Source organism: Nothobranchius furzeri, chromosome 3, assembly GCF_043380555.1.
Source record: "Nothobranchius furzeri strain GRZ-AD chromosome 3, NfurGRZ-RIMD1, whole genome shotgun sequence".
Taxonomy (NCBI): Eukaryota; Metazoa; Chordata; class Actinopteri; order Cyprinodontiformes; family Nothobranchiidae; genus Nothobranchius; species Nothobranchius furzeri.
Genome location: NC_091743.1, coordinates 56845269 through 56946404, shown reverse-complemented (window position 1 = coordinate 56946404; position 101136 = coordinate 56845269). Strand labels below are relative to the sequence as shown.

General features: G+C 42.2%; 1 protein-coding gene across 2 annotated transcripts; it reads right to left on the bottom strand.

The window, feature by feature from the left end:
• Positions 1–2058: 2058 nt before the first annotated feature.
• Positions 2059–78834, bottom strand: slc25a26 (solute carrier family 25 member 26). Of its 2 annotated transcripts, none has more exons than XM_015959299.3 (10): positions 78675–78834; positions 77194–77350; positions 72246–72364; positions 66907–67011; positions 64352–64399; positions 32926–32970; positions 29886–29955; positions 22481–22545; positions 18478–18551; positions 2059–2426 (listed from the first exon to the last, which is right to left on the bottom strand). In XM_015959299.3, exons 1-10 carry the CDS (start codon positions 78705–78707, stop codon positions 2330–2332), a joined length of 813 nt encoding a protein of 270 aa, XP_015814785.1. In that variant the 5' UTR covers positions 78708–78834; the 3' UTR covers positions 2059–2329. The 2 variants fall into 2 exon arrangements, with proteins under 2 accessions (XP_015814785.1, XP_054607584.1); XM_054751609.2 differs by lacking the exon at positions 78675–78834 and adding an exon at positions 78154–78199.
• Between the last annotated feature and the right edge of the window lie 22302 nt (positions 78835–101136).

The window sequence follows — 101136 nt, the reverse complement described above, 5'->3', positions numbered from 1 at the left end:
CTCCACCTGTGTTTTAGTGAGGGACACCGGTCCACCTTTTATAGTCAACAAACCGTTTGATTGCACTTGTTTTTCTTTTTTCGGGACGAACTCGGCCAGCGATGGCCTTACAGACGTAACTTCGTTGTGGTATGAAGGAAGAGCTTTGATGTGAAATATTTTTGCTACGTCAGATGGTGCGAGGATAGTGGGCAGTCGGTTCAAGCACTTTTGTAAAAAAAAAAAAAAAAAAAAAAGCTCACTCCATAAACGGATTGTGCACATCATCTGCAAACAGGAATGCAGGAACCTTCTCCATGTGAGAAGTTTCCGTTGAAGCTCTTCCGCCATTTTGCTTACTTTACTCTGAAGAAGCTGCTCTAATCTCTGGATAAACGCTTCTGTTCTAGAAGATCGGTTCTTAAGTTGTCAGGCTAATGTGGTGAAACTCAAGTTCTGTGAAAGAATGTTGACCTTTCAGTTAAAGCCACAATTAGGAGCTCCTGATTGGCCGATTGTGACATTGTTACTGCTGTAAAGCCACAGTTCAGAAACAAAAGGCCAGTATTCCACCTGAGTCTTGTGAAATGTGTTCAAACCAAACCCAGCACTACACCGGGTCGCCTTCAGTCAGCTAGTTGTTCCCTCCCAGTCAGAGCCCTGTTCTCCAGCCGGTGGCCTCGTAGAGGTAAGGTGGAGGACATGCTCCTCTGATTACACCTGCGAGCACCCGAGATCCTGCTGGAAAACCGACCCCAGTGTGGCACACTTAAAGGTGGAGTGTGTGTTCATGTTTAGGAGCATTTTTACCATTCTGTGACTCCAGGGGGGACAAGAGGGAGCTGTTGGAAAACTAATTTATTGAAGCAAAACTGTCTGTACCGATGTCAAAGCTACAACAGTGAAGTGTCTAATAAAAAAGCAACCTAAAAAAACTCACATTTTGCTATCATTATTGTTGTTTTCTCACCTGTACAAACGTGAGGAGTAGATGGGTTTTTGCATTTGCATCACCAACCAGCTGAGTTAGCATTTAGCATTTGTCTCTGGTCACGGCGGTTATGGAGAAGACATCAATTCTAATGGAGCATAAACACGAAACCCAAAAACCTTGATCTTCAAAGCAGTGAAGCAGCTTGTGCATCACACACACACACTCTCTCTCTCTCTCTCTCTCTCTCACACACACACACACACACACACACACACACACACACACACACACACACACACACACACACACACAGTGCTAATCATCCAAACAGGAATGTCTCTGGCCTCCTCAAAGCTCCAAAGACAGCAGCCATATTTTTTCCTTCTGCGGGTTGTTAAAAGTATTTGCGATCGACTCTGAGCTGACTCGGGGGTGAGAATCTGCATTCCAGATGGATGTTTGTCACCAGATGATTGACATGCCCCTGGCTGTGGCCTCCAATCACACACTGGCCATTGTTGCTCAGCAGCCCGGTGACACAGTGTATGACATATGGTCCCACCTGTGAGGCCCTCGGTCTTCACCCTCCCCACGTAGAGTTCTTCAGTTTTACTTTTAAAGCGATTCCAGAAGGCCGACTAGGCTACGGTACGGTCCTGCTGCTCTTCCATATGTCACTGCATCCATCACTAAGATGTCTTGCACTAGGCTTTCTTAAATAACTCTTGGAACTTGGCAATTTCAAACTTTCTTACAAAAAAGGAGGTCAAATTGCCACCAGAAGGGCATTAAACACTTTTTCATTTACTGAAAGATCCCAAACATTGTGACAGAAATACCTTGAGCTTTAATGAAGAAGCCTGAGTGGAGCAGCTGAGACTCCAGATAAACCTGCAGCCTTGTTAATTCAACAAAGTGCTCTATTGTTGGAGACATCTTAAAAAAAAAAAAGACATCTCACGGGTGGATGAGGTCAGTCTGGCTCAGCGGGAATGTTCCAGCGGTAACATATTGCAGCGTCTCCCTGGTGGGTCTTATTCACAGGTGGCTTGGCTTCATGGAGAGAAGAAAATATGGATGAAACAGTAAAAAGAACCCTAGAGCCCAGAGGGTTCCTCTGGGACCTGACGGACTCTCCAAACATCTCAAAGTTTAAAGAGACAGTCTTTAATTTCTAAAACTCATTCGGTCACAAATAAAATAAGATATTAGATCACAATGCAGCCACAGAAGTCTGTCATGTTTTACTCAGAGTGCTGATGAGCAGGAACAAAGCACTCTGGGTAATGCAGTCATGTATAACGACTCCTCAGAGACCAGGAGTTTCCTGCTTCTAGACAGGGTGACACATCCAGAGGCTTCTTCCTGCAGCTCTTCACCAGGTCAGGAACTCTGTCCATCAACAAAGACGTGCTGCTAAAGCAGAGTGCGTCTGATCTTCTCGTAGGCTCCTAGGAAGATGAACCCGCCCATGCTGATGAACGCCATCCGTGGCATGCTGCCTGCAAACAGACTACAAGAAGGAAATGAAAATTAGAAGTTGATCATAAAGTCTGTATAAAAAATGTTAAATCTCAGCTGTTAACTTATTAAACCAACAATTTCCAAAACATAGTTGATCAGTGGCACAATGCTACAGGGAGCCATCATGCAACATGGTTTACCCGAGAACATATTGATGCTATAAACAACTGATGGAAAGTTACGTTTACAATTCTTCTGCGTTTTTCCTGCTCCTGATCTGATTGGCTACTAATCTGAATCCCCTAAGAACTATTAGACTTAGAGGACCTGGATTCTGCTGACTATTGTCTACAGCCAGTAAGGAAATGACCCACAAAAATGACAGCTCTATTTAAACATGAAATAGAATGTTTTAAAAGGTAAAGGGAGCAGAGTGGGACACGTGCAGGAATCTGTTTTTTGAGCCTTTATGAGGCAGAAGAAACACAACGATCCAGGAGGTTAGACGGGGAAGTGTGTCCAGCCGGCCAGTGTTTGAGGGATGGAAGTGATGGACCTTCCCAGTACATCCTTCACCATTCTTCTGTGTTGTTTTTCTCTTCTCCAACTCCAGCCAGTGTTAGCAGTAGCTTGGGCTAGCGTTGTTCTGCCATTAGCATGTCTGCAACCAACGTTTATTGCAGATGTTGAAGGGGGTAGGGACATGCAGATTTAAAGGGGCGTGTCTTGCTTAAAGACATGTTAAACCAGGTTTTCTCAGAACAAATCGTTGCTCATCACCCATCACAACATCACTATTTTACATAGGGAAGCAGGTCGGAGACAACACAAGCTGTTTGGTATGCTACATCAGACACCCCAAGCTGCCTAACAACAACGTTAACGTGGTTTAAAGCTAAACATTTTCCCATCATTTACAGAAGTGTGGTTTTGTGTGGAGGTATGGAGGGGCCCGAAGGAGGAAGTCAAACCTGCGGCTCCATGATGGAGCCTCTACACAACCAGCTCCTGAGTTGGGCCCCAACAAGATGCTGTTGACATCACAAAGGTCAGAGGACGTTATGGGCCATGAAAGAGCCCCATCTCTCCAGAACCAGTCCAGCTTCCCCCCTCATGCTACCCACAGCTGTTTTTGGGATTAGACTTCATCCCTCCCCTTTCTCTCTCTCTGTGCTTGACTGATGGTCAGATGACATCTACACATGTCTGTCTGCTGCCCATCCATCCAACAGCCTCCTTCAGCTGGCTCCGTTGTTTGGGGATTTCTCCTCCGTCTTCTTTTTCTTAATGCTGTGTCAACTACTATTCAAACTCATGCTGACTTGGTCCATTCTGCTAAAATGCCTTTTCATCTCCCTTTCTCACTCTCCTTTTATTTTTTCCTCACTTCTCTCCGTCTTTCCCTTGCCGTCCATTTACGTACCAACACCTCATGTCTGCCAGAACGCCCCCAAACTCACATGGTCCCAGCCAGATGTACGGGACGTGGAGTGCTTCAGGACGTGTGTCTGTGTGTACGCACGCCGTAAACACACCAGCAAAAAAGAAAAAAGAAAAGTATGTGCATGTGAAAATGGCTGTCTGCACTCATTTGCGTAGGAGTCGGAGTACTTTCCATCTGGTTCAATAAAAAAAGAAGAAATATTGCAATATTGCAATTTGGTTTTCATCATCTCTAAGGAGGTTAACAAATACATGACGCAAAAAAAAAAAATCTAATTTGGGAGCCACTTGAGGAGAGTTGTGTGCTTTGCAGTCACTTTTTCCAAGTTTCAAATTTTCACAATAAGATTAGATGAACAGATCATCATCTGCAAATGGTTACAATCAAAACTGAGATAAAAACCACCTGCGGAGTTCCTCCAGGGTTTGGTATCTCACACACATTAGGGACTGTAGCCATGTGGCCGCTGATTACTGTCATATTAAAACTCTAAGGACTTTTTTTTATTATTTTATTTTATTTTCATGAATCACACACTCCCCAAACACACTTACTGCTCTATCTCACAATGAAATAAATATGGATTCTTACACAGGTGCTGCTGCTGAACTAGATTTTGATTGAATAGAGTTTAAAGGTCATGAAAATTTCACTTTTGGGAGCTTTTTACAATGTTACATTGTCGTTTCCTCGTGAGAAATACCCCAAACCCCTTTCCTGCCTCAGTGAGAGCTGTTCTGAGACCCCCATGTTGCTACTCTTCAGAGAATATTCAAAGAAGGAAACTTACAATCGGTCCCCTTAGCCCTTTGATGCATAATGGTCACTACAGTGGACAGGAACTCAAAATTGTTATTTATTTATTTTTGCTATTAAGCACAGCTGTTGAAGACTTTATTGCATTTGAGCCCCTCCATTTTGACTTCAGTAAGTCAAGCCAACATATTTCATGTTCAGATTGCACGCTGTCCACTGAGGTTGACATGTAATAAACTATGTGTAAATTAAATGTTACAAAAAATATGTAAATATGAAATTTGTTTCATTCACACCTAAAGATGAATGAAAAGAATTGTTTAAAAAATCAAGGTTAAAGATTTCATAATTCATGCATCAAAGGGTTAAATACTTTTCTCATAATTGGATTCACCTGTCTATGGAGGTCAAGGGTCACTGAGCTTACCAAACCAATTTTGAGTTCCAATAATTACTTCTAAAGGTTTTGGGATCAATAAAATGACAAAAGTGTCTAAATTAATGCAACCGACTAATTCTGTTTAAACAATTATTGCAAACTTTCTGTAAATCCTATAAACTTCGTATCACTGTGTGTGTCTCCTGTAAGCTATATTTAACTGAAATGTTTTCATCATAATAACCAACGATTTACACAGGGAAATTATGAATACTAACTTTTGCATCTCGCTGTAGGAGGAGGGGCACACAGACCTGCACAGGAAAAAAGTGGCACCTGACAGCAATTTGGGTATCAGGATGAAATCCTTAGACCCGTGGTTAGACCCCTCACCAGTGCAGTGTGTCTTGAGTTCTTCATGGTGGATGGTAACACCTGGCTTCATGTTGCAAGGGTATGAAGGCAGTTCCTGGAGGATGAAAGACTTCCTACTGACTGACATCCAAACTCGCCTGATCTAAATCCAAGACAACATCTTTGGGGCATGTTTAGGTCCATGCAACACCGTAAGGTTGCACCTTAGACTGTTCAGGAAGTCAGGGATGCCCTGGTCCGGATCTGAAAGAAGATACCCTAGGACACCATCCCTCAGCTCATTAGAGGAACGCTCTGATGTTGACAGGCATGAATGGAAGCGCATAGGGGCCATGAAAACCACTAAGGACCATTTCAAGTTGCCCCAATGACATTTCAGCAAATTGGACGAACCTGCTGCTTCCGCTCTAATGTCTTGGTAACTTGGTTTGGATCAAATAACAGCCTCCTTTGTTCCCAACACATTGCCCACTCCATATCAATACTGACATCCATCAATTTGGCTTTTTCAATTGAGATCTTATGTGTTTTCAGAGTCTCCCTTTAATTCTTTTTAGCAGTGAATCGTGCATCAGCGTCATTACTATAGCGAGCCACCATCCTGTCTAATTGAGGAAATATTCCTCACAATAACTACTTTATATTACTTGTTGCAGTTTGCTTCTGCAACACTAACATTATGGTGTAAATGTTTGACATGCATTGTGGGTAGTATAGGTAGGACATCAGGCACATGCTGAGCTATTTCTCCAAACTCAGATTGTTCACAGAGCTACCTACAACAGCTATGACATTAATGTCAACAGACGTTCCACAGAAACCTGATTTTAGAAGAGCTCCACTTTCCTTTTCAGCATTAAAACCAACTTTTGTACAGCCAGTTATTATTCCAACACAGTGTATGAGCTGGTCGGTAGGTTTTATTCTTCCGTAGCAAGTCTTTTAGGAATCAAAAAGGCTGATTAAATAATGACATATTGTACCATTGTGTCTTGATAAAATAACTTCAGTTTGTACAAGTCATTAAGACATCATTAACTGAATCCATACCTTCAAAAAGGAGGAGGTTTGTCATCCCAAAATACTTTAATATTTTCCAAACATCTAACACAGTTTCAAGTATCTGACTCTCCAGCTAACCTCTTGTCCCAAAATAACCACTTCTGGCTCCAAAAGACAAAGATGACAGTTGAATACAGAGCTGGAGGCTCAGAAGTGTCCAATCTGACTCAGACTCAGATGACTAATGTGCATCTTTGGTGATTACTTTTAGACTGGTTGTTTCCTCTGAGCTGTGATGAAACATCTAACCAACCAAACCTTTAGCAGTGTTTCAGGTTATGTCTGTGCAGATCAGCTGTTCTCAACTGTGCAAAAATATGAAATCGAGTCTGTGGACTAATTAACAAAATGTTCCAAAATACAAACATCATTCACAAGTGTTCTGCTTTGTCTGTTAAACTCTGCTGGGGGAGATGATTTGGTAAAGTACCAAACATTACTAATGTCATTATATCACATTTTATTCTAAGTGAATCAGAAGAAAAATGTCCCAACACATTCCACTCTTCTTCTAGTGGAATGAGCTAGTCTTCGAGCTCATTAGATGTCCCGATAGCCAGAAGTGTGAGGAGTGAACTAATTTTAAACTCCAGACTCTTGTTTTGTCTCAGCTCTCCACCAGAGTTACATTTCCTGTCTGGGATCGGGCCCACCTGTGGACTCAGACGTCAGAGCTGAGCCAGAGCTTGAATATTCCCCTACGCTCCCCCGGGTACCTTGACTCACTGACAACACCGCACAGCCAGCCGCTGAGACATCCTCGAGATGTCAGCCAATCACATCTCCAGAGACATCTGGCTAAAGATAGTTTAGATCATAGTAGGAAAATTTTGTCTGGTCTGAAGTTTAGACAAATGTAACAGTCAACGAGGGGGCTGCAATACTAAAATGCATCTGAAAGTTATCGTCAAGTTTTATTAGTATTTCACACTAAATTGCATTTATTCCCTTGAAGACACATCTATAATTCAAATCTACAAGGCCCTACAGACTAAATTCTTCCCCTAATAATGATGCAGCCACCACTGTGCTTCCCAGTGAGGATGATTTTCTCAAATCAAAGTCACAAATTCAACTTTAGTCCCTGCCTGTAGGGGGATTCCGACTGTATTAGCACACCAAGACCAATCCAGTTGAACACCTTCCTTCTGTCACTAAAATCTGTGCACCACTGCCAGGAAAGTGTTCCACTTTATTTACTGATGTAGAAAAAGGCCTATCTGACTATTAAATTAGCGATTTGTCAAAGGTTTACTCAAAAGCAATGAGGGATGTGTAAAGTTTTAGAAGAAAACCCCAAATTAAGGTACTGCCTGGTAAAATATCTTCTTGTAACAACTATTGTAAACTGTTTGGCGCCAATCCCAATTAGCTAGCACAACTAAATTCAGCTAAAACAACATCAAATGTATCTTTTCAAAACATTTCTTTATTACAGCAACAATTGTCATGTGTAGTTTAGTGTTTTCTAATAAAGACATTTGTTTTAATGCTGATATTCTAAAACAAGCATGACACATTTTGTGGGTAATGGTGGCACAGGAGTTAAAGCAATGCTAAAGTTTTGAACACATTAAAGCAGCTTTCCAGAGTTTTCCCCTTTCAGAAATTATGTATGACTTGTCAAAAATCCATAAAAGTGATTATCTTATGTACTGTGATATAATGTAAGCGATACGTCTTTTTATTTTTATTTTTTGCTAAGCACGCCCCCTGCCCCGCAGAGCTCTGTGCAATATGAAACTGAGCGCCGACCAGAACTAACCAATAGCGTTAGACTACTGCTTACTTGCTTCAAATTTAAGGAATACCTCAGCTGATGCAGAGAATATAAATATATGAGAACACAACATCACATGAGAATAATACTCGTAAAACAACGTGTTTTAGCTCCGTTTGTTAGCTACAGAAGTACATTTAGAAACAGAAACGTGAAGTCGCCATCTTAAAAAAACAGAGCAACAGACTTTTTGTGTGATATGCTCATCAGCCACTAGATGGTGCCATCGGATAAGAGAAATACTCTGGAAAGAAGCTTTAAGATATTGTTTTTTAAAGTGGTTTCAGTGATTCTTGAGGTAGGAACTTTACAAACTGCTGATTGTACGGCACTCTGCTGACCAGAAACCAAACTTAACAATTTTGTTGCATGGGCAGGTACACCAGGTGGAGTTCTCTACCTTTGTTACTCTGCCGGTAGCTTATATAAAGGCTAGCAGTTAGCCTTTTCAGTTCTCCAACCTTCAATAAGGAGCACAAAGTGAAAAAGAAGAAGTTTAATTTTTTGTTGGCATTCTAGCAGAGCCTGGAAGTGAAAGAAAGAGAGTAATGGCTTTGAAGGTGAAGCAAAGAGCTAAAACCAGAGTGAACATTGGCCTGCACTCGTTTGAGGGCGCTAAAGGAGGCTATGAAATCACGGGACTGATGGTGACCTGGCTTTGTTTCTGGATTTGTAAGTAATTATATTTTTTGTTCAACAGTGTGGATATTTTTACTTCACAGCTTAGCATTAGTTCATTGTTAGTGCTAGCTACAGCAGGTTGCTGATGGTTGTAAGTCCACTTTCAACCAGTAGGAGGGAGAAGCAGGAAACTTATTTAGTGTTGCTTTAAGTGGCCGCCCCGTAACTGGAGGGCTGGTGGCTTACATTTTATTTAAAACATGTTCACAATCTCTGCAACACTACAGCAAGGCACCGAGACTTTCACAAGGACACAGAGAACCCTCCCCAACACTTGGGAAACTCCCAGACAAAGGCTGTTTGCTCATTCTCACCAAGTCACAGCCCAGTGAGATACTGGCTTCAGTTTTACCAGCAGCAGAGACAATGGATTGGGAATAACAAGACTTTAGCAGAAGTAGAAGTCTGGTTGAAAGTATGACTAGAAAAATAAAAAAAACCTAAGACCTCACAGCCAAGAAAGCAAAGGTTGCACACACATGAACTACTCAGCAGGAGGTTCTCTGAGTGAGATGCATCCTCACAGCTGGAAATGCTTTGGGACTGGTCCCTGGGTAAATAAAAGTCAACATTTGTCCTGTTTCCAACACAATAGTGATGGCAGAGCTTGCTCCATACCTGACCCTGATGACCGCCTTTAATCTTATCTAATTTAGTGTCTATTTTTTATATGAATAAATAAGTAAAAGCAAAGGACAAACAGGTATTCTGAAGATATTTGAGCATCCAGTCACCACAAATAGGAAACGCTACCTTCACTGTTCACACATAAACCTCCTTTGAGAATATCCACGCTTAATAAGGGGGAAGTTGACTTTGTGAAGTAAGCAAAAAGTTGGCTTCATTTGAGGCAGATGCTTGTATTCTAGGATAGATTCCTTGTGGATAATATCTGGGGAATTTCAGAACCTCACAGCATTTTTGAAAGCTTACATACAAATTTTAAATCATTTTATGTATAAAAACGTATTAAGCCGGAAATCCTTAAAGAACTGAGAAGCGTTGCTTTGTTTTGTTGTGTAAAGCGTGTCTAACCCCGTTTACATTTCTCTTCTTTATCTGGTTTCATATAAGTGTGAAAATGCTGGAGGATGTGCTGCACATTAATCGTTGTGTTGCGACTCCTAGTTCGGTTTGGTTATTATGCAGGTTAGTGTGGGGGGGATGGGGGTGGCTGCAGCACTTTATAAGTCAGGGTCTCTGGGGCAAGGCACACACATGGAAGCACTTTAGAGCTTCACTACACTGCAATTGGGCCTATTACCATAATTACAGCTTTAAAGCCCCAGCAATTTGTATCAGGCATGCACCAGCACAACAACCAGGCCTTTGGTCCCGCAGAACAACAGCAACTACCTATTTTCTTTTACACACACCTTCCTTTGTCCCTACATTTCACCTGGTGTGTGCTCTTAGCTGTAAGTCTTTACCTTCTCTGGTTACACAGAGTATCAAAGAGAAGAAAAGGAGCTTGCGGTGTTGTGGATCTTATGGTGGTGCCTGCTCTCCAGGCTCTCTGTTGCAGCAGAGATACGACTAAGCCAGGGATGATGGTTGGATGAGATAAAAGACCAGACAAAATGAAGGGAAAAGCTTCACGTTTCCAGGTCACACAGAGATGTTAGGGAGTGCATTTAGCACTTGGTATAAACTGCAGCAGGAAGAGTTGGATTTAAAGGCAAGGCTTTTTGAACTCACTAAAACACTCCTGAAGTCTCAATCAGAAGCAGAATTAAATGCTGTTAGGTCAGTAGCTCGCTGGGCTGTGACTGCTGGTGAGACGTCGTAAAAGAAATTCATGAGGGAGTTTGCGAGGGCTCTCGATTTCCTCGATCTTTAAAATCTTTAGATGTAAAGTTATTGAGGGGCAGGGTCACCTGTAATACCTGACCTAAATTAGGGATCAGCTATAACATCGGTACTGGTCTGATGACTAAAACTGGGCCGATATTAACAACCAATATTTATTTACTTCTAGTTGGCGTTTGTGTATAGATACGTATTTTTCTATACACAACATAGTTATTGGATATCAATATCAGCCCAGATTTACATATGGGTGCATCTCTAATGTAAATTCAAATAAATTGGGGCAGATTTGAAACATTTCATGTCACAGTTTGGGCCTTTTCCAGAAATGTCTTCACCCACACACAAAATCAAACACTTTGGTATCCATACCAGGTCTAAACGTGGTGCTGTAACGCTGCCATGAATACGCACCATTAACAGGCATATGGAATAAAGCATGGGAATGATGTTGGGTATGAGGGACTTCTTTAATAGGTCAGATTAGAGGTGGAGCGATGACAACCATTTCCTTAAGTTAGTGCTTGTCCACACGAAAATCTAAGGAGGAGCATCAAGATTTTTCAACTTTATTTAAATACCCTTTTGAGGCACCAAAACGATTTTCATATAGACACAAGACAAGTCCACATGGGACAGGTCATTAATTAACAAGGGTCTCTCAATTTGTTCAGTTTTCTCTCATTTTTCAAACTTATTGGCTCATGGAAACAAACATAATTCTAGATTTAACCCTGCCAGTCAACTTCAGGATCCACTTCAAGATCCTGGTTCTGGTTCTCAGCACAGACGGCCCTTTTGAAGATTTTAAATGATTTTAGACTGAATTATGACAAACGGAAGGTGACAGTATTGGTTCTACTGGATCCAAGTGTTGCCTTCGATACAGTAGACCACACTATTCTTTTAACTAGTTTAAAACAGATCGGTCTCTCTGGTACTGTCCACAGATGGTTCACATCCTAACTCACAGACAGGACTTTTATGGTGAGGTTAGATAGCTGTTCCTCGGGGGTTCATGGGATTAAATGTGGTGTGCCCCAGGGTTCAATTTTAGGCTCAGTGCTTTTTAACCTTTATATGCTCCCTCTTGGGAGTGTCATTAGGAGACATGGAGTCAATTTTCACAGTTATGCTGATGTCACATAGTTGTACATCTCTGTGTCTCCTGATGACTCTCGGCCAATGGATGCACTTTTTAACTGCATTTTAGACATACAATCCTGGATGGCAGAGAACTTTCTCCAGCTCAGCCAGGATAAAACTGAAGTTTTAGTCATTGGTCCTGAGGCCCAGAGAGAGAAACTTTTACCGAAATTACAATCTTTGTCTTTTAATCCTTCTGAGCAAGTGAAGAACCTGGGTGTGATTTTTGACACTGAGCTGACTTTAAAACATCACAAAAATAGTTTTTTTTATCATCTAAAGAACATCGCCAGAGTCTGCCCTATTCTCTCTCAGGCCGATACGGAGATGCTGATGCATGCTTTTATCACCAGTAGAATAGACTACTGTAATGCCCTGCTTTCTGGTTTTCCCAAAAAGAGCATCTCAGGTTTACAACTTCTACAAAATTCGCCAGCACGTGTCCTGACAAAGACCAGGAGGCGGGAGCGCATTACACTGGTTTTAGAATCATTGCATTGGTTCCCTGTATGTTTCAGGATTAATTTTAAGGTTCCCCTAATAGTTTTTAAATGTCTTAATGGTCTTGGGCTTTCTTATCTCTCAGAACTGCTTTTACCGTAGGAACCTTCACGGCCTCTGCGCTCCTCTGGCAGGCGTCTCCTGATCATCCCTAAAGTCAGGACAACACACTCACGGCGAAGTGTCCTTCCAGTGTTACGGCCCTCGACTCTGGAACGAGCTGCCGGAGGACCTCAGGGCCGCAGAGAACGTTCATGTTTTTAAGTCCAGGCTCAAGACCCATCTATTTAGGTTAGCTTTTATCTAATTTTTTACTATAGTTTTATTTCCCATTTTACATGATTATATTTTATTACGGGCCTTGCATGTTTTATATGATTGCATTTTAGCACAGTTTTATTATTTCATAATATTATAATTTTACTGTCCATATGATTTTATTTATTATTTATTTTCTTACTTTTGTCCTTTATATTAGCTCTTTTATTTTCATATTTTTACTCATTTTAATCCAGTGTTTTCTCTGTAGGGGCCCTCTGCCCCGGGGACGGTGGTCCACTTTTGCTTCCTGGGCGCTCTACAGGTAGTGTTAAAATGGAGGTGGGGGTCTATGCTCCCCCTCCTCTGAGCGCCCTGACTTAGCCTGATGCTGCCGGGGCAGACGGCTTCTCTGATGGTGTTTCCTTGCCTTACTTTATTTGGCTCATGTGGACTCAGCCAAATATAAATTTTTACTGATGTGTGTGCGTGTGTGTGCGTGCGTGCGCGCGCGCGTGTGTGTATGTGCATATGTCTGTTAATGTTTTTAAACTGTCATGGGAATTTGGAGCCATTTTAATTCTGTAAAGCACTTTGAGTAGCACTTTGCTAGAAAACCGCTTTATAAACAAAATATTATTGATTGATTGATTGATTGATTGACTGATTGATGGTCTTTAGGGCCTTACATGGATAAGCACCATCTTACATTGGTGATCTTCTCAGTCCCTACATGCTTTAAGAACGCTGTAATCCACCCACTTCTTAAAAAAACGAGTCTTGACCCCTCTCTTCATAGCAGCTTCAGACCCATCTCCAAACTTCCGTTCATCTCCAAGATCTTGGAAAAGGTTATGGCTAAACAACTCACAGCTGCTCATGATGAACATAACATCTATGATTGCTTCCAGTCAGGTTTTTGTAGAACTCATTCTACAGAAACAGCTCTTCTTAGGGTCTCTAATGACCTTCTGACTCGCAGTGATGCAGGGGACTGTTCTGTTCTGGTCCTGCTGGACCTGACTGCAGCCTTTGACACTGTAGACCACCACCTGCTACTGGAGAGGCTGAGAGACTGGGTAGGCCTATCAGGAACTGCTCTGGAATGGTTCTCCTCTTATCTATCTGAGCGCTCCTTTTCTGTGGTCGTCTCCAAGTTTAGGTCCTCCACCACCTCCCTTACCCATGGTGTCCCACAAGGTTCTGTGCTGGGGCCTCTGCTCTTCCTCCTCTATCTGCTTCCTCTTCAGCAAATCCTGAGCTCCTTCAAAGGAATCTCCTACCATCTTTATGCAGATGACATCCAACTGTACATCTCATTTAAGGCCCATGAGATGTCTAAGCTGCAGATGTTACACACCTGCTTAGACTATCAAAACCTGGATGGTGGGAACTCTCTACAGCTGAATGAAGATAAGACAGAGATCCTCATCTGTGCCCCAGAAAAGCTGGTTCCCAAAGTCAGAGACTCTATTGGTCAGCTTGCTTCTCACATCAAACCTTCTGTCAGGAATCTTGGCGTGACCTTTGAGCCAGCTCTCACCCTGGATTCTCATGACAGTTTTCTTGTTCGCTCTTCCTTCTTCCATCTCAGGAACATTGCTAAGCTGAGTCCCATTCTGTCCCGCTCTGAACTTGAGACAGTTATCCACACCTTCATCTCCTCACGCTTAGACTACTGTAACTCTCTTTTCACGTGTCTGAGCAGAACCTCCCTGAACCGTCTACAGGTGGTTCAGAATGCCTGTGCTTGACTTTTGACCAAGTCCTCCAAACACACCCACATCACCCCGCTTCTCCTCCAGCTTCACTGGCTGCCAGTCAACTTCAGGGTTCATTTCAAGATCCTGGTTCTGGTCTATAGGGCCTTACATGGACAAGCACCATCTTACATTGGTGATCTTCTTAGTCCCTACACCCCCAGCAGGTCCCTGAGGTCCAGTGGTCAAAGCCTACTGGTTGTGCAGCGCACCAGGCTAAAGAGCAAAGGTGACAGATCATTTGCTGCTGTGGCCCCCAGACTCTGGAACTCTCTCCCCCTGAGCCCGAGATCAGTGGACTCAGTGGTCTCCTTCAAAAAGCAGCTGAAGACTCACTTGTTCAAGCTGGCTTTTGTATGACCTTCTTCACCACTCTCTCTTTATTCTGCTCTCCCCACCTATTCCACCTTCCTCAGGATCCACTGATTTCCCTCTTTCCTGTTCACTCTCTCTCTTTCTTAACATTTTTTCTTTTAAATCGCAATTGCATATTCTTGCTCATTTTAAATATATTTTTAAACATTTTCAAAATGCTTTTTTTCTATTTTTACAATTTTTATATTTTTTGTTTTTGTGAAGCGCCTCGTGATTTTTATCTTGAGAGGCGCTATACAAATGATATTTTCTTCTTTCTTCTTCTTCAGTGACCTTGTCGCTGTTCCTAATGCCTAGTGATGCAGAGGACCCTTAGCTACTTTCTTCTAGATATGTCCTGCAAATTAGCAACAAAATAGCCATTTTCGCTCCGAACCGTTCTTTGAACGTTGTTTCAGCTGTCATCAAGGATATAAATGTTACAGATACAAAAGACATCAGTGGTGCTATAGCTCACCTAGTAAGACAGCAGACTTTTGTGCAGAAGACCCGGGTACGTCCATGCTTTCGTTCTTTTTTAAACACAGAAACAGTTTTGTTTACCTGTTTGTAGCTACGGTTTCGCCGACAGCTGCCGGCTTCTTCAGGCTGACGCTGATGGTGGCGCGTCACTTCCTTCTCCGTTTATCTGCGGGCAGCAGAGGACGTTGTCGCCCTCTACTGCCCGCTCTCCCCTCTCCGACGATGCAGTCCCATGCGTGGTCCAGCGTGTAAACTCCGTCGTCCCTGTTCATGGTCCCACATCCACGTCTCCTTATCTCTATTGCTTCCTGAGATAAGGAGACGTGGATGTGGGACCATGAACAGGGACGACGGAGTTTACATGCTGGACCACGCATGGGACTGCATCGTCGGAGAGCGGGCAGTAGAGGGCGACAACGTCCTCTGCTGCCCGCAGATAAACGGAGAAGGAAGTGACGCGCCACCATCAGCGTCAGCCTGAAGAAGCCGGCAGCTGTCGGCGAAACCGTAGCTACAAACAGGTAAACAAAACTGTTTCTGTGTTTAAAAAAGAACGAAAGCATGGATTTACAAAGACACAGCAAGAACACACCTAAGAGACCCGGGTACGATTCTGGATGTGAACATAGTTTATTTAGAGTTTATTTTTTACATTAATGCAGGGATTCCCAAAGTGTGGTGCACGCACCCCCTAGCGGCAGCTCGCGGGTGTGCGAGGTGAAAAGTGTAATGGCTGCGGAGCTCAGAGAAGTCTGTCAGATGTCACCATTAGCGTAGCCAGAAACTCATTTGTGGGTGGGCCTAAGAAAAAGTAAGTGGGCCCAATAAATGTAATTGAAAACAAATATATTTTTGTGCATGTGTCCTCCACATGTGCCCTAGCTTCATAATAACAATGCGCCGAGCTTTAGCGCTCTGGCCTGCGCACGCCGATATGTTCCGTATTTGATCATTTTTAATGATGTTGGAGGAATCTGAAGGTGAGTCATTCTGGCAGATTGTAATTAACGTCCTGTCTCATGCAGGTGTTCTGACATTGTAAACCTCACACACAGAACATTGTGGATGTAACAAAATAAATCAAGAAATGATTCCCATTTAGGCTATTGACAGCACGCTGAAGATCTGAAGTTCAGAGTTCTTCTGTCAGAGGTCAGACGCGTTCCAGCAGAACCACGGCTCACGGGTGCACAAGTGAGCACATCTGGGCTGGGCAGAAGTAATTTTACAACATTGGTTTAAATAACGCCAATAACGAGACGCAGTGACTGGAGTGGCTCATGGAGCTTTGCTGCGCGCGCGCACACACGCACACACACACACAGATTCAATAAGCGTGCACGCTGCACAAACTCCAGCGCGCCGTCAGACTGAAGGCAGAAATGAGCACTGCCTCCTCCGTGATAAAAAAAAGAGGTTTTATAACATTTTTAATTCAAGGTCAAATTAAGATATTAGCTTCTACTTTGGGATGACATATTAAAGTCGGGTCCGCTCCACCCAGTGACTCCGAACCTGACAACTCATGTTACTGCAGCATTTGTTATTCCAGTCCGCGTGGCAGCGGATCGCAGATTCAGCCACACCATAAAACAGCAATAAGTCGGTCTGAGGCAAAAGTGAACCTCATGGCTACAGCTTTTCCATCTTTTCCCCTATAGACATTTGATTACGCAGAAGTAAGTGATCAGCTCAGGTTTAAGCAGAGCAGAAGGAAGGAGAGCGCTCTGGCCGCACAGGTTAAACGTTTCTGCTTTAAGAAAACTGTTAAATTGCATTGTTTATATGCTACCTGGGCACTCTAAATATTTATTTAAAATTATATCAAAGGAAATTGTAATGATATCGAATGTTAATTAATTACTATTTAAAAAATGAAAGTGATGGGGAAAAAAGCTGATCATATTTTTTTAACCCTGTCTGTTTAGCTTGACGTCTGATGTATATATATATATATAGCCATGCCCTGATGTGGGGGCTGGGGGGTGCGTCGTCATGGTCGGGACATAGAAGGGGGTGCACGGCTAAATAAGTTTGGGATCCACTGCATTAATGGTATATTTTCTACAGTAAGATGCCCAAATTTTTATTTGAGACTCGCCGAACAGCATTGAATTCACAGATAAAAAAGATGTGGGTTCAACTTTCATTTTTGAACAATTTTTCAAGCAAGGAAAGGGAATGATCTGGGCCTGCAGGAAGACTGACCCATCATAAACCTTTGTCGGCTGTGCTGAAGAGAAAGGTACAGAACCAAATTATTTAATTAATTAGCTGCACGTTCTCCTGTCCTCTGGGCCACCCACCCACCCACCCACACACACACACACACACACACACACACACACACACACACACACACACACACACACACACACACACACACACACACACACACACACACACACACACACACACACACACACACACACACACACACACACACACACACACACACACACACACACACACACAGAGGACTGTCTCAGCTGTTATTTTCGTTAAGGAGTGTGCACGTACAGCATGCGCGCCTCGTGCACGAGCCGTTACGCTTTTGGCCTGAGGGGGCAATCGCGAGCATTAAAATTCAAAACTCCGTAAAGTCCCTTTACATTTTTTAATCAGTTTTCTATTTTTCAAAATTTTATAATATTTTTTAATTATTTATTAAATATTTTAATTAAAAAATAAATTGTTCTTGTGAAGCACCTCGTGATCTTGGAAGTGCTATATAAAATATTGTTTTATTTATTTTCCTTCTATAAAAACACCTTTTAGTGTAAAAAAAAAGTTCATAATTTATCCTTGATCAGCTTCAAACAAAGTAAACTAGTTTGTGAGACAAAGAGGCCATGTCCTGCTGGTGTTTGGCTCAGTCCCAAATGCTACGCGCATTAAGCTGAGATGCATCCCCACTAAATGACGGCGGCTTCGACACAACCGGACTATTATTCATCACAACTGAGGGTGTGTTTGAAGCGCCTGCAGCCCCCCTGCGGCCCCATTAGACCTGGCCTTTTGTCCGGCGCGCATCATAAACACATCAAAACACTCAAATAAACCCCTCCACTTGGCCCTTGTAGCACCTTAATCAATAGGACAGCGGAGCGAGTTGGCAGGAAAAAGCTTTTATGCATCTCATTTTTCAGCTGCGTCTGTAAAATCCCCCGGGCGCTCTGTCATCAAACCTGATTACGCGAGGGATCGGGGCAGTTAAATTAAATCATGCAAAATAAAAGCTGTCTTTAATGACATGGGATGAAATGGTTTGTGTTTGGCTCCAAACAGCAGCTAGCCAAGGGGAACACTCACCCCGGAAGGCCCCGACTCCTCCACACATCCAGGAGCACCAGCGGGATGTTGCCGCTCGCCGTGGCCGAGCCTGCCTAAAGAAACAAAAAGAGCAAATAGAGGCACAATGATGGATAGACTGTTCCACTTGCTTCCTGCTCCTCGGACAGACGCCCTTGTTTAGACTTCCTCAACAGCGATCTCTTTAGCTTCCCCGTTTAAGTCTTATTTTTATTTATTTTTTGCTCAAGGCCAGCTGTGTGAGCGCAGGTGTCACCATTTGCCCCTTCACAAGTTCCCCTCAACTCCCCTTTCTGCATCCATCAATCCAACGTTGTATTTACACAATACAGACGAGCCGGCCCGAGAGTTTTACATCTATCACCATGGGGAGGCAGAGGGGTGTGAGAGAGGCGGGATCGGGCCAGTCCGGGTTAAGTGGGTGGCAGAGATCCAAGATTAATAAATGGCAGAAAGAGATGATGGAGGGATGAGAAGATAAAGCTGTATTTGTCTAAGTGCTTGCACACTAATCAACTATATCTCAGTGAAGCTGGAGGAAACTGTTGTATCTGCTGTAAATTCTGAGTGAGGTTGACTGCGATGATAGGAGGATTTACACATTTTTTCTCTCCGTGTTAACAGGAAAAACACCCCTATTCCTTCTGTTTCTGTTGGAGACAGGTGGCTGTGAAATTACTCTCCTCGGCTGACAAGTTTTCTTTTCCTTTAGTGCTGTGGAAGGGTGGAACAGAGGATGGAGGAAGAGTGTGTCCAAAACACACACACATGATACACAGTCCCTGTGTAACTGCTGACATCTGTATTTGAGTCCTTTTCCTTTTCCTGACTCATTTGTGATTATTTTGTAATTTCACATTAAAATGTGTTTTTCACATTTAACTGGCACAAGCTGAGTAAAAATGCTGCAGCAGGCTGGTGATGAAGTTGTGGTTTATCCGAATGCTGCTGCATCATGAGTCCTCCAGCTGTGTCCTGGACGTCCGCCCACTTCCTGCTGCACAACACCATCCTTTCATTCCGCTGTCTGTGGCAGGGAGACCAGCATGATGAGTTCCAGCACCCACATTTCCTCCAGTCCATACTCATCCACACAACCTACTCTGTCTGGGTCTGCTGCTCCAGAAGGTTTTCCAACACATTATAAAGCACATTTTCTATTTTTGACCATTTTAGGAACATGAACTTCGTGATTATTCAGCTAACAGGAATGTTTTGCCTTGATAGCTTTTTAAAATCATGTGAGCTGGTAATTCAATGAAAAAAAAAAACTTATTTACATTATTTAATTATAAAATAATTTACTAATGTCAATCTTTCAGTTTATGCACAACTTTATCTCTTGTGACCATTAAACATCTCACTTCAGAACTAAATGTCTTGCAACCACTTTGCATTTCCATGTCTGGAGACTAGCTGGTGGGACTGATGTTTGCAGCTACCACCCAAGACTGGTGGCTCAGGAAAGCAGACCCAGCAGCTGGAAGCTAGGAGGTGTGGTCAATGGAAGGAGGCAGATAAGTCAGATACTCAATAACAGAGACTTTCTATCAACCACTAAGAGAAAACTGTTGTCTGCCTTTGTCCCCGAGGAACACTGAGCTTCTATTTGTACGGTGGGGTTGACTTTTAGGGTTCAATATCTTACTTGTTGAACATGTGACCTGCCTAGGCTTAGAATCGAACTGCTCACCGTCCGATCTCTGGACAACTTCTCTTCACTCTGATGGTTGCTGCAACAAAGGAACGCAGATGGCCGATGCAAGCAGGCGTGGTTGTTGCCTAGAAGCTAACAATCGGCGCTAATGTCGTGGCCCATTTGTACTTTGAACTCAGAAATTACAAACTCTAGTTGGGAAAAATTAACAAAACACCCCCCTGAAGTTAGACCTATCACTTGAAAAGTCAGAGAACTTTTTTTTTAACTCCAACTTCAACATCCAATATGGCGGCTCCTTGGATCAACAACAGTAAGTTTTGGTAGAAACACGTTTATTTTTCGTAGACACCAATGTTACATCTGCAACTCTAAACTGAACAAATTAAAAGGGAAGGAGAAGAAGGAAACAACAGCTGTCGAGGGCGTCGCCATATTGGAATCCCGGCTCCCAACTGGAACGTTGAATCTCCGGTATGATGTCATTCCCAGTTCCGAGATCTGACTTTCCAGGACAAATGGAACCCACAATAATAAGCCCCATTCCCACCTGTACCGGGTCGGCCCGGGCCGGGTAGCGTAGGTTGTTTACATATCTGGGTGGCCTGGAATTTTCCCGGGCCAACCAAGGCTCATTCTCGGCCCTCTTCCCGAGGGGTACTGCTTCAGGCCGACCAGGGCCAACACGCCCACTGCTGACAGCAAATTCACACCTTCCATTAGAGCAAGCCTCTGATTGGTGGGTAGAATCAGCCCATTCACACCTTCCATTAGAGCAAGCCTCTGATTGGTGGGTAGAATCAGCCCATTCACACCTTCCATTAGAGCAAGCCTCTGATTGGTGGGTAGAATCAGCCCACATGGGCTTAAGGCAAGGATGTGTGGAACCAACCGGGCCAGGCTGGGGCCGACTGGGGCTACCCGGCCCGGGCCGACCCGGTACAGGTGGGAATGGGGCTATAGATGTAGACTAACAGGCTGAGTTGGTAGGTAGGAGCTAACGTAACTAGCTAAACATTACGTCTACTCCAACAGATGTGTTGCAGCTGGGTCAGTGTTTGTAGCAGCGTTTGCGGTCCCTCTGGAGAATAACTTTGTTGATCTTGAGTACAACATATCTGAAGTCAAATGTCATGAAAACCTCACAGACTCTCAGACTACATGCACTGAGTTGACCTGGATGCCATGTGGATAAATTGAAGAATTAGAAATGGGTAAAACTGGTACCAACAGGTCAGGGAAACACAAGAACTGGAACACACAGGGCCTCAAAACCAGAGTCTGTAAATCGCTATAAAAATCTGTTAATGTTACTTTTCTGGTTTTGTCTTGCTGACTTTATTTCCACGCATCCTGCCTTTTAGGTTTGCAACACATTTTCAGAATTCGGGGCAGCTTAAAAATGGGGCTAAACAAGTGATTATAGTCATTCTTTGGCACAAACGTGCTATCATTAAGCTGAATTTCTGAGGGTTTGTGTGTGAATGACAATTCTACTGATTCTACAGTCGAACAAGGTTAAAGTTATAATACACTCAATACACGTGGATCATTTCATTTGCTGATAACGTCAAAAATCCAGAACATTGTCGTGTCCTGTATGAAAGAGCCTTTTTGGAGAGTGAATCCAAACCGTGGCCATATAAAGTTATAACCTCAGCACAGACAGAGCCCTCAGCGGGTGGTTAGATTACAGCAGCTGCCTGTCAGATAATGTTTACGGGAAGCTTTTGTACCGTGCAGCTTCACCTACAGCCAACAGCTTCTCGCCAGAGATCAAGACTGTCGGAGTGTTTTGTTAATTCCAGTTTCTCGTTAGTTATGGGATGAGGGCGGAAATGGAACGCTGTGTCTTCTCCAAGGACTGTCTCTGTGTGTGCTGGGGAGGGGGGTAACTGTGAACTCACTACCCTTTCAGCACATGCATAGGACATGGTGAAGGAAGCCAGACGTACAGTTAGCTTGAACCAGAGTAGAAAAAGGTGGTAAGGAAGAGGAGGAGGCTTAACAAGAGGGACGGTGTCCTTTTGCTTCCCCTCTTTCAGACGCTCAGACTTGAGATTCAGCAACAAGTCCTCGCTTGAACAACAACCATGTGCACAAACACATCTTCTCCACACTGTCCATTTCCCACAGCAAGTGAAAGATGTGTGTGCACGTCTTGGTTCTGTCCCAGTCTGGCCCGGTTCGCTCTGCCCTGCAGGCTGACACTGTAGAAATATGCTCAGACTGTGGTCTCGCTCAGCTCTCTGCCTGCAAGGCATCACCTGACAGCAATGTTTAAAAGATGCTGCCAAAAAGAGGGAGGTGTGTGTGTGTGTGTGTTTTGTGTTTCAGGGTGTATACCTTTGCTAGCATGATCCTGGTCTTTGCCACGTCAAGAGGAGTGGTGGCAAATGCCGCCACGGCACCTACGAAAGACACAGCTATCATTAGAGAAGCACAGAAAAGATGCATCTTCCCAAACATTAAATATTCAAAATAAACTCAGAAATCAGGTACTTATTTTCTCTTTTCAGCTTGCAAATGTTTTAAATATTCCCTGGCTTCATATCTTAACCCATTCTGGGTCAAATGTACAATTGAGTTCTAAAAAACGTATTCAGGATTTTTTTTTCTACTTGAGTTCACGTAAAATGAAGCCAATGCTGCCCTGTTTTCATGGATGTTCATCCATGACCCGACTGAAGCCTGTTTCTCTGTGAGAATCATTTAGTCTCACAGCTCCTCTTTTATTTAGGACATCAGTTATTCCTTGACATACAATACCTAATTCAGGGAATCCCACCAGACTAAAATCCATCATATCCCAGTCTGGACTTTGTCGAGGCTTTTCCTCTTTTTTGTTGTTGATGTCTGAAGCTGAATCAAGTGATTCTCAGGACACAAACTTTGAAAGTCAAAGAGAGGTCTACTGAAACGGGGCCCAATCGACCAGGTATTAAAGTAAAATCAGTTAGAACAAAATCTAGAACTGCATTTTCGAGACAGCAAAATGCAAAAACAGTATAAAAACATATCAAGCTAAAAATTCCAGAAACTATTTGAACATCTGGATACCGAGCAAGATGTATTTACATAGGGATGCACGACATAGTCACACCCTTCTACTTCTGCACCATGGGTCCCCTACTGCCCAAAAAACGAATAGGAGTCTACGAGCCTATAAAGTTTATTTTCTGACCCCACTTGATATGTGCCATGGATTTCACATATGATGGTTGTGAATTTTAAAGGCACATTTTGATGTCAAGAATGTGCTTATTTTCGACAGGCGCAAACGTTATTTTAGGTTTTGAGTGAAAAATACAAATACATGTCTCAGACAAGGAGAAGAAAAATTTGTGAGTTTTTGTGAGCTTTGAATCCATCTTTCAGGACAAAAGGAGAATCAAACGTAGAGAAAACCACTATAAATCTAGCCAGGTGGTAAGTAGCAGCTACGCTGGGGAAGTCGAGACTCTGCTGTGATGTCATAAAAGCGACGTCTGATCTGTTGCTGAATATTTAGTCATGACAGTGACAGCTATCATATCAGTGTGTGTGTGTGTGTGTGTGTGTGTGTGTGTGTGAAGACATATGTGTGTGTAATTACATGTATGTATAATTGTATTATTGAAAAATAATAGTTATTGGTAATATTAAGATCCCGTATCGATATTGGCCCAAATTGTCATAGCTGTGCGTGCCTATTTTTAGGTAAAATTCAAGCTTTAGGTAAAATGATTTCTAAACTAGATGATGTTTAAGAGATAAACTCAGTAAGCTTAACTCAGCAACTGTCCTCAGAAATCTCATAGGAAACAATTTAAAATTAATTCATTTAATAATCCAGTAAATTATTATGTTTCAATGACTGGATATGTATTTTTGTTCAGGTTAAATGATTCTACGAAAAGCAGACAAAGCATTCATCCTGTTTTGTAACATTCTCAAAAAGCTCTCATAATGAACAAATGGCCGAATAAAGAATCTAACATGACGATTTGACGGCTGGAAACTTGAAGTCATCTCGTCTGGGGCAGTTCTCACAAGGAGCCTGACAGGAAATCAAGACGGAGTCTGCTGTAAGTCAGAGCAGGATGCGAGTGTAGATATCTGGGATGATTAAGCATGCCTGCGTGAGGATTTCAAGTGTCAAACAGATTATGGATGAGTGAAGGAGAGAGTGTGTGAAGTGCAATGTAAGGGCGGGCGAGCGAGTGAAACCCGAGGATCCCTCCTGGACAGCAGCTTGGTCACGGAGGGATGTGAACTTGACTCTGCTCTACCGCTCCACCTCTTTTCTTTTCCACACTGCCTGTTCTGAATCTTCTGCTGCACTGACTGAACATGAATCACTAACTGTAGAAATTCTTCAGCTGAACTCCAACCCTGAAGAAAACGATCAGTTTGACCGACTTAAATGTTCTCCTTTCGGAGTCCAGGTGGCGTGGTGAAGGTACACCTCTCGGCTCCTTTCTCTCCTTCACTCCCATTCCAGTATCCAGAGCAGCCAACCTCAATCTTCCTGTACCGCCTGGCATGCTGCAACAGTGGAAGAGTTATGGACTGAAAGCTATAAACGTTCGACAGCTGCTCTGCAGACACTTCTGCTTTGAGCAGTTCCCTTTATGGACTTGGATTGTGGATCTGCTGCTTTTTTTCAACACAATAACAAGAGAAGACTAGAAGCCGTAATGGATGATGTGACACTTTTTTCAGTCAGATTTACACTGGAGGCCATGTGGTTATGGCTCATTCTGTGTGTGTGTGTGTGTGTGTGTGTGTGTGTGTGTGTGTGTGTGTGTGTGTGTGTGTGTGTGTGTGTAAAATAAAAACAAACCGATCTAATCTGCTTCCAAAGTATAACTAGCTCCATGAGACTGAGGCAGCAGCAGCATTTAGGGACATGGATGAAAACCTTCATGTCTTAATGGGAAACTAACTGAAGACCTGATGAGGTTTCACACTGGATTTCTGTCCTAAACAAAAATGACCCGCTGACTTTATTTAGGTGATTGTCTGCAGAGAGGTCATTAAGGAGGAGCCTGGAGGTCACTCTACCACGTTGATGGAGTTAAAAAGCAGACTGCATGCTGCCTGAAATCAGTGTTCTCCCTGTGTTAGCCTGCGAAAAAACACATTCTGTCCTTGCAAATGGGGCTAAGACAAGAACATAGCTTGCTAATAAGACTGCACCTAAATCAGTCATTTAGCAGATTGTCAAGAACTTCAAGATTATATCGTCTTCAGGTTGTTCAAGAAACCACGCTCCAGGACCGTCTTCTAAAGTTGACCCAGCTTTAGAGCCAAGGCACCACCAGTGTGCACAGTTAGAAGATTTCTGGAGAATGTTCTGAAGTGAAGAAGGACAGAAAAGAAGCCTCGCATCTCACAGGTAACGTCCAGGGACAAACTTATAATCTGCAAAGGAAGATTGGGTTAAAGTCATTTAGTCTGATGAATCCCCTTTTGGATTTTTGGGGGTATCTAGAAAAATAATTGTCTAGAGAAGAAAAGCTGAGCGCTACCATCATATTTGTACCATGTCACCAGTAATGCATCCAGTGTCCATGTGTGGACTTCTATCTCAGCCAAGTGAGTGGAGTCACTCATAGTTTAGCTTAAGAATACATCTATAAATAATGGGACCTAAACATCTTCCTAGGGGAGCTCCTCCAGTTATCCAGTAACAGTTTGGTGATTAAGACCATCTTTTCCATCAGAATGTAGCAGGCTAAGGTAAGACCTAAGTGGTCCAGGAGAAAAACATCTGCATTTTGGATCCATGTCAGGAGAATCCCCAGACTTTAGCTCCATTAGGAACTTGTGGTCAATCCTCAAGAAGAAACTGGACTGACAAACCTCCCAAAGTCTGACAAGCTCCAAGCTCCAATGATGTAAGCATGGGCTGCCATTGGTCAGGTTATGGGACAGCATTTAACGGACAGTAGAAAAACCAATGGTGTAAACATCGCTTCTTCAATATAAACTTTATGGGATTATCAAATAAATCCTTTAAACATGCGAGATGTTTGATATCCAGTAAACCATGGAAACATCTGACAGAGATAAACAGAAAGCAAACACTGAGGCAGGAAACTTAGTTAACACAAATACGTGTATTGTTTTCTAATTAAAAAAAAGAGTTGTAAACAAACTTTACCTGAACAACAGAAACCTGCTGACTCAACTATTTTCTCCAATCTAAAGCCTGGGCTACAATGTGTGATTATCTGCTGTTACGAAGGCCTGCTTCATGTCACACTGTGCAGACTCTACAAAACAGCGCAAGATTTCAGCGAGCCAAATGCACGACTTCTCTGTATTTGCATTGGCCGATTTCAGAATGGAGTAGTAGATTTTATGACACTGCTTGAAGAATATTGGAGGCGTAATTTGTGCTCAATGAGCTGTCACCGGGCTCACCACAGACCAACAAATAACCCTCACATTCAGTTTGTTGTCATGACTGTTTACAATGAGTCTAGAACAGCCGAAAGATGCACAAACTGAATCAAATCAAGAGTAGATCTCTATTACATTTGCACCTATGAGATGTAACCAGGTGTGTTATGCAAAAGCGTCTGTGTAGGCTCATCCATAAAACCAGTTCAGAATATACCCTGTTCTTGTTCAATGGCCACTGAAGTTAGACCAGCTTCCCTAAGATCCCACAGGATCAAGCAGCTGTGGAAATTAATGAATAAAACATCTGAAATGAACACGTCACATCTGGGACGCCAGGGGAATCTTGTACTGCCGCACAAAGGTCGGCGCAGCGTGTGACGGTGTAGGAATCCTGACCTCATGGATAGTGGTTAGTCCACAGTCCAAGGAGTCGAGTGAAAGAAAGTCTTTGTATTTTAACAGAAGTTGTCGTAGCTTGTCTCGCTCGACTTCATTGGCAAGAGCATCGGCTTGGACCACGACCTGCTCAGTTTGGGAGAAAACATCAGAGGGAATCTCTGATGGGGGCTTTGAGCTAGGCAGTGAGCATGCGGTTTCCCCATGCTCAGGATCACCAACCGCAAGGCAGTGAGAGTTGAGGTCAGGAGGCAACGTGAATGGCAGGGGTTCTTTGACACCCGCCCAAAGTTCCCCCATTTCCAGATCGATAAAAGCTTCAAAGCGCCTCAAAAGATCAACGCCAATGATCAAAGGCATGGCAGCGAGCTCACAGATGTATGGGGGGTGCGTCAAAGTCAGAGGACCGATTGTGAAGTGGAGCAGAGACCTGGAAGACACGGTTATGGTAGAAAGAGAATCCACGGACACTGCACAAGGGCTCACTTCTACAGGTTGTACTCCTTGTCCTGTGCCCAGGCAGACGCGGTTAAAAGCAGACCAGCACATGAATGTGTAGTCTGAGCCGGTATCCAGAAGAGCTTTGCAGCAGTACCCCTGCTCCACTGTCACAGGTACCATGGGCTTTCCCGCTCTCCCTTGAGGCAGCAGGTGTCCCAAGAACAGTTTGTCAGGCTCAAAACCCAGGGGCGCCGGGCCACTGTCCATGGCGGATGAGCTTATCATTGGTGTGGACGGGGTAGGATCAGATATTTGATTTGTTTCCTTTAGGCCAGAGTCAAACTGTTCCTCTGCTTGCAGCTTTTCCTCCATATCTAGAGGCAGATTTGCAGAAGAAAGGGTTCAAACCTTTTTAACACAGGTAGCCTGGTCTTTTATATCCAGACTTTGTAACTTCTGGTTTACATTAGAGAGTTGCTGTTGAATGTCCCTTTTCATTTGAGCTAGAACATCCCTTTTTATTTCAATCAGGACATGACTTTTTATTTCAGTTACGAAATCCATCAAAAGTTTATCCCTGTCTGTGGCCATCTAGGTGATGCCACAGTGGATCCAGTGGAAACTGGATTTAATAAGCTTTTGCTGAAGATTCAAGTCACAAGTGAGGTTTACACCAAAAGAAGTGTAAAGTACAAAAGATGCCACGAGATGGTGGCAGAGCGCCGGCAATAGTGTGGGCAGGGGTAACTTGAGTCACCCGTGACGTCTATCGCGTGCGTCAGGATTTCCTCAAAATGGTTGATCAACTAAACGTTTTCACAACACAATTGTCAAAAAACACCGCTAAAATGTGCTCGAACGCTCTCGGAGCTTGTCCCGTAGGAAATAGCGGATTTGGGACACAGACAACGCTGTGTCAGGCGGTTGACAAAGCTGTCGGGTTCGCGAGGCCCGGCTGTCGAACCAAAGCTAGAGTTAGCAGCTTGGCTGTGCTAAGCTAGCGGGACCTAGAGCTACCAGGATGTCGGTACAATTCTCTCGTAGAATTGACCTGCCCGATTAACGTCGGACCTATGTTGAGGCGCTCGTGTTAATTTGTCGGACAAATAGCGTTTAATGTGGTCCGAGACTCGCATGCTCTTCCGTTTAAAAGCTTATAAACGGACCACAGAAAACCACGCACCGCGCCAGAAACGAATGTTCTGATTGGATCAGAAAAAAGGAAATGTGTCGTGTGGCTTTAGCATTACATGTCATCAGTGTCTAGTGCAAATGTCCAAGATTGTAATAACTTGTAAAATACTACTGATTACAGGATTATAATATCAAGTAATAATATTGTCATTTCACAGATTGATTGAACATTGGGCTCACATTATTAACAAAGTTGTTGATCATGTGTTTATCAAAATAGTGTTCTTCGTCTTCGTATTGAGCTGTAACAGAGGTGAAGCAGTTCAGATGAGCAGAGTGCATGAAAGACCTTGGCCACTATCTCATGTAGATTAGGCCTGTGTCAGAGACTTTATGTCTCTGCTCGAGCAGACGCAGCAGATCATGACCTTTAGGTCAAAAACAGGACATTCATGACGCTACATATCTAAACAACGGTCAAGTGGCCCCACCTCCCAACATACAGGACTTCAAACATCACACTTTTGTGGCTTGGCTCCATATGTGTTGATGGTTTTACACAGTCAGCCTGCTACCCCAGTAGCCTGCTACCCCAGTAGTTACCTCCTACAGCCTGTTTGTCTTTCAGAATAAAGAAATGAGTCCAGATCCTTGAAAACACCAGAAACATCCTGGAACTTCCTTTTATAATGTTGTTAAGCTCAGTCTTTGTTAATGATAAGTCGTAATACAGAAAAACAACCAAACTACATATTGGGTTGTAAGCGCCATCTTTGGGTTTGGGACTTAGTATAACTTCCTCAGGAATTTGCTCAAACTCCTGATTCTGAAACTATCCTCCATCTATTCTCTCTCTGATTAGCACCATTTGTTTCATTTTTCTCCTCACATCATCTAATTTCTAGTCAGCTCCCTTCACCTCCCTCGCTCTTTTCCTGCTACTTCCTGCTGCCCTTTCTTTCTTAAACCACTTCAGGCTCCAGTGCTCAGAAGGTCGCACAGCTGCAGGGGCTCATATCCAGAACCTGGCCCCTCTCATCCCTCCACTTTGTTCCCCTGGTTGTCTGGGTTTCCCCCGACATCATCCAAGTCTGCTTCTGCTGCGATGTTCACTGGCTCAAGTGTTTTAGAAGTGTTGGTAAAACAATGCAAACTCCCTGTCAGGTTTTTAAGAAAAAGAGGGAAAGTTCCTGTTTTCATGATCTGAAGAGTTCATCTTCTGATCCAAAGTGCAGACGAGGTTGTGATTTGTCCTCAGAGCTTACAATGTGGCTTTTGGGAAACTCATCAAACCTCCTTGGTCATTTATTTACCTGTACAACATCCCCTCATCCCATCCCAACAGCCCCTCCACCTCATTCCCAGAGCAGCATATAATCCTCTGCACCTGCAAAAGCTCCGCACACTGCTGACTGCCAAGAGTGGAGCGTGTGACCTTGCCTCTGTGACCACAGCATCTGGGAGAAAGAGAAAAGTCCAGAGGGATGGAGAAAATGTTGTCGGGAGAGAGAGGGAGGGAGGGGGGAGAGAGAGAGAGAGAGAGAGAGAGAGAGAGAGATCACCAACGTGTCACAGTATTTACAATCCACAGATTAATTATTACATTCTCACCACCATGGGACTAAATAAAAGAAACAGGTTTTAAAAGCCATTTCTCTCAACAGAGGCCATTCAGTAAGCCATCTACAATGAATACGATTTTTTATTATTGTTGTTGAATAAAGTATACACAGAAGCACTTCATAAGAGCCATGATGTTTTAAAATAATTCATTTGCAGCAAGATTACTTTTCTACAGTATGTTTCTGGATGCAGTAAAGAAAACATACCCGTATTATCGCTGGTTCTAGAAAAAGTTTTAAGTCCAGCTTTAAACAAGTAAAAAATTACATTTTTAAAATTAAAAATAAAACAAATTACACCTCAGATAATTTTTCCAAGTGCTATATGCTCAAGTATTATTTTTATACATTGATTTGTAGCCTTAATTAGATAATAGATGCAATAAAAACACCCTGATTGGATGTGGGGGAAGAACACAGCAGCAACCTGCAAACCAGAGGACCAGACATAATTTTTCGACATCGTTAGACATCTAATCTTCCTGTCCTTCTGTGTGTGACTGTAGTTTAGTGCTTCCACATAATAATCAAAATTTGGTGCAAAAAGTATGTAGATTTTTTTAAACTACTAATCAAACGAACCTAAAATGTAAAACTGGGTTCAACCGTTCCAGCAGAATTAAAAAGAAAAAACAAAGACAAGAAGCTGATGAATGTAAAGTTTACATATTAAACCTGAGAATGACTAAAGTGTTTTTGCTGCCTCCCTCAGAGCAACCGGCTACTGAGTAAAACCACCTGATGTTTTTGTTTAAGACTGAACTCGGGAGAAAAAAGAAGGCCATGTCTCTTCACACACACACACACACACACACTCACACTCACACACACACACACACACACACACACACACACACACACACACACACACACACACACACACACACACACACCCACCCACCCTACATGTTTAGGCAAATGGATGAGGAAAGTCAGTGTCTGCATAAAGTGCATGTGAACAGCTGGGCTGCCTCGGGCGCTGCAAGGTATGATTCCTTCTCAGGGAGAGCAATTGAGCAACAGCATGGAGTGATTACTAATATTTTCTTTGCACCCCCACCCGCAACCCTTTCCTAATCTGTGGCACGTTATCTCATTCTCCCTCTATCCGCTGCACAAATTTGGACATCACCTAAACCGTGTGTGTGCATGTGTGTGTGTGTAGGTAAACACTGAGCAGAGGGGACAGATTAAATAACATGTTTACCGAATCAAAAGCATTTCCCCGTCTTACTCTCTGCATCATGAGTAGAAAATACGGGTTCAATCTGGAAAAGCAGGACTTTTTGACCTTTGCACCCCTCGAGTTGAGGTCTCACTTTGCATCTGGATTAACAGAAAAAAAAAAGAGGTGGAGACGAATGTCTTTGCACCGTGTGCATCTGCATGTAGCGAGAGTGCATCTGTGAAAATATTCCATCAGCTCAATCTGAGTTCCCATCATGCCTTTGTCTGGGATTCCCTGGATGTTTTGTGGCCCATCGTTTGTTCCACCCTCCTGTTTTTGCTAAGTGTTGTGTTTGAGGTCAGAGAAGATGGGGAAACTGTGAGCAACAGTTGCTATTGTGAAAACAATGTGCAAAATAAAAACCCAACCATATTGTGAAATTAACAAGCAAATGAAGCAAAAGAATTATTCACAGGGATGCAGGCATCTGGTCCAAAAAAATAAAAACAAAAATAGGACTTTAAATCTCTGCAGAAACCGAAACGTAAACCTGACTCGTAATTCATAAAAGCCTCCCAAATTTTCAGTCATATCTGAAAAAAATTCCCCGAACAGAACAAAAGACTCTCCTCTCACAACCCTATACGTTTTTCCTTTTTTTGCAGTTTTCTCCCTGACAGCTGTGCTGGCTAAGTGAAACTAAGAGAAGAAGAAGAAGAAGAAGAAAAAAAACTATGACACAGCACATTTCAAACCCAAAAAACAGATGGGAGCCCATGCCACACACACGCAAGGTTTCAGATTCCTTCACTCTGGCCCTTTCCTCTTTAAACGAAATCCATTTATTTTATTGTGAGAAAAGCCGTTGAGCGTCCTGGTGGTCACTCTGAAAGAACAGCAATAGAAAGCCGTTTGCTCCCTCCTCAGCCAGCCTGCTGTTTTGTCTAAGGAAAGGCCTAATTGGTTATGAGGAGACGAGGCCAGATTCCAGCAGATCAGCTGTCCGCCAACGGACGAGTCCAGATGGCCTGGACAGAAAGAAAGCCTTTGACCGAGGGACAAAGAAATACTTGTGAACGACAAAAACGAACATAAAAACACAAACACACGACCGTGCGGCGTATGGTTCATCTTAGCTCGACCGTTAGTGCCCAACGTTAATGGAACATTTGACTGTCTCCCTCTCTCTCTGTCCTTCAGACGTGATGTCACTTGGACAAAACGCTGTCTTCTCAAAGAGATGCGGTCTTTTATTAGCTCAAGGCCACACAGAAAAATGAGACAGAGGGCAGGAGGAGAGGAGGAATACGGGAAGAAACAAAGAGATTAATGCAGAAACACAGGAGGGAGAACAATGGATACGGGGAAAGTTAAGGCTGGTTTGATGTCAGCAGTGACGACCCATTAAACCGAGGTAAGGTCACTGTCTTTTTTTGTTGACTGCCACAATGATGGAGGGGAATGCTGAGGAGGAGCCTGCTATAAAAGTGTCAGAGGTTAAGCACAGCACTATAACTTTACTACGGATTTATCACCCAGAATAACTGCTGGAAATTACGCTACTGAGATAAAATAGCTGCACAATGAAGGCTCGGGGGAAATTAATGAGCCATGTTTAGTGTAAGATAGGGACATACCTTTAAATATTCCCAAAGAGGAAACTGCACCAGAGAGAATGGGATCTGGAAAAAAAGAAGAAAAAAAAATCAGAATCTTTTAGGTTTGTCCCATAGCCCCATCAGGGATCAATCATTAGTTTGACCGTCACAGCTGGAAACATCCAATCGGCTCGAAGGGGAAGACAGACCACACACACACTCATACTATGGGATGCAAATACTCGCACATGAATGGGTATAGTTACTATAAACAGGTACAAATACAGGAAAAAAGCACAAGCTGCAAGCAGAGTGGAGCTGGATGGGGTGGGGGTGGGCAAAGAAATAAATAGTGACAGAGCTGTGTCATCACTCTTTGATCAGGAGGGAAAACTTGATCTGATCCATCTACAAGCTCCCACAGAAGGAGGGATTTAGCCGTGAGTCAGCCAGAACAATACAGGAACCACGCTGATGTCACTTAATGAGCTCATTAAGCACTTAGTCTAAATGTGATGAGCTCATATAAACAAATTAGCCTAGCTTATCTACGCTCCAAGAGCGGAGTGATAACTCTAGCTTTTATAAAAGAGGATTTAACATGAAGGAAAAAGCTGTTAAAGTGACATATTTAACTATCAAACTCTTTTTTTTGCCTTTACAAACTCCTGAAGTGTTTTCGGTCATTGGATTTTGGATTTGTGAATCAGTTTGGCAGAATGTAACATGACACGAGTAGGAATTTATCTTTATACGCATCAGATTTTAATCAGGACCAGTTATCTAGTGATGAGAGCTTAGCAGCAACGTGTCTGATTCAGGATTTCTAAATTTATCACAATCCAGCCACTTTCTAATAGGGTCGTCATCAAAAAAATGATGTTAAAGCTGCCAATCCGCCATTTATCCATTTGTGTTTCTTCATGTTAGGATGATTAATCATCCAACCATCCATTTTCTCTTGCTTATCCTAGGTGGCATTGCACAACACATTCACACACCCGAAGCGGCTAAGTGACCAATGCTCTGGCACAGCGCGTTGCCTCCTGACGCATTGGGAGCCCCAACGCATCGGGAGGTGATGCGCTGTGGTAAAACGGACATTTCACCCACATTTAACCTCTAACCTCTAGCGATTTAACCTTCCCCTCACCCCATTCTAACCTTAACCCAGTTTGTCGTTCTAAATTTCCCGTTTACTGTGTCTGAGAGGAACGATACAACAAGAAACAAAGTGTTGCACGTGCAAGTGGGTTAAGGTTAGAATGGGGGTGAGGGAAAGGTTAACATAGAAAGAGGGTAAAGGTCACAATTCGGTAAAATCTCTGTGCGGGCGTCGGAAAGCGACACAGCACCTCCCAACACACATCAAACACTTGGTCACCCTTCCTCATTTTTAGCCGCTTCGGGTGTGAGAATGTGTTGCATTGCAAGGGTTCAGGAGGAAGCCCAGACATCTTTGTCCTCAGCAACACTCCCCAGCTTTCTCTAGCATTCCCAAGCCAAGAAGTAATATCTACAGAGAGCTCTGGGTCTTCCCAGGAAACTCCTCTCAGTGGGATATGACTGAGAAGTCTCCAAAGGGGCATCCTGACCAGATTCCCTACCCATCTCAGCTGACTCTTCAACTTGGTGCAAATGATGGAGCGCCTAGCCTCAGCTTGCTGCATATCTTTGTACTCCTTCAGTCATGGGTGGATAAACGTTCATATCTTCAGAATTTTTCCACGTTGCGTTCTGAAATCTCCTTGAACCGTCACCTTATCGTGGTGAAGGAGTTTGAGTGCCCTAATGATCCTAGGAGCTATGTTGTCTGGGGCACTTTGTGCCCCTGGTAGGGTCTTCCATGACAAATGGGTCTTAGGTGAAGGGTGAGACAAAGAACGGTTCAGAAGATCTTTCATGGATGTTAAAACAAAGAGTTGGAGTACCCGGCCCGGAGGGTTACCGGGGTCCCACCCTGGACCTCTGTGATTGTTGAGGCGGCTGTTGCTAGCTGTAGTCGCAAGGTGGCCGGTGCCAGTCGTGGTGGCAACCCCTGTACCTGCTGGTGGACACCAGAGGTTCGTGGAGCCGTCAGGTTGAAGAAGGAGGCCTACAGGGCGTGGCTGGTCTGTGGGTCTCCGGAGGCAGCAGACAGGTACCAGATAGCCAAGCGGGGTGCAGCAGTGGCAGTTGCCGGCAGGGAGGAGTTTGGTGAGGAAGACTATCGATCGGCGCCAAAGAGGTTCTGGCAAACTGTCCAGTGCCTCAGGAGAGGGAGGCAGCAACTCGCTCACACTGTTTACAGTGGGGATGGGGAGCTGCTGACGTCAACTGGGGCTATAGCCGGGCGGTGGAAGGAATACTTTGAGGAGCTCCTCAATCCCACCTATGCACATTCAGAGGAGGAGCCAGAGCTGCGAGACCTGGGGATGGACTGTCCAATCTCGGGGACAGAAGGTGCTGAGGTAGTCAAACAACTACACAGCGGCGGAGCCCCGGGGGTGGATGAGATTCGTCCTGGGTATCTCAAGGCTATGGATGTGGTAGGGCTGTCATGGTTGACACGTCTCTGCAACATTGCGTGGTCATCGGGGGCAGTTCCTGTGGAGTGGCAGACCGGAGTGGTGGTCCCCATCTTTAAGAAGGGTGACCTGAGAGTGTGTTCCAACTATAGGGGGATCACACTCCTCAGCCTACCTGGAAAGGTCTACTCCAAGGTACTGGAGAGGAGGGTCTGATCGATAGTTGAATCTCAGATTGAGGAGGAGCAATGTGGTTTTCGTCCTGGCCGTGGAACTGTGGACCAGCTCTATATCCTTGCAAGGGTGATGGAGGGGGCATGGGAGTTTGCCCAACCAATCCATATGTGTTTTGTGGATTTGGAGAAGGCTTATGACCGTGTCTCCAGGGACACCCTGTGGGGGACGCTCCAGGAGTATGGGGTGGGTGGCTTTCTGTTAAGGACCATTCAGTCCCTTTACCAGAGGAGCGTGAGTTTGGTCCGCATAGCCGGTAGTAAGTCTGACTTGTTCCCAGTGAGGGTTGGACTCCGCCAGGGCTGCCCTTTGTCACCGGTTCTGTTCATTACCTTTATGGACAGAATTTCTAAGCCCAGCCATGGTGTGGAGTGTGTCGAGTTTGGTGGCAGGAGAATCTCGTCTCTGCTTTTTGCGGATGATGTGGTCCTCCTAGCTTCATCCAGCTCCTACCTTCAGCTCTTGCTGGGTAGGCTCACGGCCGAGTGTGAAGCGGCTGGGATGAGGATCAGCACCTCCAAATCTGAGACCATGGTTCTCAACCGGGAAAGGGTGGCTTGCCAACTCTGGGTCGGGAGAGAGATCCTAACTCAAGTGGAGGAGTTTAAGTATCTCGGGGAAAAATGGCTAGAGTCTCTTCCCACTGAGACAAACGTGCTAGATTATGTGTGTAAGTTCCGTGAACGTTTTTTTTCTGCATGTCAGGCGGCCCAAGATAATCTAGCAAATTCACAGTCTAAAATGAAAGCACGTTATGATAAAAAAAGCGGTGCTTCGTAGTTTTGCCCCAGGTGACAAAGTGTTAGTATTGCTCCCCTTAATTGGATCTTGTCTGCAGGCGCGATTTTCTGGTCCATATGTGGTGGACAGAAAACTAAATGACACTGGTTATGTGATAAAGACCCCTGATAGTAGAAAGAAAGTGCGCGTTTGTCACGTTAATATGCTAAAACGCTATGTAACCCAAGACGATAGTACTGCTGTGAGTCCTACCACTCCGGTATCTGTGTGTGCTTCTGCTTCTTATCTTCGTTCAGAAGATGGTCTAACGGACAAGAATGGATGTATTCCGATGGCTCGGTTGGGTAACTCTGCGGTTTTGAAGGATTTAGACTCCTTCTTGGCTCACTTATCATAACCTCAACGTGCCGATATCGTTGCTCTAATCGAAGCAAACCTGTTGATCTTTTCTGATCATCCTAGCCAGACCTCCGTTTTGGCACATGACATCATCTTGCAAAATGAAAAGCCGATAAAACAACACGCTTATAGTTAACCCTGTAAAGCGTAGATTGATGCAACAAGAGGTGGACTATCTGATTGAACATGGACTTGCAGAGTCCAGCACCAGTGCATGGAGCTCTCCTTGTGTATTGGTTCCTAAACCGGATGGCACCTTCCGATTTTGCACAGACTATCGAAAGGTAAACACAGTCACAAAACCTGACTGTTTTCCACTTCCTCGAATGGAAGACTGTATCGACCGTGTAGGTCCTGCAAAGTTTGTTACAAAGCTAGACTTATTGAAAGGGTATTGGCAAGTCCCTATGACACCCCGTGCTTCTGAAATCGCCTCATTTGTAACTCCAGACCATTTCCTTCAGTACACAGTTATGCCTTTTGGATTACGGAATGCACCAGCTACATTTCAGCGCCTGATGCAAAAAGTGTTGACCGGAATAGAACATTGTCAAGCATATTTAGATGATGTAGTGATTTATTCTACTACGTGGTTGAAACAGATGCAAAACTCTAACCAGCGTCTGATGCGATGGTCCTTGTTGCTACAGGATTTCAACCTGCAGATCCTATACAAGAGGGGTAAGGACAACATAATAGCTGACGCATTGTCAAGAGCTGTGTAGGCATTTTATTTTATGAAACCATCTATGTTTGTGTCATTCTTAGTTGTGGGGGTGTTATGACCCCGGTCATAAGGAATGTTATTTCTTTTATTTTTATACTCTTTGTATTTCTAGTGTTGTTTTCAGTGTGCCGGTGCCCTTCTAGTATTGGTGGATGATGGCCAGGGGACGTTTTGACTGGAAGATCAGCTGGGACAAAGCTGTTAAAAGGAGCCTGATGAGATGCAGCTGTGTTCTTCATCCTCCACTCATTCCAATCAGCCACCATTTTGATGCTCTGTGTTTGTGTGATGCCCTTGTGCCTTTTGTGACTAGTACCTGCCGTTCGAGGATTCTGTAGGGGTGAACCGCCTTTTTTTCTTTGCATTCCTGTTTTCTCCTGTTTTGGATAGTCAGGGAGGTAAGTTTGGTTGTCAATTATTTCCTTTAAGTTTGTAGGTCAGTTGTCATCCTGAAGTTAGAGGTGTTTTGTTTATTGTTTTAGGCATTTGTTCACCCTGAGTTATTAATCCTCCCTCGTCCTTAGTTCATCACCTTGACTTTGTGGATAAATTATATTATTGTAATAAATTATTGTACTTGGAATTCTGGTGTGGTGGTTTGGAATTGGTGGAAGATAGAACCATTTTGATGTTACAGCCTGGCCCTCCTAGATGGGTTGTAACAGGGTCTTGTTCACAAGTGAGGGTAGGAGGGATCGGGAGATCGGCAGGCGGACTGGTTCGGCGTCTGCAGTGTTGTGGACGCTGAGCCGATCTGTCATGGTGAAGAGGGAGCTCTGCCAGAAAGCCGATTTACCGGTCGATCTACGTCCCAATCCTCACTTATGGTCATGAGCTTTGGGTAATGACCGAAAAAACGAGATCGCGAATACAAGCAGCCAAAATGAGTTTCCCCCGTAGGGTGGCCGGGCTCAGCCTTAGAGATAGGGTGAGGAGCTCGGACATTCGGGAGGGACTTGGAGTAGAACCGCTGCTCCTCTGGATCGAAAGGAGTCAGTTGAGGTGGTTTGGGTATCTGGTCAGGATGCCTCCTGAACGCCTCCCTGGAGAGGTGTTTCGGGCATGTCCTGCCGGCAGGAGACCCCCGGGTCGACCCAGGACACGTTGGAGAGGTTACATCTCCAATCTAGTCCGGGAACGCCTTAGGGTCCTGCCGGAGGAACTGGTGGAGGTGGCCGGGTAGAGGACGGTCTGGAGCTCCCTAGTTGGGATGCTGCCCCCGCGACCCGGACCCGGATAAGCGGAGGAAGACGACGACGACTGCGTTCTGAAATCTGTTCTGGATCTTTTTACTTTTTGATGGGGCAATGGCAGTGCTGTTGACAAACTTACAGGAAGCAGCATCCTGATCATTCATAAGCTTGCGGTCTCCGTCACTTTTGACAGATAGTTAAAAATTGGGGCATGTCTCCATCACCCTCTGCGAGGCTGTCGGAGAGCCCTTGCGCCGACACGTAATGGCGTTGTGTATCTCCACACTGACGCAGACGGTAAGTATAAATTAGGTTAGAGTCAAATTCTCAGCATGATGAAGACAGCGACACAAATTTCACAACAGAGGGAGGACTGATATTGTTAACTCTGTGAAGTCAACAAACTTTTATTTAGCTTCAATAATGCTACATCTAATTTGAAGAAACAATTGGAGTCGCAGCGTGGCACAACTTCTACTAGGGATGTAAGAAAATATCGATATGGCAATATATTGTGATATTTCCTGTGACAGCGATATTCAAAAGCTGTGCATTAAATTTTTGGAAAATTTACATGCAAATATTTTCATTTTTAAGTGCAATTCATGCGTTAGCCCCTAGTTGGCAGCAGTGTGCAATGGGTTTGTTTCCAACATTTAAATGTAAATCCCTCTATTATGGTTCAGATGCCTCATGTTAAACATGTTACGTATCAGCTTGGATTGTTTATTGAATTTTCCTAAACTATCCATCCATCCATCCATCTTCTGAACTCGCTTTGTCCACACAGGGTCGTCGGGGGTGGGGGGGTGGGGGGGGGGTGGGGGGGGGGGCTGGTGCCTGGAGAGAACCCATGCATGCACAGGGAGAACAACCACTGCGCACTGCGCAGCCCTATTTTCCTAAACTAAAATAAGTAAATAAACTAATTTTTCTGTGACCCCTCCTGTGATCCTCCCCCCACCTCTGTGACCCTGCAGGTACCTACACTCCCAAACAATGACCCGTGAGACTATTAGACTTTTAATAATGGGTTGGTTGTAATTTACAATGATCCTGTTTTTTCATGCTGCTATTGTCCTGTTCACACTTGAATCTTCTATGTGCAATAGCAAGTAGTGCAATCATATCAATCAACATGTCGATCGGTACGATCAGGATGTCAGCCAGCGCAACATTTATCTTTTACATATTTTAAATTATTCAGCTTTTTTACTCATTTTACTAGTGTGTGTATGGCTCCCTAAAGGGAAGGTTATGTATTGTTCTTCTTTTTTTTTGTTTTACTCTTCATGTTTTTATCATACTATTTGTGGTCTTAGTGCCCTTTAAGCTGAGAGCTACCAACCAAATTTTGTTTTGTGTATGCATAATGACAGTAAAAATTCAATTCAATTCAATTCAAATCAGTCTAAAAAAATTGCTGAATGTATCACAATATATTGTGATACGTATCGTATCGCCAGAATTTCACCAATACACATCCCTAGCTACTACTTTTTATTTTTGAGTATTTTTGTCACACTGTGGATGTTCCTGTTACAAATACTACACTTCTAATGAAGAGAGTTTTGGCTAAACCACTACAAATGTGGCTGTTAGTGAAGTGATTCAGTGTTACAATGCACCATTTTGTGTTTTACCCTGGCGTTCCATCGGACGCGTAACTTAACAGTTGCGCTTTCCCTGCAATCTCAGCTGCACGTACGTCCCTTTCCAACAGGAGCATGTTCCAAGCAGCAGGTCATGTGAGATCATGAAATCCCCAGAGAATTTCAAGATCACGCATAATTTTGGTTGTTCATACAATTCAACCACAAAGAAAGATGGCAGCATGTCTCCAAAATGCTCTGTAGCCTTTTCTGTTCTGTTCTCTGAACATCACCTGCAGAGGCGTCACATGTAATGACTTTTTTTTTTTTAACCAGTTAAGCAACTGCAATTCTGCTTGTATCTTTTATTCTGAAAGTTTCTAGATGTCTTAACGCTGCTACCGTTTTTGACTTCCTGTCTGGCCTGATCTGAATGGTTGAGCTGGACGTGTGCTGGAAGAGTAGTGTATACAAATAAAAATAGACCAGAAGCAAAAAATTTTCAAAGAACAAAGCAACACTTCTGGGATGTGTCCAAGATGCACCACTACAGCTGAAACACACAGACTATAATAGCAGCTAATAGTTGTGTATTATGCTTTGTCGATGTTAAACAACGCTTACGGATCCAGTAGAAAAGCTGCACTCTGAAAATAATCCAGTATCAGTGGATCCCTACTTGTATGCATGTTTTTAGGTCTTAAGTAAAACTCTCCCCTTAAAGGTTTGAATCAACCACCTGTGCTGATGAGTCAAAATTCAACCATTACTGATGCTACAATTCCACTGTCAATGATCCTGTTATACATACTCTACTTCTCTGAACAGAGGCCGTTCAGGAAGTCATCTACAAAATGAATTAATTAATATAAATTAAAAGAAAAAAATGCATAAAAATGCATTAAACGTCCTCTTAATTTTATAATTTAGACAAAGTGACTCTTTAATTAGCTGGGATGTATGTAAATGTGTCTATTATAGCTTAAATGTGTCTTTTAAAGATTCTGTATCTGCAAACAAAATCAGATTTAACCTCATGTGAACTTTGCAATTTGTCCCTGAGCCTTATAAAGTATTTCAAGTACAGATTCTACAAAGCAAACGTGCGGGTTTTCTCCTGACGGTGCAGGCCGGTGTGTGGTGAGACAGAAATGTTTGTCCCATCTGTTCCGTCCGGGCGGACAGAAGCAAATTCCCTCCATCCTCAGAGATTATCTGAAAACTTTATTTGACATACTTCACGTCTGGCATCCAGCCTCTGAAAGTGGAGCATTATAAAGTGCACCTGTGTTTTATTACCACACTGATGAGTTCTTGTTTTTCTACGCCAGTGAAAAGGACCGTCAGTGAAGGTGGGAGGGAAACATAGGGGAGTTGGAATGGGAAATAGGTACGATGGCTAAAAGTAAACACAGCAAATTCTACTGATATACTTTCAACAAACCAGCTCTGACTCATTTAGTAAATATGCTTTTACCTTTTGGACTTCTGTAAATGGGCATCAGCTGATCTGGTATTAACCGTTTCTCCTGCAATACTCGATACCGACATGTTAGATCAATATCTAGCCAGTCCAGCAGATAAAGAATCTCAATTAAAAAAAATCACATTAAAATGTGATATTGAGTGAAAAATAGGATGAGTGATTTAGTGCAATGAGAGAAAAAGAGAAAGACAGATGGATTCAGCAGAGGAGCTGGAAAGAATGATCCACGAGTGATTTATGACTGGCTTTGACAGTCTTGGCTCAGTGTGTGTGTGTGTGTGTGTGTGTGTGTGTGTGTGTAGGCACCTCCCTGTAAAAAAAGAAACTTTTAAAAACCACAAGTGGTCTGATCAAAATTGGTAAGATACACGCGCACACACACACACACGCACGCACACACACACACACACACACACACACACACACACACACACACACACACACACACACACACACACACACACACACACACACACACACACACACACACACACACACACACACACACACACACACACACACACACACAAATATGTGTTTATGCAATTTCTGAATGTCGGCTAAACAGAAGCGAAAGCCTGTGAACGATTCACTGCCGTGTTTTTTTTTTTCCTTTTCCAGCTGTGAAATGCTTCGTTGTCGTCTTGCATCAACATGATCTGACCTACCAGCTCTGAAACCTGATGAGGGTGCAGTCAGAGAAGGAGATGAGAGAAGTAATAAATCTCTCAGTTGAAAGAGAAACGAGGAACGGTGGAGACAGAGGGATGGAAGGGAAGCGTTCACGTGTCTCAATCATCTCCTTATTAAAACGTTATTAAAGTGTCTCTAAAATACCCAGACGTCACAATTCAAAACCTCCATCAAACAGCAAGTGACACCCTTTAAACTCAATATTACATAAAAATACTTAAAATTTCTTAAAGAAATGTCTGGTCTGCCAGCTTTCATGCCAGAGTTTTTAAACAAATCATTTTATACTGAGGGGCAACTTGGAAAAATCCACAAAATTATTATTATGCATTATTCATATTCTCACACAGTCGGTGCAAGGGATGACTCTCAGCTACTACAGCCTTAAACCATATCCCAATAATGTACATATCCCATCTATATATCCATCCAGAACTGCTACTGGTCCTTCTGGACTCCTGACCAGTTCCCCTGTTAGTGTGTTAGCTCTGGTAAAGAAAAAAACAGGTCATTTGGCAAAGCTACGACACACACAGACAGATTGGATCTAAAAGATGATCCATAAATTTCAACAATAGATCCTCCTGAGACTGCTAGAACCTCAGTGCATCCTGGATCACTAGAAACAGTGCTAGCAAGCAACTGAAAGGGTCAGTCAGGAAGAGTTAATCTGGTAAGCTATTTTTTTCAGTTATATCAATACATACAATTATTTATACATGAATAAAACTAGCAGCACATTGTTTTATTTATCTGATTATGGAAGTATAATGGGACAGTATGATGGAGCTAAGACATTTAGTCAGCTAAGAACTCGTCAGATGAGTGCTACGAGCACAGAAATTAAATATTTAACAAAAGTAAATAAACGGTACCGATTTTGATTCTGAAGACAAACAGAATCTTCCCCATTGTCCAGATTGGCTCGCAGGTTTTCTGAGTCAGTTTCAAACATGTCTGCACCTCCGACTATCCAGCTAGCCAGTGGTCGGAGTTTGGTAGAACTTCTCCGGCAATCCAATATTTGTTCTCATTGTCGTATCCCAAAGAAAAACAATCTTACCAACTAGCAGGGGTTTCAGAAGCTACATCTGACTGATGACACTTTGTCATCTGCCATAATGCTAAAGCAGAAACACCGGAGATTCACTACTGTTTGCACTAGCTGTTTGTGGAGAGTTACCGGTGTGATGTCATCAGCTGGTTTGGACTCAAATTGGAAGCTATCCTCTGTTTTGAGGGCACTATTTAAAAACACTACATTCTTTTACAAATGCAGCTGTGAAATCCAAAAACCTTTCTCTGCTGAGGTTTTAACACTGTTTTACACATACCGTTCAAAGGAATTTTGCCTCTGGCCATTAACAGGAGTGATGTGCTCGGTTAAATGGTAAATGGCCTGTATTTGATATAGCACCTTCTAGAGTCCTAGAACCCCTCAAGGTGCTTCACAACACAATCAGTCATTCACCCATTCACACACACATTCACACACTGGTGGGGATGAGCTACAATGTAGCCACAGCTGCCCTGGGGCGCACTGACAGAGGCGAGGCTGCCGAGCACAGGCGCCACCGGTCCCTCCGACCACCACCAGCAGGCAACGTGGGTTAAGTGTCTTGCCCAAGGACACAACGACAGCGACAGACTGAGCGGGGCTCGAACCTGCAACCTTCCGATAACGGGGCGAGCACTTAACTCCTGTGCCACCGTCGCCCCACCGTGGTTTTTGTTAAGACTCTAGCTGCAGCAATCTGTACAAGCTGCAGTATATTCACAGCTTTTTTGGGAAGACCAGTCAAAAGACCATTGCAATATTCCAGCATGCTAGAGACGAACACATGAATGAACTTCTCCAGATCTTTTCTGGACATGAGACCTCTGAGTCTGGCTATTTGATGAAGACACTAAAACACTGATCTAGTTATAGCCTAAGTGTGACCAGTGAAGCTCATGTCTGAATCAATCATGACACCAAGATTTCTAACCTGTCTGTTTTCATTCCTCTGGAGCCAAGTTGAGCAAAAACCTCCATCCTATCCTTATTTCCAGATACAATAACTTCAATCTAGTCTTTATTTAAGTGAAGGACGTTTGCCTGCATATCCAGTCATTAACTTGCTTTAAACACTGACAGAGTGAGTCTAGAAGACTACAGTCACTAGGTGATAGAACTAGGTAGATCTGGGTGTCATTGGCATAACTATGATAGGCAATGTTGTTATTGTGTATGACCTGACCCTGGGGGATCATGTAAATATTAAAGAGTAGTGGTCCAAGAATCGAACCTTGGAGGACCCCACATGTCATGGTGATCTGCTTTGATTTGAGATCGCCAATAGAAATAACATAGCCTCCTTCAAGATATGATCAGAACCAACTATGGACAATGTCTGCAGTGCATTTATAAAAGTTCATCTTTCATTAGAATTTATATTTCTGCCAAGTGTTGCATGGTGAAAAGTGTCTAACCTGGAGTTTAGCATGTGTTAGGCCACATATTAATATACAGCTGAGTATAGAGGGGACAATTTACCAACCCGGTGCATGATTATGTTAGTATCAAGTTGCAAAAGACTTCTACAACTGAGAACATTTTAGGTCCTTAGCTAAATCAAACCGAACAAGCAGTTATAGAGATGCAGGCTGTTCTATGGCAGCATGAACTTTATAAAGGGCTGGATTTCCAGGGCTGATGCCCAGTATGTCATGTAATGCCTCAGCTACAAAATGCAAACAGAATTTTGTTACTAATAAGGTGAACATGTTTTAGTCTAAAAGGCACAAGAGAAGTAGCATGTTTGTGTAACCTTTAAACTATCATTTCACTTAGTAAATGTAGAGAAAAAGTTTCAGGAAACAAAGCGACAAAAATGTTTATGTCCTCCTTGGAGAGGTTGTACGTAGAGTATGGTGGTTGAATTAAAGAAACACTTGCCTTTACAATCCAGAAAATATGTTGCAGGTAGCAAAAACAGGTGTAGACCAAAAGGCTTTCTAGGGATGTCCAGTCCATATTCAGGATCAGATCAGGTCATCAAAAATTCCACCCATAATACATCTTATACCACCGTCTGTAATAAGGACCCTTTCTCATGATTCATGAAGTCTTTACTTCCCTTTTTAGGTCTTGCAAAAGTGTTCCCTACAACTATCAGGTCTCAGCAGCATCTGCTACACACGCACGTGTGCGTGCGCACATACACACACACACAAACACAAACACACACACACACACACACACAATTCTGTGTCATCCAAGTGACCTCAAGGGACAGGATTCCACAGCTGGAAAACACACCATCATCACACAATACTGCTGTCCTGCATGTGTATACTTTGTTTTCTGTATGGATGATCTGGCACACTTCAAAAGAGTTTCAAACATGTGTGTATGCGCATGTGTATGTGTGCAATATTATATGTTTGCAAGCTGATGCATTTTATAAATTAACAAAGTTGACAGTGCCACTTGCCATGACTGTCAGGTAGGAAATTATACAAATATGGAGATGGTGTCCGCTGTGTCATTCTGCTGACAGAGCTCCCATTTGTGTGTGTGTGTGTGTGTGTGTGTGTGTGTGTGTGCGTGCGTGCGTGCGTGTGTGTGTGTGTGTGTGTGTTTGTCCTTGCCAACTATACGAGTGCTAACTTTATTAGTATTCAGAGAGGCTCTGGCCTGTCACAGGTCCTTAGGCACTCAACTAAGGGGAGGGAAAACACATGTCAAAATATATTCGCATTGAAGCTGATTGCAGGCAGGCCAGTTGGCTGCAATTTGACAAATGACTTTTAATAGGTCACACTGCTGCCTCGGCATACTGATGGGCAATCGGCAAGAGAGCAACTATAAAAAGATGGACATTAAGAGACAAGCGGGCAAATGCATTGCCGGCCTGCCTCACTGGTACGAGACATTATTCCTGTTGCAGCAGTGTCCTTTCCAAGAAACTCCCTCACCTTTAAATTACAGTTGTACACCCCCAGTCTGCTGAAGGCCCAACTACAAATGCTGTACAAGACTGGATATCTACTAATATGGTGATGACAACAATGCAAAGTGTCTCTCCTGCAAAACATGTTTGTCTATTTTTATTGTGATGGCTCAGTGGAGGACACAAACACTTGTATTATCTGTTCAAGGTAGACTTACTAAACAAGCAAATAATTTACAACAAAAGAGCAACTCACTCTTTTTTTGCTGATAAGCTGTAGAAACGAGTGTCTACGAGTGCCCCAAAGATGTGTAGTCATTATTTTGGCATTTTTTTAACATCTTATTTAAAAAAATATATTATGCCTAAAATCGTCAGGGTGGCGCCCTCTTGAGGTAAAGTCAAGTCAACTTTATTCATATAGACCTTTACAGCAGCATGAAAGCTGACCAAAGTATATAATGAATTTGAATAAGCCATCACTATTAGCTAAAATGGTACACCGTGACGTAGCTAGCACAACGTCAAGCTGTCGAGTCTCGGCCACACCTCCGGTTAGCTTGGCCACTCGTGAACCAATCTGAAATGATACGGCTCAGAGCTGCTTGCCTCCTTCAAAAAAAACCTTTCCCTCCGTCCTGTGGTGAAGGAGGTGGAGAGAAATCCTCCAGACTAGGAAGCTTGTTGCCGCTACTCCGTCTGAGTGGGGTGTTTTTGTATGTGCAAGTGTTTGTTAGTGGTTTGTTTCTCTGATGGAGTATCTCTCAGAGAGGGTGGGGTGTGTCAGTCACTGCCATAGAAGTGCCCTCTCCGCTCTCAGTCTGCCAAGCAACACCTATTTTTGGCACTTTTTGGTGCAACAGGGAGTGTAGGTGGCTTAAGGCTCTGGTAGGGGGGCGACTTACTCTTAAAATTTGACTATCCAACCCTATTCTATGATATAAAGTTGGGAATTTTTTATAATAATAATTTCCCCTAAGTCTCTCCCCTGGCCCCTACAGCAAAGCAGATAATTTACATAAGCCTACAGTGTTGACCAATAGAGGCGCACATCCACAAGAGGGAGCTGTCAATCGAAAACGAGGATACAACCCAGTCGCCAGCATGCACTACGGAGCAAATAAGAAAAAGCTGGAGAGTTAGGGTTAGACTATGATTTCCCTGTGCATTTGCAGTATGAGGCATGGTTTTTAACCCCTTTCATGATTTCACCCCAATATTGTTATTTTGTGTTGATCTATCAATCCATACAACCTTTAGGCCTACTGGAAAATTTAGGTCCAGGTCTGATAATTGAATCAGTAAAAGTAAACAATATTTTCACAAGAATGTATCATTTAAACACAAACCTTTTGAAACTGATCATGCAGCATAATTAACTGGAGCAACCCAAATAATCCATCTTTTGTTAAACGCGAGCTTGGAGCAGCTGTGGCGCTTCACACTGGGGGCATACTAAAGGTTGGTTTATGCTTGACACGCCCGCGAGGTCCGCACAGCTCCGCGCGGAAAAGTTGCCCCTCCACCGCGCCTCCGCACGGCCCAAAATTTCCGCAATGCGCACCTAGGAAATTTTCTAACCACACGGACAGTCGGACGCAGAAATACATGGTGGACTGGCAAGAACTAGTATGGCAGAGGTTCGTAAATACAGACATTTGTATGATTCAGCTCTCAGAGATCACCGTGATCAACATGTTGTTAATAATTCTTGGAAAGAAATAGCTCGCACTGTCGGAAAAGACGAGGACGCTGTTAAAAAATGCTGAAATGCCATGTTGTAAACAACAGTAATTTCTACTTCTACTATGGTGTAGTGTTGGACGCATGCTGTAGAGCTCCATGCTGCCCCATTCAGTTTGGGAGAATATTTGCTCACCGCAGAGACAAGCCGCATGAACCCTAAACGCTGCGAGTTGTGAAGCGCGTTCCATCCGCGAGCCGCATCACCAAGCGGAAAGTAAATGCGTGAAGCATAAACCAAGCTTAATACATTAGTTTTTCTAAGGTTGGTGGAAACTAGCTTAAACATTTGTTTTCCCACACTAAGCGGTTAAAGGAGTTGCTACAAAAATGACAGTCTAAGCCTGGTGACATTATTTATCGCCACTACAGAGACAGAGAGGGACGCCCTCATAGATTTTACTGTTATTTGTTATGAAATTCCAGATGCAAATGACAATAAGTCATAATCTAGCTCAGTCAAAACACAGTGTTGCAATCGACAATCCCACAGCATTCTCCTTCACCCCTGCTGCCAGATGTGGGGCAAAAGAACAAGTGAAGCACAGGCCAAAAATATGCTATTGGATCCTACTTGATACCGGATCGTTCCAAATCTGTTTGGCTAAACATCCTAAACTTGTGGAGCAGGAATTTACCAAACGTACCATTTCAAATATGACCAGATGTGCTGTTTCAAATTCAATTTCTACTCCTTATAGTCAAAAAGGACTCCTTTCAGGTGTTTAAATTGTTATTTTAAGAGAGAGGAGAGGTTAGAATTCAAAACAGATGGGATTCAGATGGTGAAGCAATCAGCTGCTGCATTATTCAAAGTGAAGAAAAACAAAAGACCACATGAAGACAAAGAAATCAACAGACAGATCCACAAATGGACAAAAAACATCCAAAGAATTTTTCAAAATATAGTCTGGGCTTTGCTTCTGCTGCCTAAGTCCACATTTATTACCTGCTAATGCAACAGGGCTGCATCTGGATTCACTTCCCTGTGAGAGACACGCACACAAACACAACACACCTACTTTCGATTGGCTGTGTGATGAGGAACTAACTGCGTTGATGCACCAATAAGAAGAAAAGATCAGATTCTAATATGTCGAAAATTGATGAAGTCGTTAATAATGTCAGAGACACAGGTGGAACTGGATTTGTGCCAAGGTCACAGAGCGGGAAGAAAACCGTCTTGTTTAACGATCTGAGAAAAAATCTCAGGAGAAAGATAAATGCAAAACCACAAGAAATAATAAATAAAACTAAACAGAAAATAAGGCCGTGTTTTGGCCAGAGGGGACATCCAACTCAAATTAATTAAAATCATGGGTACTTTCGTTTTAATCAAGCATGACTGATAAGAATGATCTGGGAACACACTGCAGTAAACAATTAGTGGGCAATTACCTGCAGAAAATATCTGTGGCAAGAATGTTTTTAATTCTGTCTGGAGCCAAACTACCAGATAAATGTGTTAACACTGATATTCATCAGTCTGTGGAAAACTAATGAAAAGGCTACATAAACTCAAGATAAGTTTCTCTTCTGCCTGAAAAACTGACAGAGCTTCTGTTTTCTAATTTAAATGTCAATTTAACTAAAAATAAAAACACAGACCAGTCCTTGTCCTTGACTTGTTGTTGAGTTGCCAAAAGCATCTCATATAGAAAAATTATTAGATTAAAATATGTGCTGTGAATATCTTGGTATTAGTTCATAATTCACCCAACAGTCAATGGGACATTCTAGTCACGAACACACCGAGTAACTATGGCAATGAAAAAGAAAATGGGTGGTATTTTCAGTAAAGAACAATAAACCGTGACAATAAAAAAGATTTGATGTGATCCTGCCAAGACCAACGCATTCATAATTAACAGCATATTAGCTCACAAGAGGTCTGACTATTTGAACTGCAATTATAGACAAATTAGCCTATATTCAAGCACAGTTTTCTGTCTAAACCTGAGACAAAAAGCTCAAAAGATCTAGAAAGAAGAGGTATAGTTTTTAACATCAGCTATGTTTGATTAATTAAATCGAACAGAAATAAAAATAAATGTTGCAAAAGGCAAAGACAAAAATTTGGATTGTGTGGCCTACTGACAGAGAATGGTTGACCATTAAGGTCAAAGTGTGGCTCGGGGGCCATTTGTGATCATCAGAGTGAATTTGTGCGGCCCTCAATCGCATCTTCAGCAGGCTGTTGATGTAGCTTAATAACACTATTAACTTGAGGATTTGAGTCCTTGTCTTGAAAACTGTCAGGATTCAGAGACTAATTAAACCTTTGTTTTCAGGTAATTAGCTGAATGAGGAGTAAGATCATCAGTTTCCCAAATTAAAAATTTAACATTATTCTAATTTGCTGTAAGCTCTAATAATCTGTCTTTGATTAAAATATAAAACTTATATATGATTTTTAAGAGTATCAGTGACTGAGAAGTTTGACTCACTTGTGCCTCAAGTGGCCTCACGAGGAACTGCATTTTATGGCCTTTGCACTTTGAATTTAGTATAGGCATGCTGGGATCAAATATGGAAATCAAACATTTGCTTCACAAGAACTTTCTGCAAATTGCGCTTTAATGTGAAATGTTACCAACAGCTGCTCTATGATGAAGGCAAATGTGACTTTGATGAAACCTGAGGCACTGACATTTTAACAACAGTGAAAAAACTTTGTAACAGAGTTCTTGATGGTAGTGATGCTGCAGAATCTTCATCAATCCCAGAAGGAATTTAAACGTATAGCTTAGTAAGAAAAACCCTGTGTGGGTGAGCTTGTGTGTGTGCACATGTGTGTGTGTGTTGAATATACCAGGGTGGGTGGAGGGAGGTGAGGTGCTAAACACACCTTAGGGACAGAGGGTTTCAGGTCCTTTTAAATAAATAAACAAACACATAAAAAAGTCAATCAATAGAAGGAGTCTGATCTGGTGCTCTGGGATGGTGTTAGGCCTCTCACTTCATCAGAGAGGCCTCTGGGAGCAGAAAGGAAACTAAACTAAGAGCGCTGCAAGAGAAAGACAGAGAGAGAAGCTTCAATTACATCCCTCTTGGTGGTGGCGCAGTTCGTTTGGGAAAGCTTCTGCGCGCCCAGTACAAAACGCACCCAGTTCAAGAACATACACACACACATGCACCTGTCTTTACATTCCCCAGAGGTGCATTTCACACAAATCATGTGCTTAGCCAACTTAAAGCTGTTGCACATAAAAAAGCATAACGCCTCTTCGGCTCAGCAGTTCCACAAAACCTAAATTTGTCACAGATTAGTGAGTATCGGAGGCCGTGCAGCTGCACATGTCCCGCGGCGGTAACGAGCCCTTCCTGCTCCTCCGTTCTGCACAAACTGGTGAGAGTGTGACTGCACTTGCTGAAAAATTCCACCTGACAGCTTTGAATGCCAAGGGCTCTGTGTGTGTGTGTGTGTGTGCGTGCGTGCGTGTGTGTGTGTGTGTTTAAACAAACCAAACCTGGAAGCCCTTTTATCTTCTCTAATTCCAAATGCCGCCAGAGCTCACAAAATCTCAGCACCGTGTACAAATATTCCTGACAAATTAAGACCTGTTCATGGAGGACGGGGACATAGTTGTTGTTAGGAGTTTAAGTGTTTATGCAGCAATTCAATAGAGCAACTCTATTGTCATGAGACTTACTTCCCAGAAACTCTGAATAATGTTTATGGTATGTTTGAGATTTTGTTTTCTATGCAGCTTGTCACTTTGAATTAAATGTCTGAATGAAAAATGGAAATTGAATGTCTGATGCTTAAACAGTCTTTGAGGACAAGACTTTAATGCTAATGCTTATAAAGGAAGTGAGGGATCATTCATAAGCAATATAAAAATAGTTCCTACAAAAACAAACAAAAGCGACAAATACTCATTTAGATTAAACAAAATCACATTGAGAAGAACAAACTGTGGCGTAGTGTAATTCCTTAGCAATGTTGCCTCACAACAAGAAGGTCTCAAGTTCAAATTCCTATTTGGGGCCGTTCCATGTTCTCTCACTGTATGTGTGGGTCTCCTCCAGGTGCTCCAGTTTCAAGATGTTTCATTAGCAAACACAAAACTGACTTTAGGTCAGATGTGTTTGTAACTGAGAGTCAGCTCCTATACTGCAAACCCTGACTGATCAAACAAAATACAACATATCGCCAAAAGTATTGGGACACCTTAGCAAGTTAAAGGCAGAATAAGGAACATGAACACCAAGGCAACATGTAGTGTGTGGACGCTGTAGCTGCAACAACGGAACACGGTTTCCAGCCGTAGAGATACCAGGTTTGCTGCCGATACAGGAACTGTTATATTTGTGTCCATCGGTTGTAGGCTTCACCTAACTCACTCTGATTTTAGGTCTTTTACGGTCACTCCTCTTCTGAAAAGGATAATGACAACTTCTGGGCTCAGAAGCAGCTGCTTAAGTTTCAGAGTCAGCCATTTCCCACAGGGCCAGCCTTGCTTGTGCCAAGAGGACTGTTTGGCAAGGGTGCCCTCTATTGGCTGGTAGATGTAAATATAAATCCAGTGTTGTGTCCATTAAAATAAATATTAGATTTTTTAAATTAAAATACAGCTTTTAAAGAGAATACCACACCATCATTCTGCACACCTCTAAATGCTCCGTGGAGGTTTTTTTTAATATAGCTTTTTATTAAATTGTTCCATATTCAGCCTTTAATGTAGTAATTTCCAATAAAGACATGAATGAGTGAGTTTGGTGTAGAGGCACCCTAACCCTCACAAATACACTTTTGGAAGATGATTTAAACATGAACATAAACACTCTCCTAATCATCCAGGAAAACCTTCAGAAAATCGCAAAGAGTGGGTCAACTTTATATCAAAGCCTATTTGGCCATCATTAAAGCATGTGCAAAGCACCTACAACTTCCATTCACTCTGATGGAGACTGAAAACGTCCGGGCATTATTTGTGGATAAAATCAACAAGGTTAGATTTAGCACGTCTCCTTCAGCTTCATCTCTACCTGTTCCTACTCCAACCCAGCTTGTCATTCTATCTCATTTGCCTGCTGTATTTTGAATCAAGATAACCAAACTAGTTAGTTCTATGAAAACCTCTGCATGCCTCCTCAACATTCTACCCTCATCTTTGTTTCAAAATGCTTTTCAGTCCATCGGTCCCAATGTGTAATCTATAATTAATGCTTTTCAGGTCTCTGGTCAGGTATTTGCTTATCGTAAAGATGCTGTAACCAACCAGCTTCTTTAAAAATCCAATCTTGATCTTTCTCTACATAGCAGCAAACAGGTCTCGAATGACTCTCGCTCACAGTGATGCAGGAGAACATTCAGTTCTGCTTCACCTGACTGCAGCCTTTGATGTTGACCATTACCTGCTAGTGGATAGTCTAAGACACCAGGCAGGCCTATTAGGAACTACACAGGAGTGGTTGTCCTCTTATTTGTCTGAGCATTTTTTCTCTGTGGCCTTCTCCAAGTTTCGGTTCTCCGCCACCTCCCTCACCCATGGTGTCCCACAAGGTTCTGAGCTGGGGCCTCTATTGTTCCTTCTTTATCTGCTCCCTCTTCAGCACATTCTGAGCTCTTTTAAAGGAATCTCCTACATTATTTGTGCAGCTGACATCTGAATGTACATCTCCCTTAAGTCCCAAGAGATGTCTAAGTTGCAGCTGTTGTAAACTGACTAGTAAAAACTGGATGGCTGGGAACTTTTTACAGTGGGTGATAAGACTGAGATCCTCATCTGGGGTACGGACAAGCTTGTTGCCAAAATCAGAGACTCTCTTGGTCAGCTTGCTTCTCCCATTTCAGTTCTCTTTAAATGGAATCTTAGCAAAATACTTTCCTAAAAAGATAAGTGTTAAGTACATTTTATAAACTTGCTTTTTTATTATTATTATTTCAGATACTTATGAACCTTGCTATTTTGTAGCACTTTGTGATAACTGAAATATGAGCATAAAAAATTAAATGTGATGCTATTATTATTATTATTATTATTATTATTATTATTATTATCTTCATCTTCACATTGCCAAAATGACAACTATTCATTCATGTCTAAACTTGAGATTGTTATCCACAACTTCTGATATGGCTTTAAAGTTTGATAAGGAGTTCCTAAAGAAATGTGAAGCAGCTCAAAAAAGCACACTCAATATAGTTTTAGCTGCAGCGACTTTGGAGAACAGTGTCATTTCAAAAGAGCAATAATGGGAAAACTGCAGCACTTAGATTGGATTTACTGGTTAGCCACAGGGTGGCTGAGCGCATTTAAATATGATCAGTTTGTGATGTGGTCTACATATATACATGTCAGTTTCTTTGATCAGTATCCTCACATTTAGTCACTGAATCTACGCTAAACATTCTCAGAACAATAACGCGATCATTTATTTTCAATACAGAGTGCTTTTTGTCTAAGTTAGCTAAAACACTACAGCTGTAGTCGTTGATGGATGATATTAATGACAAAGTGAGTATTCACCAGTGAATAGTGATGTGTTGTGATACAGGATGCCCTGAGGGTCAACCAATTAGCTGCTGACAGCAAGAGAGACGTATGGCTGCCTGATTTGTGTGAAGCTGAGAGGGAGACGTGGGTGAATGGACAGAAAAAACATGTTGGTGCTGAGGCACCAAACAGCAGGGTGGATCAGGGTCCAAGTTTCCTAAAAGCAAGTGTTTTTGTTCATTTATTTCTTGTGGGAATGCTTTGAGTTGTTAAAGAGCAAGTCACCCCCTACCAGAATCTTATGTCTAATTCATGCTTCTGCGTCTGCATCAGTATGGAGACACGCAATGCCATTATCTGTCCTTGTAAACCTGCTGGAGAACCCTCGCAAGGACGGACGAAGTCGAGCCTACTTTTCTAAACATCAAATGAGACGGAGAACGCAAGCTTGTGATTGGTCAGGACGCCGCTTCAGTCAACAACACCGCCGTTGCGCCCTCAAAAGCAAAGGCAGCCAAAGATATCGACAGAAACAGAGCAGATTGAAGAATAACGAATGTAAAAACTCTAAAAATATGAATGTTTTATTCACCTGTGACTGGATGAGTAAAAAGATATGCAGCAAGCATTTTATTTGTGGACGGAAATTAGGGTAAATGTGTGTTTTGAGGCAGTGGGCACATGAAGAGGTGAAGGAGAATGAGGGACACATTTGTCCTTGTTAAAAAGCATCTGAAACACAAAAACACACAATATAAGCACAACAGTAAATGCACCATCTTGGACCGAATACATACCCCAGAACAGTGCTACACCCTCTGGCGGGGAATTGCTTCGCAACCCTCCGAGGAGGCTTTACAACACCGACACCTCTTGTTTGAAAAATGCAGCAAACAGACAGAGAGCGGTGTCTGTTTGCTGCATTTTTCAAACAGGAGGTTTCACTGCGGCAGTGACTGACAGATGTTGATTTTTGTGTATCTTCCTTTCGATTTCTTTGCTAATTTAACCAACGAATCAGTAAATTGGTTTACAATACACACATCACAAATAAGATTTTAAATTTTGATCCATTATCATAAGAGGACAAAATCCACTAACACATTTAGACAAGTTAGACATAAACAATGCAGTTAAATATTTAATTAAATATCATACAGATGGAGAAATAATTTGATGCAAATGAGTCCATAAATGTTTAAAAAGGCTCTATTATTGACCAGTGTCCTTAATATAAATTCCTGTGGTAAAAAATGAAAAGCTCCAATGCATGTTAGTGAATTATGAGTTAATACAACTGAAGCCCTTTTTTATTGTGATGAATATTTTGCCCATGGCTCAAGAGCAAAAGGGTCCAAGTCAATTAAAAAGTCGATATGACTAAATTTAAACTTTTGACATTGGTCTGCTGCATCGATGAGATCTCTTTCTTTTACGGGGCAGCTAATGTTCCATTTAAATCTATGTACGAATCTTCTTCATTACATTTTAATAATCTATCACAGTTAATGAGTTTGGAAAGTTACTTGAAAATTGTAATTATAGCCAAAAATATTATATATTTAAAAAATGTTCCTATGTAACACAACTTAAGAGTTTCTGTTGGCAAAATGTCTTAAAAATATGTGAATGTTTTCCAAATTACTATAGCTGATCAATACCCTTCCAAATACCGCATTATTCTTATTTCTTGAAGTCAACTTTACATCTGCTTGGTGAACATAAAATGTTGTAGTGCTTAGTCAAAAACAATCCAAACAGTCTACATTTTCTTAAAAATATGTCAAGTTTGGGTAGAAGGAAGTGTGTAGGTGGATGTGGATCTTACAGTATACCTCATAAATGAAGAGACACTCTTTATTCATTGTGACTGTTTATTAGTTGGCTTCATGTACAATCAAGTAAACTTATTACCTGCATCACCATGTCACTACATTGCATCATCATACACCAGTCACCAGCTGGCTAAGGAAGCCCCTACAAACATTAAGCAGTTTCACGACAGCTTCCTTCTTGGTCCACCGCAATATTTGGAGGAAGTTTGGCAATTTTTCAGTTACATCAATGAGAACCATTTTAAATGCGCTAATAACTCATGTCACATTGTTATACTTTTTAAAAATAAAGCGCCATATCATTTTGTTTACCAAAATGAATACATTTCTGTAACTTGTAACTTTTGTAATGTGTTCCTCCCACTTAGAAATGTGAAATCACTAGTTTAATCGCAATGATGTTCGATGTTTGGCGATATAGCAAACTCAGTCACAGTACCATCTCGATTTGATTCGGTTCAGGATTCACGCATCAATATGAAAAGATTTTGCAAGTGACTGAACACAATAATATCACAGACTGTTTTCTCACTTTTAGCCGAAACAGCTAGCTTCTTCATTTAACCCGTTCGATGATGTGCATGAATAGATTGGAAAACAACAGAATGTAAAAATGAAGCCAGTCTCTTAATAAAAGTGTGTTTGACAAATTGTTTTTCTATTGATTTTTTCATTTAGGATTGATGACCATATAATCAATATATCAACATTGACCTATGTATTGTTCCACTCCTACAGCATCAGCAAGTCATGTAAGTGTTGAACTAAAACTGGTTTGAACTCCTCACCGCTGCTGGGGTTGAGTGAGGAAAAGGCTCATCCTGCGACATTTGTATCCTTCTGTACCTCGTTGAACATTAAGCAGTGACATCACAGTGTGACCCCTGACCCCAGTGGTTTTTTCCAGCTGTTTTGAGGGTCGTGAGCTCTGACGGAAGCAAGATGATGACTTTATCTGAGGAAAAGATGGGTCAGTACATTACTGTGTGTGTGGGGGGGGGGGGGGGGGGGGTCCTAGGGAGAGCAGGTGCAGCTTCTGGAGATCTTCATCTGACCGTCACACAGAGAGAGGGACATTTGGGCAACAAAAAGCTTTGTTGGTTTTCTTGACAGAGAAAAGGATGTGGTGGAAATGAAGTGAGGTTAACCTCTAATTATTGGGTGCTCACTAATGTCTTATGGCTTTGGCGCAGCAGTGATTTATCTTCCCTCCACAACTCCTTTTCTCTCTCTTTTTACTCCAGGATCGTAAACTGAATATAACATTCTATTAAACACGACTGTAGTTTGAACTCATGTCATGATTTATCTTCTTTTATAGTGACTTCACTATACTGAATAGGAAAGGCACCTCACTAATTAGGCAATTACATATCATCACACTTATACCTGCTAACCTGAATCCAACTCCATCTGTGTTACTAATGATGCTGTCTTGGGTCTAACTCACAACTTTAGCAGCTGTTGAACTACAGATACCAAATCTGAAGTGTGGGTGTGTTTTAAACCCAGCCAAGTGTCTGGGGAACACTATTTTAGGATTGAGACTATTGTAATATATTGTGATGAGGGTTATATTACAGTAAAGCTGTCTTGCTTTTTATTAGCTTTTAACTACCCGTTAGGCTGAGAGACTGGGCAGGCCTATCAGGAACTGTTCTGGAGTGGTTCACCTCTTATCTGAGTGTTCCTTCTCTGTAGCCTTCTCCAAATGTTGGGCCTCCACCACCTCCCTCGCCCGTTGTGTCCCACAAGGTTCTGTGCTGGACCCTCTATGTTTTCTTTATCTGCTTCTTTTTCAACACATCCTGAACTCCGTTAACCCTTCCACTGTCCTGTTGGGTGACCCAACCAGGAAAGTTAACCATTGAGCGGGGTTGATGATTTATCCCTTGAGGTCCATGTGGCAGGGGTGAGGTGGAGCTCACTCCTCACCCCTTGACCGCTACTGGAGATCCTTCCTGCCAACAGCCATTGTAATATAAAATAACTCTTTGACGACTTGATTATTATTGTTATTCTGAGCTACTACAGCAATCAATTTCCCTCTGGGATTAATAAAGTATTTTTGAATTGAATTGAATTATCAGAAACAAATGTGGGGCATAAAGTTTTTCAGATTGAACTGAAATAAACATGCATAAAGGTGCAAACATTGCCCTAAGACCAGCAGAGTCACACAAGCTAACAAGGCTGCCGTAGTTCTGTCAACAGCGCGCGCACACACACGCGCGCGCACACGCACACACACGCGCGCGCGCACACACACACACACACACACACACACACACACACACACACACACACACACACACACACACACACACACACACACACACACACACACACAGAGAAAAACAACTAGAGCTGTCAAAAACAACACTGTCTTTTCCTGGAAAAATGTTTGGCAGGGCGTTTTGGTAATAAGTCTCCTAAAATGCAAAAGTGCACAGAGAATCCCTGAAATATAGCCACAGTGATGGATTTCCAAGTGCACTGAAGTGTTCAACTGAGACAAACATATTTAACATAAGTGTGTGATCCATTGGTCTCTGTGGTATTAGCTTCCAATGCATTATACTGAACAGGAAAGAACAGAAGCCCTTCAGCTGGTCCCCCGATCAAGTCCACACTGAGCAAAAAGCACATGTGGGGGTCTGACAGCATGGCAGCAAACTCCTCCAGCCTCTCCAACAGCAGAATCAATCACTTCATGTTGGTCTAGGTTTAACTCCGTTACGCCGACGAGGGCGCAGCGGCAGTCGACTAAATCCTTGTCTACATGGAAGGATGCAGAAAAATGTGAGGGTTTGACTGCATTCACACAACTCTCCCAGATGTTAATGTCAGGCCCAGCCAGTCACTGTGAGATGAAACAGGATTGTTTGTCATCCAGAGCGAGCAGGAGTAAAAGCATTCATCTCTGGTAGGACGTCTGTGATGAAGTGACAGAATTCACCCAGTGATGAAGAGGCGGCCTAAGAGGGTCAGCAGTATTCCAACTAGGGTCAGTTTGACCTGAAAACCACTCAGATGGTGGAAGCATTCAAAAAGATCATTTATCCTCAAAGCAGGTGAATAATGATGCATCGAAGACGGATGCATCAAACCAAGGCTAATCAATTACCGTTTGTCACCGTCACACACACTCGACTGCTACTCTAAATGTTAGTCTGAACTAAAGTATTCAAGTGAATTTTATAAATCATCATCATTTCTGGAAAAAAAAAATAAGAGTTTAAATATTTTTACCGCTCTGACAAGTTTCCCAAACTCCACCACAAATATCTGAAATGTGTCCTGATGCTTTTAGTGATGTAATCCAACGTGGTAAGCTGTCAAGCTTTTGGAAAGACAGAATATTCACAAATTTCAACATAAAAAGTAATAAGCTGACAAATATAAATATTCTGTTAAATTTCACCAGATTTTATTGGCCATACCACAAACACACCAGGCCTAAATTAACAGCAATGAGTACCGCCCCTGGTTGTTGAAATGGTGCTTCACTGCAAAAACACTTAATGGTTATTTCTGATGATAATCGGCCCCTGAGTTTTTCATGCAGGCTGAACATGAAAATAGTCTCCTACACCTATCTGCTGTATTATTCTGATAGAAAATAGAAAATGAAACTCTAGGATTAGAAAAGCCTGACAGATCTACGACCTGGTGTAAATGTTTATGGAGTCCCCCATCTTGAGTCACAACTGGGAAGGCTGTTGTTTTAGTGTCCAGGAAACAGCAGGGAACGTCTCAACTGGTAGAAGCTAACTGTTAGCATTAGCAGCTCCACCACACAGCAGAACACCTTCAGTGTCATGGTAGTCAGAGGGTGTTTTGCTCCACTATAAAACACAGCCTGATGGATGAAAGTGAGTATACTAAGGCTTTTAATGGGCTGGCACGGATGCAATATTGTGGAAAAAATACATCTTCATTTAGGTTATGACCATATAAGTTGGACTTTTCACACACTTTGAAGGATTTACCCAGCGTTGAAATGATTGGCATAAACCATCTTGTGCTGCATACCTCACATTAAACAAAAAGAAAGACTTATTTCACGTTGGGTTTTAAAATCCAACACCAGGGATCAGTGAGCTTTCATCACAGAGAACATCATGAAAGTTTGCTGCATCCTCGATACACGGCTGCCCCCGTGCCTTAGCTCTTTCCTCTTACTGGCGTAATGCTTCTGTTTGTGGCCTCTTGTTATACTTGAAGTAACCCAGGTTAAGAGTAGGGTCAGGGTCAGTCCTTAGAATTAACAACTGTTGCTGCACAAGGACAACCGAAAACATTTTAAAATAAGATATTAAAGCCACAACACTAAGCTAACTGCTAACAACATTAGCACTCTAAAAGCTATTTGTGGTACAAGTTATTTAGGACACATGAGAAGAGTATCAAACGGTTTACTCGCCATTTTTATAGCTGTGTTTCCAAGTAAAGCCTGATTTTTACTTCTCCATCTGCGTTGGTACGAAGACGTGCAAAGCCACAAAGCCATCGGCACAAGGGCTCCGACAGGTTCGCAGAGGGTGACGGAGGCATGCCCAATTTTTTAAATATCCATCGAAAGCAACCCCAAGTTTATGATTGGTCAAGACGCTGCTTCCTTTAAATTCATCAACGGCACTGCCTGTCCCCCTAAAAAAAATATGTTGCGTCAGACACGGAACAGACTGAAGAAAGTCTCGAAGAAAATTCTGAAAATATGAATGCTTATTCACCGTGAAGGAGTACAAACATATACAGCAAGCGTTTTATTTGTGGACAGAAACGACGAGAAACGTGGGTTTAGAGGTGCCGACCGCATGAAGAGGTGGAGGAGGAGTATGGGGGCTAAATGTGTCCATGTTAAAACTTTTCTGAAATACATTAAAACAATGTAAACACAATAGTAAATACACTATTGTGGACCAGATACATGACCGTAATGGTGGCAGGATACCTCAGAATAGCACTACGCCCGCTGCTGTCCTGGCAAGGAATTGCTTTGCAACATTCCCCAGGGGACGAAGAAGCCCCAAAGTAAAATGTCTCCATCAATGTGTGTCTCCCTCGCGGAGAAAAGTATAAATTAGGCTTGACTGTTCAATAAAATGCCAGAAAAAAAATACAACATTTTGTAAATCCTTACAAGTCAGAAAGTGATCGCTGCAAACTCTAGCATTGTTCATTTCAGCACCTCTTGTTTCTAGTCGGAGATTACTAATCCACTTCTACTGTCTTTTTCAGTAAGTTTTTGGGAAATTAAGTCCTTTGTAGGATTCTACTTACACGACACAAAAAAACACCCCTTTTTTGTTCCGATTAGAGTGGTTCTAACAACCGTAGACCGCACAGATGCCAGGAATTTTGACGGCGAGTCAAGAGTAAATAGGGTGTTTGCGGGGCGACGGCTACTTCCTGACCCCCATCTGCCTTTGGTGACATGGATGCTACGTCATGTGAAACCCAGGAACGAGTAAGAGTAGGGCTGAAGGGTTCTGCCTTTCTGTCATGAACATATCCTTCAAATGAAAATAGTCACTTTGACCAAGAACTCACATCTAATCCAGGTGTGTTGAACATCTAACAGAGTTATGGTGAATTTGAGAAGGTGGTTTTTGTTTTCACCAGCAGTATTTATGAAAGGAGGAGGAAACACAGACACTTCTCTACATGTCAAACAAATCCCACATTTGCATTCGTTCAGAAGAGTAAACAACTTCTGATCCTTCTACCCTTTCACCGTATCCCCTCACCACCCGGACTTTGTCATTTAAACACAAGCCTCAGTGGAACCGCTCACACAGGGACAAGGATTCACCTCTACCTGCTGGTCTTTCATCACAGATGATGAAGAGAAAGAAGGTCATGCAGTGATCTGTTCTGTCTGTGGACTTTGTTCAAACCTCAACGTCTCTAAGGTAAAAGTACAATTCACTCCATGTCTCTCTGAAAATCCACCTGTGATTCCACCTCACACACACACACACACACACACACACACCACCTTACCGATCACTCACCATCTGCACCCAAACTGTTGCACTTTGGATCATATTTGAGAAAACTATACATCAGAAATGATAACGCACGTGTCAAAAAGACCTGACTAACTGCTGTGCATGACCTCCATAAAGCTGCTGGGGTGTTAAGAGGAGAATACAGATCAGCGCTAATCTCGGCACGCCATCTAGTGGTAAAGTATAATGTGATGAAGGAGCCGAAGCTTAGGGAACCCTGACAAATTAACAAGCATTGCATGACAATAAAACATAATTAGATCCTTAATAAGACTTGGGGCATTACCCTGTGTATTTTAACACAATTAAAACAAATTAACACCCAGACAACATCAACGACTCGTATGTGGGACCTGGAAAAAGTTCCAGATTAAAGTCCCCAGCAAAGTCCTGCTGATGTTAATTTATTAGGTCCTTGTTTTTCAGAGGAGAATAAAGTCATTTTCCACAGCACAAATTTATTCACCCCAATCTGAATCCCATTGATTTTATGCTCTATTCAGCTGGAACACCAAAGATGCCGACTCAGCAGAGAACTTGACAGTTTCTTTTAAGGAAAGTGCACACAGCAATGAAGATTAATGTGGTGCAAAAGTAAAAAGAACTGAATACCTATTAGTCAATAGTTTTAATAAAACTTAGGGTCTTGACGGCGGTGTGCTGGTTAGAAATTAGCTGCTGAAAACCTGTGCAGGTACGGCAGGATGCTGGAGAGGCAGAGGAATAGAAGTGGATAACGCAGCTTCAGCTAATATGACACCCATCAGAAAGATCTTCTGAGGGCTGTCTGATTAATATATAGTATAAAAAAAAAACTCCAATTAGTGGGCGAGCGGGGAGGGGAGTCGCCTTACCGAACCACATAAACAAACTTATCTTGAGAGGGTTTCTTGGCCAAAGGAGGTAGACGGGCCGATAGCGGAGGAGGCCCAGAGAAAATGAATTACCTTCCTGACACACGTCAAAGCCAATCACCACCAAGCATCCTTTGCTGTTCCCGCACCCCAAATCCCCGCCGCCACCGTTGCGTTTCATCTGCCGGTGTTAGTATGCACACAAGCCGAGCGCCAGCCTCCAAATGTATTCATTTATTCAGAGCCCCTCGGAGAAATCACAGTGTCTTGTTGTCCCTTTTTTTCCTCGGCTGTCCAGATGGAATTTGCGTGAATAACATCAGTTTAGTGAGGCAGAAAATAAGTACAGGCTAGCACAGCAGAGGGGACTAGATTACACCCCCAACCAACCCTCCTCCCAGAAAAAAGGACAAGTGTCACCTTCTTCTACTCCTTTCTCCCTCCCGGTCTGCTTTTCTTGTTTTCTCTTCCAGCTCTGTTGAAACTTGGCAGGCGAGGGGGCAAAACCTCCCATAGAAAAACTGTTCACAACAATTGGTTTGGATCACCGTGCACGGCGGGTGCAATTAAACAGAGGATCATGACTCAAAGAGCTATAGGAGCCTTTTCATTAGTAAAAAAGGTGAGCGGCCATCGAGGGAGTGTAGCTCGCTGCTCATTTATCCATGTTTTGTTTTGCATTTATAACAACTAATTGCATTAGTTTTCCAGGCAAACCTCTAAAAGAGGCAAACACATCTCCAACAAATGAGAGGGAAAATTGTGAATCAATACTCCCAACTTCAATACCGCCCAAGAGAAATTACAACGACTTCAGTGCCAAGAGTGCAAAGTCCCAATATCCATCCTACTTTTTAAAAAATCACTACACAGCTTTCATGAGGTTAAACAATCATCTTTAGTATAACATTTATTCTACTTAAGAATTACCTGACACCAGATTTTCCCTCGGACCAACAGGGTAGTGAATGACGTGCTCTCGGACGGTAATTTCTTGTTTTGATCTAAAGTCATTAGCGGACCACAGACAGGAAGAACTAAATGAGAACATCTGAAGGAAGCCCACCTCTCTGAGAACCGTACTGAAGTATCCTCTGTAGAGGCCTCCAACACCCTGCATAAAAACACACGTTACAAACCTTTAGGGAGGAGGAATGTATTGGTGAAAAAACATTCTGTATACTGATCGGCCATAACATTAAAACCACCGGTGACTGCTTGTTATGTTCTGTTATTCTTTACTAGTTTCATTGTTTTCCTGTTCTCATCTTATCCACCTTATTTTTAAGTAGCCTCATGGAGAGACGCTGGTGCAGGCAGCATCCGGCGAGATGTGGCGCATACCCACAGCTTTGCATTGTGAGGTTTCTTTGCTAGTTGTTATTTTTTCTAACATTTGAAGAGGATTAAAAAAATTATTTACCCCCTGAAAAACGTACTCCGGCAGCTTGGGAAGAAGTTGCACTGTTTGCGCTTGTACCAACAACCAGAGAAAATTAAATTTGTAGCTACAAGAGCGATATTTAGAACATCCACCTCTAGAGGGAGAGCACGTGTGGCTGCGAGCATCGGTAGGGTTTTCACCACCTCCCCAGAGATGAGGAACCCAGAAGGATGTGGCTGAAAAATCCTAACCACTAATTTTATTTGTGCATTCCTTTCATTTTATTGTGAAAACCCGGAGAGGTACACCTACATCCTACTGACAAACCTCTGGAGAAGCGAAGCCAAGTAGTAAAGAGATCTGACAGCAGTCTCAACAACAGGTATGACTTCATGTGTACAATTTTCTGAATAGTTATAAAGTGTGTGTTTATACTGCCGTTATTAACCTAAAAGTGCCATCCTGCAGCTAGTGTTTCACCTGATGTAGAAACTAAAACCCAAAACTTGGTGATGATGGATTTAAGGCTCTGACTCGGCTCTACATCTGCTTTTAAGTGAACAGGATTGTGCCCCGCCTCTTTCAACAAAACATAGCCAACCTACATTGGTACTGATCAGCCTCGGAGCTTTTAAAGGTGTAGTATGTAAGAAAATAGTGAGAATTTTACATTGAGGAAATGCTAAAAGAGTCTAATGTTTCAGTCATTTTGGAAGGAAGGTTATACTGAAATATGTTTCATATCCACCTGGCTGTGAGGATTGTCAGTTTTTCCCCTTTCAAAACAAAGGCAGAAGGGACGTAACTACTGTTTACCATCAGTGAGTGTGGGGTTGCCGTGTCTCCGGCGAGCGAGTACTGCAGCGCCGACAATTGTAATTTGACGACGGTCAGCAAAAAGCTCTTGAGTTGTTTAAAGGGGTTGCAGTAACCAGATTTTACCACAAGATGCCAGTTTTACTTCATTTATACATAACTGCCTCGCTGTTAGATGCGATTGAGTTCAGAAAGTAGCTAAAATGCGACTGTACGTTAGCTTCGGTCAGACTTTAAGATCGTCCTCCTGCCTCTCTGCTTCAGTAGGCAGAAGTAGTGTAAAGGTGTCCCGTTTGAGCTGTGACAGCTGGTGTTCATGCATGTTTTCAGTCTCTAAAAGCTCATAAAAAGAGGACTTGCGCAAAGGAATCACATTGTCTCAATGTAAACGAACGAGAGACCGGAAGTCGCTTGCATCTTTCACGCAAAGCATGAGGGGCTGTAGGAATAAGGTGGGTACACAGAGTAGCAAAGTTTAAGTTTTTGCATTATTTTGCTAACAGTTACGGCTTCATACGTTTTGCCGACTGCAAGAAGCCAAAGCTGTTAACAAAATAAGGTAGAAACAGAAACTTTGCTACATTATGTATAAGATGAGAACAGTAAAACACTGGTGACTGGATTCATAACCGACTATCAGTGGTGGCTTGTCCATAGGGGCCGCTAGGGCGCCGCCCTACCAGGCTGGACGGGAGGGAAACATATATACATACATACATACATTCATACATACATACATACATAGACACATACATATAATTCACACCATGCCTCTAAAACCAACCAGTAGAGCTCTGTAACATTGTACCAAAGTGATGGCCAGCAAAATGTCCTCACTTTGCAACTAATGTCCTTAGTTTGCAGGTAAAAAGCTTCTCATTGGTCCTCACTTTGATGTGTAGACAGGTACACACACACACACACACACACCCTGTAGCCGTTGCTGTAAGATGGGTCTAATTCTCCCCATTTTTATGATTATTTTTAAAACAGGTCATCTACTTCTATTTCTATGTTACATTACTGCCACCTACTGGTGCAGCTGCATATAGCACTTTGGGGTGCGCATGCTTTCTTGAGCAGATCAGTAATGGCATATTCTACAGTAGCTAAAATTATATCGTAACGTAGACAAAATGTTACCTGAGCACTGTGAGTAATGAGTAATTGTTCGAGCATAAACTTTTGAGTACGGTGTCTGTTGGGTTGTTTATAATCGACATCCAAGTGCTCTGTCTCTGCATTTTCAATAGGTAAATGTGGTTTGTCTGTCTAGCACTAGCACCCAGCAGCACTTGTGGTGACGTCAACTGTAGAATACACGGTAAGGCACACAGAGAATGAAAACTCAAGCTGGAAAACCATTCAATGGATATTATGGGAAAAAAAATGATGAAACAATTGAAGGTCTGACATTATACCTCCTCTCTAAGCGTAGTCAGCAGGATGTTGTAGGTGGCTGATGAAGGACAGGCTTGTGTTCTTTGTTTGACCACTTCTGTTGGCACTCGGATCAAACACGCCACCTGCAAGAGGTCAACAACAGAAAGATGTTTCAATGGCTTGTTCAGCTTGGCTTCTAGAGTCCATTTATGTGCAATTCAAAGAAAAGACACCACTTAGGTACCTTGATGCAGAACATGATAAAATCCAGTGAACGGATTCCCAACATGACAGGTGACTATGATTCGGTACAGCATGTGGGGAGCAAATACGCAACGCTGCCACTTTACTACAACCACTTTAGTCAGTGTGCAACTCGGCCAATTAACAACCCGCTACACACGGCCGACATGACACAGGTGAAACGGTCGTCATGTCTGCAAAAGGTCATCAGGCCAACAGTGTATCCGTGTCCACCAAACGTGCTCCCGTCAAACACGCTGATGGATTCAGACACGCGTGCACGCCTCAGAAAGCACACGCTCAAGTTCCAACCCATCCACCATATGTCAACAAAAATATGGACTGCCAACAGCTAGTGAAGATAGACATGAATATTTATGCCTCCTAACGGGAGACAGGCAGGCGCAGCTGCCCACCTGGTGACTTGATTTCCCATTTATCCTGCTTCAGAGTGGAAACACTGGCTAACGGTGGGCAATCTTACAAAGCGATTGGTGAGCCGCCCTCCCTCTGCGAGTCTCCCTGAGTCGCACAAATGCCCGTCTGCTGGTGCCACCCTCACCACTGCAACGCCTAGTGGGAAGGGACAGCGAGAGTGATGTAATGCATCCTTTTTCCTCTGTTCTCATTTAGTAACATCAGGGTACCAGCAAAAGACTCTCTGGCTCTGGGGGAGGGAAGGAAACCCCAACAGCTGCTGGAGAATTCGATTTAGATGGCCACTTCTGTCATCTCCTTATCCTGGCACCAAGGAAACCTTCCGAGTGGGAATGTGGGCACATGATACACACATAAATCAGGAAGAATGGATCACAGTCTGAGCTAATCTAAATCTGATCAGACTCAAACTTCTGTTCACTCCTGATTTCATTCATTCCTAAACGAGCGTTGATCGTCACTGCACACAGGAAACCCAACATTTCTGAGTTAAACAGAGGGAACAGATAAAACTCTATGTGAGAGCATATTCTACTAAACCAAATGAGCCTCTGTGAAGAATTAAATGCAGATCTTATTAGTGTTTCTGATGGGTTTGAACTTAACCGTGGTGACACACTGCCACCCAGTGGTCAAACGTTCACCTACAGAGATCTTGCTTGCCTTTCCCTTTGGTCAAATTACTGTTTGTAATACATCGTGCATCATCTTTACAAAACCAATTCTCCAAGAAAGAGCATAATAGGGCCGGTCCAGGGAAACAAAGTGGCCGTGACAAATAATCAGTGACATAAATGTCCAGGAGGGCTGGAATCAGTGAAGTTTGCTGTTTACAAAGCAGGAAAACAACAATGAGGCAGAGATTACAACAAATGCACTGGAGATATTGTTCATTTGGTTGTGATATGCACGCCTCGTGGTAGTGAGAGTGAGGAAGAGAAGGATGAAAGAGGATCAAGAGTGTGGAAATGAGCAAATGATGGAGACGGGAGTCAAAGGTCAAGAAACCATAAAGTGTTGCTGAGGATCAAAAAATATAAACATTACTGCAAAAACAAAGAAGCAGTTGACATCGTTGACATAATGTGACCCAGAAATGTAACCTGCATGTCTTAAACCCCGCCCTCTTCATGCAAAGTGAACAGGATGTTTTCTTTGATAAAAAACAAATTAAACACAGGTTTTTCATGCTTTACTACAAAGAATGTGGAACATGAGCAGTTCCCGAAAGCACGAGATGGCAGAGCATGAAAACAAGATATCTCTGTTTCACTTTTCAACAACAGAACAAGATGGAGACATGTGGTCTAGTTATTCAGATCATGTCAACAGCCTCCTTGGTGTTGTGGTAGGGTGTCTTTTCTCATCAAGGCTGTTTTTTCAGCAGAATAATGTGCCAAAACACACTGGTAGAACTCCTATTCTAACCTTTCAGAAATACATTTATTTGGTTGGATGAAATTTTGACTTTCGTTGAGAAAATACAGATAATTTTCTGCTTGAAAACTATTTATAATGAGCCTTCAATAAACAGTAGCATCAGGATACATATTAAGAGCCTAAAACTCGCATCAGAAGCAGGAAAAGTGACAAAACAAGAGAAGAAGAAGATCGGAGGAGTGGAAGGAAGAAAAGAAAAACAAAAAGGTCATGAAGAAAAAGGGATGAGATGAGGACACAGAATCTCCCAACTCTGAAACAACAGCCAATAAATCACGGAGCGTGGAGCTGCTCAAAGGCGATGCATGGATTATTTCTCAGTGCCAAGTTAAGTGGTTGCCAGTCCCCCCCCCTAAAAAAGAATCTTCCCCCATGCTCCCTATTTCTCACTGTCTCCTATCTTGTCATGTCACACTGTATTTTGCTGAACATCCTCCAGCAGACACACGGCAGTGGGGTGGGGGTGTACAGATGCGAGAAAAGCCCGCTGCCTGGCCTTGACAAATGAGCTTTCAGGGCAGACGTCGGGCGAATGGGAATGAAGATAAATCTGATCTAATGGCTAGATAACAGCCTGCAAGAGCCTGACAGACGCCATCAGCTTACACATTCTTTATAAGCGCGTCCCACATCTGCAGTTGCACGAGCACCGGGACACTTTTCAAAGGAGGCGGCAGAGGGAACGAATTTCTCTCATTGTTCTCAACACCACTTTTGCTTTGTCCTACAACTCCTGGCTGTCCTTTTGGCCTCTTTTCTCGCTCTGCTTTTGTTTATATTGGCCCAATCCCAATACTCGCACTTCCTCCCTTCCACCCTTCAATTGCGCGTTCCCGGCCAGGGGTGCTAGTACGTAAGGTGTCCCGACTCTCAAGTGTGGAAGGTGACCACGCCCCTTTTGCATCTTTGATCTGAACTTTGCCCAAATCCACATTGATGTGGACTTTGGGCAAGAGTATTACCCACAATCCATTGCTGTGAGGGAATTTTGAGAAGAAGGCAAAGCAATGGCTCAAGTGCCTTTTCTTAATTTATGTATTTTCAAATGAACGAAGTTCATATTTCTTCATCCTTTTGGATGTTTTAGACTAAGATTTAATGTGGACAGTAATGAATGTAAATTTAGTCAAATAACTGTTTGTTTGAAAGTTATTAATAAAGAGTTTTAAAAGTTGCACAAACAGCAACCGGCATCCCGTTTGCGTTCGATGACGCAATGCTCCCCGTCCCAATACGGCACACTTGTGTACTACGCACTCAAAGTCTTAATGCACACTTCTTCTAAGTGCACTTCACAGAAGGGCGTAGGGCAACATGCAAGTATTGGGATTGACCCAATTAAAAAAATAAATAAAATCTGACGGGTTGTTTAGAGAACAGGTTCTAGCAACTCCAGAAAACTCCAACCTCAATCAACTCATGTATTCTTTCCACAGTAGGAGTCATGGTAAAGCCATTGTAATTTGGTCCTATAAATTGCTGACTTGTTCCGGGAGATTCTGGTGGCCTTGGATGTTTTTTTTTCTTTAAGCAACCCAGTCTGATCTGGTCTCTGATGATTTTACAGAGCAAATCCTCATAGAGGAATTATGTAGAGCTATTGTAAAATTCTATCTAATCCAGATAAATGAATAAATCTACATGAGATGGAAAGCATTTAATTTTCTTTTAATTGTTCTGACAAGTAATTTGTGATCTTTATGGTCAACAGGGGTTTGGGTCTTTGTCTTATTTTAATTACAGAATCACAACTGACCTTTAACCTTAACCACATGAGACCTGCCCTGATTTCCATGTGGCTGTGAGGTATTCTATTCGGCTTTGGGTGGGTACGTCATGTTGCTTTTTGAGATCCTTTAGCTTCCTTCAAGTTGTCCAACAGGTTCCACTGAAGGGATTTCTGAATTCTACAGGTCTGGTAGCATTCAGGCCCGAGTGACGGATATAAAAATGTGTTTGCTGATCTGAAACATTTAAAGGTGCTTTATGCAAGATGACGGCTAAAAAATAAATCTGTTTCAAAGTAAACTGTCCTTTCCTTTCCACACGATTGATACATTAGACTGTTTTGTGGTTATTTTGCGGTAAAACTCAAAAATCATTCCTTCAGTAAAACAACTTAGTTTGTTCAGTGCAATTACTTAGCTGTAAGGTGGTAAAACAGTAACATTTAACAAGCTGAGCTGCTGCAACTTCTGCAAAACTCTGAGAAAAATAACTTTTAATTAAAATTCAGAGTGGAGGCTGAGGAGGAACTGTCAGCTGTTGCATCACAGCGCAGGTGTTTGGGCCCTTCATTCAACTGGGGGCTGCGCTGAGGTTAGCCTTTCATGGCTAAGCCTGAAGATTAGACTCAAGACTAACTCAGTAGCCAGAATGCAGTGGGATAGCGCCCCTGCTTTGCTGTGCTCCACTCTGAGGATTTGAGCTTTTGATGTGCTCAAATCCCAGCGTGAGGTTAACGGCGGTGGCAACCTCTGCCTCACCTTTCACACTCATCTCACCTCCGCCACAGACAGGAGCAGCAAAACTTCACCGGATGTTAATTCTCACACTTCTGCAGTAGCTGGAATAAGCGATTGTGACCACTACGCAGCACGCCGTCGTCCTCTGGGCAATGCCGGGCCCAAGTACTGGGACCATCCGTTCATGTGGAACAATTCCATTTCATGAACATGCAAAGTTTGGCTAAATTGCTTCCATTGAAAAGCCATGAATACTGAGACAAGAGTATTTTGCAGACACCCTGGGCCTGATCTCCATACCTCCTTGATGCCTGTGAATACCAGAGACCCTCATCTGGCTGCGACGCTGCAGCTGACTGGGAGAGGATAGGATGAGGAAATTACGCTGCTTTTTGTTGGTTTCCAGCCTGAATTCCCAGACTGAATTTGGCTGGGTGTCTGCGCTGGGAAACTAGATGAGTCAATAGGCAGTAATGAGATCTTATTTACCCAGCTGGTGGGGGAAAATACCGGAACGATTCTAAGGAAGCCCCCTTAACTTGCCCAGCTGGACCCACAAGGCCAAAAGCCAACAAAATCCCACCCAACCCAATCCCCTGCCGCCCCCTTTAATAGCTTTCTGTGAAATTTCAAGGGCAATAACATTAACACACACACCAGTGGTGTTCGTTCAGGATAAACTGCAGTGGGAAGGAAAAGGACAGAGGAGTAGAACCAATGGGAACCAGTAAGACCTGACAAAATCAGCAATTAAAATCCACTGAAGGGAAGGAGAAGGAAAGATGACTTACAATTTCTCCCAAGGAGGCGGCGAGCATGTTAGTGACAGGTGCCACATGTGGTGCTGCAAGCGCTCCACCAGCGCCGAGGAGGGACTTGGTGCACTCGTAGGTGACAAAGAAAGCAGCGGCTGAAACCAAGCAGAACCACAGCCGTTTAAGGGCCATTAGTCAACCAGCATAGAGCAATTAATATCCCCGCTATCCCTGACAGGGGAGAAAGCGATGTGTGAGTGTGTTTCTACACTTACCTTCAATGTAAAACACTCTGAAAATGAGGTTTTCCTCTGGTGGAAACACTTTTGTTCTTTCACAGTCCCACTAGCTAAATTCATCCATCTAAACACACCAACATGTGACTCTGATAATGCTTCTTCTAGTCCGACTCTACCGTTGTCATACCAACGCATCACACATTTACGCAGCCATTTCCTGAACAAAGTATTATTCACATAATACTTCTATAATGTGACTTGTAATGAAAACATCCTCTGCTCTGCAAATGACAGATTTGACTTTTGCACCAAACATTCTGATGATGATAAGTATAAAAATCACTCAAGATCAGTGTGTTGGTAACAAAAAGATCAACATATGTGTTAAACGTGGAAATTTAAAGCAGAAAGAAAACGTGATTTAAAAATCTTAAAATGACAAAAACTATAATAGCTGAGCAATTGATAGCTTGGTAGGATTGTTATGAAATGTTGTGAAAGCATTCTGCTCAGTGATCACATGTCCCACAGATTCTGATTCTAAGGTAAAGTCTCATCTTACTAATGATTACACATTATGGTAAAGGAATCATGAGTTTTAATCCATGCACAAAGTCTTTTTATAAATGAATTGAGGTCAAACTAAATCCGTTTACCTGGTTTCATTAAACAAATCACAACTTGTTTGAGTGCATCATTTCATATACAGGTGCTGGCCAGTAAATTAGAATATCATCAAAAGGTTGAAAATATTTCAGTAATTCCATTCAAAACGTGAAACTTGTACATTATATTCATGCAATGCACACAGACCAATGTATTTCCGATGTCTATTACATTTAAATTTGATATTTATAGGTGACAACCAATGAAAACATCAAATCTGGTATCTCAGAAAATTAGAATATTCTAAAGGCCAATGAAAAAATGTTTGTTTCTCTAATGTTGGCCAACTGAAAAGAATGAACATGAAAAGAATGTGCATGTATAGCACTCAATACTTAGTCGGGGCTCCTTTTGCCTCAATAACTGCAGTAATGCGGCGTGGCATGGACTCGATCAGTCTGTGGCACTGCTCAGGTGTTATGAGAGCCCAGGCTGCTCTGATAGTCGTCTTCAGCTCCTCTGCATTGTTGGGTCTAGCGTATTGCATCCTCCGCTTCACAATACCCCATAGATTTTCTATGGGGTTAAGGTCAGGCGAGTTTGCTGGCCAATCAAGGACAGGGATACCATGGTCCTTGAACCAGGTGCTGGTGGTTTTGGCACTGTGTGCAGGTGCCAAGTCCTGTTGAAAGGTGAAGTCTGCATCCCCATAAAGTTGGTCAGCAGCAGGAAGCATGAAGTGCTCTAAAACTTCCTGGTAGACGGCTGCATTGACCCTGGACCTCAGGAAACAGAGTGGGCCAACACCGGCAGATGACATGGCACCCCACACCATCACTGACGGTGGAAACTTTACACTGGACCTCATGCAACGTGGAATCTGTGCTTCTCCGCTCTTCCTCCAGACTCTGGGTCCTTGATTTCCAAAGGAAATGCAGAACTTGCTTTCATCAGAAAACATAACTTTGGACCACTCAGCATCAGTCCAGTCCTTTTTGTCCTTGGCCCAGGCGAGACGCTTCTTGCGCTGTTTCTTGTTCAAGAGTGGCTTGACACACGGAATGCGACACCTGAATCCCATGTCTTTCATGAGTCTCCTCGTGGTGGTTCTTGAAGCGCTGACTCCAGCTGCAGTCCACTCTTTGTGGATCTCCCCCACATTTTTGAATGGGTTTGTCGTCACAATTCTCTGCAGGGTGCGGTTATCCCTAGAGCTTGTACACTTTTTTCTACCACATTTTTTCCGTCCCTTCGCCTGTCTGTTAATGTGCTTGGACACAGAGCTCTGCGAACAGCCAGCTTCTTTAGCAATCACCTTTTGTGTCTTGCCCTCCTTGTGCAAGGTGTCAATGATTGTCTTTTGGACAGCTGTTAAGTCAGAAGTCTTCCCCATGATTGTGGTGCCTTCAAAACAAGACTGAGGGACCTTTTAAAGGCCTTTGCAGGTGTTTTGAGTAAATCAGCTGATTAGAGTGGCAGCAGGTGTCTTCTATATTCAGCCTTTTCAGAATATTCTAATTTTTTGAGATACCAAATTTGGAGTTTTCATTAGTTGTCACTTATGAATATCAAATTTAAATGTAATGAACATTGGAAATACATTGGTCTGTGTGCATTGCATGAATATAATGTACAAGTTTCACGTTTTGAATGGAATTACTGAAATATTTTCAACCTTTTGATGATATTCTAATTTACTGGCCAGCACCTGTATAGTATATCAGCTGTTATCAGCCTTCAAATTCATGTTTCGGGGTGTTCTGTCATATATGTGAATACACAAGAGAGCTCAACTTTATAATGGATACAAGTTGGGGCTTTCAGAATAAAACAACTAGATTAGAAAATCTGTATAAAAGTACTTTATGGATTACTTGAGCAATTGATATCTTCAACCTTAATTATTAATGTTATCTTAGTCTTAAATGGGACATATTATGCAAAAAAAAACACCAATTGAATGCTTTCGTGTTGCCATGTGAGCCTCTACTGCCTCTATAAACACTCCAAATATGAAAAAAAAAAACTGCCCGTCCATTTTCTGTCATCGTTTGGTTTTAGGAATTTTGTTTAAAAAACGAGACATTTTAAAATTCCCGTTTGTGACATCACAAACAGGGAATGTAGAATAGAGCCACCTCGCGCATGCAAGAGAGCTGCTGCTGGAGGTGCAGCGGCCCTAGTCCAGTCCTCTCACGGATATGGGAGCTTCTCAGCTTATAGCAGTCTATCAAGGGATGGGTGGGTGTGGCCAACTCCAGCTTGTTTTCTTAAAGTGACAAAGCCCTGAAACGGTTCCTTCTGGAAAGTACTGAAACTGTCAAGAAAAAAAAAACTGCTAAAATTGCTTCACGTGAGAGGGACTTTGTTCAAAGAACTTGTGTAACATGTTTTGAATCAACCATAGAACTATTATAACTTAAGAAAAGCCATGCTGTGACTTTCCTAGGGCTGCAAATTATCAGGAAAATGTATGGTAATATCTTTGTTTAATGTGTAGCGTCATGAAGGGCCTCTAATTTGTGACAAAGGTCACATTTTCCCAGCTGGGTCAAGCTGGGTCAGACTGTGACTTTTAGTTCCGCAGATTAACCCAGGAGCCCTGATATTTGAAGAATATCATCCTTTATCTGCTGCTGTTCCGTCCCAGAAGAAGGACACTTCAAGTTTCACAATAATAATTTAAATAATAATTTTAATAAAGTCTTTGACTTTATTGAGGTTTAATTATAATCATCATAAATAATCTCTTGGTTCAGTATAAATTTATTTTAATTACTGAAATGAATTATTATGCTTTGGGTATAATAATTATTACTATGATTATGGTTGATAATGTGTGTTCAGCAAACCAGAAGGTCATCTCAACCGTAACCAGCTCATTCAGATCTGATCCAGAGTAAAGGTTAATCTGCCATCACATGTTTTTTTCCTCTCATGACCAAAGCTTTCTTGCTCTGAGAGGGCGTGTTCTGAGGAGTTTGTTAAACTAACTTTCCAGCGGAGAAACTTCAGTTCGTGAGCCAACCACCATCACTGAGGATACGGGAACGGCCGTCCCTAACCTCCACCTGCTGTTCTTTCACACCGATAAGAATAGCTATGAATAAACATAACTGTAACCAGCTGATGCAAAAACTCCTCCAGAGCTATTGAGTTTGAGAGTTGGTCGGACCAGAGAGTCGGTTCCTTGAGTCTCCTCTACCGGACCGAGTACCTGGAGGCTGACACCATCCTCCCTTGACCTCCGGATCCTCATGAAGGGTCGTCTTGCTGGGTGAGGTAGCACACAGATAGTGTCTGATGCTGTTTTCTCTAAGTAACAACAGTTAGCTGCAAAACCATCATTTCAACCCAGAATGTGCTTCTCTCTCTGAAAGAAACCTTCTGAGAATTCATCCACGCATCCAAACTCGTATTTTCAATTTAGCTTTCATTCAGTCACAGGTTTGCCTTTTAAACAAGTTTAATATCAAAGATGGTAAATTGTCATCCATGAATTGTCATTCTTAATTTCTCATTTAAATTTTTGTTTTAAATCGTCAAGTTTAAAATTGTTAGTAATAAATTCTTCATTTTTAAACTTGCCTCATTCTTTGAAAAGAAACACAGGATGGTGTGTATTTCTGGTTATCGAAAAAAGCAAAGATTCCTAACTTCTGATTCAAAAATAAACTTTTGCTATTAAATTTAATTATCTTAAATTAAACATTAATCTTTGGATTAAATATAGACCAAACAGGTTGGTGTATGAACTTACATCGATTATATAAGTATCCTGGATATTTATACATGATATAAGCTTCATATGCTAATCTGCTTGGTCATTCTCAGAATCTACAACTGATAGCAAACAGTGTGATTCTAGTGTGTAGTAATACCCTACAAATGATTTAGAAGATAACCCTAAATCAGAAAAGTTTCAACTCCATCATTTTCAGTTGAATCCATTATCCCAAAAAACCTTTATTCATGTCAACCATCGTTACAGCTAAACAACTTCAACTAAACAACAGCTGACCTCTTGTCTGCTTGCTAACCACCACTCTGTTTACTTGTTTAATCTGTGGAACAGTTTTCGGACAGCAGAACTTTTCTCACTAATTAAAAGCATCAAGCCATGACAGTGATTGTTTTACCGTTGGGGAAGGATCCAACTGCAGCTGAGGGCACGCCAGCGTAGATGCCCCTGAAGCCCCCGGCCTTGTAGAAGCCCTGCTGACTCTGCAGTCTAGTTTTGATGGTGTCCAAGGGGAACAGGGTCAGATCCACACACATCCCAGCACAGCCACCTGCCTGTAGAGAGCGAGAGCTCTGAAACCAAAACACTGTCACACCAGCGATGATGTCTGCTTTTAGATACACCCCGTTTTATGCCCAAATTTATCAGCATCTTACACTGTAATTGATTTACACACTCTACATAAACTAAATTAGTTTTCGCTTCCTTGTTTCTTTTTATGTTATGTTTTTGTGCTTTTCTAAACCAACTATTCTTTATGTTGTGTAACCTAATATGGACCTCAGAGCACAGATAGGTTAGTGGGTCCTGTAGCGCAGCATGTTTTTGTTGTTGCCCTGCTTCAGCACAGCTCAATCACCTTTTCAGCAGCAGCTCATCAAGCTCTGGAGAAGTCTGTTAATCACCTTATGATTCAAATCAGGTGTGCTGAAGCAAGGAAACAAATTTGATGTGGACTCCTGCTCACGTGGGGATTTTGGGAAATGGGAAAGCCGATAGGTTGGCCAAGACGGCTACAAAAAAGCGACAGTGGAAATGAGGGTAACTTTTTCTACGTCAGAAGGTAAAAGTGTGAAGGAGGGATGCTGTGGCAATGGAGGTGGGACGCTGAGTCGCAGGCATCTGTATAGGTTTCAGATGTCAGGGTGGTGGACAGACCTAAAGGACTGAGCAGAAGAGGGGAGGCACTGCTGTGCAGGATGTGAATGGAACATTGTTGTTTAAATGCAATTCGTAGTTCAGAGAAGAGTGACACTGGATTATTCTATTGGGATGCTGGTTGTTGTGAACACTTGCAACATGAATTTTACCTACATTCATTTTTATATAGGTGAGAGAGAGAAAAAATTCTAGATACCTGTGCCGCTGCACTGGAACCAAGCATGCATGTTGGGTTGAATGGAGCTTATAAGCTTTTAGTTCGTGAACACACCTGATTTTAATAAGTGAGTAATTAGTCGGCTACTGTAGAGCTTGGAGGCATGTTGGACAGGTGATTCAACCATTGAAAACGGTGTGTTGGAGCAGGAAAACAACTAATAATTGCTGGATGATCTCGAGGAGGTGAGTTGAAGAGTTATGTTTTACAAAAGTAGAGACAGATAAAGAGTTGTTCATTTCTATTCGTTCCTGTGATTGACTGGTAACCTAGCCTGGCAAGCCAGACTAAATAAATTTGGTCTAGTTCACTAGGCTACTGGTAACCAGTACCCAGCTAAAATAAACTCAAGACTGCCTTTGGAAACGATGCATTTGTTTTTCTTTACATCACTATCCCACATTTAAAGCATAACTCCAAGCATTTCTCTAAAGCAGGCGTCCATGCATGGTAAAACTATAATTTCTTTAACAACTTGCAGAACAAAATCACATTCTTACCACAAGTGACGCGACGAACTCTCGTCTCTCCATATTCCGCTAACGGGATTTATTAAAGAGTCATGTAGCCCGGTAGTTTTCTACTATTCTGCAGGTTTTGTCGCTTCACTGAAACCAAAACATGCCTGTCAAGGACGCTGCCATGTTGGCTGGATCACTTCCGCGTTACGTCATGACGTAAGGAACGTGAGACCCGAACCCCCCTAAAAGCATTATGAATAAATGGGCTATAACACCTACATGCAAAGACATTGAATGCTATTTATAAGTGTTTCTTTTTCGTTATTTTCATTTGTAGTAACGCTGAATGGTAATTATTAAAAATGAACAATGGTGAACATAATAATTTTGACACGATTACTTATTACTTATAAAAAAGAAAAGCAGCTAAAACGGGAAAATACATAGAAATATCAACATTCAGTTACTTGCAAGAATGTAGGTTGTAATCAATTAATAGCTTATATTTTTGTTTAAAAACATCATTTGTGTTTTATTTGTTTATTTTATTTTTTCCATGTTCTGGCATACAGAACTTATGTCTGAGTGTCGAACACCAGCCTTACAATTTTCTGTCACAGGTGGAGCTGATTCAACTATAATGCCCCGCCTGTATCAAAATGTTATTAGACTTGCTTTCAGTCATTTTAATCCCAATGGACATGGAGGCAAAATTAATGAGAATGTGGGAAGAGGAAAGGAAGAGGTGTGTGTGTGTGTGGGGGTGGGTGGGGGAGGGGGGTCCCCACAAAAATCAGCAATACAGGATGTATAAGAATCCACTTCTAGACCTGCAAAAAGAGAGAAAATGAGAAACTGGGTAAAAACATTCAGGCTTTCTATAACATTGAAAATAATTTTGAGCTGTTTATATCACTTAGCTCTAAAAACAGTCGAGCAAAATACACTGCATTCATCACATAGTACTAAACCTAAATTCCTCTGATTAGTGAGTTTCAATGATCTACCTCCATACACCTATGTTCTCTTTTTGCAACTTAACAGCCTGACACTTTTCCTTGTGTTTTGTGAGTAAGTGTCCTCAGGTGAGAGTGTTCTTTTCCAGTGACAAGCAGACTGAGTTATTTATGGGCTACTGTCACCCACCCGGTGCCTCCTATTGGGGAAGAGCGGGCAAAGGGACGCCACCTCTTTATTCACCCCGGACCCAATGATGTTTGGGCTGAGCGTGCCCAGTTAGAAGCTCGGCGGACGCCATCTATCTTGTAGAAGCGGTTCTCAGAGGGATTCTAGTTTGGATGTGAGCCCCAGCTGGATTTGGGCCGTGTCACTGTCTCTGCTGTCAGGATCTGTATTGGGCCTGAGGACGATCATGGCATGATGGTCACTGCTCCACCTGTTCTTTTATTGTCTCCATACAGCAGCTTTGTTAAGAGGTGTGAGAATCTCTATTATTTGGTACCTCTAAACATATACAGCAGATTGTCATTCACCTGGTGATTTTCCACTACAGATTGTCCCCAAGGTTCAGATGAACTGTATCACAGCTCAGTCAATACAGCATATTAATTCTATTCCAAACCTGCAATTGATTTTTTTTCTTTTCTTTTGCATTGTTGCAAAGAAGTCTGCAGTGTCTGCTCCATTATGCCAAGCCATTTGTCACTTTGTCACTCCATGTCCTTGGTTATTGGGATTTTTGTCATTTATGCTCAAAATGCTGAGAGTCTTTCCCCCAGGGGACTGGTGCCAGATTCAAAGGTGGCATTCATTTTAATGCAAATGCACCTGTCAATGTGTTTCCTGTGAGAGATTACGCGTATCATTTGTGTTTTCACAGAGTAAGTGAATAACTCTAAATGTATTGGATGAGATTTTAACCTTTGAACGCTTGATTCAGAAGGTTTAAGGCCGTAATAACTGTCTGCTCCAACGTGATCTCTGCTGGAGCTCTGCGTGCAGCATCTGAATTCACCCGCAGAAGTGAATGTAAAAGACAGCTGGATGAGGGTGCGCGTTACCCCGGTGGAGAGGTCAATGAGAAGCACGCAGAGCCTGGGCAGATTTGCAGGGAGCACCATTGATCTTGACCTGCTCAGAGTATGATCTCAGAGATAAAAGGGAGGAGACGAGAAGGGAACTTATTCACTGTCAGCCGCGAGTCAGCAAAGGGCAATTCTAGCCCACAGGCTGCCTTTGAAAAGTGAAGGGCAAAAGCGCAGAGGATTAAGCTGTGACGTTGAGAGAGAGCAAGAGAGAGAGAGAGATGCAAACAGCGGTGAGGTTTATTGTAATAACATTGACATGTATTGGTTTCTATCCCCTCCGTTTGAGACGTGACAGCCAGAATGAACTCGGAGTCAAAAGGTGATGCGATTCACAGGTGAGGGGGGTGTTCAGAGTTCCTGTTAAAGTTTTCGTTCTCCATGCCGTGCTTCAAACAGCTTGTTTACATTTGAATTGTTTACATTCATTTTAATTTTAAAGTCATCGCTTTTGTTGCATGTATGTGACGGACCAACAACTGTCTTTTTTATTGTGCTATTTTGAAACGGTGCCATCTGTATATTGGTCATTATTTGCGAGCTGGGAGGAACACGCGTCTGGACTCTTGACACTGTGCTTTTTTATTCATGAGACAGGTTGGTCAAGCAGGGTGGTAAACCTCAGCTGAAACATGGCTCCCTCTCATTAGCCAGAATAACATTTGCATCATTAGGACACCTCGACAGCAGGACGAGAGGGGGATGCGACTAAGCACCTTTCATATACCTCTTTGTTTTTACTCCCAGGATGAAAGGCTACAAGAGTCAGTGACAGGATGCAGAGGGTGAGGGGGGAGTTGGAGAGAACGTGAAGAATAACAGAACATTCATTATAAATTCACTGAATTGACAAGCTGTCAGACATGTTGCATCTAAGCTCCACATCCAACGTCACACTCCAAACTTACCTGTTCCTCACCTTCACTTCCTGCCTGTTTCTGCTATCTACTTTTTGGACTGACCTCCCGCGAGCCTTGCAAAGCCATGTCATCATCCCATCTTTCCCTTCCGTCTTTCTTCTTTCGCCCCTGCTGGGCCCGATGGTGAAATATGAGCCGCCTGTAGCACATTGATCCCGCGCCAGGCTCCCACTTACAGATAGATGTATCACAGTCAGGGCAGATGCACTCTTTCTCCCTCTGCCACTCCCATTGACTTCACAGGATGACATTGATCGCTGGGATCGATGTCATCGCGACACACGCTCATAGATCCTGTGCTCCTGTTGTCATTGTGTCAGTAAGTGCAAGTAGACTGAGTGGATGGCTGTCAACCGTGTTGGGCTTCCATTGGTCAGGAGCTTCATAATCACCGTTGTGTTATTGCTGTCCAGCGGCAACAGTAAAGCCACCACCTGTTTGGACATAGCTCACTCTCAGCCGACAATATCCTTTTAAGATTAAAACGAAGGAAAATGTGAGAAAAACTATAAATATTGATGGTTTCAGACAACTTTAATGATTTTTAAAGCTAAATGTGGGAGCACAAGTTAGATATTTAGTTTAAGAAGGTGTGCATTCATCAACAAGCTTCTGGTATAATCCTGACTGAATATACGACCACCCTTTTTGGACGATTCATTTAAATGTGTTGGTTTTTGGCACAGATGCAAATTTTAACCACAATTCAAAAGCTTTCCAACCCAGAAAAGTAGGAAATACACTTGTTATAATAAATCTGCTGTGGCATTCAGTATGAAAGAACGCCTTTGAAGTAATTTTCAGTAAAAAAAATCCTTTGACGCTCCTGTTTCAGGAAGTAGAAGTTAGTTAGAGGTGTGAGGCATGGAAAACAACAGGATTTGGAGTCTTACTCATTAATATTCATGATATGCAAACATCTCACCTCTGATTGGCTAACAGCAACACTACTCTTCCACTGCTTTTGTTTGCTCTTGTTTCTTGGGTAAAAAATACAATGTTGAAGTCTTATTTTCTCAACTAACAACACACGCCTAAACACGTTCCGCCATGTTGTTAAGTTGCTAATGCTAATGATTAACCTCTGCTAGCCATGAAAAGCTCTGCTCTGCAGTTTGTAATTATTTATAAATATTATTAAATTAATCAATCAAAATAAATATGCCATTTCATGAACTGTGCAAATGTATACATGCATGTTCTTAAGTGATGAATTAAATTTATTTCAGAAAGATTTTATTTTGCTGATCATCATGCTGCACCAGGTGGAGTTTAAGTATCTCAGGGTGTTCACGAGTGAGGGAAAGATGGAACGTGGCATCGATAAGTGGATTGGTGCTGCGTCTGCAGTGATGTGGGCGTTGTATTAGTCTATTGTGGTGAAGAGAGAGCTGAGCCAGAAGACGAAGATATCAATTTACTGGTCGAACTTCCTACCCTCATCTATGGTCACGAGCTTTGGTTTGTGACCAAAATGAATGAGAATTAGTTTTCTCTGCGGGTGTCTGGGCTCTCCCTTAGAGATAGGGTGAGAAGCTCGGCCATCCGGCAGGGCTCGGAGTAGACCCGCTGCTCCTCCACATCGAGAGGAGCCAGTTAAGGTGGCTCAGGCATCTGGTTAAGATGCCTCCTGGATGTCTCCTTCATGAGGTTTTCCGGGCATGTCAAACCAGTAAAAGACCAAAAGGAAGACCCTGGACACATTGGAAGGAATATGTCTCACCTGGCCAGGGAACACCTTAGGATTCCCCTGGAAGAGCTGGCCCAAGTGGCTGAACAGAGGGAAGACTGGGACATCTTTGCTTAGGCTACTGCCCCCGCGACCTGACTCCAAATAAGCGGAAGAGGATGGATGGATGGATGGAATGGATCCCGATGCCGTTTATTTTCTTAATTTTCCACATTTTTTCGCATTGATTTCCTTCAAATGTCAACCATCTATCAGTAAGCTGTCACCGTGGGTGGATGGTCACTTTCTGTTCCCGTCAGATGACCTTTTCCCTGGCACCCGTCGTCAGATCAGAACCTGCTTGAGCTCTGCATCATTGTGTTATTTTGTCCTTCTTGGTTTTCTTGTTTTAGTGTTCACCTTGAAGTTGTGAAGTCTGGGTTGTGTAGTTCTTGTCTTGGGGTTTGCCATGGATTAGTAACTTAGTTGCATTGTGTTGAATTCTAATGTTCAAGAAGTGTAAAACTGTTAAATATGAAATTACCCCAAACTGTACTGATTAATTCATGTTTAATACCAATGTGCCTTCAGTTTTTTGGGCATCTGAAACTTGTTCTGCTTGGCTCTGACATCATCCTTGCACCAAAAAGTATTTTTTAGGGATGAACGATTAGTTGCATATGTAATTAAATTGCGATGTGACAAAAGGAGATTTTCTAATCGCAAAGGCTGCGATTTAACTGGTAGTGAGTGGCTAACACAATGCTAATATACATTAAAAAAAACCCATAGGGATGCTAATGCTAATATCGCTGAATAGATTCTTACAAATTACGAATTAGGAACATGCCAAATTATTACAGTTGGAGTCTAATAAAAAGTAAAAACTGCCATTAATCAAATAAGTACAGACAGATATTTTGGTAAAGCTAGAAAACTGTACTTCAACTCCACTGAGTTTTGGTTTTGACTAGCAGCTGCGAACGTAACTGTACTACGGAAGCTCTGCATGGACAATACGTCAAAAACTCTTAACACAAAAGACTTCAATAAATGGGACACACTTCTTTCCTGCAAATAAATTTTCACAGTTGATGCTAATATCTATTCTGTGATGTGCTCCTGGCTGCAAAGCATTGCACCTTCAAATACAAGATGTTGTCTTTACTTGTGAGTGTTCATGTATGTGTAGACAAATAAACTTGTTGATATATGTAGATGCATAAACTTGTTTATATTCAGTACAAGTTACATGAATCTTTTTTTTTGCTTCCGTTAGTTGAAAAATGAAAAAAAGCCCCTTGAGAAAAATAATTGTGAATTAAATCGCAATTGCAAATTGAAGAAAAAAATCGCAATTAGATTAATTTCCAAAATCGTTCAGCCCTATTTGTTTTTAAAACATCCTAAAACCATGAGCTTCTGCTCCATTTTAAGGTTTATTTCATCAGACTTTGAGTAACAATATTGTTGCTATGGCATCCAAAAAATGAGGAGAAACGTTTCGACGGGTGCAAGAATTCTATTTTCTCTTTTCTTATTGATGTGTGCATTATGCACCATGTTTCATCCTTCTGCACCATGAAAACTGAAACATAAATGACAATAAACAAACATGATTACAAACAAGTGTTAAAATAAAATAATCCTTAACCCTCTCAGGCTCAAAATAAGTTTTGATAAAAGGACCAACAACTTAGTCCTTCAGGGGTACTTCTGAGTTAAAAAATGCTCATGAAATACATATGTGGAGTAACCAGGTAGGTAGGTTTTAACTGTTGCAAATCTGCAACGCCTGCCTCCAGAGGGTTAATAAATAAATGTTATGGCATGAATAAAACACAAATACCTTGATCCACTTGCTAGGGTGCAAATTAAAGCAAATGAAGCCAGCTTGGCACATCAACACACATGCTGACAACAATACAAACAATGTTAGTGGCAATCATACAATGGAACATTTAAAGCTAAATAAGAGCTATAGACTTTCATGAGTCAGAGTAGCTGCCATGATGGAAGCCAGGTGGAATGCCAAGGTCATTTGTCACCTTCTTCTTCTTCTTCTTCTTCTTCTTCTTCTTCGAGTTTATTGGCAGGTGGCATCTAACTGCTAGGTGCATTTTCGCCACCTACTGTGCTGGAGTGTGAGTCGGAGTAAGAGCGAAAAAAAAAACTAAATTCTATTCAACAGACCACTGCGTTTTAGATACCCAACAACCAACTTATAATTCCTTCCTTCACCATTTAACAAATTCCTTACAGTCATCACTCCACCTCCTATGTCTTTTAATTTCTCCCTGAGTTGTCCTCTACTTTCCTCATATTCTATGCAGTCACACAAAACATGTTCCACTGTTTCTCCCCCCACCCCACATCCACACAAACCTGTGGGATGTTTCCCTATCAGATGCCATTTGTCACCTTTCTGCTAACACTTCCTTATATAACTAGGTCTGGAGGGCGTGGCAAGTGATGTCAGATTGATCCACTTACCGGCCACTTACAAATATAACCTAATACAACTTGTCAGGTTCTGTTTCACCTTTGAAGAGATATTAAAAGTGTGGAATGCCGAAAAACATTTTAAAAAATTATTTCTGATTATGATTAGTCACTGTGAGTTTTTCATGCAGGCTGAACATGAAAATGATCTCCTGCAGCTATAACTGGATTTGCTTCTGATAGAAAACAGACGGTGAAAAGACAGAACTACGTCACACTGTCACTTAACATTCATGGTCTCACCCATGTTGACTCACAACAGGGAAGGCTGTTGTTGGTTTAGCATCCAGGAAACAGCAGAGAATATCTCAGCTGGTAGATACTAGCCGTTAGCATTAGCAACTCCACCACACAGAAAACCTCCTCCAGGCTTGTGTTTTGGAGATTAAACATCAGTGTGGCAAGTCAGTGGTAGAGTTGCATTGCTGTTATCTGAGGCGAGCTGTTCAAATATCAGGAAATAAGACTCCAAATCCTGCCATGGTGTGCCACTCTCTGCTGCAGCAGACTTGTCTTTGCTGACCCAAGCGATTCTGAGGTAGTTGTTGCCCCAAGCACGGGTTGCAAGGCATTCATTCATACCAGAGACCACTGTAAATGTATTGATTAATTAAGTTTCCCACACCCTTAACGGGATTCTTGGTGGATTTACTGAATGTTTAGTCAGAAACCAGGGCTTTCTTAGCACCTCTGCCTGTGATCCAAAGAGCAAGTCACCACCCACCAGAGTCTGAAGCCTAGGGCACACCGGAGACAGACACACTGCGCCGTCATTTTAAATAGAACCCATAATAGTTAATGAGAGTGGGTGCACGGGGAGTGCCGTGCCACATTCCAGAAGCATTGCGCCAAGGCGCTGAAGATAGGCGCCAGTTCTATCTCTTTGTGGAGTACTTTACAACAGGCATTACGACGCAGAATGGCTTCACGGCACAAACTTAACCACCGGTACAAACACAGCTGCAGTTTTGACAACTTTAAAATACTATTGATTTTAAAATATTCTAATTAATAGCATACTTACCTATTTTTAATTAATTTGTCTCACAAAACATGTCGGCAAGTATAAACAATAGAGTAACTTCCTGCTTCCTGTTCTCAAGTCCCATGTGATGTTGTGACTATCGAGCGACTTTCCAAGAAGCGCTCAGCGGCGCGGCGTGGCACGTCCTGTGTGACCATTTGACTCCTCAAAACCACGACACGGCATGCCTGCCTCCGGTGTGCCCCAGGCTTTACTCCACTCCCATTTCCTGTTTGAAAAATTCAACAAATGCTGTTTCCTAGCAGACTGAGAGGGCGTAGCCGCTAACAAATCCACACACACACACAGATGCCGTGTTCAAGTTGAGCTGCGCCTCACCTGGAAAACAGACAAGAGCAGACGGAAGCAGCAGGGGGAGTGGCTGAAAGCCGGCGTTTAAGTCGGACACAATTTCCTGCATGTGTAGCTCGGGGGTGACGATAGCTGAAGATATCGCGTTAGCGTTCACACTTGTTTAATTTTCGATTTTAATTCTGGTGCCTGTTAGCAGCTGAAACACATCCTCATGTGCTTGTGGATATCATATATAGTATATGAAAACATGACTGTAATAATAAGTAAAAGTTATCAGCTGTAGCTTCAGTGTGCTCATAGGAAACGTGACAAAGGAACACAAAACACATTTCTCTTTATGGCTTATATAGTTGTCATCATCAACATAACATGATTTACAGAATACATGTGACCATCTAACATTTCATGTTCTACCACCAGATGTTTGGATCAAAATATGAACCAATCAGATCTTAGATCAGGTGAGAGCCAGGCGTTTCCCGTCATCCCCTAGGTTTAACAGCCGAGGGAGAGCAACTGCAGCGCCTTGCTCCAAAATCTGCGGCCGCCTTGATCTCACGAGGTTATCGTTGCCTACGTATGCATGACGTCAGAGCAAGTCGGCGTCAAGTCGGACACAAATCTAACCGGCATGCACTGCTCGCCGATCACCGCTGATCTAATCTGCGCAGAACTGGCTTATCTCGAACACAGCCACAGGCTCACAACAACATTGTGACATCATAATGTACCAGCTAGCATCATAGTGTACCTTGTAGCCAATAGCTATGGCAGATTTAAAATAAAATGCAGTGCAGAGTTTTACCTGAAGACCGAGCAACACTGACAGTTTTAGGCAGAAAATTTAAATTTTAACTAAGCTGCACTAAAGTGCCAAATTATTGTGTCTTCAGCACAATTAACACTCATTTATATAGTTTATCAGCAATAAAAAAGTTGATTTGGGGTGACTTGCTCTTTAAACTGAAGACCAGAATTTGTTTTTAAAATACTCCTTAAACAATTTGTTTTTAAACCATCAATGATGTGCGCTGAAACAAAGCTGACTGAGAACACAGATTTCTTAAAATTCTGAGCCAAAAAGTTAAAACTGCTGATGCGTGGGCTAGTGAGCTGTTTAATGCAGGCTTCTTTCATTCAGAGACCCGGTATGAACACGAGTTTGTCTTTCTGTGCAATCCTAAAAACACAGGCTTTTGCTTCTGTTTAGCACACATTCTGAAATTAAATGTACTCGCATTTCTACTTACATGGTGTGTGTGTGTGTGTGTGTGTGTGTGTGTGTGTGTGTGTGTGCGTGTGTGCGTGTGTGCATGTGTGCGTGTGTGTGCGTGTGTGTGCGTGTGTGCGTGTGTGTGCGTGTGTGTGCGTGTGTGCGTGCAGGGGTGCCGTAAAGCGGTGAAAGATTAGGAAGATTCTAAGGGCCCACAGCTGTCAGGGGCCCAAAAAAGTTTCAAAGTTGAATAAAAAAAAATTAAGTTTAAAAATCACAAGTACTTTGCAGTATTTTTTCTCATTTAAGACATTAAACAATCTTTTAGTCTTTATGATTGTATATTTATTCAGAGGTCCCTACTTTATTTTGACTAAGCGTCTATGTTTTATTTTGACCCCCCCCCCCCCCCAAAAAAAGGTGGGTTTAGTTAGTGAGTGGTTAAATTCAACCTGTTTGCTAGCTTTGATATCCACAAAGAGAGGAACTATGTTTCATCTAATTATGGTAAATGGGTTGTTCTCCTTGTCCCTACCAGAATCAGCAGCTGGTGATATGTCAGCAGGTGTCCCCTCACAACCCAATGAACCTCAAGAAGGTGAGCAATGTAGCATGCTAGCTAGCAGCCTCATTTAAGGGGGTCTGTGGGAATCACTTATGGCTCTCTTCTCAATCAGTACTATTACAAAGGAATATAAAAAAGCTATTTTTGGTGATAAACACATTGTTTTTCCACATAATGATAATTATATATATATATGTATATATATCAATCAGTAAAAATGTATAGATTGTTTTGGATGCTGGGCAGGTTGAAGCATTGTTATTTAGTCTGTTAATGTAACATAAATTACTATGAGATTATTACTGTGAAGCACATTTTTGAAGGCACCATATAAGAACAAAAAAAGCTCTTCATCTACTAAATACCTTGAAATGAAATGTTTTGAATCTGACTGAATTATGGGAGGTTTTACAAGATGTAGTTTGTTTATGTAGCTTTTAGAACATAAACCAAAAATCATTTCCAAATAATTCATCAGAGAGCAAAAATGAAACAAAAGCTATTAATAATTGTAATAAATAAACTTAATATAACATTGAACACAATAAAATATGAAATCTAGTAGGGCTGCAACAACGATCAATCGCTAAATTCTATGAAAATCGATTATTAAAAGCGTTGGCAACGAATTGCGTCATCGATTTGTTGTGTCGCACAACTCTTCCAAAAGCGCCCCCCCTTCCCGCCCGCCGTTGTGCGCAGACAGATCAGCGCGAGGGAGAGCCGGCAGTTGTTTGGAAGAGGAACATGGCAGAAGCAGCGAGAGTCAAAAAAGTAAAAACTTTTAAAGTTTGGGAGCATTTTCAGTTAAATCAGGCGAAGACATTCATTACCTGCAACGTTTAGGTCAGACTTAGCATGGCACGGGATGATGCAGCGTCTTAAACGCAAGCATGTCGGGTTCATCAGCGAGGAAGGAGAGAACTCTGTGTCCGGGTAAATTAAAAACTTTTCAAAAGTGATTCATCCAAGTCCCGGATTATTACACAGGCTAGACATGCCCTAAGCTCGTAAAAAAAGTCTAAAGTCGTGAGCGCGACACTTATTAGATGAGCGGGGGGACTCGCGCTGCTGCGAACCGGTTCCGCCCGAGTCCGGATTAATTGGGCAATTGCCCAGGGCCCACGAACTCTAAAGGGCCCAGGGCACGAGCAAAATACTGTATCTATAATTTCCCGCTTTATGAGGACTGTGGTGACCGTACGTTCCGTTTTCCCCGGACATGTCCACTTTTCACTGTCTGTCCGGGCGTCCGGTTCTTGTATTGATGAAAATGTCCGGCTTTTCATCCAGGAGCAGGGATCGAATTATGGGGGAGCTGTATATCCTACACATCAGGGGAGCCGGAAAAAAGTTTTCTATATTATATCATTTATATCATTTTTGGACTCTTTTGAGCAGAGAGCGGCACAGCGCATTGTTGCGCAGCGATCCAGGCAGCTGCTTCCAGCGCACGGTCCATTCTCAAAGTGGCGCAACCAAAAAACTATAATTAGCACACGATCGTTCATGTCTGCACATGTTCTCTATTTTCTGTCTTATTTGTGCCTGAAGCGCGCTACTGCGGAGCTCATCACCTGTGCTGCGGTGATGTCACCTCACGCAGCATCGAAAACTCTGCGCTTTGCGGTCAGGAGATTCCTTTGATCTGCTCAGAAGTAACTGATGAGGTGAAAAAGTAAGAATCCAGGCAGCAGATTTTCTGGAGAATTAAGAGGAGATGCAGGAAGATGAGAGACAGACAGGACAGGAAATAGTTCAATAAAAACAACAAAACAAAACAAAGCGTTGAAAAGTAAAATGTAGATAGATTTATCTCCACTACACGTTTTTACCTATAAAACAATAAGTTACACACATGTAATATTTATAAATTTGATACTATTCAGGTCACCTTCAACACTCAGTCACACACCCAGGGCCGTTTCAAGACATTTTGGGGGCCAAGGCAAAATGCCCCCCCCCCCCCCCCATAACTGGGCTCCCCAGAAGCCTCTGTGTAATTCATGCCCTCTCCAGTAGTGTTAGTTATATGGTGTTTATAAAAGCCCCTCAGGCATTACTGACATGTTCTAATATTATCAGATGAAAAACTAAATGATCAGACATGCTGTCTCATCTGCTTCTTTTCTAAACTTGCAGAAAGTAACAAAACCATTTGAAAGCCACTATTTGTGGATTCTCTGAAAGTTTCCATGGAGTGTGTGACAACTTATTTTTTCAGTCATTTTTGGAAATAGTGATCAATTTTGATTAATTCACAGCCTATGTTTAATTACATTTAAAAATTAGTTGTTTGACATCCCCACTTATAATAAATGTCTACAGATGAGATCAAACAAAACAGATGAAAATTGCCCTTAAGCTGTTTAACTTGGACCAAGTATTTTAGGTCACAGATAGATGTAGATTAGGGTCTCTGTCTATACACCTTATAAGACAATTTAGGTGATGGCATGTTGTTTTTCTGCTATTGAACTGTTTTCTAATAATGTTGTATTAAATAAAGTGAAGGAAGGAGAGAAATAATGTTTCCCTAGCAGTTTTTAAAAATTTCCCCATGTAATCCGATTAATCGATTAATCGTGTCGAGACCCCATCCGATTAATCGATTATCCAAATAATCGTTTGTTGCAGCCCTAAAATCTACTATTGATGATGGAGAACTACAGCTAATATCCTGCAGGAGTCTGTGCTGCATTTTCCCTGTTGTGCATTAATTTTAATGACTGGGTTCAAAAACAAAGAAGTCACCTTGTCAGCAGTGAATCCTTAATTTTTGTCCATCATACAGAAATACTTGATTTCAAGAGGAAAGACAGCTGAAAATGTAGTTATGTAAAGCTTTGACACAACATGGAAATTTAATTAGATATCCAAATTTGAATTGTATCATCAAATAAAATCTTAGAATAAATACACACATTTTAAGGGAGTAATGGGGAAAAGGAGATTAACACCTTTCAGCATGTGCATTTCCTGCTTTTTCCAGCAGTGATATTGCTAATTTTGTTGAAGGAAATTCACTGTTTAATGAGAGACAGCTGGTGAAAATGGTATGTAAATAAGTAAGAATGCATGTAGACCTACATAATGAAGCAAAACTGAAACACTAATATGAAGTATACATATATTCTATTTTTTTCTCCCTTCAAATCTGGGAGGGTGGAACCCCAGCTCCAGCTATGGACGAGCCGCCAGGGGGCCCAACTTGATATTTTTTCATGGGGCCCAAAATCTCTGGCAGCCCCCCTGTGTGTGTGTACACTCCTTCTCTATGAAGGGCATCATCTTCCCTTCCTAAATGAGTTACACTAAAACACACACAAACGCGCTTACCATGGCTCCCATGTGAGACTTACAGACTTCTGATGTTCTAGCTGTGAGCCCAGACGAGTCCTGACTCAATCAAACACACAGACGCTGTAATTATTAAAATAATTTGTCTCATAAATCTCACAGTAGAGACCTACCACTTAGACAGGAGAGCCTACTGAACATCTCTCTGGTCAGGTCAGAAGCTATACTATACTTTCCACCACGTTCACATAGTTTTTGTTGTTTCCAGATCGTGGTGCTGATCATCTCTCACTCCCCGTGGCAGATGATGACTGAGCAGCATAAACATTCACGCCTGACCATTGCAAATGACGACCTTTAAATAGTAGAAAATGATCTCCGAGGGAGATCCTAACATTTGCATCTGAATAACATCCGGACAGTTTGAGATTTTCTGTGGTGTTAGACTGCCATCTGGTGGTAAATGGTGATGCAACGAGACACTGAATGCCATGATGATGTGATTTGATTCTTCCTTTATTTTCAGTCTCACACTTGTTTCCCATCAAGTTTGATTTGTTTTATTCAATTTAGTCATGATCTTTGAGTCTTTTTGTTTTCTTTTATTGTTAACTCATTGATCTGTAAAGCCCTTAGAACAATTTTGGTTGTTTTCAAACATGTCAACTCAATCATCCATTACTTGAACCGCTGATTCATCACAATGGATACGTGGAGCCGGTGTTTATAACTCTGTCAGTCATTACGCACTAGGCGGGGGACATCCTGGACAGGACTCCTGTCCATCACAGGGACACACAGTTACACACCCACTCACACCTGGGGACAACTAAGCATCAAACATCAGTCCAATCCATGGAACACAACAATGCTTCAGTTCAACTTTCTTAAGAAATTTCAAACAATCTTAAAGCTTCTCTAATAACCCTGTCATCAAAACAGCTTCTTTTGGGTTTCCTAATCTAACCTTCACAGATTTAAAAAAAAACTTTTGTCAACATAATTGCTTTAAATTTTTTACATTTTGGTGGCTTTATGTTTTTTTCATCTAAATAAATGAATTAATGATTTTTATTAAATTTAGCGAGATATTACTTCCAACATTGAATCGGCTAATCCGGCTGTCATCGGGGTCAACAAAGCTCACTCAAAGTTGGTGAGATAGGTCAGATTCATATGTTTGATGTTGAACAGTGAGAATCATCATTTTTATTTCGTGAGTCATAATTTCCTTTTTGTACTGGTGTTACTGAGGGACAGAAGTGAGGTCTGAATGGACCAAAGTAGATGATCTAAGATAAGATTTAAAAAATTGTCTGTGTGAATAAGACTTGAGGAGATTATTTTGTGCATCACATGAAAGAAATGAGAAGCATCTTATTTTCAGTGATTTCTGGCAGACCTTTCAGATTCAATTAATAAAATACGTCCATCCCAGTTCTGTTCCATTTCGTTGTAGAAAACAATTTTCTTGTGTGTCTTTTTGGATTTAGTCTCACATCTCTAGCATAAAACATCTCATTTAACTTTTTACAACTAAATTCTAATTACCTTATTCTCATTTAGACAAGTTGAATTCAGTTTTTTTTAACAGTTTCTCATATAGAGTAAATGTCTGGGAAAACTTTATATCATTTTTTACATTGTCAGCTAAAAGGACACAAGTAAAATGATCAAATGTTACAAACAACATGAGCAACCAAAGCAAGTTAGAGATTAGATTTTTTTTAAAATAAACTCATCAACTAAAAACAAATCCCGCTGGAGTCAATTAAATTCTCCGACCACAAAGGTACAATTTCACTTTTGATTCAGCAATAAATCCCTTGGCATTCCTTGCCAAATATAATAACGTATTTCTAAGACCACACAGCAGACATTATAAGGAGAACTGTGAAACTTCTGAAGTGTAGTTTTGATGCAGAAGCTTTACTTGGACTCATCTGAAGACATCACAATAAAGCTTACAGCTTCCCACCAGTCTAAAGCAGTTTAATCAAAGACCTGAGTACATTAAAGTCTGAGTTTCTAAGAAGTTTGCAGAAACTTCTTGGAAGTATGTTATGGCTGGGTAGAAGTTTTACTCATAACCAGGGGCAGATTTAGGACTGAAAAAGATTTGGGGCTAAGCCCAGAATCGGGGCCCCAGATGAGTGATAATTGTCCATTTTGAAGTAGGAGTAACACCATCAGTGGAGACTTATTTCAACCAGACTTCCTGTTAGGAAAATACCTGGAAAAAAGGCATTGTCTGGAGAACCAAGAGAACCAAGGCAATGATTGACAGCACCCCCCTCAACTGGTGATGTGTCCAATGTGTCGACGCTTTGAAGCGTGTGTTGGGTATCCAGGAAGATTTTTTTTGTGAAGCGCGTATAGAGGCTTGTGTTGATTACGTAAGCAGTGACGTTCGAGGCCTCATTGGCGGTCTGTACCACATGAACGATTCAGGAACTGGCTCGCGGGTTCGCACCGGATTTGTTGAAACCGTAAGTCCTGTTAGTTTCCTTTCTCTTTTGGACCAGACAGTATTTTAAAAGGACAGTTTAAGACAACATTAAGAACAGAATTCCATCATTATTTTTTCAGTTTTAAGGTTTACAGTTTTATTTGAATTGTCCACTTGATGGCGCAATAGAGCTAATTAATCATCACGGTGCCTCGACTCAAGAGTCGACCAGTTGGATGTAAAGTTTCAGCTCATCACATGGCTTCATCTCGCCATCAATACCCTCATCCAACCCGTGTGCTCTTGGAGTTTCTCAGTCGAGAAAAAGAGTTGTTAACAAGCCTGCACACACTCGCGCGTTCACACGAGTACACAGCACTAGTTTCATTTCACAATGTAACAAAACAAACAAAGATGGATTGTGCGGCAGTGGGGCAGTAACCCCTCCTCGCCAGATTAAGGCAGCAATGCACCATCTGGTGTCAGTCTGCCTGAACTGTATTTAAAGAAGAAAACAATTTGGTAGAGGAGTGTAGGGGGGTCAGCAAGTGACGTTCAAAAGAGCTAATGTTTTGATGAGCTCCTTGGTGTGAATAACTCACAAATGACTAGCTCCACTGACAGAGCCGTATCACTACCCCTCTCCTCCTCCTCTGTTTGGTTGCTCCTCTTAAGGTAAGAACATTGACTCATCTATACAGGTGCTGGCCAGTAAATTAGAATATCATCAAAAGGTTGAAAATATTTCAGTAATTCCATTCAAAACGTGAAACTTGTACATTATATTCATGCAATGCACACAGACCAATGTATTTCCGATGTTTATTACGTTTAATTTTGATATTTATAGGTGACAACCAATGAAAACATCAAATCTGGTATCTCAGAAAATTAGAATATTCTAAAGGCCAATGAAAAAATGTTTGTTTCTCTAATGTTGGCCAACTGAAAAGAATGAACATGAAAAGAATGTGCATGTATAGCACTCAATACTTAGTCGGGGCTCCTTTTGCCTCAATAACTGCAGTAATGCGGCGTGGCATGGACTCGATCAGTCTGTGGCACTGCTCAGGTGTTATGAGAGCCCAGGTTGCTCTGATAGTCGTCTTCAGCTCCTCTGCATTGTTGGGTCTAGCGTATTGCATCCTCCGCTTCACAATACCCCATAGATTTTCTATGGGGTTAAGGTCAGGCGAGTTTGCTGGCCAATCAAGGACAGGGATACCATGGTCCTTGAACCAGGTGCTGGTGGTTTTGGCACTGTGTGCAGGTGCCAAGTCCTGTTGAAAGGTGAAGTCTGCATCCCCATAAAGTTGGTCAGCAGCAGGAAGCATGAAGTGCTCTAAAACTTCCTGGTAGACGGCTGCATTGACCCTGGACCTCAGGAAACAGAGTGGGCCAACACCGGCAGATGACATGGCACCCCACACCATCACTGACGGTGGAAACTTTACACTGGACCTCATGCAACGTGGATTCTGTGCTTCTCCGCTCTTCCTCCAGACTCTGGGTCCTTGATTTCCAAAGGAAATGCAGAACTTGCTTTCATCAGAAAACATAACTTTGGACCACTCAGCATCAGTCCAGTCCTTTTTGTCCTTGGCCCAGGCGAGACGCTTCTTGCGCTGTTTCTTGTTCAAGAGTGGCTTGACACACGGAATGCGACACCTGAATCCCATGTCTTTCATGAGTCTCCTCGTGGTGGTTCTTGAAGCGCTGACTCCAGCTGCAGTCCACTCTTTGTGGATCTCCCCCACATTTTTGAATGGGTTTGTCGTCACAATTCTCTGCAGGGTGCGGTTATCCCTAGAGCTTGTACACTTTTTTCTACCACATTTTTTCCGTCCCTTCGCCTGTCTGTTAATGTGCTTGGACACAGAGCTCTGCGAACAGCCAGCTTCTTTAGCAATCACCTTTTGTGTCTTGCCCTCCTTGTGCAAGGTGTCAATGATTGTCTTTTGGACAGCTGTTAAGTCAGAAGTCTTCCCCATGATTGTGGTGCCTTCAAAACAAGACTGAGGGACCTTTTAAAGGCCTTTGCAGGTGTTTTGAGTAAATCAGCTGATTAGAGTGGCAGCAGGTGTCTTCTATATTCAGCCTTTTCAGAATATTCTAATTTTTTGAGATACCAAATTTGGAGTTTTCATTAGTTGTCACTTATGAATATCAAATTTAAATGTAATGAACATTGGAAATACATTGGTCTGTGTGCATTGCATGAATATAATGTACAAGTTTCACGTTTTGAATGGAATTACTGAAATATTTTCAACCTTTTGATGATATTCTAATTTACTGGCCAGCACCTGTAGGTTAAACATCTCACGTAGCTATGCCACAGCTTCTATAGTGAGAGTGTTGGCAGGTGTAAACCTAACAGAATGGACCAGCTCACTCAGTGCGTTCACATGCACATCAGAAAACCGAACTGTTGCCCTGATTAGACTAACCTCATCAGCTTCATCTTGGCAGCAGATAAAGTTAAAACAGATTATGCACAAAGGCCGAAGGAATGGACAACAACAACAACGCTGCTGCACAGCTTATTTGGGTTAAAGAAATCATCAGGCAAAATAAGGTTTCATATGGGGAATGAACGGTGGACTCCTCTGATTTCAGAACAGGGCTAATATGTTTACAAAAAGGAAAATCTTAAGTCACAGGTGTCAAACTCAGGTCCTCGGTCCAAATTTGGCCTGCGGTCTATTTTCATTTGGCCCGCTAGATGAAATATTAAATATATATGAAAAGTGGCCTGCCGGCTGATTTTTCCGCAAAGGCTACAAATCCCACAGTGCTTGTCGGCGTTAGCACGTCTGTTGAAGCGCCCCCTACTTTCTGTTTACGTTCATTAGCATCCACGCTACTACTTGGCGTCAGTCTCGGACAAACTGAGCGCCCAGTTTACTCAGCAATTTGCCGACTTTGAAGCCCAGAAGTAGATCTTAACAGCTCAGTAATCTGTTTGCTGCTGACATAGGAAGTGCACCAATCAACTTCCAGACCGAGATGATTTTACTCCAGTTTAGCGACACGCTCAAGTTAGTGTGACTCTGTGGCTGCTGAAGATTTTATCTTTCCTCCCCGACACTCTGACCAACTGCCTGGTCAAGCTGCTCTGATCCTCTCCATGTTTAGCAGCACAAACATATGTAAGCAACTGTTGTCTGTGATGAAAATAAACAAAACAACACAGGAGTCTCACTGATGAACTCATTCCTCAGCTCAGAGCCCAACTGCAGAGATGCAGGTATCTGGCTGGAACAGGTGAGCATCACAGTAAATCAGAGTGGATCAAACTGAGCTTGATTAATTGTGGTTTATATGCATTTCTTCTGCTCCAAAGCATGAAAGATAATAGGTGAGATATTGCATTTTCATTTAAGATAATGACTGTTTTTCTTATTTTTGTTGTTGGCCTGTGGAAAAAAATATTTAATCCACTTTAAAACAGACTACAGATAGATGAATAGACTAGGAATAGAATAGAAAATCCCGGTATTGTCCCTCAGTGGGGAAAGCTTGGTGTCACATCAGCAATAACATTCATCACAGGAGCAAAAAGGAGAGTAAAAAGTAATTAGAGTTTGACACCCCTGTCCTAAGTGATAGGTGGCAGCGCTATGGGCAAATCTGGGATTCAGTTGAATTTAACTGTGGTTTTAAATGATCTAGTATTTAAAGTGGTCATTTTTGTATTAAAAATGACAGATGTAGTCGTTTTGATCTTGTGCTATTATGCATCTGTTTAAACACTTTTTAACTTTACAACAGTTTGTTTTCTCAATTTGCAGCTATTATTTTCCCCAAATTACAGCTTCTTGTCATTTCTTCCAATAATGGCTCTAGCAGAGGAAATCAGGACATCAGGCCATGCCTGCAGTTCCACAGCAGGAGCGATATCAACTCAACTAAATAAAGCAGAGCCCTATTACCTTAAAGACCTTGTTTACAACCATCACAAATAAGTCCTAATGACAGACACAAACGTGGCTAATCATGTTCCACTTGTATGTTTCCCAGAATACCTTATTCTTATTCACTGGTGGACTTCTGTTTGTCTCTCTAACCTAATTGGTCCCATCATCTCTTGTTGTAGAAGAGCGCTGGTGTGTAATTTTCCCTGTGGTGAAGTTCCTTCGATGCTTGCAGGCTCACCAAAAATGACTGCCGTTATGTCTTCGGTGATTGCAGCCCAGCTCTCTGCAGTGCAAATGGCCCCGGGACCAATCCTCACAAGAATCATCACAACAGATCAAGTAGACGTGACTCGTGACAGTGTAATTGTGCAGGGTGATAATGAGGTCTTGTGAGGTCACCTGCAGTAATGATGCAGAAGTGATCAACTGCACAATTTCGGAAACATTTTATATTGACACAATTAATGGATTGCCTTTGAAATTTCTAAAGTTTTTGGATTTCAGTGAAACTTTTACCCTGGCCATTAGGTGTAATACCTAAACGTAGCAGCAGATGGGGCACATGTAATTCTACTACATTGGTTGGTCTTCTTAGTGCATGCTTCATTCATGATTTTCCTCCTTTATTGATCCACCTGGTACCTAAAAATCCCATGCATCCCTGCAAACAATGAGTCCTTTCTTCCATGTCTCAATCAAGGTTTATGTATGCTACAGCCAAGGCCTGAAAATTTGACAGCGGTTCAAGCGTTGCTTTTCACAAGGTTTCTATTGTACACTGAAGTATAACTACAAAGATTTCATATCTTTAAAAGGCTTTTAGTGAGAAATATATTGGGTTTATGGAAATAGTCAATATTTGTAGCAGTAGTCCTTAAAACTAATAAAGCTTTACTGTGGGTGAGCACGAGACAAGATAAGCAAGGCCATAAATGCAAATTCACAGTGCAACATAGATATGTAAGGATTTTCAAATCCTAGACTTTCACTATCTATTTTCTGTCAGAAGCTAACCAGGAGATATATGTAGGAGACTATTTTCATGTTCAGCCTGCATGACAAACTCAGTGACCTATTATAATCAGAAATAATAATTTTAAAATGTTTTTTCAGTCATCAATACCTTTAAGGAATTATGTGACTAAAAGAAGCCACTTTCACAAATGGGAAAATTAACATAGAACCACCTCTCACCTTTCAGTAGAAGCTTACAGCTGTGCTTTCCCCTAATGTAGCCCCAAGTATAGTGATGCCTGTGATTCCTTTGTGCCACTTAATATTTTCACTTGCAGTCAACATTATTATTTTGTCAAACAAGTAGAATTACGATCGCTATTGAGTAATTTTAATGACTTTTTCACACTCAAGGCTAGTTGGTACCATTCATTTACATTGATTTATGCTAAGCTAAAGCTAAAAGAGTATAGCTGGATCAGGAGAATGAACGGGCTAGTTACACATTGTTTTTTCCTACTAATCTAACTATGGGGAATATATAGCATCATAAACAAACAAACCCAAGATGCATTGGTAAATATATCTAGCAGCTTCTGAGAAAGTTGACTCAAAGTTGTACGATCTGAGGAGCAGTTTTACGCTCTGAGCCGGTGGCTGATGAAGTCAGCTGGTCCCTGCTTTCATCAATGCATCAGGTTGTTTAATTAGATCAAAAGCTGATAAATGAGTCTTGACTTCCAAATGAGCTTCTGGAAGGGTTGGAGGTGGAGATCTCTATCCTCGCTGATAATGACATCGGCCCGAGTCAGCAATTCATCAGCAGTCTGTACAAGGCTGGAATGAATTTGTTTACAAACCCAAAGCGTGCTCTCGATCAGAGTTGGCACAAAGTGAAAAAATTCAGATGACAGCTCTGAGATTTCACATGTAATGCTGCAGGTACGGGTATGCCACACATTTCCCCTCTCCAAATTATTTCAATGTGGATACAGTTATTTTTCCTCATCTATAAACAATTTTCATGAGCACCGTTCCTCTGGGCCTGACTTTATAATACCAACTGGGTTCAATCTGTCTCTCTTTTCCCAGCTCCCATCTCTCTAAAGGTCTAATCCTCTGTGACTAACAGGCTGAATATGAGGATTATTTCTTACCTGCAAAAGGCAAAGTAAAAAAAACCCATGTGAATGGAAGCATGAGAACCTGATCTTTCACTGTTGTGACAAAGTTGGTACCAACTTACTATTGAGTCAGTTTCCGTCTAAGCTTTGTGCCAAATATATATATATTTCTTTACAAAATATTCCTCTTTACACTGAATAAAATTACTCAAGGTAAGCTGATGTGTTTTTGCATGCAAACTAATGAGCTCCTTTCAGTGTATGAAGACACTAATCTCTGGAGTTTCCTCCTTAGCTTTCTGCTCGGGCAAAGAAACATACACACACACACACACACACACACACACACACACACACACACACTTACCTATACAAATAACATCTGTGTTACTCCTACATTGTACTGAACAGTACGTTATCGATGTACATCTGTTCCACTCACAAAACACAATCCACGCCTTAAAACTCAGAATATGTGGATAAACTTCTGTTAATCTGAAC

Bases quoted from the DNA above. Each gene is read 5' to 3' on its own strand.
- slc25a26 (XM_015959299.3), bottom strand. From the start codon at position 78,707: ATGGAGAGACGAGAGTTCGTCGCGTCACTTGTG. The intron at 67,012-72,245 runs GTAAGTCATCTT...GACCTCTTGCAG, and splicing joins CCGCCTCCTTGGGAGAAATT to GTGGCGTGTTTGATCCGAGT. The intron at 22,546-29,885 runs GTGCAGAGGATT...TGTCTTTCGTAG, and splicing joins AGTGTGCGGAGCTTTTGCAG to GTGCCGTGGCGGCATTTGCC.